The sequence below is a fragment of the Camarhynchus parvulus genome, chromosome 5, assembly GCF_901933205.1.
Source record: "Camarhynchus parvulus chromosome 5, STF_HiC, whole genome shotgun sequence".
In the NCBI taxonomy this organism is placed as follows: domain Eukaryota; kingdom Metazoa; phylum Chordata; class Aves; order Passeriformes; family Thraupidae; genus Camarhynchus; species Camarhynchus parvulus.
The window spans coordinates 5,078,871-5,203,151 of NC_044575.1; the positions used below are offsets into that span (position 1 = coordinate 5,078,871).

General features: G+C 38.0%; 2 protein-coding genes across 9 annotated transcripts; one reads left to right on the forward strand and one right to left on the reverse strand.

The window, feature by feature from the left end:
• Nucleotides 1-19,361: 19,361 nt before the first annotated feature.
• On the forward strand, nucleotides 19,362-108,723 carry GAS2 (growth arrest specific 2). Of its 8 annotated transcripts, XM_030948662.1 has the most exons (9): nucleotides 19,565-19,722; nucleotides 19,866-19,939; nucleotides 30,043-30,202; nucleotides 37,869-37,993; nucleotides 53,123-53,264; nucleotides 62,936-62,999; nucleotides 67,905-68,049; nucleotides 71,263-71,370; nucleotides 107,417-108,722. In XM_030948662.1, exons 3-9 carry the CDS (start codon nucleotides 30,061-30,063, stop codon nucleotides 107,633-107,635), a joined length of 945 nt encoding a protein of 314 aa, XP_030804522.1. In that variant the 5' UTR covers nucleotides 19,565-19,722; nucleotides 19,866-19,939; nucleotides 30,043-30,060; the 3' UTR covers nucleotides 107,636-108,722. The 8 variants fall into 8 exon arrangements, with proteins under 8 accessions (XP_030804528.1, XP_030804522.1, XP_030804525.1 ...); XM_030948668.1 differs by lacking the exons at nucleotides 19,565-19,722; nucleotides 19,866-19,939 and adding an exon at nucleotides 19,362-19,462 and having other exon boundaries at nucleotides 107,417-108,723; XM_030948665.1 differs by lacking the exon at nucleotides 19,866-19,939 and having other exon boundaries at nucleotides 19,661-19,722.
• A 4,546-nt stretch (nucleotides 108,724-113,269) lies between these two features.
• SVIP (small VCP interacting protein) lies at nucleotides 113,270-118,171 on the reverse strand. Its single transcript, XM_030950347.1, has 4 exons — nucleotides 118,021-118,171; nucleotides 117,058-117,108; nucleotides 114,816-114,929; nucleotides 113,270-114,042 (listed from the first exon to the last, which is right to left on the reverse strand). Exons 1-4 carry the CDS (start codon nucleotides 118,081-118,083, stop codon nucleotides 114,028-114,030), a joined length of 243 nt encoding a protein of 80 aa, XP_030806207.1. The 5' UTR covers nucleotides 118,084-118,171; the 3' UTR covers nucleotides 113,270-114,027.
• Nucleotides 118,172-124,281: the final 6,110 nt, after the last annotated feature.

Genomic DNA, 124,281 nt, shown 5'->3' on the forward strand with positions numbered 1-124,281 from the left:
GCCCTGGGGGTCAGGGCACCCCAGAGCAGACAGAGAAATATTCCCTGTGGTGCCCTGGGTTTCCTCAATCCCCTAAAAAATAAACCTCTTCAGGAGCAAAGCTCCCCCTGCCCCACCTTTGGGGATGCTTCCCAATTTCAGTGGTAGCTCAGGGAGGCAGCCATGCCCAAGCTCAGCAGGGAGCAGGGCTGCCCATTGCTGTCCAGGGCTCAGTGTTCTGCCAAGGGCTGGGCTCACCCTTCTGCCCCACCAATTAATGGCTTCATAGCTCATTAGCGATTCCCCATTAGTGACTCCTCTGCTTCCACCTCTCTGCTACACGGCAAGCAAGTTAGGCGTGACTTGCTACAGCCTGTGTTTTGGAGTGACTGTTCTCAGGTGCTTGCCTAATGTCCACTGCCTCAAGGGCTCCCACTCAGCTGGGTTACAGGCTCTTTCCCTCCCTCCTCATCTCCCTGACAGAGTTCAGTGTTCCCTCAGAGTGTGGAAGTGAGCAGGCTGCTCTGGCTTCTGGCACCTTCCACAGATGCACTCCATGTCCCTGCTCCTCAGAATTGCAGCAGTGGCATCCAGGTGCTGGAGCTGGTAGGTTTGGGAGCTGCTGGATATTTCTTTGGAAGTTTGTCAGCCCTGTGGCACAATGCCAGCCAGTGGAACACGTCTGGAGACAGCAGAGTGGCCTGGTGACTGCCTGGTGAGCCCCTGGTGCCTTTAGCTGGGCTGGGCTGGGCTGCAGCAATGCCCAGGAGAAGAGGGTGGACACTCTTCTCACCCAGCTTGGCCCTGTGTCCAGCCCTGGGGACAGCACTGCCAACCTGCCCAAGCAAATCCTTTCGCTTTCTGAAAGGCACTAGGAAAACCTGGCACAGTAAATGAGGTTTGATTGGAATTTACTGCAGGAATCAGCAATAGAAGCCAAACTATAACATTGTGAGCTGCAGCACGGTAGGGCAAACCATAATGCTCTTTGAAAGAACATTATGCATCCTCATGTAGAATATATGTCCTCTTGTGTACATCCTAGTGCTGCAAATTGTTGTTAAACAAATTGCATTTTTGGGTGATGAAGTGTGCAGGGACTCTTGGTAGCTTAGATAGTAAGAGACACAACACTTGTAGCTCTGACTTCAAACTGAGGTGGGTGAAAGATGAGAAAGAGGACAAGAACTTACTTCTATTGCTTTCTTTTCCACTAAGGAAAATTGAAATGTGTGGACAGAGCCACTGAACCCATTAGAATTCAATGGCCCTTCATGCTTACCTATCATCTGCCTTACCTGTGTATTCCAGTGCATTTTATAAAATAATATACAATGAAGAGAAGAAGGAGCATGCAAGTTATTAATTACAATAGCAATTCCATTGTTAACAATGCAATAAATTTCTAGACAAGAGATATTGTAGCCAATTTTATGTTTAATAGCTAACAGAGAGATTTTTCTCTAATAGCTAACTTAAAAGAGATTTTTCAGGGGAAAACCATGTATTTTAGAATGACATTCTAAGATACATTATATTCATAGACATTGAGGGGTTTTTATGAACTCCTTCAATCACAAAGAAGTGCCACAGAATTTCACTCCAATTTAGGCCCTTAACCTACAGGTGACTAGAGCATCAAGCCCACAGCTTCATGGTTTTTTAAGTAAGAAATAAGAAAAAAGGACTGAAATAAGAAAATAGGACAATAACTCAGATGAGAGATCTGTTTTAGTGAGTGTACTTAATAAAACTTACTGAACAACCATCTAGGGCAATCTACAAGAGGGTCTAGAGAAGGTAGCCTAGGACCTAAACCCTTACTTGCAATTTTCTTGATCTGTCTTTTGCTTTATTTTCAAAGCATGATAGTACTCTCTTTACTATGGTCAGTCTTACATCTAGCTAAGTAATGTCTTGCATAGCCATAGGGTTCTTCCTTAGCAATCAGCATTATTACTAAGCATCAAAATTTGTACTTACTGTCTATCAACTCATAGTAAGACTGTTGCTATGTAATAGTATTGCTGAGTTGTATAGGTATGGTTTTAAAGTACCTGTACAGTGCTGAGCTGGTTTTATATCTGAGGAACACCCTAAGATAACTGGGAGATACTTGGGAAGTAAGTACTGAGAGACTGAGGAGGTGAGGCAGAGAGTTAGTATTGGGGAAAGGGATAGGAAAGGGAAAGTTCATGTTAGGATGTCAGGAGATACAGTAAGAACACAGAGATGGGGCAGATAGAATGGTGAGTGGATTTTCAGATAGCACTGTGTGCAGTGTACTTTCCTGCTTGATTACTTTTTTAAGAAGAACCCCAAAGTTTATTTCTAAGCTTCACATAGGTCTTTGGTTGTTTGATATCAACCTACTTCCTCTACTAATGATGCTTGTAGGAGTCTCTCATACTGTTTTATGGTGGGTTTGGATGTGTATTTCATGTTATGTAAACTATAGAGTCTCTATTTTTACCTAACAAGAAGTGAAACTCACAATGATACCATAAAGAAAATCATACAGAAGAATTATGACTTCATTACATAATCTGAAAAAATAACCTTTGTTATGTCTTATTTAAACACAAAGAAGAAAACAGAAGAGAAAACAGCCTATCTTAAATGATAGGCTAGAGCACAGATTTACAATCAGAACATACTGGATTGTTCAGATGTCTGCTGTATACTTCTTCTGAGTAGATGTGATGGTATGAACAGGGGTGGCCAGTGTTTCTTGTGTTGTAGCTTTTGGTTCTGTTTTGTTGTTCTGTTTGGTTTTCCCCAATAAAGTATATTTGGTAATTTTTTTATTTAATCTTTAAAAAGAGCATTAAAGTAAGTGTTTTGAGGGGTATTCATCTATGGTTGTGCTAAGCTATAGTAAATGTTCCCCCATTACAGCTTTTGATTGTTAACATACATGGCAAAGAAGGTTGATGAGGAAGTAAGAGATGTGTCTGTTACATACAAAAATCTGGGAAGTCATTTTCCCAGCTCCCTGAAAACAAGCTCACTTTTCAGTGAAGCACTCCAAAGCAGTTCCACAAGCCTTGCATTTAATATGAATTACTGTGCTGTTTTATCTAAGCTGAGAAGTCAAGTAAAAGATTCATATGAAGTTTTATGGAACTAGTGAGTTTCTTCACTCTGGTTATGGAGCCAGTAAAATTCACCCTGGCAGGAAATATCAGTTTTGAAGCAAAATTGGTCAAGGTAGCCAGAAGTCTGGATTTCATTGCTATATTTTCCTTCCTCTCAGAAGTCATGCTGGCCTTAACATGGTTATACTATTTCTCCTGAACAGAAATGTAGGACATGGTTTACTCATTTCAACTGGCATTACAAAACTCCAAAATTATCTTTCCTTAGATAAGAGGGTATTATTGTAAATTGTAAACATTAATGCTTTGAGAGAGAGAGATGTATCATTATCTTCTATATTTCTGGTACTAATATTCACTTTCTAACTGTAAGTAGATTTGTTTTGCTGCCTCAAATTGTGTGTCAGGCGCAAGTTTGCCATACTTATTATCTCACATGTAGTGAAGACTTTAAACTTGTGAACCATTCTTGTAGAATTTCTTTCTATTTCTGCAACAAACTCTGTGGAAAACTGAGGTTATTAGTCAAGCCACTACCTGGCAGACTATATCACCCCTTCCATATCTTCTGTTGAGGTACTTAGATTTGTTTTTTTGTATGTCAATGTAATCTCTCAGTATCTCAAAAAGGGGCAAGGCTGTCTTGGGCTTTTGGTATGAGAACAGATCAAATTGCATAATAAAGATGTTGAACCTACTAATTTGAACATCAGCATGAGCCTCAGATTGTACAAAGGCATATCTGTCATCAGGGGGATTTCCCCTGCTTGCAGTGTATCATTATATTAGTAACAGTGCCCATTTGTGATGAGTTAGGCTGTGATTTTAGTCACTGGTGTCAATGGCCAGTTCTAAAATACGCTAGAGTGAAAATTGATTGAAACTCAGCATGCTGAAAGAATGCTATATATAACATGTCACTGAGACAACCTAAACCTCACTCTAATTTACCTATGCCTGGCTATACCAAAACTGAATTTTTTTTGTATAAAAAGGCAGATTTTGCTATCTAGCTCTATTTCTCATTTTGATACTATGAGTCGGAACCCTACTAGCAAAACTACTAAACTAGGGGTATAGCTCTTCATAGCATAAACATAAGTGTAATTGGGTGGCAAATGAAGTCACCTTTTTCTATGTGAATTATCAGTTAGAAGTGAAGTTAGTACAGACATTCAAAGTTCCCTTGCACCACATGAGTCTTGTTAAATGATCATGTATGCACTCCAAAAACCAGTTGCAGTTGCTATGTGTGTATTAGCTACTGTCACTGTCATATTTTCTGAAAAATCCCCTTGCCCAGGATTCTTCTCCTGGGAAGCTGGGAAGCCTTAGAAAAAAAGGAAAACCAATATTATCTCATTTTTCTGTCCTGTGTTTTGCTGCTTTGGAACGTGGTTGGTGATTGTTTATCCAACATGTGAATTGTTTTAACTTAATGACCAATCACCATCCAGCCGTGTCAGGACTCTGATGAGTCAGTCACAAGTTTTTCATTAGTATCTTTTTAAGCCTTCTGTCTGTATCCTTTCTCTATTCTTTAGTATAGGTTTTAGTATAGTATTCTTTTATACAATATAATATCACAAAATAATAAATTAGCTTTCTGAGAACATGGAGTCAGATTCTCAATTCCTCCTTCGTCCTGGGGACCCAGCAAATACCACAAGCTGCAAGTAGTTTTGCCTGAGGTTGTTTGAGTTAATACATTTTTAACTTATATTTGCTGTGGGATAAGAGCATGCATTAATGTTGTTCAGCTGATGAATGGTAAAGTGTTGAGCTGTGTGCTTTGGTCACTTTGTGATGCCCTTTTGAGAGATTTAATTTGCTGTCTGTTGTGGTACTGGGCTTGGTAAGTCACAGCATGTACTGGTTACTTTGCCTACATGCCTTCTTTTCCTTTAAGCCAAGAACAGTCTTATCTACTTATCTTATGTACTTTTCTTATAGGATCAGGTGCACAAATTCATCCATTCTTCCAGCTTGAACCCAACCCTCCTTTTTTGGGTAACTGTTAAGAACTGTCTTAAAGAGCTATCTGTTTTAGAGATCATCTTATCAGAATCCTCTGAAAATAATATTCCATAAAACTTGAGTCATAAATGCTGGCTATGGCTAAAGGTTTGGAATTTTAATATGTAATACTTTAGTACTTGTATAAGGTGAAGCATACTTGGACTGAACTTAGTCTAGCATCACAAGTTTAATATTGAACGTCAAAGTCTCTGTAAGAGTATTGGAAGAAAAAAAATAAAAATGAATGTTTAAGAGCTAAAGATTCTTTCCTACTTGTAGATTCTGCATATTTCCATGACACTTAAATTGCTGTCATACACAAGACTTCAAGGAGATCTCATGAACATATTTTCATATCATATTTACTTATAGTTTTCATTTGCATAAAAAGATATATAAAACTGTATGCAAGGCAACAATGTATAGAGCTATTTATATGTATGTCTATGTTCTAATAACAGAAGTAATTTGGATTATTCACTTTCATTGCCTTAATATCCTGAAAACATCTCAAAATTGTCAAATACCATTCCTTTGCTGCTCTATACAGTGTCCTTACAATTAATATGTCTGTGTATTCAGAGAGAGCTACACTAAAACACATGTATGCACATGCTGGGTAGAAATTTTTTTTTGAGCGCTGAGGCTTTCACGTATCTGTTGTTTCCATTTTCATGTCTCCAAAGCTTTTATGTGAATTTTTCCAGCACATTTCTCATTATTCTCTCAGCTTTTACTCTACTGAATGGCTGCAGCTTCCAGACATATAACCTGAAAAGTCCTGGGAGAATTTACATAAAGACAATAAAACCAAGGAAATGGAAACCACAGAATGTATACGTAATTTTTTTTTTCAGTCTTTGCTAAGAAGCTTATTGGTTAATATTTACAAATGAATCTGATTTTCCATTTTAACATCCTTTTCACTCTGAGGAAAATGTAGGAGACTGGGATGGTAAGAAACATTCTTGACGTGAGGAGGAGCTTATATGTGAATCTCATGAAGGTTAAAAGATTTTACTTTTCTCCATCCTAGCATATCAAGAAGAACATCCTATTGAAAAAATAATATAAATGTGTGAATCAAGCAAATGTTAATGCAAAGCTTTGAAGGGATTTTTCTCCTTGTTTAGGAAAATTGTAAGGGTTTTTTTATTTGTTGGTTTATTTCTGAAAACACATACAAAGGAATATTGGATTCTGTTATCTACACTCATATTGTCCTCTAAAAGCAGATCATTAAAACTCATACATCCACTTCTAGGATCAATAGTTCAGTAAAACAATTTTTGTTCTTATTGAGAACTGCTTGGTCATAGCAAGTTGTGTACCTGTCTCAAAAATGCCTCTAGCAGTTAAAGTTTTTTTCCTAACTCCAGAGTTTTTAACTTAATGATGTTCTTTAAGAAGTTTTTTTTCCACTTTTTTACTGAAAACAAAGGTATTTAATTAGTAAAAAGGCCCAGAACCCAAATTGTTTTGGTGTTGCGGGTTCTATAGCAGTTAGGTTGCTCTATTTCATGTCAATTGCAGATTATTTTGGCTTACTTGATAGGTAGTCCAGTGCACTTAAGGGTATGTGTAATGGCAGAGATTGGAGCTTTTGTATACCCAAAAAGCATGACAATATAGGTGATATATGTAGCACAATGTGCTGGTTCATAGCTGCTCTTGAATGTTGCTATTAGCTTCCCCAATTAACAGTGCTCCCTTGTACTTGCAGGAAAGAATAACAATGGGCTAAAAAAAGGGCAGCAGAGATGAGATCTAGCACAAAGGATATTTGCATAAAACTAAAAGCCAGCAAAAGAGAATTCTTGTGCAGTTTGTACCTGTGGATGGGGTGATGAGTGAAGATGAATTCCTAGAAGTAAAGGAAAAGTCTAAAAGAAAAGTCTGATTTAGTAAAGGGTTTTTTTTTTCTGTTGTTTTGGGGTGGTTTTTTTGGGGGGGATGGTGTTTTGGGGTTTTTTGTGGTATAGAAAATGTAGCAGTAGCCCAGTATTAAACCTGGAAATAATAAAATTCATATAGATTCCATTTGTTGTAACAAAAAGAGAAAAAACACTACTCTTAGTAGAAACTACTGTTGAAAGTATCATCATGATCATACCATATTTCTTGGTATTTGTATTTTGAGAAAAATACATTGGTAACTTCATCAAGGAATAATTACTCTCTCAGAAATGTACTTGAGTTTTATATTCTGTGTGGAGAAAATGACATGAAACAATGAAAAAATATTGTGTCTGATTTTCTCTCTGTGCAATGCTGATGCTCATCAGCATTTGAAAGAGTGTGAAGTTCTGTTAACTGACAACTTACAACCCTTGGGGGCTGGAATTGGTTCCCTTGCTTTTTGTAGAAAGAGTTGGATCTAATAGCTCTTAGAAAATTGACAATATGGATCAAATCTTCCAGACACAACTTACTGATGATGAACTGCTCTAAACCACCTAAGGGAGTTAGGCACCTTGCCACAATAGCAAGTCAATGGGAACCAGATGCATAAGGGTCTTGAGAGCTCTTGAACATTTCTGCATTAAGAGAGATGATTGTGTCCAAGTTAGGGATCCTCATTCATGTAGGGGAAGCATGCTGTGCATCTGGCAGCAGTCAGGATTTATATGGGAAACCCAACAGTTTGTAATCTGGGTGTAGCTTGCCTAAATACTGCAGTGGATAGATTAGGAACTATAGTAAAGAAATGATTTATCCAAGGAAATAGTCCAGAGCATTTCCACAGGAGTAATCTGACTAATTCTTTAATCTCAGAATGCAGTTTGGTTCTATTTTCTTTGGTCTTTGCTATCAAAACAGGGATTTCACTACAAATGTGAAGTTAGAATTTTCTACTAAATGAAATTATGAAATAAAACTACTTGGGCTAAAACCAAAATGTTCATTTACATAAAATCAGTATGGTTTATCTATTCTATTCAAAGGACTTGGGAAGGAAAAAAGGGCCATGTCAATCCCTATCCTGTTGACAAAATTGAGATCCATGTCCTGGTTCAAAACTACCATTTCTCTTGCTGGTGTGCAGAGAACCAGAGAAGACATAGAACTGGAAATGTAGAGACTGCCTACTAGGATGCAGTGGTTCCTCAGACAATGGGCTTAGAATGGGCTGATATTCAGAATACAAAATGTTTGTTTCTCCTTTTGCTTACCATATATTCAGGGTGTTTTTTTTTATTTTACTGGATTTCTAATAGCATTTTGTTCTTCCTAGTTTCCAAATCTTTGCTTTTAGAGTTTTTGAAATCACTCCCACAGGAAAACTTTACAATGTGTATATTCAGGCTTCATAGCAAGCATGTAAGGTTCAATTTATACAAAAATTATTGTTTCTAGGTAATTTGTGCTGTGAATAGATGCCTTTTGCCTGACTTGCTGCTATAGCCAATGCATCAGTGTCTCAGGTAACTTGAATTAACCAATACTTGGGAAGTACTGACAAAAATTGGTGCAAAATAACAATATGGATCTTACTTCATTTTTATTTTTTTATTTTACATGCGGTTTACATTACTAAATTGCAAATAATAACTTCAGTCCTGTTCCAAGCATGTCTCAGTTATTATATTAATGGACATAAACACAAATTTAATCCACAAGGTTTGGTCATGGATTTCCCACTAACTTTGTCTCCAAAGTCATTCAGCAGCCCAGTTCTTAACAGCTCACTGAACATACCCAGTGAGTTGTAACTGCCACATTCAGCAAAATTAGTGGCATTGTACCATATCCCAGGGAAGAGTTATGTTCCACTTCGGAAATCTGGGAGACTCTGTAGCCTTTTATTGAATTTTTAAAGTATCTTTTCAAGGAAAGTTATTCCAGACTCTCAAAAATGTATGTGTTGTGGGCCTGGCATTCTTTGTACTTGCTAAGGAGTACAATTCTTTGTACTTTCACAGAAGTCTAACCTCTTGGTTTCATTCACATTTTTGAATTTGTTATGACCTGCCCTAGAAGACAAGGGAAGCCCGGGTTCTTGTTAATATATCCCTTGAGGTGGATTAGAGTGAAAAAAACCTGAATGATCCGGTTTATATATAAATATATGTGTGTGGGGGGGTTTATTTTGGAACAATTTGAAAGGAGGTATGTAGCTGTATTGGTTATTATTATCTATTGTAATATAGCAATATAAAGATAACACTTCAAAACATATAAAGGAAAAAAAGGAAAGTATAAGATAAGAAAGATACATAATCACCACCCATGGATCAAGCAAGGAGACTTGATTGTTGTAATTTCATCCTCCCTTGGTCTAAGTAATCCTCACAGTGCTGATACATCAGGGGTGAGGAGAGCCCATGAAATACCAAAGTTCAGTTGGTTCATAGAGGCTCAGATCCAGGTGGGAGTTTTACCCTGGATGCTGCAACACTGTGGAGCTGGGGGGAGTTTTACCCTGGATGCTGTCCCACTGTGGAGCACAGGGCACTTTGGGGGTCCTTGTTAGTTCAGGACACCTTTAGGCCATGGCAGCTGCCTCTCACATCAGTGTAGTTGAGCCAGTTATGGCCCATCAGAGGATAAGTCCATTCAGGTCTACATGTGAATGTAGCAGTACTCCTTCCAGAGGGGAGTTTTCACTCCTCAGCCAGTTACGTAAGGGATTGATGTGATAAAAAAGATTGGCATGATAAAAAGCACTATCCCACCTTGAAGGACCTGCTTCTTATCAGCCTCTTCTCTTCTTTGGCACAAAACCCAGCTTGTAGCTCCCAGCCTGTGCACCTCCTCTGCACCTGGGCAATTACTTTCTGCATGTCTGCAAAAGCACCTGTTGCTTTTGCAAAAATGGCTGGTTTTTTGAGTCATTAACTGTCACCATTTCAGTCTCACAGCATTTCTTCTGATTTGCCTTTTATAGTAACTCATGGAGAAGCAGGCAGTGAACTTAGCCTATTCATAGGATATAAAATAAAATATATTCTACTTAGGAAACCTATTTATTATTAGGCTAACAATCCAGCTTTTATTATTGGAGTAATAAAAATTAAAGTAAGCCTAAGAACATTATAATTTTTATCTCTGTCCGGGAAGACTTCAGGTATGTCACAGCAGATGCATATCACCAGTTTTGCCATGATAGAACACTGCATAATTCTGTTTACCTTATGTTTTTTCTACAGATGAATATTTCACATCCATAGCTGTGAGGGTGGAAATAGAGGTCCTTAGGATGGATTTAGACCCTGGCAGGTGTGTTTATCAAGACTGCGGTATTTCAGATTACTGGTTTTCCTGTTGTTGTTGTATGAAGCCTGAGGGCCACAAACGCACAGTACCATATTTGGTAGCCAATTCCATATGGAATTACTGGCATCTCAAACTGTCATGTCATTCAGGTAACCATTCTAAATATTTAGTCTTAGTTGTTTGGTCTGTGTGGTTCCTATTTCTTTTCACTTGTCAGACCTACAATATTTTGTGCAAGTATTTTTTTTTACTAATAAATTGTTGAATTATTGACTAACAATTTGTTAACTTATTTATTTAATTGATTTGTGGGCTCTTTGCATGGAATTGTGGCAGATGAAGAAATAGAAATGTTCTAAATTTAAAGATCACACAGAATAAGGTTTAATACTGGAATTGTGACTCTGATCTTATTTGTAAGCATGGCTTTAATGTTCACAAAGTTAAAAAAAAACTAGCTTTCTGTCTCTTTCTCTCCTCGTTGTTTTGGGGCATTTGATTTTGAAGTTCTTCTGCAATTTGATCTTACTAAAGTTTTTCAATGCATTTCAGCAACATATGTCATTAATGTGGGGAGCTGGGTAACCAGTCCCATCATCGTTTGTAATTCAGCCTATGACAGGCAGCAGGAAAGCAGAACAGTTTCAGCCAACCTCAATTAGAAAAACATGCCCAAGGCATTTGGCTATAGCATAAAAAGAAATGCATCAGGCTCTCCCAAGAGGAAAACTCAATGTGTACACTGTTGAACAAAACCAACTCCTTATTTTGACATTGATATGGTTAGCAGAATAAGGAATCATCCCCAGTGAAGGAAAGGATAAACTGGAAAGGGATGATCTGTGGATTGCAGGTGCTGAGGTAACACCCTAAAAATATAAACATTAGTCTTTTGTCAGCAATTAGCTATTGCCTTATCATCTTTCAGATTGTAACACTGTGAACTGGGAATTCTCTCCGGAAGGAAATGTCGTGAAATTTAAAGTCCTAGAGATGATTCTGCTATTGATCAACCTCTTCGCAACATGAATGCTTGTAAAAGAGGTAATACACTACAAAAAGTAATTTCTAATTTGTTGACTCTAGTCTGTGACATCAAAATGTTTAATATTGCCTCACAACCCTCATGAGACATACTTGATAATCATGTTATAGATTATAACTCTGAAGCATCTGGAGGATTAAATAACTTTCCCTTAATAAATTAAATACTTTGAGATCACACACAGATTTCTTGTTTTGGTATGACAGCAAGTGATAACCAGAGCCAGGATTATTCCCAAACCCCTTATTTCCCTTCTCTATTAGCATTTTACCAGATATGTGGCTTGCAGGATAAGGAGGAAGGAAAGACAGAGAAGAGAAATAAGCGCAGGGTACTTCTATAAATCAACTTAATAAATCAAGGCTATCTCTATACAATTTTTGGTGTCCACTGGCATCAGACTACTTTATGAGATTATGTTTTATGAATGTCTATTTTAAAATAATAGATAGATAATAACAAATGTCTTTTTAAAAATTAAAAAAAAGTGGTTTAGCAAAACTGATAGAACAGATACATTTGCAGAGGTGGGAAAAGGAACTGAATCTCCCAACCCCACAAGACAGGAATAACTTACTAAATGAGCTGGCATTCACCCTGTTTCACTTGGCAGCGTAGTATGGTGCAGAGGGAATGGTGTTCTTTCCATTAGGAATGCTTTGATGATGACACTGTAATAGAAGAATGAAAAGGAATGCTGGACCTGAAGCATTCCTTAAGGTATAGGACTGGCTGCTGGAACTGTGAGTTGGAAAAAAGGTCCTGGAAAAAAATAGCAATAGAGGTAGTATCTCAACAATAGTTTCTGAGGAAACTTAATTTGGAATGTTGATGGAGAAAGTGTAGGGTTAAGGGATAAATGCTGAACAGCTGTGTCAGAAGCACCAGGAAAAAGATTGGCAGAGCTCTGAAGGCAGCGTGGGAAGAAAGTCAGACTTGCAGAAACCTATGTACCTAACCTTCACCTGTAAGGACCATCCTGCCTCTCTTCCTTTACATTGCTAGCCAGGCAATGAATTTTTAATTTCCTTGTTACAAAGGCAGGTTTATTACAAATTACACGTTTTGTGACTGTGCTTTATCACTTTGAATAGGGTAGAAGTTTTTGCTTCACAGACAAAGCAATGGGAGAAAAATAGAACTGAAATTGTGAGATAGCCAAAGTATCTTCTGATTTAAGGGGCTTTGATATGGAAACAGGATCCTAAATTGGACTGCAGAAGTTGTTCCAGTGACTAGGATAGTGGAGTTTGATGAAATTGTTTTCATTAGGTAATCAGTAGGAAGAAAGACATGTTTGTCTCACATAAAATACCTCTGTATGCCACCTATTTTCTTTGGGATTGACCTTAGCATTTTCATCAAGAGGTATCAGATCAGTACCTCTCCTACTGAAATACATGTTTCCCCATTCAGTAAAATATTACAATTATGTCTCTGACAAGTATAGACTGAAGTGGTCAGGGAAAATACCAGTGTGGTTATGATGAAGCTAGGAAGACTTTAGATGGAGTCCATATACTTCTCTGTAAGAAGAGATTTAAAACCATGTCTATAGTTATCTGCAGTTCTTTCAGATTTGGAATAACTGCTGATAATTTTGTTCTTAGGGACTAGGCTCAAGAAAAAAAAAAGCCTCATCTGATTTTATTAATGGGAGTTTCACTGTAAGGGATAGAACTGTGACCTGGTTAACTATAAACTCAACAAGCTATTTTCATACAAAACCCAAAAACAGAGGGAATAAGTTAAAGGGAAGCAAAATTGAAACAATGAATCTTGATGATTAAAGGGAAATGTAGATCTGTGTCGAGAGAAGGAAGACATCCAAAACGAAAAGGAAGGAAGGCAGGAATTTGACCAGCCATGGGGGAAGTGGGTGAGCAAGCATTATTACCCTGTTAGAACATTTTCTGTTTAAAATAATTGTTGAGTTCTTAAAAAACTGATTGGTCTTCTGCTATTCTTTGTCTGGAAAATTTGCAAGTTTCAAGAAACTGCAATATGTGTATCAGAATTCTTTGTACATTGCCTCTCAAGCACAGCATTCATCTGTTAATTCCTATGAAAATTAGTTTATGTATTTTGATTCAGCTGCCATAAAAGAAGAAGGTGATAAAATTATTCGAAAACACTTACAAGAAGACAGTATGGCAGTGATAGCTGTTTAGATCTTCTTTTTCTCACTGCTCTTCTTGTGTTGGCAGCAGTTAAAATCTGTTCCTATGTGACCTTAGACAGCACCCTCTTTTAATGATTTGTCCATTCCAAGTAGAGACCAAGCACAAAATCTAGATTTCTTGTAAAATATAGGGAACAGGAAGAGACATCATCACTTCATTTACATTTGGGCTGGTTCTGACTGATATCTCAGATTAAGTTGCTATATGTCTTAATCACTTTCAATTGTTACATTGTCTTGTGAAGAACACAGTGTATTATGACCTGTAGTTAGAAAAGTTTAGAGTTCTGTATGTGAGGGTTTAATTGATTTCACTCCTAGAAGGAAGGAGTTATGAGTTATGAGGCCTTATGAGGGTTTAAGAAAAAATTGATAATAACTGTCTGCTTCATTTATGTTTAAGGCCCTGTTTTTTTAGGGACAGATTATTGTGCTTTGTCAGACAGAACATATTTGGCCTGGTAATTACTATTTAGTTGTGCATATCAACTGCATGCTCTCTCAACTGTATCCATGGATAAATGACACTCAGCCAAATAATACCATTCTATATAAATCAGAATTGTGAGCACTTATAGTATAATATTTGTTCCAGTGATGCACCTGGATCTTCTGAGCAGTCTATGTATGCCGGTGCACATCAATCTAAGCATCACAGAAACCTTATTTATTGCATGAAATTTCATCCAGGTGTTTCCTGTGACACTGATGAAGATTACTCCAAAAGATTAAAAGTAGGCATGTTTTAGTAAATATGATGCAGAGGAAACAGTTAACTTGTATTTGGACTTGCAATGATGAAAACTGGATTCTCTTAGATTACAGCACTCAGTGTCGTATTTAAGATTAAAACCAAAGTTTCATTAAAATGGTAATTATTTTTAGTTATGTATAATTATACAGATAGAAAGCACAATTCTTGCATAGTAAGTTTACAAGATGAAAGGACAAAACATATTACTTTTATGGTAAAGTAGTTTGAGGTTTGTTCATAGATCTTTAACATGAGTGTTTCACTGCAGGTTGGATAAAAGTTCAGTTGACTGTGAAGTCACTGTGTGTGTTGAACAGAATTATGAGAGGATGGAATTAATTTACAGCTTGTCTTATTTTCATGGTAATGAAAATAGTAAATGATGCATAACTGAAACAATTTTAAATTCTACCTATTTCATTTTTTCCACTATTCTTAAAATTTCCATATAAAGGACACATTTTAACTGAGATTTTTACATTATATTCCAACTGTTTTAGAAAAAAAAAATTAAAATAAGGTGTATCTGACACCAGTTAGTGCAATATATTTCAGCGAGTTCCATAAGGTTGTATTTACTGATCTCAGACCTGCAAAGCTATTGACTACTCTCCCTTTATTAAAAGTCAAGGAATACATGGAAATTTGTGGCAAAGTAAGAACTAAAATATTGCAGCAATACTGGATGATTTATGAAACACGTTCTGCACTCGTTGTGGCTGGTCATGTTCTAACAAACTGACTCAAGTACCAGGAATTTTAGTCACCTCTGAACTCTATTTTTTGAATTTTAACTTCTGTGGCACATACTGAAAGAAAGAACAAAGCAAATCTATTTCTGCATTCCAAACATACTTAATTTTCAGTTAAATAATAATGATATAGTCCCTTTAATGGCAAAAAAGCAAGAAAATGAGCAGGTGTGATATTCTCACACACTTTATGCAGCATTTCTGCTGCACAACTCAGTTGTTCTCTCCCATCTCTTTTCTCTTAGTTGACCAAGGTATGTCCTGTTTGATGTATTTGCTTTAGGAGCTGATACAGAACGGGGCTTCCAGTGATCAATTTCAATGTATCTGTTGTATTTGACTGATTTTTTTTCTGGTCAGTTGTGACACTAATTACATATGGAAGGAGGAGTGATTGGGAAATTTGGAAAATTATCAGGAAAGTGGGATCAACATATATGACAAGATAGATGTCTGTATCTCTGCCTGCTGATAACTTAATCTTCCACTCTACTTTTACTTTTTATTCTACATCCTCCACTGTCTTTCCCTTGGTCTCTTTTCCTCCTCCCACTCAGTGACTGCTGCTGCAGCTCCCTGGGCATTGAGAAACCTTTGATCTAGGTAATTTTCCTCTCCCATTTGTAAATGACCAGCAAGGTACCTTCATAAGAAAATCCTGATCATGTCACAGAATGATATAGCACTCACAGGTCACCAGAGGTGGTGATTATAAGACAGTTTTTAGGAAAGGGTTGAGGAATTACACAGATAAAATGGGCCATTGTGGTCATCCTTGCTGACTTCATGCTACAGAATTTACTCTCCAAATATCTATGCATCAAGGTTTAGACATGCAACCAAGTAAATCTTTCAGAATCTTTAATCCTGAATTTTTGTCCTAAATCATAGGAAGCATATGACATTAGATAGAATTTGTTGCATCTCAGCCACATATACACATTTATTATGAGAATTAATTTTAACAGTAGGAAAGGAATTTTATCTAGATGACAAGATATAGAACCATTTTGTTGTGGTATTAATATTGTTCAGCTTTCCTACATACACATATGACTTCCAAATATGCTTTATCTTTCTCCCTCTCCTTTCCTATGTCTGTCTTCATTGTTTATTCTCGTACCATTTATCCTCTTACTTGTTTGGAAGTAGACTGTCAAAAGTATTATCAGAACATGTGGACACAGGAGGTTGAAAGGACCTAAGATTAATTGTGTGGAGGACTAATGAAAATAATAGCATTTGACTAGGAAACTTTTGTACATTTCCTCTGCAAAGGTAAGCAACGCTGTTATTGAAATAACCTTATGCAGAAAATGTGTTTCTGCTGGGGCTCCAAAGCTACTGTGTCGAATTGGAAAGCCAAATTCTAATGTTAAAGGGTGGAAGAAGTGTGAATCTCAGTTAATTCCTAATTGTGATGGTGCTACTGAAGCTTCCACAGCATTCTCATAATGGACATTTCAGATGCATACTTGGCACTGTGTTTCCATCCCTTCTGCTTGAGTAAGATTTGATCTAATCTTCAGTTTTTTGTTTTTCTTAACTCTTGTACTGGATGTTACATACTGCTTGTCTACTATCACTCCTCAATACAAAAAGATACATAAAGTATCTATGAATACTGTCATGCTATTAGATTATCCTGTGGTACAAAGTGACCATGTAAAGGAGCACACAACCAACCACAGCTTCAAAATCTTACACCTGCCTTTGCAGTCCTTCCTACTGGTACCTGTGCAAATGCTCACACAAGATTTACTGCATGGGATCTGGAAAAGCCTCAGCTTCACCCCCTGTGAAGAACTGCTCCTAAACTTAGTAGGAATCTTGGAACTTCAAGAGAATGTGAACCATGAGAAGCTTCTAGTCAAGATGTAACTGTTGCTTAGGAGAATGTTTTTCAACTTCTTGAGAAATTGGCAGGATTTTAAGTACAAGGTAAGTTTTAACAAAATTTGTCTTCTCATCTCAGGGTGTTTTTTTATTGAGTTGACATAAATTGGATTTGAATTGCTGCTGCTTATTAAGTAACAAATAAAATCTTTCTCAAGGTTGGGTAAAAAACTGTAAGATAATCAAGTGGATGCAGGAATCTGCTCATCAGCTCATTGGTTCCAACCCAGTGCATTTTTAAGATACAATTTTAGGGCTTTTTTTTTTTTTTTTTTTTTTCTGAGCAAAAAAATTGGATGAGCCAATAAAAAGTCATGCCCAGGGACATTAAAATTTTGCTAACTGGATCGAAACTAGGAGGTAATTTAATTCTGTGCTGTTACTCACATAGTAGATGGCTAGAGCTCACCATAGTTAACTGTATCAGCATGCTGATGAATGGCTCTCATTTAAGTAGCACTCATCTCAGCAGTTAATAGTCCAACAGAAAAGCATAATAATAGTATAGGAATACAAGAAATAACAAGAGTGCATTTGATTGGCCAGGAATGAATATCTGCTGTTCAGAGAATAGGAATTTGCTTATAGTGCAATTATTGAGAAAATGCCCAGCATTAATTACACAAATCCAGTTTTCCCAGCAGATCACTGTACAAAGAAATGAATGCAAATAAAAAATAAGAGTCAGTTTGATGAGTGTTTCAGCAATCAAGTTAAAATAATTCTTTCAGTATAATTATACATGTGGTTTGGCTAGAACAATTGAATTAAGTGACTCTACACTGAAAGAGAAAAAAAAGTGCAGTGTTCATCTGGAACACTCTTATTGAAAGTGATATCATGATACCACTAGGAAACTCAACAAGACACACTACATTCATGCATTAAGAGAAGAAGAAGTCTGAACATCTGTTTCCTGCTATTGAATTCACAAAAGGGGCTTCACTGGGCAGGGAAGAAGTGAACAAACAATAGTTGGAGAAGGTTATCTCTGACATTTAACAAGATGTTGAAGTATCACAAAAATGACGTAACGTGAGAATGAAATGTCTGAAATAATGGTGTGCTAAAAGTTAGCTTGGCAAATGAAGCACAGATAACAAGAACAAGCCAAACCTCTGCCCACCGCTCTTCAAAATGTGTACAATGAATGATCAGTTTATGAACAGCATGCTTTTCTAATTCAAGATGTACAAGGTGGCATGAAATGGTTTTGGAGAAATATGCAATAAAGTTCCACCAAATATTTCTCTAGCCATTAAAAAAAAAAAAAAAAAAGATGTGTCTATAAATGTTAAAAAATTCCAGACATAATAGTCAAACTAAAGAAAAAAACGAGTTTTATCTTGGATGTGACATTTTCTTTTCTTCTTTTCTTTCCATTTCCACAACCACGAGTCTTGGAAAGGGAGCAATAATAAAAGATAAATGGAAGCAAGAATCAACTCGCTGCCAAGGGCTGTAATACAATACCTCAGCATTTCAAGGGTAAATCAGTGTGAACTGCGTTTGCCGTCCCTCTGAAAAAACGAAGTATTAAACTTCCGTTCAGTCAATGCGGACTGCTCAAGGGTAGGAAATCGGTGTCAGAGAGGAAAAAAAAAAAAAAAAAAAAAAGGGGGGGGATAAATGAGGGGGAGGGAGAAGTGTAAAAAAACCCCCAAATAACAAACCAAAACCAACACCAACCACGAACAAAAAAAACCAAAAACAACCAAACCAAAAAAACCCCTAAAAAACCTAAAACAACAACAACAAAACAAACAGACAAAAACCCAACCCAAACAAACAAAACCAAAGCCGGGTTTCCCAAAGAGAGCATCGAGCTGAGCGGATGAGGAGAGGCAGCGCGGCTGCTGCCAGCCCGCTCCGCTGCGCTCGGGGGACTGCTGCGGCTGCGGGGGGGCGAGAGGGGCAGCGAGTGCGGCCCCGTAGCCCTGCCCGGGCCAGGGGGGAGCCCTGCCTGCTTCCCCCGGGCCAACTGGGGAGCCCTGCCTGCTTTCCTGCCCGGGCCAAGGGGGGAGCCCTGCCTGCTTCCCCCGGGCCAACTGGGGAGCCCTGCCTGCTTTCCTGCCCGGGCCAGGGGGGGAGCCCTGCCTGCTTTCCTGCCCGGGCCAGGGGGGGAGCCCTGCCTGCTTCCCCCGGGCCAAGGGGAGCCCTGCCTGCTTTCCTGCCCGGGCCAGGGGGGGAGCCCTGCCTGCTTCCCCCGGGCCAAGGGGGGAGCCCTGGCTGCTTCTCCTCAGCCCAAGGGGGAGCCCGGTCTGTTTCCCCTCAGCCGAGGGGGGTGCCCTGCCTGCCTGCCCGGGCCAAGGGGGGAGCCCTGTCTGTTTCCCCTCAGCCCAAGGAGGAGCCCTGCCTTCCTGCCCCCAGCCGAGGTAGGAGCCCCCTGGCAAGGGGGGAGCCCTGCCTGCCTGCCGGGCCAAGGGGGGAGCCCTGCCTGCTTCCCCTCAGCCGAGGGGGGAGCCCTGCCTGTTTCCCCTCAGCCCAAGGAGGAGCCCTGCCTTCCTGCCCCCAGCCGAGGTAGGAGCCCCCTGGCAAGGGGGGAGCCCTGCCTGCCTGCCGGGCCAAGGGGGGAGCCCTGCCTGCTTCCCCTCAGCCGAGGTGGGAGCCCTGCCTGTTTCCCCTCAGCCGAGGTGGGAGCCCTGCCTGCTTCCCCTCAGCCGAGGTGGGAGCCCTGCCTTCCCGCCCGCCCCAGCCCAGGCGAGAGCCCTGCCTGCCGGCTCCCCCCTCCCTCCCTCCCTGCCAAGGTGGGATCTCTGCCTGCCTGCCTCCCTGCCAAGGTGGGATCTCGTCCTGCCCTGCCTGCCTCCCTGCCAAGGTGGGATCTCTGCCTGCCCTGCGGCAGGCTCGCTGTCAGCCTTGCGGCGGGGCTCTCCGCGCGGGCTCCTTTAAATTGAGGGCGTTTCGTGTGTCTCGCCGGCAGCTCTCGGGTTTAAGGAGAAAGGGGCCAGAGCGAAGCGGGAAGGTGATCTTTGCCCGGCGGTTCTTCGGTGGGGAGTAGGTGCTTTTGTTTCCTTGTTCCCCATCCCAGGGAGGCCGCGGGGGTACGTGGGGGAGCAGCAGGGCTGGGCGGCGGGCACGGTGGGGGCGGCTGCTGCCGCTGGCTGCTGGTGGGGTTCGCGGGGCTTTGGTGAGGGTTTTTTCCCTCCCGCTCTCTACCGTGGGAGTTTGAAAGCATGGCGGAGGCGGAATGAGAGCGTGCGTGGGTGTGTGGCGGCGGTCCACGCGTGGCTCTCCCGGGGCTCACCGCCGTGAGGATGCGGGTTGCTGGCGGCCTGCCCTGGGCATCCCGCGGAGGGCCGGGGGCTGCGGCGGGTTTGCTTGGTCCTGCCCCCGAGGGGCAGACCTGGGAGCAGCGCTTCCAGCACTCATGGCAAAGCCATTAGCTCAGCCCGGCTGCGGAGGGGCCCCGAGGAGGACAAACGCATCGGACTCCGCGGCGGGTGAGAGCGGGGCGGGCAAGGAGGGATGGGGGGTGGCTCTTACTCACTGTGCGCTCACCCCTGGCCCCAACCTCTGGTTTATCTTTATGGCTTCTCGCGGCAGCCCTGGGGTGCTGGTGGTGCGAGAGGAGGAGGGCGGGTTTGTGCGGGGCTGCGGCAGCGGCGGGCGGAGGCGGCCGAGCCCCGCCAGGCGCTCCCGGCCCCTCCGCCGCTCCCCGAGAGAGAGAACCGGACCCTTCTTGTGCCAAAAGCCGCCCTTGCTTAGCCCAGGGCTCTTGGTTTCCTCTTCAGGCTCTGGATTCAAATCTCCGAGGACGGAGTTTCGCTTTTAAGAAGGATCTGTTTCTTCACTAACGTTCTAGGTGTAAGCAATGAAGGTTGCTGTTATCCGGGATTGCTGTGTGCATCCCGGTGCAATGGTGACATCTGCACGCTGTTTTTTCGCTAACGTTCTAGGTGTAAGGAGTGAAGGTTGCTGTTATCCGGGATTGCTGTGTGCATCCCCGTGCAATGGTGACATCTGCACGCTGTGTTTCTTCACTAACGTTCTAGGTGTGAGCAATGAAGGTTGCTGTTATCCGGGATTCCTGTGTGCAGCCCGGTGCAGTGGTGACATCTGAGCCTGCTGGCTCTGCACGCTCCTGGGGGACTGCAGCTCCTGGGACAGGAGGATGGATGCATTGCAGGCTCCCCAGTGCAATTTCAACATACTTCTGACGTTACTCTGCAATGAAAAATGAACGAATTATTATTGGTTTTCCACGTGCATTATGTATTTTTTGTTTCGTTGCAAAGTGGATGCTGTGCCAAGTGTAACAGTTTGATGAGGGTTTTGTGACGTGGATTGGGATTTAATAGGAAGTTTCTAAATAGGACATTCCTGAATTCATACTGTATGGTGCCGTGAGCCATCTATCAGGATTATACTGCCCTTGTTGGAACCATGGTCAAACTTATATGAAGGTGGTGAAGTGCTGAAGAGTCAATACTATCCTCAAGTTCTAGTTGCCACTTACTTTATCCTGCTGACTTATTTGGTCACTTTATTTATTTTACCTACAGTCTTATTTAAATTGGCACACTGACTATGCACAGTACCTCTTCAACTCCACTTTACACCTCTCAGTTAAACTTAACACTAATTTCAGGCCAGGATTTAGAAATGGAACATCATAACTAAAAGCAAAGCTGATGATTGGAAGTCAGCTTGTAGTGCTGTCTGCATGGTGTCCTTACAGCAAAAGACACTTCTACCCCTTGTGAGATGTGAAATGTCAGTTTAAATATGTATTTTATTTTCTAACTGGTGGAGGTTGAAACTTTTGTACTAATTTTTAATGGCTATTTTGCTTAGACAATCAGGAAAACATATAGTAAGAGCCATGCAAAGAGGAATCAACTTCAGAGGTTTTGGACAGTGTTAGGAATCAGGCTCAGTTTCCAGAAGCTATAATTTTATGAGCAAGTAGATATTGAATGTTCCTAAAGTTTTGCTTTAGGAGCATTCAATTTGTCTGTGTGAGAAAGGCTTTCTGCTTTCCTCTTGGTAAGGGAGACATTATCAAGGCAATAAAATTGTTTCTACTAGGCATAGTCCTGAGAATGTCTAGGCTTCCAATGATTAGAACAGATTTTAAAGTGCAGTTAACTTTGTTTTGGTCTGGCCTCAGACCAAGGGCCTTACAGGTATAAAGTATTGGTGAGCGGCTGTGCCAGGCTGTCCATCCTCCCCTCAAAGTGCTGCACACACTCATAATGGGTATTCATAATGTAAAGGACAAAGGCTTCTCGTGATTAAAACTTGCTCTATCAGTGTAGATCACATTTTGATGCAAGCCATGAAAAATTCTAATTGATTAATGAGTTTCAGATGGTGGTTCCCCTTCAGTGCCCCTCCCCCCGCTCCTAATGTACAGTGTGTTCCAAGTTAATCTGGGAAAACTCAGAAACCTTGGGCCAAATTGGTTGTGGTATAGTTTATAAGGATAATAAAATATCTAGAAAAATTAAATTTCCTCATAAAGATATGGTGCTGCATTTGTCAGCTTATGTTTTATCTGCTTGTTTATAGTAGTGGGCAAAGTTAAGATTACATGTAAGGTACCTGTATGATAATGCAGATAAGAATGATCTGTTGTTTCTTATAGAAGGGAAAGCTCTGCAAATAGCTCTTGAAGAGACAATATGCAACGTAGTAGCAGAATGACTTTAAAAATGATTGTGTTTGCTTTTATGTATGTAAAAGGGCAAAAGGAGAGTGATTACTCTTCTGTAGTAAACTGGAAATTGAAGGTGATAAAGACTGACTAAGTAAAGTGGCAACTCTCTGGGTTTTTTCTTACTGTTTCTTTTAGTCCATTTTTAGCATTTCAAGAAAAGGAGCTTTCACAGTTTCATTTGGGAAAGTCATTCCACTGTCTAGCAGATCTCACCACGGGGAACAGTTTCCTGACATTAAAAAATGAAAAGTTTTTAGTTATTTTTGTGGCTCTCAAAGGAAGGCATTCATATATCTTTTTTTTCCCCCTCTTTCTGCATGTATGTGGGTATACACACATATGTATATATATATATGTGGAAAAACAAGAGCAACCTTTAGTCTGTGAACTGATATTATACTCTCCAAATCTGAAAAATATGTCAACACTGAGACAGGAAAACTGAAGTAAGTTTTAAAATGTGAATGTACTTATCCTTGTTTCTGCCATGTCTATAAAACTGGCACTTGATGATGTGAAGGTGGTGATTGCAATATGGGTCCCAAATTGTGGGCAGCTTCATTTCTACTTGCACAATTATGCATTTTGTTCTGCAGCCCAGTCTGTTTATGAACACTGAATCTTACCCCTTTTTTGCACTCAGCTTGCTGTTGCAGTTAGTGAATGATGCATGCAGTCCATTTAAACTCTAGTAAAATTTCAAAAGTTCTGTTCTTTTCCATCTGCTTGAGGTGATTAGAGCTAGCAGGGAGATCCAGCAGAGACCCTTGCCAGATACACTCATGAGCTCTGTTCTGGGTTTTGATCCTGCGTCTCCTCTCCTTCCAGGCTGGCTGTTTTCCAGTAGCATTACCTTCTCTCGGAGACAGCAGGAGATTGTCTGTATTTATGGCTGATACCCCTCTGTCAAAGCCAATGTACAGGCTAGTGCTCAAGTTCCTTCAGAGAAAACCTTGCTGACCTTGTCTAAGTTGTGTCTGTTTCCTCTATCACTGACAGTGAAGCAGTTGCACAGTTGTGTGCTTGATGTTTAGTTTCTTCCACAACTGGTGGCTATTGTGCTTCCTCAGTCATGTTATAACAGATTTCATTGCACAAGCTCAAAGCCTGCCTATTTAATCCTGATCAGATTTATGAAAAAGAGTCTTTGAACCCAGGGTCTGAGGCAGAGTTATGACATCTTCTGTTCCAGTTGTTCCAGCTTTGCAGAGCAGCTGGGCCACTGAGCTGGCATACGTGCAGATGTTCAGTCCTGGATAGCTCTGCTTTGGCTGCCAGCTGCACAGAGCCAGTCACTGACCTTGCCTGCTGGGCAAGAGTGCCTGGGGGGCCAAACCTGATGTCTGTCACAGTGTCCCTGTCAGCTCTTACGTCAGCTCTGCTGCAAAGGTACATCATGTAGCACCTTTGCATTAGAGGTGATTTGATTGGTCACTGTAGGGAGTTCTGCATTTGCTTTATGATGGATTTTTTCCCCTTCATAGACACTTTTAACTTTTTATTGTTTTCTAACTGAATACAAAGAAAAATGCTTGCTTCACTGGATACTTCCACTTCTATGCTAATTCTTAAGTCATAAAGATCAAGTGACTCAGCAAGACTTCTTCATTCCTGACCTGGAAGGATTGTATGTGGGAGCAAGCTGCAAGAAATGGTTCAAGCCCCTTTTTGTTTGAGAATTAATGCACATTTAATTGGGAACCAGGTTGAAGTGACAGTGAAACTCATATGGTGCAAAAAGCACTGCATAGCCAGCAGCTACTCAGTGTAAGCACGCATATATGCTGGAACTGGATGGGTAATTTGGGGTAAAAACTTATTGGTTTACACGATTATCTAGCAGGCTGGAGCACATGTATTTTCTTTGTATGTATATCTATGCATACATGCAAGCTTTTATGTATATACATTTTTTCCTCCCCTTTTATACTTGGTTCAAGAAAATAATCACAAATTTACAGGTAAGGAGGGTGGTTGGAATAGGAAAGGGAATTGAATCTGGGGATCTGCAACTGAGTGCTTCATTGTGCATCCAGTTTTACTTTCTGGGTTAAACAGTCTTTGCCTCCTGTGTGTTTTGAGTACAGTATATCATTCTTGATTCCTTTTTTCCTACCCGTTAATCCCAACAAAAGCCAGTAGAAACACAGAAGATCACTTGTTTGATTCTCATTGCTTTCACCTGATGATCACTGATAACAATCATCAGATAGTGTAAGGTTACACTGCTGGCAAAATACAAGCAATGAACTGCAATAAACAGATAACTAAATGCACTACTGTAAAGCAAAATAAAAACTTCACTGTTCAGTAGGACCAAGCAGAGAGAAACAAGACCTTTTAGAGTGTTGAATCTGATACACATTTCTGAGTGTACTGTAAACCATCCCACACTGAATTCTTCATCTAGACAATGAGGCTAAGAATTTGAGACATCATCCTCTCCTAGAGAGAGGCTGAAAAAAGGGTTGTGCTACATAAATATGAACTGTAACAAAACAGGATGAAAAGTAGTCAAAGACTGTTCCTCATCTACATTCTGAATAGTAGAGGGAAGCACTTGCTTTAAAGCATTTAGAGGTGAGTTTTGAAAATGCTTGTGCTTATCACGTCAGCCTCACCAGTTTACAGGGAAATGTAACATTCTATAAAATATTTGTCATGTTCGTGTTGGCTAGTTTTAAACAGCTGTATATGTGGTGACTTGATGTTGCTGTTAGAAAATAGGGAGATTAGGAAACCCAATATTTTTTGGCTCCTTGGTTCATACCTTGTCTGCCAAAAGGAAGAGGATGAAATAGTTGTTGGGGCCAGAGACTTACCTCAGCTGTGCTGATGTATCCTTAAAAGCTGCTGTCCACCTCTGATGAAAGTTAGTCCATCCTTCTGACCAGATTCCTCACTGAGACATTGTCAACAAACTTTTCTTCAGTTCATTAAAATATAAATATATTAAGACATTTTAAGGAAGAGATTTGAAGGTATCTGAGTGATGAAACAAGGGCCTGGCCTTCACCACAGGGAGAATCTTCAAACAGATCTTGAAGAGCTCAGTACTCCACTGCTGTCACTTTCACAGAACTCTCACATTTTGGCTTCTTCATGGATCCCAGCTACTGTGTGATGAAGTTCTAATAAGTACAATTGATGAAGTAGATGAACTATTTATTGAAACTTGGGTACTTCAGTACTGAAGTATTGTGAAGGCTTAAATTGAATTTAACAGGTTCAGTAGCAATCAGTGTTTTCATGAAAGATAATTCAGAGCTGGAAAGTTTCTGGTGCTTGCAGTTTGATAACTGATCTCCAGTATAACTTGTAGAGTTTGTGACAGGAGATACTCTGCTCCTTGGAAGCTGAGTTTTAATTTTTTAATAATTAATTTTGAAAGTCCAAGGTAGGAATTTTGTGGATTTTACTGAAGTGTAGGGCAGTTTTTCAGAAAAGTAGTGGAGAAGTGAAAAATTCAGTGGTTTTTTTGACATGAAATCAAAGAAAATTTACACAGAGGTGAGGTTGGCTTGTATGTGATTTATCTGTGATTCTTCAGGCTCTTCATCAGTATTAACTTTCTCATTCCTTAGTCCTCACTTTGCATGCCCACTTCACAAATTAGTGCATACATTATTTTCATTCAGGGCTACTATTTCAAGCAGACCTAGTCCCAGTATAGAGATGCATTAATCATTTTCACCTTCCAGAGTGAAAATGATTAATGCATCTCTATTTCTCTATATCTATCTCATTTTCACCTTCATTTTGTCACCTGTCTGTCTGGCTTTTGTTATCTTTCCAGTTTCTCATTCTGAGGATGTGTCATATGAAAACCACCTTAAACTCAGAATACCCTTCCTGTCCCTCTTTTTTCTTCTTACTTACCAGAGTTACTAAGAGACTAAAGCACCCTTGCATCCTCCAAAATCTATCTTCTCACACTTTTCTTCCCTGAATGAGTCTCAGAAGTTTCTTTGGACTTTACACAGCCTGATTACTGAGTTAGGACAGTATGAAATATACTCAAAGACAGTGCTGTATTTTAGAGACAAACTGAAATAACATCGCTATTCCCCCATTTCTCTGTAATGCAGTTATACTCTGCATTTCCACAGAAACAGGCCTGAAGTGTGAATAGACTGCAGTGCTTCTTCCACAGACTCTTGTGGAAACCCAGACTGCTTCCATGTAGCTGTTTAAGAAGCCTTCCTTCTGTTTTATCTTGTCTTAAAGCGATGTAGCTTTGAGACCCTAGAATTCCTTCACCCCTTCAGCAGCCTGTGTTGTGCCTGGATGACTGTCAGCCATATCATAATGCTGGGGATTAATTAACCCATAATTAGCCCCAGGTTTCCATAGAGCACTTCATATCCATGGTCCTGGAAGTGATGAGGTGGGGTGAAAGAAAAGGGTATTGCCTCTTGTTTTCTTCTTGGCACAACCCAGCTCAATGTGTGTGTGCCAATTTTTACCCTTATAGCAGGGCAGACCCTATGTGGAGTTTCATGATTAATATTGCTCTGAGCATCCCTGAAATATAAAATAACAATACATTTGGGTTGGAAGGCACCTCCAAGTGTCATCCAGTCTAACTCCCTCCACAAAGCATGTATGAAATGTGAAATTCTTCCCAGGGAAGAGGTGCAGGGTCTAACTGGTTCTTTTAGTGAAACAGTTCTGCTTTTTCTGTTGTATTTTTTCAATTTGTATGTAAAGAAAAACAAATTGCAGGATTTTCCCAAATGAATAAGAACCTTTTTTTTTTTTTTTGCATTTTACCACTGTCATTGCAATGGTAATTCAAGAGAAAAAACTTATTTACTTATTTCACTTCTGGCTCTCTGTATCAGTGGAGGTTATAGGCCCCAGAAAGTGGTCAAAATTATTTGAAGTCTCTTTCTGGAAAGCAAGTATGTGATAGATCCTTGATCTTTCCCCTATAATCTTTGATGACAACTGGTGTCAGTTATCTGTCTTGCCTCTGTTTCTATCCAAAATTACTTGAAAGAGTAATTTATGTGATTCTGACTAATGTAGAGAAACTTTAAATATGTTGTCATTGAAATTCCTTAGCTGTTGGTAGCTTCTAGTCTGAATCAATCTATTTTGAGAGTGCCAGTCCAGATGATTGATTTTTGCAGAGTTAACAGTCCAAGTCTTTTCCCTCCCCTCCCTTGCAGCCTGCCCTAAATGAACAGGTATGATTTGAATTTAATTCACCAGGAAGCCATAAATCCAAGCTGACATTTTTACAAAGTCAGTTTCACAACAGGGCTGTACATGAGTTAAGCACTTTAATCTGCTTTAAAATCCTCTGCCTTCAAGGAAACTTTGATACATAAAGATTTTTTTTTTTGTTAGAAAAATGTAAAATCTACTCATAATTCAGAAATATATGTTTATAGAAGAGAATATTTTTATGTATGTTTTTGCTTCTCCCCCACTGAAAAAAAGTTGTCTAATTTCAATAAGAAGTATATTTGTAATGAAAGCTGTGCCTATCTCAAGGGCAAGCTAAACTTCAGGACTTGGGGTGAAGTACTGTCAAAAAGAGCTTATGCAGACCTTTTTGCAAACATGGAGTTTAGTTACACAGAGTAGGTTAAAAATGCTGAAGTATTTTAATACAAGTATTAAGATATCCCAAATACCATTTCATACATTAGGAAAAGTCAGTTACAGCACAATTTTATGGAAAGGCAATTTAATTTTTTTTTTTACATTTAGTAAATATTGTCTCTTTCGGCGTAGAAATTGGTTTCAGTATTTTTGTTATTCAGGCCACAATGGATAGTATAATAAATTGTTCTTTTTTCTGCTGTTGTTTTTAAGGTCACAAATATCTCTTACCTGGTGTGAAAGGTATGCAAAGGACAGTGGGAGAGTGTTTGCAGGTTCAGAAATTGAAGGCAGTTGACATGTCTTACTACAATTAGTGTGGAGAATTGGCAAAGGACTCTTCCTCATGGGTCTCACAGTCAGTTAACGTCTGTCTAGTGCCACCTGTACAACACCTTGTGTGGTGATGCTTGAGGGTCCCCAGGACGAGGGAAGAAATGAGAATCTTGACTCCATGTTTCAGAAGGCTGATTTATTATTTTATGATATATATTATAATAAAAGAAAATTATTTTTTAAAGTATACTAAAGAAAGATAAAGGAGACATCAGAAAGCTAGAAAGGAATGAATAATAAAATCTCGTGACAGACTCAGAGAGTCCAACACAGCTGGCTGTGATTTGCCATTAATTAAAAACTATTCACATGGAACCAATCAAAGATGAACCTGTTGGTAAACCATCTCCAGACCACATTCCACAGCCATCAAATAATTATTGTTTACATTTTGTTTCTGAGGCCTCAGCTTCTCAGGAGAAAAATCCTAGCGAAAGGATTTTCATAAAATATGTCAGTGACACCCTTGTGTCTGCTGGTTGGTGTAGGCTACAGCCTACCAGGCAAGGAAGTATTTCAGCTCCCTGCTACAATCACTACAAGGTTCTTTCAGAGAGGGAAAAATAACCTTTCACACTTCTGCCCCAGGTGGAGAACTAGCCCTTGAGACACAGAGATAGGTCCAGCAGTGGCTCCTGTGACTGACAATGCTTAGTACATCATGTGTTCAAAATTAGTTGTCTTACCTGGAAAGTTTCAGTAAGTCATCACTGAAGCAGAGGAGAATTTTGGAAGTGGCAAGTGTGAGTGACCAACGCTAGCTGTTCTGCTGCTTTCTGAAGAAATAATGCTATTGAGTCAATATATTTGGTGTAGTTTTTTCTTTAATAATTTTGAAGCTGAATAGGCTGTTTCCATTTGGTTTCAGCATTTTTTACTTGTTAATAAGTTTGCTGTAGGAGTGCAATTTGGTTGTTGCCATGTTTTTCCTGGGAATGGTCCAAAAATCTCTGAAGCTCTCCAGTTAATCTGAATTGGTATTGAGTATTGGGTCAGGCACCATAGTGAGTTGTTAGCTTTGTGCAAAATGTTTATTTTGTTTTAATAATTCCTTGCAGAACATTTTGTTGTGTTGGCAACATGTAGCTTGGTGAGTACAAATGAAGTTAACATTTATCTGTATGATTTAATCACTTACAAAAAAATCCATTAACAAAACAAAGTTTTGGTCACTGGTGTGTGTGACCATGTGTTAGATCCACCTCTGTTTGTCTGATGTCTGATTTCTTGGGTACATGATTACTGTTGTCATGATTGAATCACAGAATGGTTCAGGTTGGATGGGACCTTAAAGACAGGGACACCTTCCACTAGCCCAGGGTGCTCAAAAACCCGTCCAGCATGGCCTTGAACACTTCCAGAGATGGGCATTATATTCTGGTTGGGATGATTTTCTACAATTCTAAAAATGGAGCACGTGAGACTTTAATTGGTATAACGAAGAACTTTTTTTCTTTTCTTTTTTCTTTTTACATAATTTTGTGAGCAGGGGACAAGAGGATAAGCCATGTGTACTGCCCTGAGCCCGAAGGCACGAGGGCCTGGCCTCTCCGACATGCACCAGTACAGTCAGTGGCTTGCCAGCAGACACGAGGCCAACTTGCTGCCAATGAAGGAGGATTTGGCCCTCTGGCTCACAAACCTACTGGGTAAGGTACAACAAGATGGAATGCACATACTGGGCAGTGTGAGAGCTCCTTGCACTGTTAGCTGGGAATTCAGATTTCTTTCTGTTTCAAAAACAAAGTTATGATTACATAGCTACCATCATATAACACAAATATTAGCAAGGTCAGAAAACTGATGAGTCATTTGCCCCCATTGTGTTTGTGAGTTGCATAACTGAATATTATACATTCTGTGTTTAGTTTGCTTTCAAATTTCCTTGTAATTCTTTTTTTTTTTTGCATGTATTTTCTGTACCTATACCACTAAGATGAATGATACTAATTGCTGCTTTCACCTATGTCTTCCATTTTTATTGATAGGCCTCCTGAAGAGTATGGTGTAGTGACAGTCTTGAGCAGGAGGAACCATTTAATAGCTCTTCTCTGACCAAGTGGTCAAGTAATTATAATTGCTGCCCAAGGCAATGCATGCTGAGACTTGTGGTAGCATGTGCATAGAGGGGTTTGATCTAGCTTAGCTGGGACCTGGAGATTTACTGATGTGCATCTTGGTTTGTGAAGACAAAGCTTGCTGTTGTCAGAAGAGGATGCAAACCAAAATTGAGGGAAAAAAATCAGGTACATAAGAAAAAGAGCAAATGAGATTGTCCCTGGCAGGAAGGAAAGAGATGTGCAAATTATTCAAGAAGGTGGAATTTAGAAATTATGAGCTAGGAAATAGCATGTTGTTTCTGAGAACACTCTGGTAAAAATATCTTTTATGTGATCTCTGTAAATACAGAGGATATTACCAAAGAAATAGATTACTTCAAGAATACCTCATCCTAAGGGAGACATGCCAGTAATTCCTCTCATTAAATAAAGAGAGGAAAAATATTTCAGAAGCTATATTTACATTATTATATTTTTAGTTGATGGAATTTTGGAAGAAAAATGGTGTGCATGATTTTGGAGGATTTATTTAGTTTTTAAAAAAATTCTCTGAAAATCTGTTCTGGTGAGACATGGGCCGTGTCTTGTCATGGCAAATGCTGTAGTTAAACCATCTCAGTGATATCATACAGTAACAGAGTATATCCAGTGTCTTTCATCAACACATTCTATATTGCTCTATTTCCCTTTTTTTAAGAGAAAGAAAAGGAAATATCACTTATGACAGATGTGATCAATAAGCACAATGTCAATAGAACACCATATTTTGCAGGTAGACAATACCTATTTTTGAGTTGAGTTATGAATCCACAACTGCAAAAGTGGCAGGTGTTTTAAATTATTTATTTGTATGGCACTTCCATTTAAATTAATGTGTTTTGAATATAAAATTGTCTGTGCAAAACCAGAACAAAATTCAGCACTTTTCATTCCAATTATCAAAAGACAGTAATCCAAGTGTGTTTTTTGAATTGGAAGTAGCACATTCAATTATGGATTCAATATATTGTTTAAATGTTTTGAACAATGAAGTTTTAGTGATCCACTCTAAAACAAATAGAAGATTGCTTGCAGTTTGTAACAGAGTTCTCCCAGTGGTAAGTTGAGGAATGAGGTCACTCTTTGAGCAAGAAAGCAGCAACCAGCAGGAGGTTCCGAAATGCCAACTGTAATTAAATATCTGATTTTTCATATGGACACCAAGTTCTGTGCTGCAGAACTAAATGGGCACAACCTTCTTTTAATTAAGCACCGTATACAGTTCATTTGCTTAATGCATTCCCCCACACCTTCTTGCCCCAAGCTCTCCTTTTCTCAGAGTTTGTGCTGATGAATTGAAATTATAGTGTTTTGTTAGAGTGCTTTGAATTCCTATGTAGACATTGTTATTCAAATTAATAGTTCAATCAAATTAAAATTCACATTCAAAATAAATGAGGTGTGAATTAAAATAATTATTATTCATAAGAGTATATTAACTCAGAATTCAAATTTTGTTTAATTACTGCATAATTTGGGTAAACTTTAAATGGAGAAGGTATGTGTGAGGATGCTGCTGTGCAGTAAAATAGAAATGAATATACAACATGCATTTTTCAGCATCCAAAAGGATAGAAGAATATGGAAGGCTTTTTTTGTTTGTTTTGGGTTTTTTCCTGTCTACGTGGAAGAAATAATGTATTTTGAGTTAATGGTCAGTAAATCTTGACATGCATGGATGTGCAAGTAGCAGGGAGCAGATAATACTGTGTGTATCCACATCCTGGCTTGCTCTGCCTGTATCTTCTGTGGCTACATTGTAAGTGGCCTTATTGCAGTTTTCATGCAATAAGATTTCTCAATTCATAAAGGAAATTAATATGCATTTCGTTTAATTTTTGCTGCTTTGTTTCACTTATATTTTTGTCATTCATCTGTACTGGGGCTCAACAAGGACACATAATATTTTCAAAGAAATATAGGTTAAAAAAAATAGTATTTTAGGCAAATACAGAGCTGAAGCTCTTTGAGGTAGTTTGATCAAGGGATGGTTTTTTAGGAGATTTTTGTGGAGAGACAGTTATGTTCTATGCAGTGTTACTGGAAGGTGGAATGGTGATGGTTTTGCAGCAACAGAGCCTGATGTGGGTTCAAAACCAAGCTGGAAAACATTATTGGGATATTGCACTTTATAATATGAATGAAGTGTTTTGATACCAGATAGAAAGTAGGAATAGCTAGAATTTGACCTTACCCAATTGGTAAATTAGAGAAGTGAGATACATGGTGCGGCTGGAAAATAACATTGGAAGAACTTTTAATCCTGAGACTTTGCATATTTAATTTAGCATGGACATTGTTGTGAGGGTTTTTGTTTAGTAATCACTAGTACTTTTGTGTACACTTTGCTAATTATTTTTTGGAACCATGTCAGAGAAACTCAGAGCTTCTGAGAGGACAGTTCATCTTTACAGCTGCATTGCTGAATAGATTTTAGCTGTCTATACTCTGGGGGCTGGAAAAAGGACATTGCAGATGAAATCCATGTGTCAGATAGGATTAACTCATATGATATTGTACATTAGAGCATTTCCAAAGTGGGACATGTCAGTGTTGTGGTTTGTCTGCTGGAAAGGAAGATTGTAGCCATGGATGTTGTGTCTCCTGCCCTTGCTTCTCTCTGTTGAGCTTTGGTGTTTCAGTCAAGAGTGGCAGTGACAAAGCTCATGAGATGTGTTAATCTATCTGACTTGCAAGTCATAATGATCTCTGAGCCTTGTTTCTATTAGGTATAGAGCTAATGAAGCATTTGGGAATGCTTTCACTTCTGACAAACTCCAAATTTGGTAGATTGTACATATACTTTAGTAGAATGTTCTCGTGGACGCTGAAAAGTTCTATTCCACCCTGAGCAAGCTGCATATGGGAATTAGCACACTTGGGCCACAGAACTCTTGTAGTAGAGGTAAAATGGCAATCTGAAAGATTTGCTTGTCTGCTTTACTCTCTAGTATTGTTTTGTTTTCTTCTGTGTGTCTGCAGAAGCAGAATGGCTGACAAGAGGAGGAGAGGACCTTTCCAGCCTGTAGTTTAGGACACGTACAGAGAGATGGTTTCCCTGTTTCCTCTTTGGCTGTTTTGTGGACCTCTAATTTTTTTCCCCATTCCCAGAGTTTATTTACAAGCTGCAGAGGGTTATATTGTCTTTTTATTCCATCCAGCTTAATTTAGCATGTGGGACTGACTACACCTCAAGCATATGTCAGGTTCCAAGGTTTCAGTCCTGAGCCCTCTTAACAGAAGAGGGCTTCAGAAGCTCATAGGTGGGAGGCTAGGGAATGCAAGATGCTGAGAAACTGGACATGTAAACATTGAACATTGTTTGATGCATGTAAAAGTTGCTTGGGTGCAAAAGTGAAGGAGGCTTGGAGGAAAGGAAGAGAGGTGGGGATGTTAGGAGAGGCATCAAGTTGAAGAAAAGGCTAAGTATTTATAAGGTTGAAGGTGGTGTACAGTTTGAAGTTGGAGAATGGTGAGTCTTTTGCAAAAAAACTGTCTTTCTTTGATTCTGAATTAAATCTGTGTCAGCTTAGTATTCTTGCTCACCTTGTTGCCTAAGAGCATTCTGTAACAGAATGTGTATTTTCAACATCAGTTTGTTCAGATCGATCCAGTGGGAAATACAGGTTTCAATTGTCTGAATATCCAAGATATTCACAGTACTGATACCTCCAGTGATTCTACTGGCACTGGTATAGTTTCTTACTTGATTGAGTTGCTTTATAATTTTCTTTATTATCAGCATGCCTTTGGAATTTTTTATATGTCCTGTTTCAAGTAAGTAGCAATGTCTCAATGCTTTCAAAATTATTTCTCCTACTGTCAACTATTGTAGGGAACAGAGCAGTCTTGTCAGAAAAAAAACCAGTTTTGTATATGCGTAGTCATTGGCCTTGGTTTTCTTTATTTTTATCACATTTTGTTTTCTTGTGTTTATGTGCCATGTGAAGTGAGAGGGTCAGGAGCAATTGTTTCAGTAGGGCCTCAGTATTGTAGATGTTTTGGAGATTCACTTAAGTAAAATATTTCTATTTGTAAACTACTGGTTTTGTGTTACTACACAAAATATACAATTAAAATAATCCATCAGTAAGTCGTGAGGCTGGAGTCAGTCTTGCCCTGTAGTTATTACCCCAAGTGTGATAGAGGAATTGACTAGATTTGGGTATCTGAGTCTTTAAGTCCATCTCTTCTTCTGAAGGCTCTGCATGTCTGAGACCTGTAAGGAAAACTTTATCCTCTTTATCTTGTGGTCACACACCCAAGGCATGAACTCTCTTCCATTATTTTTTCATGGACCTCCAGTCTGGTTTTATGAGGTCCCCCAGGACTGGGTGACCTTACAGATAGTTGCTCACAGTTTGCAAGTGGTTCAGATGCAGCTGTTTAACTTTTTGAGGGGACTTTTTCTGGTGGTTGTGGTAAAAGAGAGGGTAGGCAGCCCTTGAGAGGTTTCTGAAAGCTTTCGTATTCCTGGATTTTCTTCTCATACTTGCAGTGTTGTTTTTTTTATTATACTTAATGTTATTACCATTCTATAAAAACATTGCAACTGCTTTCTGGTAATTATAGGGGGAATTGTACATTTTTAATGGAGTTTGATGTTTTTTCCATACAAATACATGAAGCAATTTTTTTTTCCTCAGGTTATGAACATTACTCTTACTTGAGTCAATACATTTCTACTGTTAAATATGTCAGCGTGTCTGTTTCAGCAAAGAAATGCCACCTTATGAAGCCATAAAATACAGTGAACTGAAAGCTGACACCTAATATACTTTTCATTGGAGACAGATGTTCAATGCAAAACTCATTCTTTCAGATTTCATAAAGGCAAATAGAACTCAAATAATCCAGTTTAGTGTGCAATATGCAGTGACCAAACTGCTAATGCAATTCAGCACTTAAAATAATATAAATATATTGTTCAATAGCAGAAGAAGATAACCAAATTTTTTTATATCTTTGTAAAAAGAAAATATTGTTAAAGAATTTTTAAGGGTTTTATAACATTATATTATTATGAAATGATGCATCTGTATATCATAGGACAGAAGAGATGTAGAATGTGGGGGTGGTTTGTGTTTGTGGAAAAATTGTGTTGCAAAACAAAAATTTGTGGTCTGTTAAAGATACTTGAAATAAAATTTTTAGAAGAGAAGGAGTATATTATAAAAGTAATACTCAAGCAACTCCTGAAGCATAGTTATTTTTAAAATTTATCTTTCTAGTGGCTTTAGAGCATTTTATAAAAATGCTGATGGGGCAAATGGGAAAATATGTAGGCTAGAATGATGGCAAAGTCTTTTGAGATGGTGAACTGTTCAGTTTTTTTATGTCTGGGCTATTATAGTTTCATTCCTGGCTTCATTTAATCTGGAGATATGGCAAAAATAATATCAGTTAGGCATAAGCTAACTCTGCATGTCTGCAGTGCTGCTATTGCTCCTTTGCCTGGAGAAGTCATTTATGCATACAGGAGCTATAAAGTGGGCTACATGGCAAATAGAATCAAGTGGGAATAAAACAGGGAAAATCTTCATGTTAAAAAGATATTTCTGAAGTTAAGTGTTTTATTAAAAAAAACAAGTTTAGCTTCAATGAAAAACAGAAGAGTGCTGTATCTGAAGATGGTTTGCTGCAACAATCTTTATCGTTTTTATCTTAACCTACCAAACTGAAAGGACTCACATTTTGGGTTTTGCCCAAAAATGCTAAAGTATCTCAAAGTTTTCAGACAAGGGCCTAGAGAAGTCAGCTTTCCTATAGCATTTTTTAAAACCTTACTGCTTTATAATGCTGCTATCTTCAGTATTGTGACATGGAGTATCAGGTTACAATGTATCAGCAAGAAGTTCAGTACTAATGCATATACTTCATTTTTGTTACTTTTGAATGTTATTTTTCCCCCTCTCTTCTTAGCAAAAAGATACAGGAAAGCTTTACTTTTCCTATTTTGTTTGACAAAAAATTGCAGTGAACCTGTTCTAAACAAATTAATCTTTCCAGTTTCCAGACATCTCATGGAAGCAGGAGTGGGCGTGGATGGGATGAGGAACCAGTCTCACTTCAGTTTTTAAATATTATTTTTTTTTTTTGGCACATTAGACTATTGTTGCTAATGCATGCTATGTAACAGCCTATGAAAAACGAGTTAGTAGTGTTATTTCCTGAATGGCATATTTAAATACTGGAGGGAAAAAAATGCTGTCATAATTGGAAGAACAAGAATTATTCCTTGATGTTCTCTTGATATGAGTCGAAGTTAAAAGGGCTGAAAAATACAGCAGCTCATCAACATAGTGTCCAAAGTAAAGGGAAATTTTTCAGTAGGAATGTGAAAATGAAAAACCTTCAATAGGAAATAGGAATATTTTTACTGAAGGTTATGTTAAGATCCTGGAAGTTTAGTCTTGCATGGTAAATAACTCCCTTCCCATCTGGGGTCAGCATGCAATCTCCTCATGGCATATGTGATCCCCTCTTCCAGGGGGATGTGATTTCATTGTTATGTAAGCTTGTCTGGCCTGCTGTAGAAGAGGGGACAGTTCCTGGCAGCTGAAGTAATGCCATATAGTCTGATATGAGAATGGATATAGTTTAAAAGCAGGGCATTTTAAGTTTGTTCTTTTAGTGAAAATTTTGATCTGTGTGGCAAGTAGAGGTAAAACGTGAAATTTTACTCTCCGTTATTTTGTTATGTACCTAACTTTACTTCTGGAAAAGAACATTCATAGGAGCATTGCAGTCACTGTCTTCTCTACTTGAAGGATTAAGAATCTACTAAAAATATACCACCCTTTCCTTTCTGACATGGTTTTCTACTTCTGTTACAAATCAACTCTTAGCAATTCATGCTATAACTGCCCACGCACACTGGTGTAAACCATTTTCCTGCTGTACTCTCTCTTTTAAAACGTTATGTTCAAAGCACTGGATCTTCATAAGTAAAGTGAAATACATGGGGTTGGATATGCTAGAACTATTTTTCAAATATCACATGCCTTCCCAAAGAAAGCATGGGTTTTTTCCCATAATTTGCTGTATATCTACCAGTAAAGTAGTATTGAGGTTATTCATAAAATATTCAAAGTAACGCAAGTTTTTCAGTTAAAGCTTTTTTCAGTTGTTTTTTTTTTTAATGTATCTTTTTACATGAATGCAGTCTATACCATTGCATGCTTTCTGCCATGTTAACTTTCTGTTTGATGTTCAGGTAGAGAAATAACAGCAGAAACCTTTATGGAGAAATTGGATAATGGTGCCTTGCTTTGCCGGTTAGCTGAGACCCTGCAGGAGAAATTTAAAGAAAACAGCTTTGATGCAATCAAGACTGTCAAAGTAAGTGTTGGTCAACACTCTAGCATTTAATATCAGCATCTGATGTATCCCACCATTTTGGTAATGAGGGTTTTTTTGAACACTTAAGAGGTTTATATGTGGAGATTCTGCAGATGGATGGGGAGGAAATTGCTCTGTGTAGAAAAATTACAATATGAAATTGATGGAAATAATGTTTATTGGGTACTTATTTAAGTATATATGCAAAGCAGTTACTCAAAAAGTACTTGTAATATGTGGAGAATAAGAATAAACCAGACCTAGCAGCGGGATGTGGTAGGCAATAGTGAAAATATGATCCTTGTATTTATTTTCAAGGGGAATATTAAGTAGCTGTGGGAGGTGTCTTCTCCTCTAAGAACAGCTCTAGGGAGACCAATAATAAAACTCTATAGTTAGTTTTGGTGCCTTGAGTTTAAAGATCCTGTTGGTGTACTGGGAGGGGTTTCAGTAAAGAGTTGAAGGAATTGTATGGAAAATGTGAAACTTAAAAGATACTTAGGAGTTTTGGAAGGATCCATTTATGGACTTGTTTGAACACAACCTTGCTTTAATTTAAACTATTCTCATGGGACAATCTTACTGGGAAACATTCAGGAGTGCAGCAAGTTCATTTCTTGAAGAAGTAGAATTAAATGGTTGACACATTAAAACATTCAGTGTGAAACTGTTCTTATATTTTTGGTTGCATTCAGGTACATCTTCCTTGAAAGCTAAAACAGGCAAATAAAGAACAGGTAAAAAAAAGGCTAAGAACAGAAATCACATAATGCAATTTCTATTCTTGATGTTTCATAACTTGTCTGTAGCAGAAATTGGGGCATGGCATAAATTTTATCAGCTGGTCTGAGAACTGACAGTCTTGTGTCAGTTGCGCCTGTGTAAGTTGTTTTTCTTGGTTCCAAGTTCACAATTGTTGTTGTAGAAGAAATTGTCTGTCATATTTCCTAGTTCAAATTGTAATCAGGTCTTCTTTAGTAGAAGTATTGGGTGGCTTTTGAGTTCCTCTTCATAATATGGTCTGGCTTGTCTTCACATAAGTGTCATGGTAGTTTTCAAGTGAGAAAACACATAGGGCAGTCTTTTTAATTGAGCCTAGGGACTAGCTAGGCAGAAGGAAGAGTTACTTGTACTGTTTTTTGTGTTCTAAGTCACATTAGAAGGCAATTAGACATTTGCAGTCCCATATGTGGTCATTATTTAGATTTGTTGGCCTTGATTTATCAGGCTGGTACAACTGGCAATGCATTTAAAGGGAAAAAATCTACCTACCTCACTGCTATTTTCTCAATGTATGTTATTTCATACTTAGAATTCAAAGAAATGGCAGAATAATAGATTTGTATCAGTGTATACTATTAGGGAGCTATTAATCCTTTCAGATTTCAATTCTCTGTATAGCACTCTTGGGCAATAGGACTAGTCTTCATGGTGAGAAATCTGACTTTGTGGTTCCAAGAACATTTATGAGGAGATAATGCTGTATGAAATTTAGCATAGAAAGGATTCCACAGTCCTCCCCTGAATCATCTTTATGCATTTCATCAATAGTAGATGTGGAATTTTGAAGCCATTTGACCCTTGCTCTGCACAGGATAACAGAAATGTGTTCTTTCACCAAGGCGCCCTGATGGCTTCCCTGGCAGCTGGGAGAAGCCACTGATTTCTATCGAGTTCAGCCTCTGTCAAAATAGATAACTAACTTTTCTAACCATATATGTAGCTTTGATTTTTTTTTTAGATAGAAGCAGCTATATAATGATATAAAATGAGCCAGATCATTTTTGAAGGATCAGTTTGCTTGCTGCACCAGCTTGCATCTGAGTGAGGAAGTCATGATAAGGATATGGTTAATGGAGGAGTGTGTATAATCTTAACTAAGGCCTTCCACAAGCTTGAAGATCTGGTCTGGTTTCATAAGCAAAGTTTTACCTTCTATGTGAACTTGTTCCTATAGAAAAGTTTCGTATAATATTTTGGGTTTAGTTTTGTCGTAAAGAAAGATGATATATCCTGCTCTGATTGATATGTACTACTGATCATGAATTCATTGTGTAGCTCTTTAGGGCTGTCTGGCCAGTTTAGCAACAATAGCAACAGATTTAAGAAGGCATTAAAAGCTAATATTACATGCACTGACTCATCTGTTTTTCGCCATAATTCCATAAGTTCATATTGCAGTACTCTACAAAATAGCAGAGGTTAAATCCTACTGCTTCTGGTTTAATAGCTTGTGCAATAAGTTTCAAGTCCATGTCAGTTTTGCAGTTTGTTTGTTAACTAAACTTCATCATTCCCTTTCTTATTAGTGAGCATTGACCTTCCTTCAGATTTCAGGAATCCCCTAGGCCAGCATCAGCTATTTTGAGTGTGGAGTAAATTGGGAAAACAGATGTCAAAAAAGTTCCCAAAATATTGTGTTTTCCAAATCTGGAAGGAAGATTGTCATGTTGATATCAATAGTTCCTTTATTTGTCATGTGGAAACACTTGTGGATACTGGGGACATTTTCAAAATACTTAGGAAATTACTGCTAATGTGACTTTGGGGATAGGGCTTTAAGAGACTGAAAAGGAGATTAAATGGATTTTGATGAAGAAGTAGTCTTCTTTCCTTAAGAGTCAGAGGCAGGCAAAAAAGGCATAACTTTTTATGCATGAAGGAAATAATGGAGTTGCTTGTCATGAGTGATTGGATAGGTTAGGATGCTTGAGTGTGGAAAAAGGGGCATGTGATGGAACTGGCAAAATCAGGAATGGTGTGGTAATTGGTCAGTTTCTATACAAAAACTATGGGACATTGAATGAAACTGGTGGAAGCTAAACAAGAAAAAGGGAGACCTTGTTTACATACAAATTGGAAAATTCTTCTCAAGGTGTCACCATGATATTTTCTGAAAAATCCCTTTGCCAGGATTTTTTCTCCTGAGAAAACTGAGACGCCTCAGAAAAGAATGAAAACAATAATTATCTCATTGCTGCTCCCGTGTTTGCTGCTTTGGAATGTGGCTTGGACATTGTTTAGCAACAGGTGAATGTTTCATTGGTTCCATGTGAATTGTTTTAAATTAATGACCAATCATGGTCCAGCTGTGTCAGACTCTGAGTCTGTCACGAATTTTTATTATTTATTCTTTTCTAGACTTCTGATGTATCCTTTCTCTTTCTTCAGTATAGTTTTAGTGTAGCATTCATTAATATAATATAATAAAATAATAAATCAGCCTTCTGAGAACTTGGAGTCAAAATTCTCATCTCTCACCTCGTCCTGGGGACCCTCACAAACACCATGGCAAGGAGTGTTTAAATTGAATAAATTTAAAAGTAAATACTGAATAAGGTATTGGAAGAGAGCTCTTTTGGAAGGCTGAATACACAGAAACCTCACCCAGAGGAGGAAGTCCCTATAGCTGAAAAGTATTAGAACTTGAGAAAGCATAAGTGTCACTCATAGGTTCTGTGTGTTATTGTTTCCTGGGGATGAATACCCTGCTGGCTGTGCCAGTGGACAAAAGGTTATCTATCACAAGAGTCAAACTTCAAAGAAATTATTTTGAATTATATTTGGATTTTTTATTTCTGTAGAAAGCCTTTTTAGGACTGAATCTCCGCATCTAAAAATACCACCTGAGCCAAAGTCCACTTTGATATTTGTTTTTCAGGAGGGTGATGTGGAATCTAGAGCACAGGAGTTTGGCAGCCTCTGGTGCTGTTTGGGCAGTCTCTGCATGTTGCTATTGTGAGCCTAATGCCATAAAAAGCACCTTTGGATATCATAATAGGTACTCTGTGTCTTCCATGAATCTGGCTACTTTGCTGTTTGAGTGGTTAATATTCACTAATAAGGTATTAAAAGCATTTCAGTTTCTAGAGAGGAAGCATTTAAAAATTCTTCATTTCAGAAGATGTTAGGTCCTAGGATTCTTTTGCAAATCCCAGAATGTGGCATTCATATTTTCTGGAAAAATCCCTTTACTCAGGATTTTTCTCCTGGGAAGCTGAGAAGCCTCAGAGAAAAAGGAAAACAGTTATTATCTCATTTCCTTCCCCTGTGTTTTGCTCATGTGGAATGTGTTTGGTGATTGTTTATCCACAGGTGATTGTTTCATAGGATTCTGGTGTGAGTTGTTTTGGCTCAATGGCCAGTCAGTGCCAAGCTGTGCTGGGACTCTTTCCAGAGTCAGGAGTTTTCATTATTAGCTTTTTAGCCTTCTGTAAGTATCCTTTCTTTATTAAGTATACTAAGTATTCTTTAGTATAGTATAGGATAGTATTGTTTAATATAATATAGTATCATAAAATAATAAATTAGCCTTCTGAGTACATGGAGTCAGATTCATCGTTCCTCCCTTCATTTGGGCACCTTGCAAATACAATACCAGAAGACAATGTTCTTCATTGTTAAGCAGCTAAACCATGCTTCAAAACTTGGTAAGTCTGAAAGCTTTGGTGTTGTATCTGTTCCTTTGCTACAAACAGACAAAATTTTTGAGTCTTAGATGAAAATGGATTTTTTAAACAGGGAGGGCAGTTTGACTATATAATGTATTTCCTAAGTAACTTTTTTCCTCTTTCTGGAGATTTTTAGAGTCATAAGTCTAATAATGTACATTTATAACATGACAAGGAGATGACTGGCATCAATCTTAATAAATACTCAAGATTTTAATACTAGTAACTTGTTGAAACTACCTGTGCTGATGCTAATGGAGTACTGTCTTGAAACTACAGACTTATTATTATAGCAGCAGCTATTCCATGAGAGTAATTGATGTTGCACTATGCCATTTTGTAATTCTCTCCCATTGACTTGCATTTCTTCTCCACAGTCTCCTGTCAGTATTTTACTTTTCCTGACAGATAGTTAATTTGAGAATTTCACAGCTGCACAAATAAATCCAGAGCATCAAGACACGTGCAGTATGCACAGAGCCCACATTTGATTTATTTGGCTTAGTTCAGTAAGACCAGTAAAAAAGATATAAAGATAAGCATAAATAAACTGTGTTAATTGTTGTTACCATTTTTGTTGGCAGGGCACAGTAGTGTGCCCACCATTCTTGGAGCTGCTGCTATATTTACAAACACTCCACTTAAAGTAATGTCTTCATGAAGCAGGTTGAAGATGAATTATCTTTGAGAGTCATGCATTTTAAGAGTTACAGTTAAAAGAATCCGTACCAATTATTCGGAATTAGATATGGAGTCTGGATCTTGCTCTTAGACCCCAGATGGCCAAGCTGAAAGTCTGATCTAATCAACATGGTGGTTTTATTTATACTGTAGGCTTCAGTTTCTCAAGATTATCTGTGCCCTATAGATGGGATGAATTCTGTAAGCTTGGTGCCTTGAACCTTCTGCCCAGTGTAGAGAGACTTCAGCTGCATCAGTGACGTCAGGTCCAGGTCCCCTCTGTGAGTTATAAGTCTGACTCTCCAGTTGAGGATTTCATTAATAGGGCTGCATAAATTGTTAGGCTATGAACATATCCTTTAGGGTCTGGAGCAGCAATTTGCTTTTCTGCACACTGATACTTTCTGGACTTATTTTGCAATAAAATCTCATGGAGCCAACTTCTAGTCATATGCTTGATAGATGTGACTCTCAGTTTCTTGGGAAGATTAAAAAACTACAGCATTGTCTTTTTGTGTATTAATCTTTCTAGTGGCAGACTGATGTGAGTGTGAGAGGGAAAGATTGATCTTGCAAAATGATTCACAAGTGCTGATCCATCTAGGATTTCCACAAGGCTGCAAAGCTGCTTGTCAGAGAACTCTGTATGTTTCTCAGTCATGTCCAATAGCTTGCTCGTTCAGCTGGGTTGCTACCAGGTTTCTTGCAGATATTGAAGGATTTTTCTGCAGTAGGTCCCTTGCACAAACCTTCTGTGCCTAAGCAAATACTCCTACAACTAAAGTTTTTGCTTGCAGGAGGATTGCATGGCACAGTAAAGTGGTGTTGTCCATCAGACTATGAAAGCAGATTTCTGAACAATTCCAAGGATATTATGTGTTTGTCTGCTTGGCATGTTCCAGGTGAATACATTGAACTACTTAAAAAGGTTTTAAATGCACTTCCAGCCATGCACTGTGTTGGAAGCAGAGCTATGCAATCCTGGACACTAAGACATCATATGTCTCTGGATTGTTCCTCTCATTGATATTTGTCCTTGGGCAGGCATGGTTTGTTCCCTGGTTTGGCTGAAGAGCAGTGGATGTGAACTGGCCTTGCTCTTTTCAGTGATTCTCCTGCACACCTCTCTATCTGCTTCTGTTTAACATTGAAGAAATAACAAGAATTTGCATCACAAGCTAGTTGTCAGGGAAAAAGCAGGGCAGATTTAAGTATTTAACTACTTGGTAGTCCAACTTTGGGAAATATAATGATTCAGACTGCAAATCAGGTCATGAGAACCAAATTTTGATTTCTAATAATTTAATTTAACAAGAGAACACCAAGTTTTTTTCCAGAAATTTTTAAATACCATTGGATTTGTATGGAATGCTAATACTTAAACACTTCATAAAATTTATGTTAAACCTGGATGTTTTCATAACATTTTTGCCATTACTTCAATACATGTATCAAAGATAGGGATGGCATGTTTTCTGAGAGAAATTTATAAAAAGCCATTTTTAGACTTGCTGGATTTTGCCTCTTATATGAAATGCATTGTTATGTTCCTATTACTTATTTTGTAAAGTATTTAAAGCAAACTATAGACATCTTTGTAGCAGATCTTTCTATTTTGCTTTTTATTTAGACTAATAGGAATAGTCTGGAACAGAAATGTAACAGAGACTTGCATGGAAATTACCTTATAACTTCAGAAAACAACATAATTTAGACCAACTGTCTTCAGTTTATGGTGCAGTTCTTAGGTCTAAGTTAGTGGTAGCAGTTCTCTGGGAATAAGGAAGAACTACAGACTTTGATGCAATTATCAATAGGTACTCCTGAACCAAGATAAGCCAGAATTTCTGAAGCAATGCGAATGGTGAACATAAGTAATGACTACAATGCAGAAGAAGAAAACAAATTCCCTTTGAGGCATAGACATCAATTTATAGCTACCATAATTATGTTTAATTTGTTTATTTGAATAAATATTTGAAATTGTGTTTGTTTATGTAAATCAGCCCCAAAGGCTTCAAGTATGCAGTAAAGCTTTGCACTTAACTTGAGGCTGATTTAAGGCTGATTTAGAAATTTTCTTGTATAGATAAACACTCCATGTTTTTCAAATCATGAAAGTTTTCAAGTTCCACACCTGTTTAGAATTCCCTGGGCTCTAGCAGTTTACTTGTGATTTTTAATGGGAAAACTTACAGAAATTCAGATTCTTTGTCATAAAGACAAAGATGCATTTTTTTCTCAAAAATTACTATCCAGAGCTTTGGAGGATTAGATTTACCTGCAGAGAGGTTCATGCTAAATTCCTCCTGAAGGTTTTCAGCATCTGCATAAAAATTTCATCTTTGTTAAACATCTGAAAATTCAGAAAGCAAACAGATAAAGCATCTCAAAAAATTCTGTATTTCTTTGGACTGTCTAGATATTTCAGAGTCTTCCTTGACATTTGCCTCATGGGAGGTAATGCACTATTTGGAACTAATCTTAGAGAAAAGGGCTGGAAAACCCTCACCTTGTCTTGCACTTCAGAATGTCACAAAATGTGAGATTGCTCATTGGGAGAAAACCAGGTGGAAGAGAAAGAGGAGGCATAATGGTAATACAGTGTATATCCACTATTATCAAGGAGTTTGAATAGATTCTTACATTTGTTATTTAGACTGACAGTGAAAGGCTATTCACTATAATTCCATGGATCAAAGTACCATGTTATTTGACCCCACTGTCAGTGAAATTATGCAAACCTTTTTCAATAAGAAATTTTAGAACCTGTGATGTGTTTTGATGAACTTCAACCATTTAGTAAGAATTTTTTTGAAGCATTTTCCTTAGCTTGGGTTTTTCTGGAATAATAAAGGGGTAAAGTGATTTTGAAATTGCTCTTACTAAAATTAGTTGCTTTTGCCAAGTTTAGTGGGTTTTATGCTTTATTTTGAGATAATCATGTCCCCTTTAGGAATGTGATATTTCATAAAACATAATTGGGTAATACATAAGATGCTTTTAAAAATATGTCCCATGAAAATCCACATGATTCACAGATTTCACCATTTATATATCATGGAAATACTTTCACATCTCATGGAATAATTGGTGCTTATTGGCATGTTCATTCACAAGTCGTGCTGTGTGACAGTGCCACAAAAAATGCAATTCTTCTGTTAATTGCAATCCTCCAATTTTTTTCTCATTTAATTGTAATAAAAATGAGGGAAATTCAGAAACTAGGATTCTTTTTGTCTTCTTCAACTAACTCTTTGCTAATTCAGCTCTGAGTTCTGAGGTTGTGATGGGGAAGAGCTCAGGATCATCTACCAAGGATAAGGTGTAATTGCTCTCTGAAAGAGCAACTGTGAGAATTGCCACATTGTGTTCTAATCAAATGTTATTGAAGCCCATTATGAAATGCCAATTTTAAAAATCCCCATCTAAATGTTAGTTCTGAAACCCAGAGACCTGAGGGAAAAACACAGACCATTTATTCAAGGTGAATGAACTACTGAACCCCTGTTTTCATGGATACTGTAGGGAGGTCTTTGACATGGCTTACCCTGGTGTCTCTTGATGATATTAATTATTTTTATTGACATATTGTAAATATGTTAGGGATTCCAAAGTATTCACAAATGTTTTCTTAGAATCTAGAAAGTTGATAATGAGTGATTTTTTGACTTTTGATGATCTCGGTGGTTATTATATGGGGTAGAAATCAACACATGATCTGTAAACTTGAAATCCAATTTCCTATTCCATTAAAATGATGTGATATGACAATGTAAAGACTGTGTTTCCCTGAAGGACAATGTTTCGCTGCTTGTTAAGTGAATTGCTTAGGGATGCTTGCTTTGTTGTGTGTTCAATGTTATTTTTCATCAATCTAGAAGTTGTTCTTAGTTCTGTGTCTGTGGAAAAGTTTGGCTTTGTTTTTGTCTCCTAAGTCTTCAGAACTTCCTTGCTGAGTTTTCTTTTCTAAATTTGCCCTGGGGTTTAAATTCTATTTTGCAGCTTTAGGAGGGCTGAGGGGTTTATATTTTTTTCTTAGTTTCTTTTCAGTGGGAAATGTTTAATTTTAAATTCTATGTATATATTTCCATCTTCTGTTTTACATGTGCATTTAGCACATTCTTTTGACCGTTGGTCCAGTTGTTTAAGAACACTTGAGCAAAATGAGGAAAGAATTGAAGGAGGAAAAGGATTGGTACTGACCGCAGAGCTAAGTGAAAAGGCAAATGGTAGAAAGTTTTGAAATAGATACATGTTCTGTCTAGCTGATATGATCACATTTCAGTAGGAATTTATGCTCACATAACACTAAATGGCCTAGCTAGACACCACAGCAGTTAGGTGCTGCATAGCCTAATTTCCCCCGCAAACCCCCATTTTGGTTAATGTAGGTCATCAGGAGATAAAAGCAAATTTTTCCTGTGAGTACCTAGTAACTGTAACCCTCTTTCATAGCAGACAAATGGCTCATCATTTTCTTTTTATTCAAGCATAAGTGATAGTTCAAAATGTCCTGAAATCATCTTTTCAAAGAGGGAAATATGGTGAACAATCTTCAAAATACAGGTCAAGTCTGTCTGCCGTAAATAAATGGGGACTTTAGCATGTGTTGGTGAACTCGTTTTGGAAAAAGCAGTACAAAAAATCCATTTTTCCATGTGATTTCAGAGCATCCATGTAAGAGAGTCCCTTTTGGATTTAGAAGTGAACCTGACAGCATTTTTCCAGGATTGCATCATATGTTTCACTCGCACTTTCACATCCTGTATTAAACCACATGCGTGCACGTCAACAAGACAAGATTGTAAAAGGAGTGTGACTGGGGAATTGTTTTCCTGATACTTGATAGGAGTAATTGCAGCCACTGCTGCTTCAAAGCAACTGTGGTCATACTATACTATGTCAACAAAAGTCAGTTTTGCCATGTGGAAACCTAATTATTTCAGAATGATCTGTTAGAAAGCACTTTTGAAATAGTCAGGCCATTTATACAACTCAGTGAAAAATATTTGTGCACGAAACCTTTCTTGAATAAAAGCTTTCATGTGTTATAGTTTGAGCAGTACAGTGACAGTTTTGGAAATATTAAAAAAGTAGACTTCTGTTTAAGAGGTGGTAGGAAAATTTAGTAGGTGATTAGAAAATATGAGTATTTCCCTATGATTTGTGTGATAAACCTGGTAGGGCTATTACTGAATAGAAAAGAGGGTGGGGTTTTTTGCTGTTCTCTTCAGCAAGACCCTAAAACTATGGGACATGGGATGAAACTTTTATATATTTTAGTAAAATCATGCAATGTCAGGGATATTTGTCTATGTAGTATTTGCTCCAGAAAATGACTCGCTTTTGTGGTCTTTTTGGTCGTTAAATTATGTAGCTGTTGTTCACAACAATGTCTTGTTTTTACATGTGGTTGTTTGTCACTTCTGAGCTGTTCAGGACATCTGTTAATCAAACTTTTTCTCTGTCACTATGAAATTAAGAATATCTCAAATTTGCTTAGTTAAGTGTGATGTTCTGTACCTAGACTCTTACTATTTGCTGTAAGTAGCTCTTACTACCAGAAATGTCCTTTTGAAAGACACTGTGAAGGAATGCTGTGAGTTCCATGAATGTCTAAGCTTCATAGTGAACTAGGTTAAATGATGTGTTTAAAAGTCTTACTTGTCAAGGCATAGAATTGTAATTTATGTGTATGAAATTTCAGGTGATTACTGACACATAAACCATCTGTTCTGAATTGCTCTTCTTGAGAAAAATTCTGTGTTCAGTCACTGCAATATACATCAGTCAAAAGATACAAAACATTTAGAACCAGATTTATCAATGTGTTGTTAGTACTGGGGAGCAGCAGTGACCCAAGGGTCTGTGGGGGTTTTCTGCATTCCTGCCAGGCACTGCAATGCCTTCCCAATGGCTCCTGGGGAGAGAGGCAGTGCAGGCTCTCCTGGCTGTCTCCTCACTCCTTCTCCTGGCTATGTCCTCACTCCTGGCTGTCTCCTCACTCCTCAGCTCTGCTCCTGCTGAGGGCTCTGTGCCACAGCAGCTCCTGCTCTCCAGGACCATGCTGGAGGCTCAGGGCCAAGGAGAGCAGATGGGCTATGCCCACAGTGAGCCCGAATCCCCACTGGATGCCAGATGGCAGCCACCAGTCACACACACAAGAATTTCTTTGTTGTATTGTTTAGTTTGGGGGGTTTGGGGCTTTTGTTGTTGTTTTGGGGTTTTTTTTTGCTGTTCAGTAGTTCTAAGGTAATCTAAGTGGTTTATTACAGACTTCCAGAACAGTGTTGAGTATCCTTAGCAGGGTTTCAAAGGATATAGGCTGTTTGTTATGGTTGTCTCAGCACAAAGCAGATAAAGGTACAGAACTGTCTAGAGCTGTGTGGAAGGAAACAAACCCCAGTATGATGTCACTAGCTCTTCTGAGCTTTTCCTGGCATTAGAAACAGACGTTTTTTCTTGGTGAAGACTCACTAGTTTTCTGCAAAGGCAAGTCTGAGAACATGGACACTGGAAAAATCCAGAGATGAGAACTGAAGAGGGAACTGAGAGGTGACACGATTTGACACTGCAGGTCTGCTTTTACATATAAAATAACTATCCTTATCTCCTTTCCATTCTCTCTGAAATTCTTGTGCACAAGTCTGCAAGTGCCAGGAATACTGGAGCTGGCTTCTTGGCATCTTCTTCCTGTCACAGTGCTGTTCATCCATAATAGATGATCCAGAATTTGTGCTTTTATTTTGATGTAAAAAATCAAAAATTACAAAGAGTAGTGTCAGATATCATTTATTTGGTCCCCTTATGTTGCCTGTTAACTCAGTTGATTGAACATCCATGTATCACTTCAGATAATCTGGTCCAAGCAGAGATTATATGGGAAAAGAATTTCATTCTGTTTGATTTTCTTGTTGTTAAACCAATTTAGAGCTGCTGATAATTTGATTCAGTGAGAATGTGATCAAGCATGATGTACGTACAGTGGATGTTTTATGTAACTGGATTGATAGAGGGCTATGAAATGCCCCCTCTTTGCACCTACTGACAAGATGGAGTTAATTATAAAGTACTGAGTGTTTCTGATTCCACTGAAGCACTATAAACCAGACATTAATTGTCAAGACTTGAGGGAATCAAAATACCTTGTGACCAGCCTCCCCGAGACCCTGACCTGCACTCTCTGCCCATGGCCCAGAACCTCCCTTTTGGCTCAGCCCCTCTTCTTGCCAGAGCTGTGCTGTGAACAGACCAGCTCCAGCCTGCCTGCTGACTTTCATGGCTGGGTCAGTGGAACCTAGCCTGGTTTGAGGGCTGGGTCATCAGTGGAACCTAGCCTGGTTTTTTTTTTTAGGGTAATCTTTTCATGGCTGGGTCAGTGTCTGCTGCAACCTAGCCTGGGAGGCTGAGTCCAGCCTTGTCTCCCTTCGCTGGCGTGTCTGCACCCTTGCCTTCCCCTGATTCACACTAGACCCCGAACAGACGGATCCCTCCTCTAACAGAACAATTTTCTACAGCTCTCATATTCCCAGCACTGCCTTTTGTGGGTGCTCTGGGACTGCACCATTGGCAGTGAGGCCTGACACTGCCTGTACTGGGGTCATCGTTGGACCCTGGATGATCTTCCCTCATGGAGCAGCCCAGCTCCTGCTGCTCTCTGCCTTTTTCCCATTTTCCCTTGTGCCAGTCTAGTATCCCTGACCACTCTGCTTGTTCCTCTTTTGCACTGGAAGAGGCACAGTTGGGTTGAACCTTCTCTGGGAAATCATGTTGAAGAAGGGACTTCTTGAAGGTTTCTGCAATGTTTTAGTGAAAAATCATGAAATGGAAGTCTTGTTTTGACAGCTTTCCTCTGCAGCCTGGACTAGCTGACCTTCTTCCAACAGGCTGCCAGAGAATTGTGTGACTCCTTTTAAAAGAAGTGGGTGTACTTTTAAGACTATTACAGTTAGAGACTATATTAGATTTGTCCAGTTAAAATCTCCTGGGAAAGGGTAGGGGGAGACAGAGATGGACAAGTGCTGCATTACTGCTTCCTAAAGACTAAGTCACCAAGAGGAAATCCAGTGGGAGAAACTGCCTGTAGAGTATAAGTGTTTGTCTCAGAAGAGATACTCATTGTTTCTTTGAAGAAATTAGTGTAATATGAAAAGAGTGCTAGCCTAAAATATGTGTCAGCCAAGTGCTGACAGCTTTTTATTAACTTTTTTTTTAAGAAAAGAAAAAAAATCACTTATATGTAAGGAATTGAGAATTTATTTCCATTTTTTTCTTTTTTCTCCCTCCAGAAGAATGGAAAGGGGCAGAAATAATGTTTTGAAACTTCACTGTGCTCTGATCTGTAAGATTGTTCCATATCTAGAGCCCTTTTAAAGAATTCATGTTGTATAATTTTTTTTATTTATTCTGGATTAGAGAAGAGCTGTTTTTACTTCCCTGTTTCCTTCTTGCTTTCCCCTCCTTGTTCCAGGATGGTCCAGGAGGTGGTATGGTATCTGTGGCATAAGATAAGATTTTTTTGTTTAAAATAAAGTGCAAAATCAGTCAGTGTTTTATATAAATTATAGAAAAATAATAATATCTCCTTGCAAATAGCTTGAACCATAAATTAATTTTTCCAAAACAAGAAAACATAAATTGAGTAATTGGAATAAGAATCATGGGGGAATGAAAGCTAGATGGTGATTTGAGGAATAGATTTAATTGCATAAATCTCTGAGACATATTTACATATCTAAGACAATCAGTTAGTCCCCACTGACATCCTGGTAAGTACAGTGGTGATTATGCCTGTAGTTGTTCTATTTTCAGTTTATTTGGCCTATTGGGTAGATAGCAGTGAGTAGCTCAGTGCATGTAGGCATATTCTGCCATTTTATTGCTGCTGTCATATGTATAATATGTATAATATTTAAACTCCTTCTAAGCTGTGTTTAATACTGATATTATAGTGCTGTTGTGTCTTTTTTTTTTTCTCTGCTCTCCCCATTCCAGTAATTTTAAGCTAGGAATGAGTAGAGACACCATATTTGCAGTTTTCTACAAATTTCTGCAAGTTTTCTTAGCTCACTTTAGATTGAGTAACTACTGACTCCAGACAGAAGTAAAAATTGCATAAATCAGCATTGGAAAAACAGTGCATTCAAATCAACATAAGATCTGAATTCCTCCGTGATTTAGAGATCCCTAAAGTTACACAGCAACAATGTTTCATTTTCTGTCTTCACTTGGCCATGTAGTACAGCTATTTTTCATTTGAGGAAAAGAAGCCTTAAGTGAGAACTAAATGCTCAGGACTTCTTTTTTGTGTGTCTCAGTAAATGTGCCAATGCAGGCAGCAAGATTGCTGTGGTAATTGCTCTGCTTGGTGCAGATATGGATGCTGTATCAGCAGCATCCTTTCTGATATTGAAATCATGTGAATGGAACTGCTCTGGTGCAGTGAGAGCCTGTCTCTGTAGACCTTGACTTTGTACCTGCTGGATTTACCTGTGTTGTGCACTGGGCACTTCTGGGTGCTGTTAAACAGGAGACAGTGACCTTTCTGAGGTGTTTGGGCCTCAAGACCCATTCCTTTACACTATGATTACCTCCTAACATTGAACTGAAAGTAATTCACCCTTAATTGTGAGAAAGTTCAGCTCCTAGTTTAAAGTCTGTCTTTATAATATATATATTTTTTTTTAATTCAGTGAACTGGACCAGACACTAAATCCAAAGCCTATAGTTACTAATATTACTAAGAAGTAGCTAATGTTGGTTCAACTGCAACTTCATTGTGTGGGTTTTTGGACTTTTGGAAAGACTTTTTGGTTGAGAACTTCATGCTGTTAAATTCACTTCTCATGCTTCTCTGCTTGGAATTCTTTAATGGCCAAGGAAATAAGTTGGTGGGAATTACCCATCTATGCAAAACTTGCATAGTGATTTCATAATACTTAAGTATTATGATAGCATGTATCATTTAGCTAAATAAAGAATTCCTGTTTTTCAGACCTTACCAGTTCGGAAAATTCCATGCAAAGCCAATGCTCCTTCAGGGTCTTTCTTTGCACGGGACAACACAGCAAATTTCTTATCCTGGTGCAGAGATGTAGGTGTGGATGATACCTGCCTGTTTGAGTCAGAAGGTTTGGGTATGTATTTCTTTATTTTTATGTAGTAGTTGGTAATTTAAAATAACTTTTTCTTTGTGTTTAGCCTTGAAAGACAGAAAGGTTTTTAGTAGGTCTTGACTCTAAATCTGACCTTTGTTTGAATGTGTTAATTCTGCTGCTTGTCTGTAGAATGAAAAATGAAGTACACATCACATACTACTCATTTAAGTCAATTTTAAGAGGAACTTAAATGAGAGAAAACTCTTGCTATGTTTTCTTGCACACAAATGATTTTTCACCCCACGCATACTTTTGTGAGCATGGAATGCTGTTCCTTAGTTCAATGTATAAGATGGTGCTTTTCTGTTTTGGGAGAGCAGGATACAAGTGCATGCTCAGTTCTGTCTGCAGACATTTGGCTGGTTGTGGAGATTTAATGAATTGCACAGGAGGCGAGAAGATACAAAACTTTTCTATTTCCCATGCTGACCATTTTCCCCAGCTGGTTCCCTTGTGCAGTTCTGGACAAAAATTATCCAATACTACTGCTTCACAGTGTTTCATGAGAAGAATTGTACAGCTCAGGAAATCACTGCTCCAATTCTACATAGACTTCGTTGTTTTAACTCTTCTTTCTTCGGAGGAAATCTTATGAATCTTGACTTCACAATTTTTCAGCCAAATCTCATGAAATGAAGAGAGTCCAATGTTTGTTATCTGAAATCAGATAAAAGTGTAAAGCAGTCATGGTGACAGATCAGTTTCTCTGGAAGACAAATGAACACACTGTGCTGAGGCTTCTTTGTTCTGTTGCTGAAAAAAGCCTTTGCCCTGTTGAAGCTCTTACATGTGTTGTGACTGATCTAATCCCATTCTTTTACAGTCTTGTTCTGCTTCTGTAGTCTAGCACAGATATTTCTGAGAGAGTTTTTCTTTTTCATTTGTCTGTTCTTTTATCGTGGGAAGTTTTTAATTACATTATTTTATATGTCTGGGAGAAAATGCTTGACAGAGGACAGGTTAGTATCTCAAAGGTGACAAATAGTAAGTTGAATATATGTATTGACTCTGTTTTGTTAATTAAATCTTTAATATGAAATTCTTATTTGATATGGTAAATCGTGTGGGAGATGAACAATAATTGTAGTTTCAATGATTTGAAATGGTGAAGAAGTTGGACATTTACCTAGGACCAAGGAGCTTGTAAGCACCAGGAGTTGCAGACCTCCAGTGCCTGAGACAGGCAGAAGAACCTCTGGTTAATGGAATACTTCAAGGTATTTGAAGTTTGTGTTGCTATGGCAAGCACAGCTGTGTGTCATTGTTCCACAAACCTATTGTGCATTTTTAAGAAACTAGATCTTGCTTAGAGATGGAATTGACTTAGCTGGAATATGGATATTTCCTGATAATTAATTTTCACACATACGCAGTGCCTTGCCTGCCATAGTAAAACAGAGAGCAAATCCACCTGCAAAGGTGTGTTCCAGGTGTGTTCCAGAGGACTTCCTCTCTCAGAAAATAGAAGTGAAATATGACTGAGTGTGCAAATCTGTGCTCTGTTTTGCTTGATTATTGACTGATTTTCTTCACTGATTAAAAACTAGGTTCTGAGGTCTATTCCCTCATTGGATAATGTACTAGTAGAAAAGACTTATGTTGCTTGAAATAGATTAGGCCTTGATAACATTTTTGACCCATTTTTCTGAACTTGAGAAGGAGGTGGTAATCATCCCTTAAAAATAAAAAGATAAAACCAGTAGCTATTATTCTCCTTCAGTTAATCCTTAACTCAAAGTTTTGATTTTTTGAGAATTTCCTAATGCATTAGAAATAATAATAAGTCTTCACAGTTGCCAATCTAAAGCTTTTATGTTCCTCTCTCTCCCACAAATCACTTCACCAATGCATAGGAAGCAAAAATTCAGCAAAGGTAAGTAATATCAAAGGTTCTTTTCAAAGTAGTGAGAAATGTGTGTGAATGACATCTGTCTTTGCACTGCTTCATTGAATTCTGCATTTTTTTTTGTTATTAATTGTGATGAAATTATGGTTACAGAGGTAACTGGTTTTTGTATTTTCTTCTGTTTCTCCCCATGGCTAATAAGCTCAGTAAATTGGTGTGTAAATTGATAGTGATAATGTGGCTTTTTTCTGTCTGTATTGGAGAACCTTATTCTATCAATGTTCTCAATTGAGCAGACTTTTATCCTCATTTTTTACTCTTATTCTGTGTGCTTTATGGTATGCAAATACTGTGTTATTTAATTAAAGGCACATAGTAATATTTTCATCATGCTACTGTATCATATAAAACATTCCTGAGTTTTTTTTCTGGCAAATATGTATTCTAGAATTGTAAGAGTGATTTTGAAGATCTAGTGCACTGAAAGACTTGAATGATGGATTTATGGCACTGATTAAAAAAAAATACTAAGTGTGTTAGAGATCAGCAAAATGAACTCTATACTGGCTAAGAAATTGTTAATTGCTATTATTTCTCATTACTTAAAAATACTATATCTCATTGTTATAAATTCTGAAGAAGCCTTTGAAAATCATGCAAGTATAATGCACACAAATGCAGCAATCACTCCTAACTTTTTAGCACTGAGGCTCAAGTGGTACAAAGACATTTCTCACTGGGATGGAGCTGTCTCAAACAGAGACCAGAGCAGCTAGGGGCAGTCCATGCCTGCTGAGCCTGCAGGTAAGGGATGTTAATGGCAATCTTGAGTGTTCTTAGAGGCTGATCTGCAAAGGGTTAACATTGCAGGGCTGATCCACACAAGCAGCTGAGCAGACCTATTCATGTCATTTTACTCCTGTCCTTCACTTGTGGTCTAATTTAGCAATTTATGTAATTATTTAAAGTTAAGCACAGTTTCAAATGCTTTGTTGGATTTGGGCTATTCAGCTGAGCTCAACAAGGAAACAAGGTTGAAGTCTTCAAAATAAATAGAAGGAAAAGTAAATAGAATGGGAATCAGAGGTGCCTGATATGCTAGTAGATATGATTATGCTGTCTAATCACTAGTTACTTTAAATATCATTGGAAGAGAACAGTAGAGAGCTCAAAAGTTTGAAGACTTGTACTGCTAATTTGTTAGTAATCTATAATATGGTGTAGTTTGTCTTGCTGAATGTTATCTTGCTTTAACATAAGTTAAAATGCCAACAAATTGGAAACAGTTTCCTGTTAAGATTTGTAACAAAACCAGAGCTGACTGGTAGCAATTTATCCTTAAGTGCAGAGACATGTCAGGAAAGTCTCCAAGTTAATGCCTTTGCAAAGAAAAGGTGGCTGGGGAACCTGATGTATGAGCTGCAGCTCACACATGAGCATCTGTAAAAACTATAGCAACACAGTACATAGGGAAAATAAAAATAAATAATTTTTTAAAAATGCTAAAAATAGCAAGACAGTACGTAGGGATAATAAAAATAAATAATTTTTTAAAAATTGCTGAAAATAGCAACACAGTAGGTAGGGATAATAAAAATATTTAAAAATTGCTAAAAAAAGCAACACAGTACGTAGGGGTAATCTGGAGTGCTGCAAAATAGAGGGACACCATGTGTGCTCCCTGCACACATTGCAAAATTTAGCATGCTTGTCATATTTTTTACTTTTAAAGTTAGTGTATTTAAAGAAGGAATTAGCTTTGTTAATACCAAAAATTATGATCCAAAATCCAAATTTTGATCATCTGTGCAAATCTTGAGGTACAGTGTCGTTGAATGATCTTCTTAGATGTATCAGACTATGTGGGACTCTGAACGTGATGTGCTAACTCTCTCATGCAGTGTAAGGATATTAATACTGCCTTTAACTCCTCTGTTCCCATAAATATACTTTGTAAATTCCCCTGTAGGTAATAGCCCCTGTAGGGCTTTAGGGCAGATCCCCACAGCTCTGGTAATTTTCTTTATGGAAACATACTAGGTGGAGATATTTGTAATTTTGCTCATGCCTGAAGGGTATAATACTCAAAGAAAACTCCTCTTGGACAAATAAGAATGGTAAGATTTTCTGTGATTGCTTTAGTTCAGTGAACATAAGGCATATGTTCTGAACTCTTTGTGGTAATGGAGTGTTGTTGGATGATTATAGGATTTGGAACCAGTGAATATTCTGCATCTCTTCCATGATAAAGAATACCCAGCAAGAAAAGGGTTTGCCACTGATTGTGCCAGCATGCTGATGTGTCATCTGTTTTGGGCGGTGTTGAATGCTGTTGATGGTTAATCTTTTGTGCTTGTATATTCTGTGCATATATACACACAGGATGTGACATGGACTTCTTTTGATGCAACTGATTGATTTAAGTTTCATGGACAGGTTTCCTAAATTTAGTATTTTAGTGAAAATAGTGAACTGAAACACAAACACCTCTGATCTCTCTTCTTACATTGATGGTTTAAAGGTTATTTTAAAAAATACTCAAGTGTTGCTTGCTGAAAAATATTTTATACATGGGCAGGATTATTTTTTAAACTATTAATGTAGTTTATCTGTTTTCAAGATGGAAGTTTTTTCTGTTCTTTTATACTGAAACATCTACATATTGTAACACCATGTTCAAATTTACTTGAAGTTGCATCAGAATAAGATTTTGTCCCATCTTTCACAACTCTTTACTAAACTACTCATAATATTACTGAATTTGTGTCATTTTGAGGACTATAGAAGCATCCTAGACTCTTTGTTGTTACCAATGGACTTGCATGTTAAACTAATGAATTTCAGTAAATCATTAGTGTTCAGATGATCTCTATATCCCTTCTACATTAATTCTTTACTTAGAACTATCCTTAGATGTTTGACACCTGAATTATTTTGAGATTTCCATGAGTGATTGAGCTGAAAGGGGTAGGGAGTGTGGGGGAAGCACAAGTGTGTCACAGCATAACTCTGATGCAGAAGCAGGGGTAAGTTTGTTATAAGTTAACTGAGTGTTGACAAAAAAATATTGGAGGTTTTTTTTTTAAGAACAAAAAGCCTCTGTAGGATCAGAGTAAAAATGAAAGCAAAATGTGAGAGATAATAGGAAGAAGGACCAAAGGACCATCCTTTTGGAAAGCTTTCCCTAAACTAGTGTGAGTTCTGATGGCAGTTGGAAGCCTGTGATAGTAAATACTAAGGCACTTGGTAAAACTCTTTGCTTGTAGTGGGATAAGGAATGCATTAGAAACAGAAATCGTATTTACTTTTCATGATTCAGCTATGTCTGATATCTTAATCTCTTAAACAAAAAAAAGTTTATATTAGAAGGAAGACTGACTTCATTAAAAATGGTTTATAAAAGTGTTAGGAGCCAAGATTTGAAACTTGGCAGGAAGCTGTGAGAAGTTTATTTCTGTATTGGATAGTCTGTGTTTATTTCTGTGATTGGATATTCTACTAATGTAAAACAAACAAAAACAAAACAAAAACCCTGAATATTATTGCAAACTTTGAGTTTAAACCTGCTCAGTAAAGACATGGACTCCAAGTGCATTGTGTGTTCTGTCTACTCACTGTCACAGGTTCCATAATGCTGGAAGCAGAGGCTGCTCCTCCTCTGGTTCTCCTGGTGGCATCCAGGCACTGTCAGAGCCCAGGACATTCCTCTGGCTGCCCTGGGTGATTCCAGACCCTGGCAGGGGGCTCAGAGACCTTGGCATGGAGTTAAAGACACCTGTACCTTTGATTTTAGCCCATGGAAACAATTAGCAACTTTGTGTGAGGAGTTACAAGCCACAAGGGTTTGAGTAGAGTGATAGTTAATTTGTCACAGGGTGGAAAAGTAGAATTTTGGGGATTTAGAATGGGGGTTCAGGAGGCAAGATGGAGGAATCTGGGCATGTCCTGTCCTTCCTCTCCTTCTTCTTGTCCTCCATTTTCTGCTGTGATGGTGACACTTCTGGATTGGTTTAGGGTAGAGACAGACTGTCTAACATAGGTGATAGGCATTGGAAAATTATTGTAAATAAAGCACACGTAGTTCTTAGTATAAAAAGCTAACACCACCCCAAGGGCAGGGACTGTGCCACAACCCAACCTGTCAGACAGATCTCAGCAGGGCAGAGAAGGAATAGAATAGATAAGAAAAAATAAACAACCTTGAAAAACAGAGCTGAGGAATCCTGGCTTCTTCTTCTTCATTTGTGGGGCTGGGAAAAAAGGGACTTTTTAATACCTTGGGAACCATTTCAGCAACAGAAACCCGAGAAGGTAAGGACCTCTGGGGAAGCACAAAGGTTGAGTGAACAAAAGAGGAATACCTGTAAAAATAGAATGGGACAGCAACAAGATGGGAGCAGTGCGAAGAAATGTTATTGCCAGAGAGAAGCAAGGATAAAAACTTCCCGGAACTGAAAAGAAATTATTGGTAGCAAAGAGTGGCTAGAGGTAGCATGTAAAGATGCAGGCAATGAGGACAGCAAATAAGAAGCATTTAAAGAGATGAGATGAAAAGCAAAAAGGCAGGACACCTAAAATAAGCCAGACTTGTTTGCACTATTTCTCTATCTTCCCATTCTTGTCAAGCAAATGCCATCAGTGAGATTTTCTAGAAAGATGGATATTTCCATTCATTTTATGCAGAGGATCTGCAAAAAATGACATTTATTCGTCTCTGAAGTTCCCAAATACATATGCTGTATAGTCCTCAGGAATGCTGTTATTTTCTCTTTAGAAGCACTGTCTTATGAGATGACCTGGTGTTTGTTTTTGTGGTTGGTTATTGCCTGCACACGTCTTCATCCTCTAACAATGATGTCACTGTGCCACATTGTTCAGTGTGAAATGCATGAAATGTGTCTAGATTATGTTGATTCAGACTTGCTAAAGGTCTGTGAATTTTGTTTGGGTACATAATTTTTTAACTTTTTAAATCAAATTTTCTTCTAGCTACATTTATGGTTCTTTTTGCAAATAGTGGTGGTTGAACCTCTCTTTTTCTTCCTTTATAAAGTCATTCAGATGTACATATGTATGAATTGCAATTTACTTGGTTTGACTATTCCAAACCCACTTTATTCTATTTATTTTTTGGGGTGTGCCTTACTTTTTAAAATCAAGCTTTATTTTGGGGCTGTCACAACCAGTTTAAAACCAAAATAGCAGAATAGACTTCCAAGGGTCATGAATGTAACACTTTAAAAATACTGATTACTAGTAAAGGTAAATATTTAATGTAATTACTATGTTGTGGGAAGGAAGAATATTGAAATTAGCTGAATGTCCAAGTGTTCATCATTTATATTCTTAGTAACAGATGGCTGAAGAATAAATATATTTTTCCTAGTGCAGTTCCTGTTTAGTTTTCGTGCTCTGCAGTTTCACTTCTGGAATTATATTTGGATGAGATTAAAAGACAAATGCATACCTCTCAAAGGGCTGCACAGACACTAGGGGAAGATGTTGGGATGAGCATTCAGCTCACCCCACTTACACTTATCCATGTCAGTGGAGCTCAAGTTGAAGTCCCAGAGGCTGGAGGTCTGCCTTGGGGAATTGGTTACCCAGAGATATTCAAGGCTGTGGAGTCCCCTTTTGGCTCTCATACATACACAGAACAAAGTGATTGCTTTCAGAGCTTTAACTAGACATTAAAATATCTTTTTCATGCATTTGAGTTAGGTGAGTCTTTAGATTACCAAAAGTTTATATAGCTGTTGTCTTGACCTTAACTCACTAAAAACAAATTTATTTTGATGCTGTTTAGTTTTTTTTCGATTTATACAAAGAGTCACACAATTACTTTTTGGTCTCGATTCAATCTGAAATTGTGCAAATTTTTTTAATATTTTGGAAATTTTTAAAACCTGATTTTTTTACTCACAACATCATAAGGGCTATACTCTAGTAGGTATTTCTTAAGAGTAGATTACAATGTACTCATAATGACTATCTTCTCTTTTCTTCTGTTTTTCTTTTCTTCTTGAAGTTTTGGGGAGTTGATCATACAAACAGCCACAGACCTTTTTTGATTTATTGATTTTGGATTTGCTGAACTTCTTTACAGAACATTACCTATTCTGAATTGTGGAGGAAACAAAATGTATTGGTTTATGGGGGTATTTCATAATAGTTATACCTTGCCCCTGAAGGCAAGGGTGGCTGAGGTTCTTGCTAATAGATTCCTTTGGGCAGGTGAGAGTGAAACCACACTGAGTGACTAGTGTTTATATATATATATATATATATATGTATGTATATATATGGCAGGTTTATTTTAGATCACTTTGATTGCAATGGAAAGGAGGCATGAAGCCATTTTGGCTATTACCGTCTATAGAAATGCAGCAAAGCATGAAGATACCACTTAAGAAAATGTAGAGGGAAAAAGGATAAGAGCAGAGAGTGAAGTGAGACTTAATTGTTGCAATTTCAGTGTCTCTTGTTTAAAGTGATGTTGAGGGTAAGGCCATGAAGCACCGGGTTCAGTGGGATAAAATACAGTCAGGTTCAGGTGACAGCGCCCAGGGTGCCACCCCCAGGGTGAGGGTGTTCCAACACTGTGGGTCAGGTGCACTCCTCTGGTGGAAAGCCTCAGGAATTAGTCTGGGCACGTTTTGGGGGACTTTGGTGGTTTGTGACACCTGAGGCATGGCAGGTGCCTGTCACACCAGCGTGGCTGAGCCAGCTGTGCCCCATCAGAAGGGATGGATGCCTGCAGGCCCATGGGAGTGTCCCAGTACCTTCCATGGAGGGGAGATTTACACCTGAGCCAGTTCTGTAAGGGAGGACATTGCCGTGATAAAAAGCACTATTCCACTTGGCAGAATCTGCATCTTATGAGTCTTTTCCCTTATTTGGCTCAAAACCCAGCTTGTTGCTAAACAGAAGTTGGTTTGTCGTGGTGAGGGCGCAGCACCTCTGTGCCTGGACTGCTCTTACACAGCTGAGATATTTCACCCCCACACACCCAAAAACTCTCCCCCTCTCTTTCCAGTCAGGAGTGCAAACCTGGCCTCAGCAAAGCACCTGCTGCTTTTGCAAATGGATGGTTGGGACATTAACCCCTAACATTTCAATCTCTCACAAAAATGAGATCATGCTGTGTCACAGCTACTTCTGAATCATAAAAAAACTATTCAATGTGGAATCCAGGCATGCAGACTTACATTATATGTATGTATGCATAAAGAAGAAACTCTTTTTTGTCTGTTTGGGATTTTTATACTGTGAAGAACTGATTCCTAAAGCATTCTAGTTTCATATTTACTGTAGAGTACATGTGAAAAAAAAAATCAGGACCAAATTTATAGTGAGGTATGTCTTTGTTAATGCAACCTTGTTATTTTTTAAAACTAAATTGACTAAGAAAAATAGTGAACTAAAGAATATGAATTCTCTTAGTTTGTCAAAAGAAAAGTATCACTATAATTTTATTATTTTTGACTTTTTTCTAATTAAAGTGTTTTCAATACGCCAGATCTCTTGATTATTTTTAAATAGTTACGAACTGCTTGCAGATTACCAATTACCCCAAATAATTATTCAGTGATTTAGATAATTAAATGGAGCTTCTGAACTCTGAGAACCACTCATGAATCCCATCTTTTTTTATTCCAATAAAACTCTACTGCAAGCCAAAGAAAACAAACGTTTATCAGAGTCAAGAGTAACAGATGTTGATGATTAGGTTCCATTCCATCACTAAGATCTTTAAAATAGCTTTTATTTATCAATGTTTTCCATCTTCATTTTGCTTTTCTAGTACTCCACAAGCAGCCAAGGGAAGTGTGCCTTTGTTTGCTGGAACTTGGAAGAATTGCAGCAAGGTAGGTGAAAATATTCAGAGACTGTTGAAATATTTGCATTCTTGACAGCAGGGGCTGTTGACAGACATATTAAATCAGCACATCTCAAGATGACTTTTGTGCTCATTAGGTTCAAATAGAATGTTTGTCTTGATGTCACTCTTGAGGGCAGTTGTTATCAAATATTCCAAAATATCTGTACCTCAATGAAGATATTTGTAGGCCACCCTTCTATTAGGAGAGGAAGGGTTTTTTTTCTATAAAGCTTTGAGACATTTCTCCTTCTAAAGTCAGGTCTCTCTATAAACCACTGCAATTTAATAAAATTTACTGGTAATAAGGTGATCTTCACTAGATCTAAATCTGACCAAGATGATTTTAGCTGTGCTGGACCTTCAGTACATTGTTATGTTATCTTCAACATGAAGACAAAGACTTTTGCTAAGCAATCAAAATTACAGTAACTGGAATGTGATTTTCCCCCTTTTTGCAGATGTAGATTTAACCAGCATAATGCATAAGATTTACTGAAAAATACATGAGCAGCAGCACTGCTGCCCAGTCTTGCATGTAAATTGCAGTTGCATTCACTGATGTGTGTAAAGTTGGAGTACCTTGCTATTCAGATAGTTTCATTAATTTCAGAAGAATTCCTTGTGGTAACAATCAAGGTGAGGGAAACCCCTGTTTATTCCTAGTTTAAGAACTAGTATTGGCTGTGTTAAAATTGCATCATGTGCATTCATATTTTGTGAATGAACTCACATGGAAAACTAGAAATTTGTCTCGTGGTCAAGTTTCAGAAAAACCCTTGCTGTCAGTGGAAGCTTGCATAGGAACAGCAATGATAAAAAAAATAGTGATTTCAGGTTTTCACTTATTTTGTTATCTTTAGAACTTGTGTTCCAATGGCAAATTGTTTTAACTTCACACAAAGAAGAAAGTATTTTCATCTGCAGGTGCATAATGAAATTAAAATTAATGATTCTTAATTTACCAAGCTTTCAAGACCAGCTTGGAGATAGACCTGCCAGCACCCAAAGCCCCTGTGCCTGGGGCAGAACTGTCAGGGCTATCTGCCCCAATTGGTTACTTTATAGTACACAACTTCCTCAGGTAATGCAGGGTTGTGGTTAGGCAGTGTTGGATTCTTCTAAGCTTGGTTGAGTTAGATTAATCTCATTTTGCAGTGATATTTGATGTCTCAATAGATCTACAAGGGAATGAAAATAGAATCTTATCCTTTATATTTGTCTTAAGCCTCCATGTCTCGGATGCTTTCTGTTCCAGACATGAAAGGAAGTACTGAACAAATAAATAAGCCATGCTTTCATTAATTATGCATATCTATCCCTTTACCCTTAAAATATTTGTATTGTATTTTTTATTTATAATGCATTAATATTACCATATCTCATTAATTATTTTATATATTGTGTTTCCGTTTCTGTATTTATGTTTCTTTATTTTAATTTTATTTAGAACTTAGGGGCCAAATGACATGTCTGCCTATTGCCTACCCTGCTCTACTATCTCTTCAAAACCAAACTAATCCCCATTTATAATCTTGTACACTTCCAAGGTACACAAAAACTGAACTGGAATGTCAGGTTAATACAATTAAAACCAAATATATGATGCCTGTTTTGCCTGAGCTGTGGTAAACTAGAACTGTATGGGGAAGGAAAATTGATAATTGCCTTGAGTCTAGGAAAGAGCACATTAAAGGGAGGTTGCTGTGCTGCTTTAAACAAGACAGAAGTCAGATGGATGCTTTGTAGAGCAAGCTGGGTCTGTTGGCAGTCTTAGGGATCTGCTCCCCAGAACAGGAGCTCTGGAGATCTTTGAAAAAAGTGCCTCAGTCTCTTTTTAAAGAACAAAAAGTGTCAGAGACACTGAGTAATTTTAGAAGCATAAAGATATGTTCAAAGATTGGCTTACTCATGACGAGGACTCAGCTTTTGGCACACTTTGCCCAGCTAGATTACTGTTAGTCCTCAGGTCTGTAACTCCCCAAAGTGAACCTAAGCTTTTGTATTTAATGCAAATGGACTTGTGATTGAGGCACAAGTGAGGAAGAATGAGGATTGCTTGAGGAGGAGTTACATTGAGCTCTGTTCTGCTGAACTTGAACTTGTACTCAAAAGATACTCCCTGGAGGAGGGGAGACTGGTGATAATTTACCTTTGCTTTAGCAATACTTTTAGCATGTTATCTCATAGTGTCCTCTTAGACAAATCAGGGACAGATAGTCTTGATGGATGGACTGCACAGTGAGTGGGAAACTGGTGTGACCACTTGGCTAAAAGAGTGGCAGTTCAAAGATATTAATAAAGAGACAGTTGCCTGATAAATTATCCTGAATTTCAGCTTTTTACGAAAACAAAGTTCTGAGATCGTCTGCAAAACTTCAATAGTTAAAAGGAGGCCTTGTGTCACTGGCAGATGTTATGTGGATACAGTGAGATTTACGAGGGAGGGAAGTGTCCTACAGGGTGGAATTGACCTCTGAAAATGCACAGGACTATTGGCAGTGGGTTGCACAGGTCCAACATTCTTCTAAGTATTTGAAAGACAGAGATTATACAATGGAAAACAGCTAAATTATTTTTTCTGCACAAAGGATGAAGTTCTTGGGTTACTGTTAAACTCTGCAGGGTTAAACAGCCCTCACAGGTCTTTTGGAATTACTGTTGAGCAATTTCAAGGTCTTTCTGCTATTGTATTCAATTTTACCTTGATAAAAATGGAAAGTGGTGCTCTAAGAAGCCTAACAGAGATCATGTTACAGTGCGCTGCTGCTTCATGTGGAGTTGTGAGAAGCCAGGCTAGAAAGGAGCAGAAAAGGAAATGCTCAGCATACCTTCCAGGAATTTGCACCTTTACCCCTCTCAGAAAAGATGTGGCTTTTTACAATTTCAGTTTTCCAGCAGCTTTGCTTCAGGTTCATACAGCATGTAGGGAAAAAAAAGTGTGTGCGTTTGTTTGATCATTGATTTTATTTTTCAACTGTTCATCAGAGGAATTCAGAATACTGGAAGTACAGGAAACTTTAAAAATCTGTCACAAAGACAAAATTTAGAAACTATGAAAAGTAGTAGAAGCAAAGAGGCAACATTTCTTACAGTGGAAGAGTTTTATTTGATGAGTAAGGCTGTATGCAGAAGTAGGCTTAGAGCCCAGTGGGAATTCCATGATTTACAGCCTGTCAACATCTGCAGACAGACAGGAAGTAAATAGATTGTATATAAGTGCTTGCCTCAATATTGGCTGGCTTTTCATTACACAGACTGCACCAGTTAGAAGCCAATACAAGCACGGATTTGGTTCTTGGTTTGCTTTCTATTTATTTACTAGGCAGTAGTATGACTAAATTAAACACTATCAGTAAAATGCAAAAGCTAGTATGTGTGCTTATATCTTTTCTCTGTAAACTTCTAAGATCATTATTAGCTGTAATTTTCATGGTATGTATTTGTTAATGCTCAATATTTTAGTGTCCAGGTCTTTAGATAAGTCAGTATAGTTCTGCATTTGGACTATGGACTTTTCTGCTGCAGAAAAAAATAGCATTTCATTTGTACAAGTAGTTTGGTATGAGACGTCTACCTGGTGTGATAACTTTTCCAAGCTGAAGTCATTCTCTGAAAAAGGAACTCTGGTGTGGTATTTGCTGGGTCTCCAGGATGAAGGAGGAATTGAGAATTTGACTCTATGTTTTTAGAAGCTTAATTTATTATTTTGTGTATTTATATTATATTAAAGATTGCTGTACTAAAACTATACTAAACAATAGAGAAAGGATACTTACAGAAAGCTTAAGAAGATACTAATTAAAACTCGTGACTGACTCTTCAGAGTCTCAACACACATGGACTGTGATTGGTCATTAAGTGAAAACAATTCACATGAAACCAATCAAAAAACCACCTGTTGGATAAACAATCTCCAACTACATTCCAAAGCAGCAAAACAGGGAGAAGCAATCAGATAATTATTGTTTTCCTTTTTCTCTGAGGCTTCTCAGCTTCCCAGGAGAAGAAATCCTGGGCAAGGGATTTTTCAGAAAATATGACGGTGACACTCTGGGTGTTTTTCTGGGGTTTGTTCAGTCTTGGCAAATAAAAAAACCCCAAAAACCAGAAGAGGATTATCGGTAATTAGAAAAATGGGGTGCACGTTTAGACTTTTGACTTCTGTCCAAGCTCTGTTGCTTGCTGCGAGATACTGACTCAGTCACTTGCCATAAAGCTTTCAAAAGATCTTTCAAAAAGAACCTTGCTCTTCAAGTGCTCTGGTTTGAGTTTATCCGTGATGAATTGCATGTATTTTGTTCTAGCTGGAGCTACAAGTGTGTTGCCACTGTAAGCAGAGATCTGAAGGGTGTCTGTCAAAAAGCAATTAGTAGAAACACTCACCACTTCTGAAGAATAGTGGCCATGTCTCAGTTTACTCATCTATAAATTCAGTGCAATAGCTGAAACCAGGAAAGCCCTTAATCCCTTTGCATTTGTATTTCTTCAGAAAATACTAACACAAAATATAAGTTAAGTAATTCAAAAGAAAAAAAATAAAATAGAAGAAAAGTGCAAATGTACTGAACTTGACCATGTCTTGCATGGTATTGCAATTTTTGTGGTCTAGTGTTGTTCATAAATTATTCACCAACATATATGATATCAGATAGAGAAGCTGAAAAAGTACCTGTATTTCCTGTAAATTTGATTAACTGAGAGACTGCATCTAAATTTTTTTTCTGTTAATTTGAAATTATGGTGGTATGGGTTGGTGTATTTTAAACATGTCTATTAGTGTGTGTATCATTCTGTTATTGTACACAAAGTAGAAATTCTTTCCACTGCTTTGTTTTAAAATATATAATACTTTATATGGACTAGTAATTTATTATTTGCATGTTTCCAAAAGGTGTGGGGTGGAACCTCCTGGGTTAATAAAATTGGAAAAAGAGATTGAACAAGAGGAAACGCTTTCAGCTCCCCTTCCATCTCCTTCACCATCACCCACAAAGTCTCCTGGGAAAAAGAGCACAGGGAAACTGTTGGATGATGCTGTAAGTTGTGGGAGGAAGCTTCTTCCTACCTTATTGATTCTGATATGCACTCACTTGCAAAACACACACAAGCCTGAGTTTAAGATCTCACTCTATTTTAAACATTTGTAGACTTACAGAGTTATTTGCTTTTTGACCACAATTATTTATGTCTGAAGCTTAGAAAAAAAAAAGTCACGCTGTGTAGGAGCTCTGCAGCTTAGCTTAGCTTTGTGCTTAGGGCCACATTCCCTTCTTATTACTCCTTTACTCCTCATTCACCAACTCCCACTTGGTGCTTTGTCTGAGGAAGGACTGAGTCAGGACAAGATTTGGCTCATACTGACTCGTACTGAATGTTAACAAACACTTCTGAGATATTTCAGCCTAATTTTTATGCTGTTCTGCATGATTCTCACATAGTAAAAAACAAGCATTGTTTTCCTCATTGTTAGAATCTTGCTTTGAATTTCATTAAATTGTTGCAGCATATTGTGTGTTCATGTTTCTGGTGCAAACCCACAGGGGTTCATTTGAAATAGCTGGAATCAGATGAAAAGGACACATTTTGAGACCATGAAGAGGTTAAACTGGAAAAGTACAAACCTAGCCTGTAAAAAGAAGCAGTTACCATAGTAACTACTACATTGCAAGGTAGATGTGCCACCTGGGAGTTACAAAGCACTTCTTGAAAAATCCATGTGCCACTTTCCTGTTACAAAGAGCAGATGGAATATAATGTTCCTTCATTTTATTGAAACACTTTTTAAAAAAAATTTGATGACTATAATTACATTTAAAATTCTCTGGTTTGTATTTCTTCCTTAACTTTGCAAAAGCACTTGTGTTTCAACAGAATTGAGAAAGAACAGTTATGTGTAGAAGGAGGCTGGTGACTGCATATCATGTAGAAACTGAGCAGAGAGAATGTAGGTTTTCTCTAACCACCTCCTTTAATTTAGAAAGCAGTATGGATAGAAACAGAATGGAATTCATCCAGCTACAGTCCTGACCTGCACTGCCCCAGACACTCACACCATAAAATAGCAGCAGTTTCTCATATAGTCCAGACTTAAAATAAAATAGAATATAATTCCTCCCTCTGCTTCCTTATTTGATTTCCAAATTCCACTCAATACTTCTGTGTCCTTTGGGACAGTAAGGCAATGGAACCTGCAACAGCAGGATCAGCAGTGAAGATCTTATTATCCTCTGTTTTATACCAGAATAGATTTGTGGCTTTCATTCTCCACAGGAAGAAGATGGGTCTGTTTTGGTCTTACACAGTTCAAAACAACCTTGATCTTGTTTGGGCCCAGTAACTCTGGGTTTTTGATTCCATATATGAACTCTGGTGGATGAAGCATTAAGTTCCTGCTGCCCATTTTCAGCTGTCAGGGTGATAATGCCACAGGACATGGTGTCAGGAATCCCTCATTACTGAACAGTATTCAGAGGGCCATGGCCAAAAAGCTCCCTAAGCACAATTCCAGTCTTGGTTCCACCTTCCTAGAAATACAGGAATACACCTTTTTCATCCTCAGCAAGCTGCACTTGGATTTAAGTCATCAGCCACTGATTTCCTGTAAATTATTCCTATTGTACATTAACTATCTAAATAGTTTATTCACCGGAAATGGAGGCTAAGTCTCATCCATGTTGATAGAAATAATTTGAGTAACTGATCTTAGAATTCAAAACTTGATTCATTCAAACTGAGGACAACTCATCTGATACTTGAGAAATACTTTTTGTGTGTAAAATACATGTAGAGTTCCTCTGGTAAGTGTTATTTTAGTTATTTTTCTTCATAAAAATATTATGCCCTGATTAAAAATAAATAAGTCTTAAGAATACTTATAAAAAGTACTTATACTTACCCTCCACAGGGTAATGAAGTTATTCAGATAAAGGCATTGAGCCATTTCAGAAATAATTGGAAAGTCTTTAAATCACTCAACAGGGTTAGTTTCAAAAATATGGAAACAATAATTGGTTGCCTTTTAAGTTCTTTTTGGTTTATTTAACATACTATAATTCTTAAAGCAGATCTGAAAAACATTTGTACTTCAGAAGCCTTATCTATTCATGATAAACAAAACACTCATTGGAGTGGTACAGCTTTGGCTGAGCATTTTTTCTTTTTATGAAACAATTTAAGACTTTAATTTGTTAGATGTTCTGAAAATATCCTTTCCTGGGCCTCAGACCATTTTTACAGGCCTTGGTTTACAAACTGGATATGAAAATGTGTTTGGAATATTGTTTGAAGTGGACAAACATCTACAAGTTCCTCTGGCATTTTGCATTGTTTCATGCTGACATACTAGGTATGTATTTTGTCCAAGAAAACCACAGTGTATGGAAATGCTGCACTAATTCTTGCTGTTCTATGCAGAAGTGCAATTTGAATGTCAAGGAAGAGTTTCACAGCCAGACCTGCTCTTTTGGTATTGATACCTTTGCTACTTTCCCATCATTGAAGAGTACAAAATGTACTTTTACTTAGTGTCATTATCTTTGGTAGCACATGTCAGAGCAAGTAGGCCAAAGTCAAGCTGATGCAGCTAATAACATGCAGGAAGGAGGTTTTCATCTGTTTTTTCTCAGCCCTTATTTTTGGGGGTTATGTATTTAGGTTTGGCAATGATAGTGTTCTTGAGGTCCCTTTAAACTAACTTTGATTGAACCAGCCCTAACAAAGAGATCATCAAATGGCACTTGAAACTACTGGGGAGTGTCTTGGCATTAATTTTTAATCATGCACAGTATTTTCTGTATGCTTTTTCCCTAAGATGTTTGAGCACAATTTTAAAGAGGCAGAGCCTCTTAAGGGTAAGGAAGATACCTCTGTTTTTTATATATTTAGAAGGCAGGATGCATCTTATGACATCTTTATTTTGCCTGTTAGCTGTATTAGCACTTTGAGCTGATTCATCATAAAATACTGAGAATACAGTTACAAAAGTTTGGTGCTAAGCTCCATGTAACAAACTGCTTGACTTCATATAAGAGTGCAAATTTGATGCTGGGCTCTGTAATATTTTTAGCTCAGCTGCTAAATCATTGCACCACAGGGTGCTTTCTGGGGTTACAGAAATGTTAAGCAAAACCAAGAAAAATATCATCAATTAAGACTTACATTAAATGATACATTATGACAAGTGTCTTATTGAATGTTTTGCTATCCATGCTATTTTTAACAGTTCCTATTAATAACTTCTTGTTTTATAGGTTAAACACATTTCTGAAGATCCACCTTGTAAATGCCCTAATAAGTTCTGTGTGGAGCGTCTTTCACAGGGAAGATACAGAGTTGGAGAGAAGATCCTTTTTATTAGGGTAAAGATTTTATTTTCACTTCTTTATTTTTAATTTGTTTTGACTTTACTGCTACCTTCCACTTTGAAAATTACATCACTGATTAACAGGAAGAAATATTTTCTGGTTAACCAGCACTGACTCACTTTTATGACACAGTTGGAGAATAAATAACCTACAGTGTGTTAACTGGCGCAAGGGATTATTAATGTGATAAATATCCTTCTGACTTTAGGTCATTGAATTTGCTCTCTCTTTAATCAGTTGCAATCAAATGAAAAGTCTTCAGAAATAGACCTGGTGACTTCTCAGTTTGGCTTGAAAGAATATCCACTGCATTAGAACAGCCTTTCTCCCGCTCTGTTTTGACTGATACTATTTAACAGGTCAGGAAACAGATCAAAGGCTTCATGATCATTGAATTGCCATGGCATGACTAAGATAATGGCTAAAGCAGCATGAGCAAACCATTAAAATCCATAGTATGTCATTTGATTAACAGGTATTTCCAAACCCAGAGCTGTATTTCAGACTTTGTGTGTAGATTATCAACTCCCACAGCACAAAGTTAATCAGTATCAATATTTGCTAGCATTATTATATGGCTGAATTTAACACATCTATACTTTCAAAGATTAATTCTTCTGATCCACTTAATCGTCTCTATATATGGCTATGGTAATAGTAATTGAAAATATGCTAATCTTGTTATTCTCTAGTTGTATGTTAATCTGATTCCTACTGCACTTCTTCCCATCTTCCTCTCCACATGCATTATTCTTGAGTCATGACAAAATGATAGGTCCTGCTCTCAAATAACTGTTATCGCTGTTGTGCTAAAGGCACATAACTGTGACCTGATAAAAGTGAGCACTTGTAAACAGAAGAAGTCAGAGGGATCCCTTCTTATCTGCAGAAGTCAAGTTCCTGGTTCAACAAAATACCAGAGCTATTATTCAGTCAGAAACTTCTGCTTAACATAGCTTACAATGAAGTCAGTGAAGCCAGATAAGGGTTTGGGATTTTTCAGGAGTGTGAAGTTGGGAACATGTAAAGTATTGTGCTGAATAAGTACTGAGAACTCCTAATTATTTCAGTAATAGGTCATAAAGAAGAAGAAATAAGGGATTTGTTAAATCTCAGATAGTTTGAGATTCAACATGCTAGTATAAAGGATTAATAGCTTTTCTGGTTTGTAGCCAGTAAGAGACTTTTTTTAATTCTGCAGTATATTTAGGTAATAGCTTTATTACTAGTTTCAAACCACTTTGAAGAAGGTAATGATTATTAACCAAAGACCTCAGTATCTGGCATAGTTTAACATTTACATTTTCTTCCTTTTGGTTTTCATTTTAAAAACAGTATCAAAGTATTTTTAATATTTTTGTTTTGAGAAACTTGAGTTCTGCCAGAATGGTGAGTGTCAAATTCCCTTTTGCTGGCTTCTTTATTATGCAATCTAGTCCAAGCCAGATTTCATTCCAAGTTTGCAAACAAAAATCCCTTTTCATATCTCACTACTGCATTCCAAGTTGAATTGTGCAAAAAAATAACAGTAATATAGATTAGGTATTAAACAGCAGTGTTAAAGATCATTCCTACAAAATTTGTATCAATGGAAACTTGCCATGCATTTCAGAGGGAACAAGTTCATTTTCCTAGGTTTTAAAAGGCAGTTGTCTTTTGGTTCTGGTTGGTTTGAACTTCATTTTGGAGCACTTCACTGGATCACAGCAAGTTTTTACTCTTCACTCTACGTGTTCTTGAGCACATAACTAGATATATTAGCCTGTCTTTGGAATCCTTTGGACAGCTGTGAAAAAGCACATTCAGGGTGTGTAGCTGATTTTTTATTTTGATGGTATTTGGCACCCTATTTGATGCCATGAGGTAGTTCCTCCTGGGCTCTATGTTCCTTACACAGCATGACACAGCTAAATGCCATTTGTTTACAGCCCAATGGGTTCTAGTTGAATTGAGATCAACAGTTTCATTGTTTTAAGATGGCTTAGTACATCCACTACTGCATTAGCCTATTAGCTTTTTCCAGTAACCTCTGTAGAATTTAAAACCTCTATCATTTCAGTAATGCCATGTGATAGGTGTTAACTCATATTAATTGATGGCTAAGATTATTTTTTCAGAAATTATTTAATAATATCTATAATTTTTTTTCTAATTCTGCAAGTTCTGTTTGGAAAAAAAACCCCAAAACCAGCATTCAAACCAGAAGAGAAAGTGTCCCAAGTTCTTCTTTTTATTAATTTATATCTGTATATCAAATAAGTGAACAAGGAATAGCAAAGCAAAATAAAACATGGCAGAGCATAGATTTCATGCCAAAAAATCACAGAAACAAAGTACATGTGTCAATTTAAAGTAATTCTAAGGAAAGGAAATCCTTTGGAATATGTAGCAAAAAGTAGTCCCATTAAAATTAATTTTTTTCTTTTAACATGGGAAACTATTTAAATTCCTAATAGAAGTTTTAAATCTGTGAATTAGGGGAAATTACAAAACTTAATAAAAACATTAGGATACTTAAATCTTCTGATAAAATTTCAGGCCCCAAAAGCATTTTTTTATACATGAAGTGTTTTCCATAATGCATAAACTGAATGTGATTAAAATAATGCTGTGATGGCTTAGATGCTAAAAATTTATTTTCAGTAAAAATTTACCTGCTTGTAGATTCTTTTTTCTTCCTTCCATGTAGGAACAATTCTAAGTTCCACTTCCACAGAAAACATGAAAGACATGTTTTACATTAATGGATTATATTAATAAGTTGAAATAAATTACCAGCTTAAAATGAAACCAGTTGCAATTTTAAATTGAACCATTGGTTTACAGTTAGCAGGATCTCTGTATGTGTGCAACACACAATTAATCATTTGCTTTTCCACTCTCCTACCATCCTACCATTCTGCCTTAATCTTTCAGAATGGAACTGAGTGAATAAACCTATTTTTAAAAATAAAGAATAACAAGTAATGAAAACTTGTACAAATGTTTGGTTTATAAACTGGGAAAGAGAGTCATAGAGTTTGAAGTGCTTGCTTCTTGCAGAAGGCAGCAAAGTAGAGATTTTTGTAGTAAGAAATGTCAGTCACACCTTTACAAAAAGGACTTCTTTAACAGGTTCAGTGACAGGAATTCTGTTTTCAATGTTCTCATGTTGCATTGGATATGCATTAGTATTAAAATTTCCCACAAACTAACCAGCTTCTCTCAGAAAGATCTGACATTTTGGTCCATACCTCTGATGACATTCAAATTGTTGGGAAATTGTCTGTGGTGCAGCTGGGGTCGCATTAGATGATGTAATGGGTCCTGGTTTTAAAGCTTTTAATTTTTCCTGTAACATATAGATGTTCTCTGTCTTGCAGCCCAGTTGATAAGTATGTGATTGCTCTTAAATATTTGATCTTGTATCCTTAATAATTAATATCATGTAACATCATTTTGCTATAGTAATAATAAAATGTTTATTTAATACTTTCTTCTTCCCAGGAAAGGAAAGGTGTTATTTACCTGCTACAGCACCTGTGTAGAAACTTTATTTTCAGATTCACTAATATAATATATGTGTAATATATATGTTTATATATATATACATATATAAATCACTCTGCAGTCACTCTAGTATGCACTATTGCGTCTTCCTGGTGAGAAAAATGTACTTGTGTATAAATATAGAAGTACATTTTACTCAAAACCATGCAGGTAGGGATGATGTATCATAGACCATAGAAGAACTGGAAAAAAGGAGAAACAGAAAGCAGATTGATTATACAGATCTCAATACTCTGATGCTTTGCTCTGCCTTTCCAATGCAAATGCATAAGTTGTACTCACAGCTTTTGTATGGTGTGTTTCTGTCTTTTGTTTTTCCTTCAGCATAATTTTCCTAGCTTTTTTTGTCTTCCTTATTCCAAAGATTTTCACCGTTGTTCTGCTTTTCCCAGGCCTTTTCACTTCCAATCTGTGAAAGAGTTTATGTTTTTAGTAGTGAAAATCCTTTCCTAAGTTTTAACCATAAGAAATAACTTTCCAGGGTGTATAAAATGTCACAATCAAGGGCACTTCAGGAGTTTTAATTACCTTAACTCCAAAGGAGATACTGTAGGATGCCTGGGGTCTTGTGAGTGAATTCTGAAAACACCTCTTGGGCCTCAGGACAAGTCATTGGTCTCTTTGGGCTTCTCATCTCAGTCTTCTTTGTGTTTGTAGCCAACTACAGTAATTCCCAACTGGATAGTGGAAAAGAGCTGGGGAAAGGCATGTCTGAAGTGCAGCCCTTGCTTATGCCCAGATACAAGGTGGTTTTGGAGGCCTTTCAGCTGGACACTTCTTTGCTCTGTGCCAGTTCCTCTCCAACAGCTTTACAGTCACAGAAAAGATGACATTTCAGTCTCACTTGTGCTATTGAAGGTGGAATTCTTCTCAGCCTTCTCAGGTTTCATTTATTGTTTAAAAAAAATAAGTCCTTAAAGGGCCAGTAAAATTCACTCCACAAGACTCAGAAGCTCTTGGACAAACAGTGATCCTGGAGGTGTCAGTGGGGTGGCTGGCATTGAGTGCTGCCTATAGAACTGTCAGGAAATCCATTTTATTCTGTACTCTATCATTAATCTATTGAGATTGGGCAGAACTCTGCCTTCCCCCAGCTTAAATTGCAGCTTGCTTGTTCATTTTGTTACCCTTTCTCTCCTGCCTCTCCCTTTATTCTTTATTTTTTTTTCCCTTCCTGCCTGCAGCTTTTCTTATTTAGGCCTGGATGCCTCCATGCCAGAAGCCCATGGGCATCTCTCTCTTCACTTTGTATCTGATGGTGCTGTTTTTGTACTCAATAAAAAAGCAGCTACAGCTCCACTATCTGGTTCTTTGAAGAACTTACATTTTTAGTTAAATAGTTGGCTGATTCTCATTGAGAGAAACCCATAAAGTATGAGAAATTAAATACTTTTTTTTTTTTTCTCCTCTTGATTTAATTTTCTACCTTTTTTCACTGACATACTGCAATTGTGCAGCCACTCATATTAATTTAGTGTCTAGAACTTTGAAAGGGTTCATCAGAAACTTCTTTACAAAAAAACACTTTGTAAGTCACATTATTAGCTCCTAATTTAATGGTAGACTATTGAAATTCCTCCTTTTTACTTTCACCCAATGAAGTTCTTGTTAGACTTGGTGGAATTTTTTTTACAGAATGTATCTTTGATGCAGTATTCAGATTCAGTGGGACTGACAGGCTATGCAATAGCTCTGCAGTTTTTCTCACTAGCTTAGGCTGGTTTGCCTCAGTGACCTCCTTCTGTGGACAATCAAATACTGTGTCTTCTTTAGTTCCAAGTGTCTCCCTCTATGCATTTTTGCACAATGAGAACTCCATTTGGAGATAAGAAACATTTTTAGCAAATCATACTGTGCTTTTTTAGGGTGTGATGCATCTTCAAGAAGAGTAACATTCTAGTTCTTGAAATTACTAATACAACTGTGGTAGTTTTCTGCCATAGTATTTATAATTTAACCTTCTAGAACTGAAGTTATAACAATATTACATTACCTAAAATTAGTAGAAAGAGAATTCTTCTCAGGAGGAGGCTAGAATAGAGTATTCTGAAGCTTTGTGTCTAAAAGTATCACCCTAAAATTCAGCTGATTTCCTTAGCAAGAGCTAAAGATGGCAAAGCAAGACGTTCCCCAGGTGTAATGGGGAGTTTCCTTTTCTGGCAAGAATAAACTAGGGTAAAATTACCCTGCACAACAGCATCAGAAGTTTTTCTGTGTGGCAATTAATTATACAAAAAATTTTCAATACTTTAAAGGTAAATAAAGATTTATAACAAAGCTAGTAAAATATGTAGTATTGATTTCATTATTTTAGACTTTTTTTTCCCCTCAATACCGAGAATACAAAAATAGACCAAAATGTATAACTCCCCTCTTCTCCTTTTTTGCTTCTTTTACTCCTTTTATATTACAGGTAACGGACCAGCATCTCCACAGCTAAGAACCCATATAGACTGCTAATCAATTCCACTATTAATCTGCAGACAAGAATTTTCAAAACAAAAAGGCCTTTATTTATAGTGTATTGTTGAGAGCTAAGGATTGGGTCCCATAAGTTCATACTGAAAATGTTACTGGGGGAAATTTTCCTTTCTCTCAGTTATTATCTTGTGTTTCTGTTAAATAGATGAATAATTTTATAAGAATCCATTTGACATTCACTAGACAATATTATATTCTACATTAATGATTGGACAGCAGCATGTGCTTGCAGTTTAGAAAGCAGTTTAGTAAACCTGATGCTTTAAAAATGGAGATGCTGCTATTTGTAGTGCTGCCTTTAAAGGATAGCACTGAGCTTGACATTTCTTCTTTAAACTTCTTTGGTGAGTTGACTAGGTATGACACTAATGGAAATTATGTTTAACAGAGTCAAGGTAAGTACATCTGTCTTTTATAGAAGAATGCTAAGATATTTTTAGGGTGAATTTGAGTTAATATTCTTTACTGTAGGTTTAGATAATTACTATACAATGCTAATTGAAAAGGAAATAAACCCCACTTGATTCTTTATGATATACAGTATGCACAGTATACTTTTCTGCTGTAAACATAACTCCTGCTGCCATCTGGAGAGAAGAAAAAATGTGGCTTCTGTGGTGACATCTGTTAACCAAAGCTTCTGCACTGTTCATAAGGGATTTTCAGTGGACATTTAGGATTCAGGCATGAAAGTGCATTGATTATCTATATTCCTCAGCTTTAGTTTAATTCTCTGAGAGAAATCTTAGCCTGCATGGGAATTTCCCATTGGGATTTATATCTTGACTTGGGAATGATGGTTCTGCCTAGAACTGGGCTGGCCATGATTTAACAAAAATGGTGTGTAGGCTTTTAAAATATTTAATGCAATGTGGTTTTACCTTTCTATTCCTAAATAACAGGAGGAAGTTAGAGTGCATTTTCAAAAATATTTTATTTCTTTGTCATTCTCTTGTCAGTGTGAAAGCAAGTTTTTTCCTCTTGTTATATGCAGTTACACTTTGTAAGCATTCATGTTGTTCACCAAAAACTATGTCTACTGTATTTAATTTTCAAACTCTACCTCTGGCAATATGCATGGAAAGGTATAAAGTACTTTTTGCAATATATCAACACAGCAGGATTTTATCCCTTGTGTTTATTGATGAATTTGTCCTCTCTGATGCCTTCTAGTTCTGAGCAGAGGAAAAGTAATAAATATTTCCGAATTCTTTCTCATGTTGAAATACAGAACATTATATTTTAATGAGAATAGTCATGATTTGCATGGCAGAGAATTTATCCACTAGTCTGTTCCAGGAGGATTTTGTCTTTGCTAGAAGTTGTCACGTACCCACTCTTTCTAGAGAGATGCAGGAAGTTGAAATTTTATTTTTTGTTTTTATTCTCTTAAAAAGTTTTGGTGGTTTTTTGTTTGTGAGGTTTTATTTTAGAATCATCTCGCCTTCAGGGTTCTCTCAGTGGAGAGGAACAAGAAATTCCTCTCTATTTTCTGTGATGACTAATGGGATTGATAATCAAAATACAGCTACATAGCGTTTTATATTATTTATCTTTCAGATTAAAAATGTAAAAATTAACCTGTCAATTTGATAGATTTTTTTTTTTATAAATTTTGGGGGTGTTTTTTACATTGATTTATTTAGATTATATTTTGAGATGTTATGCTGCAACTTTAAAAGAAAAAAAAACGAATAAAACTTTAGCTGTGTCTGCATCAGTCAGTAGGAATAGATTTATCTTTCAAAAAGTAAAAAGAATTATTTAACAAGAAACTCTTATGGTAGCAAAGGAATAAAACAATGAGACCTTTATCCACAACAGTTATGTCCTTTAATTATTTATTAGTCTAGACTATTTCAAAGACTAGGAAACAGTCATGATAAATTCAGTGTATCTCTCTTGTATTGCAAAAACATAGAAATAATACTCTTAGGATATATTGAAAAATGCTTTTTCAGTGCAGATTTTTAGATTTTTTATCTAACTACAACATTAAAAAAATTCCTTTCAAATATAATTTGCTTCTAATAATTTAGGACAGTATTAATATATATTTTTACTTCATATTTTAAATTCCATTTGTTAATGTAAATAATTAAAGAAAAATGACTGGCAAATATTCTTGCCTACATTAAGGTAGAATTAAGGAAAGAGATTTTAAGGTTAAGTGCACTCAAATTTTATTATATATGTTATTCTAATATAATGACAACTTTCTCTTAAAGCTATTTGTCCTGAGCTGTATAAAATTTAGTTCATTATCAAAATACATGAACAGATTAAAATACAGGTGTTAGTAGTTCTGCACAGGTACCCGTAAGATCCTAGACTGAGTATTAGTTACTGCTTCTGCTTCTTGAGATGCTCACCTCCTTGTAAATCACAAATGGAAATAGTTGTATCAAGTGACTGTGCCAGTTCACATGGGACCAGAGTTGTGCTTCCATGGTGCCTTCAGCAGAAATCACAAATGCCCAGCAAAGGTCACCATTTGGCCCTGACTTTATTTTCTTTGGTTTTGGTTTTTTTCTTGACATTAGAAATTTGAGTCCAAGGTCACTTGCATGTTTTGTGCATCAAATAATGAATTTTCACTGGAGTTTGCTGTGTAAATTCTCTCTTTTAGTAACAGAACATTAAGGAAACTGTAATTATTGCATTTTTGCCTTGATTAAAAGTTTATTAGTTGACACATGAATACTACAGAGTAAGTACCAACTTAGATATGGGTTCAAGTTGTTAGAAATACCCTGAAGTCAGTGGTAGCCCACACCAGCCAAGGGATAAAACTTCTTTCCTAATGTGGAATTTGGAGTTAGAACTGAATATGCAGTTGCCATTATTTATCCCCTTCTGAAAATCATATATATGGTTCATCATGTCTTCTAGTAATGAACTGTTTCATTGCGGGTTAGCTGTAAACAAAAACAAACTTTCCCCTATATTTTGATTTTTAAAATGGTGAATGCTCAAATTTCTAAAATTTTTAATACTTTTTTTTTAACAGTTTGTTTTACAAATCTTTTTGAGATCTAACAGATCTGCTCAGACACTTAAACATTGTTCTGCATGTTTTAATGGACTTTTAGGAGCATTCCTTTTACTCTTTTTGTTGTCACTGACTTTTGGAACTCAGAACAAAACAAGAATATGTTGCTATAAGGAAGTTTTAAACACTGAAAACATTTTCTTTGGCAAAGATGAGTAAACTTAGGAGATCCGAGTCAACTGTTATCATAAGTGTATTTACCAAAAAGCAGCAACTACTAAACTGAAGACCAGCTATGGATTGCTCATCAAGTCATAAATCAGCATCACTTGATACTGATTGCTTAGTGTTGTGCTGTCATGAGCACGCCATTTGCTTTCAACTCATCAAAATTAGATTTACCTAAGGGTTTAAAATACGACTCAAGCTCCCCCCTCTTCTACCCCCGCAAAATTCTACATACCAGGACACTAAATTGTCTTATTTTATTAAGATAGTATTTCAATCATGGCAACAGATGCTGAAGTGCTTTAGTTGTTATAAACACTCCATTTTGATGAATATATGGTGTGGAATTAGATATTTTGCAAGATATTTTAGGTTTTGAAGTCCTAATACACCTCTTCTCTAACCAACTAGCTGCAACTCCATCTGAAGCTTTTAATATTCAGAAGAGAGCCAAATCTGTTGCCCAAAGTATGCCATCTGTGTTATTTACTAGGTTGTGGTTGCTTTTGTATATAATACTGAAATGAAGCTAAGTAATTTTTATATTTGCATTAAGGTTTTATCATACATGGAATGATAGAATGGTTTGGTTTGGAAGGGACCCTTAGACGTCATCCAGTCCAACCCCCTCCTATAAGCAGGGTTATCTTCAACTAGACCAGGTTGCTCACCCATCCAGCCTGGTCTTGAGTGTTTCCAGGGATGGAACATTATTGTATTTGGGTTGCCCTCAGATGAAGGAAGGAATGATGAATCTGACTCCGTGTTCTTAGAAGGTTAATTTATTATGTTATCAGAAGGTTAATTTATTATTTTATTATACTATATTATATTAAAGAATACTATACTGTACTAAAGAATACAGAAGGGATACTTACAGAAGGCTAAAAATATAATAATGAAAACTCGTGACTCTTTCCAGAGCCCCGATAGAGCTTGGCACTGATTGGCCAAAGAGTCAGAACAACTCACAGCAGAATCCAATGAAACAATCACCTGTGGGTAAACAATCTCCAAACACATTCCACATGTGGGCACAACACAGGAGAAGCAAATCAGATAATTATTGTTTTCCTTTTTCTCTGAGGCTTCTCAGCTTCCCAGGAGAAAAATCCTGGGCAAAGGGATTTTTCAGAAAATATTAATGTGACAGGACATCCACAATCTCTCTGGGAAACCTGTGCCATGACCTCACCACACTTGTTGTTAAAAACTTCTTCCTTATATCTAATCTAACTCAACTCTCCCATCAGTTTAAAACCATTACCCCTTGCCCTGTCTTATCGCATAAGGAGATTTTATATCACAGCATAAGGAAAATTGCTGCTTCCTCTGCTGTGTTTACTGCCTTTGACAGTCTTGCTTTTCTCAACCTTTAACATAGTACCATGTTAGCTTAACATGAACTTTAATGTATTTAAGAGTAATTATTTATTCATATGGAGAGATATTTATAACAATCTGGCAAATGCATAACCATTATAACTTTCTGTCTCATTTTAAGTAAGTTTTAATAATCTCAAAGACTTTTTAAATATGAGGGAAATGGGTTCCTGCCTCTGTGTCAAAGTTTTTCATGTGTTATACTACCTGTAAAGGAACTGATTTCTACCTCATCTGTGTTCTGCCCCTGCAACCCCCCCATCTTAAATCCTTCCTTTTCCTGAATTTTTAATTTTTATTTTTCCTTTTGAAGGAAGAGTTCAAGGAATATTTGATCTCTACACACTGAATTTCGATCTGGAACCCAGACACAATTTTGAATTTTCCATTAGGATAGCGATGGATCTGGGGTGGTGCAGGTGTTCTGGTGTGGCAGGGAGACCCAAAGACAGGTGTAGCCAGAGCCTTTGGGCTTGGCAACCAACTGATGGCTTCCTGGCCCTGTTCTGCTAGTGTGATTTTGCATGGAACATATCAACAGGTCACTTAAAGGTGGCCCAGCTAAGTCACAAAATGAATTTCTATTAGAATTTTTTTTGTAACTGGCACAGATATTAAACCTTTTGATACCATTTTACTCTTGATAACATTTAGCATGTTGCTTTCCCTAGAAGATATTTGAGCTCAACTGAACTGATATTGCTTTAGGTTCCAAAATGCCTCCTGGTTTCCATCAAGGGAATACATAAAAATTGTTGAAGCAGTGTTTCTTTTTATAGCTCAGAATTTGCTTCCCATATCAGACCTGAGAAACATGTTGCCATTAGCTAGCCTATTATAAACCCAGTTAAACTAATATAGCTCACTTATTTTCAGACACTGTAGTTGAAGATAATACTTAAATATTGTTTTGAACAATAAATTGAATTTTTTATATGATTTTAAAAATTCATATAGGGTTTTAAAAATGCTAACCTAAATGTTTCCCAGTCAAAATGTATGTATTTTAAATGTATTTCAGATATTTTAAATTTTTATTTTCATTTTTCTTTTTAAATGTATTTCTCCTGTGTCTAAGGTGTAGAACCATAGTAGTATTCAGAATTCTGTGTAGAACTTTCAAACCCAACTCACGTAAATCAAGTAAAATGCTAGGCTGCAAAAAACTCAGTTTTTCAGAAATTTCAGTGGTGCTTATGAAAATTTCTTTTACTTAACAACTTCCTCATGATTTACTGACAGGCAAGAGGGAGAAGGAAAATTTAGCATTTCACAAGGGTACAAAGAACCCTGTTTCTGTTTCATTCTCTCCTCTCCACCCTAGTTTCTCCAAGTATTGGCAAGCCAAAGAATGATATCATGGCAATTTCATGCTGGAAGTGTACATTGTTCTCATCTTCCTCCTTCTCTTTTGTCTTTGCTAGAGTGGTGGGATTTTTTTTTTTGTTTTGTTTTGGTTTTAAATTTAATATGGTATTTGCAAAAGATACTATAGAAAGTCCTACTTAACAATTCTTAGCAATTCTGGACATAAACCCAGATTTCGAAGGAGGCCATGAAAACCTGGTCTGCATGTATTGATAATTGTGTATAATTTTGTTACAGATTCAGCTATGATGCAGTTAATTTACTCAGGGTTACAATCTTACTGGCCTAATTTTGAAACACAATTCCAACTTAGGAAAAGTAATAGCAAAGTGGATGTGGTTTTGTTCAGGGTTTTTTTATCAGCTATTATCATTTTAGTATTCAGTCTTGACCTAGCCCTGAGTTCCTTGCAAACAGCGCCAAAAAAATTAAATCTCTGAGAAATAAAGCTGGTTCTCAGTGCTTCAGGAAATCCCATCAGTACAAAAAGGTATTAAGGACAAGTAAGCAAACAGTGCTTTTGGAGTATCCCAGTATATATGGAATAGTGTGGCAAAGGCTTTTGTTAAATGTGTGAGGCATCCCCATCCCTTCTTTCAGAAAAGCAGTATGTCTGTGACATACTGACCAGGCTGCTGATGGTGCTTCTCTAATTCTGTCTGTTCTCTGCTGTTCTTTCTATTTAGTCCAAAAACTGGCCTGAGGTTTGAGCCAGAGGAGATGCCTTAGAGCTCAAAGCTTCATGCTGTATACCGTGGTGTCGGTGGCATGAAATCTTTGCTGTAGGAAATATGGAGATCAGGTGTTTGATTCAGGTCTGGCACTGTGTATATATGTATATCTGAAAGGGTCGTCAGTGAGGGTTTTTTGAAGCCAAGACTCTGGCTGTATTTGACTTAAAGCCATCAAGTAATTTTTTGCAGATTCTAGTGAATATGAATTGACATTTAATACTCCAGGAATTTTTATGTAATATTCCCTTTTGTTAATACTGAAGTAAAGAGTCTAATCCAAAAACTGAGAGTATCCTGACAAAAAAAGTTTATATTGATGTGGAAATAGACGTAAGTACATTTTATTCTATGATCTTCACATTCATGTTTCTTTAACTGTTCAAAATTCATAATAACTGCCTAGGAGATACTTTGAGAGGAAAGTTACAGGGAAAGAATTTCTCTGCACTGATGCTTGGCATTAGCAAAGCTTGTCCAAGGGAAAGATCTTTGGAGTTTTATCTCCGTTTAGAGCTACTGCTTGGGGCTATCCATGATGCAAATAGAACTAAAAGTTAGCAATTAGTTAACTAACAATTAGTTTTTACTTTCAAGATTAACACAATAACAAAAGCTGTTTAAAAAGCAAAGTCATTTTAGAACAAAAGCTAATACTAACTTAATAGATTCTCCAGTCTGAAGAAGCTTTGTTTTACAACTCACATTCATTTTGCTTCATTCATATTATAGAAGTGGAAAAATGCTATGAAGAACTATTATGATCTACCAACTTAACACATATGTTTGCATTTAAGAACTCTTGTGTGCTTTTATACCCCATCTTACCTGTGCACAGGGTACTTCATGTATTTTGTGTGTTTTGTGTGTGAACACAGTTCTACATGGGTGTGTATGTGTGCCACACTACTATCTGTGAAACCATAGTCCTTTGACTAAAAATTTAAAAATTTAGGTGACGTCAACTCAAAATACATCAAGGAGAGTTAGTATGTTAACTGGGTAAATTTTTAGATACCCAGGTGAATTAAAAATGAGAACTGTACCCTCAAAGTATGGCAAATGCAAGAAGGAAATGTTGATTTAACCGTCTCTGTTTTGGCCCTGAGTTTAAAATATTCATATCTGCATGCTAGTTTTTGATCTAGTCAAACTGTTTTGGAGAAGAAATGCACTATAATGAAAAGTATCTATTAAACTGCATATAGGGAGAGACACTGTGAAGACAGAGATCAGTGCACAAAGATTCTGTAGAAATTACTTTCGTCAGTGCCAGTTGGGAAACTGGTTCCTCAATAAAAATGGAATAAAGCTTTAAAGATTTAGCAGATCTGTAGACAGTCAACTGAAATTTTTAGAAACTGCAGCAGTGGTTCCTAGTCAGGTCTATGTTTAGAATATGAAGTAGATATAATTTTGGACACACAGGGTTTCTTAAATGTTCAGATGGACCATGCAGCCTCTTCTGTGATAACCTGAAAATAGGAGGAGAGGTAAGGTTAAAAAAAAAAATCTTGGCTTCTCATGGATTAGGATATGGCCAGGGCACACCATCCAAGTGTGGAACAGAGGGAGCACTGTCTGCTGCACAGTTCAGATGTAGCAGCAATGAACAACAAACAATATTTGAGAAGGCATTTCACTCAAGAATTGCTTTTTCAGGCTTTACCAAAGCATCAGCTGATCACCCTATCAAAGGAAAATCTATTATTCTGTCAGTAATTAAAAAGTACATCTCTGAAAGAAGTGAAATCTAAGGATGAAGTATTGAAGGATGCAAGGATACTTGCATACTTGATGTGTACACACTGGATTTGTCTAAACATAGCTCTTCTTTTTGTTCCATTTTTTAAAAATGAGTTTTACATAATTCTTGCTTTTGCAATCATGATTTAAAAGCATACATGCAATAGAGGTACTGCTTCTGTTCCTATTATGTGTGCTCACTTTGCCTTCCTGCCCTGAAATGCAGGACTAAATGTTATAAAATTTATTCATGCTTCTGAGTAAGTGAAAAGTGGTTTGTGTTCTCTAAGATGAGAGTCGACATAGAGCCTAGTTATCCACAAATGAGCACTGAGGAAAACACCTTTGCCAGGAATCAGTTCTAAATCAGAAACAAGTTTGCATATTAAAAGGGAAAGCATAGACACTCTGGGCTACTCTGTTAGAGTAATCAGTGTCTTTTTGGCAACTAGCACATTCTCCCTTTCCAAGATCTTTGCCAGAACCTAGAACGATGTTTCTTCTGGTATTTGCAGAAAGATATAAAACTGATGAGTGCAAAGAGATCCAGCATACTAGAATGTATACAACAGGGAATTTGCATGTGACTGAATTGAAGTGCTGTCAGGTTACAGCTAGCAGCTATCAAAACTAAACTGAATTACTAATACTAACTTTAAATAATTCATTCCTGTGTCAAGAGTTACCAGAGTCCTAAAATTATTAAATAGCCCACAGAAAAATAGCACAATATGAAAAATCTGTGCATTTTTTAAGTCTGATTGCTTCTCCTTTTAACCCCATCAATTTTTTATCTTTAAAATTTCATGCTAAGGAAGTGTGGTTTTTTGGTAACATTTACTGCACTTTAAATGGATTTCAGGACTTGGCACCTGGTCAGCCACTCACAAGTGTCATGAAAGTACAGTAAACTCCTGGAAAACATTCCAAAGATAAACTTGGAATTCCACAGAACAAAAGTGATAGTATTACCATGATTTTTCCTGGATCTGTCTCATGGAAAAGTGAGGATTATGAACAAAGTTAGTATCAGATGTGCTGTCAAAGTAGGTCTGTGGAGAACAAGAAAATCAGTATTTTGTCTTTTATTGCCCAGATTTACCAAACTGCTGAATTCTGGCAGTTTCGTGTCCATGTAAAATATCTTGTCTTGGGTCAAAGCAGTTAAAAATTCAGCATTAACACACCAAACTAGATGAGACTGATTTCAGCTGAAATTTATTTTTGTGCTAAACTGTTCAGAATAAAAGCCTGAATAAAAAAAAAAGTTCTGAAGTGATTTATATGTGTACAGTTTAGGACATTAGTTAGATTTATTAATGTGGCTGAGAAATAAAATACTTCTAATTTGTATGTTTAGTTATGTTCAGTATTAATGGAGTAGTAGTGTAAGGATATACACTTAGATCTGGCAAGGAGATTCCAAAAATGGGTGTAATCACTGTGGCAAAGTAGTGATGTGTATGAAATCAAATAGTTAACTTCCATACCTGAAAGTCATACATTTTTTAAGCTGAAATGCCAGTCCTTAATTTCTCTAGGGCAATACAATAGCAGAGCAAACCCATTTTAAGTTCAAATCTGTTAGAAATTTGCTTCAAGATGATGGCAAAGGCTAATCTGGGCGCAGAACGAAAAGAAAGAGGTGTAGCAAGAAAAGTTGGTGTCGGTGAAATAGCATGCAGCCATGTTGTCATATGTTAACTTCTGCTCATGCTCTCCTCATTAATGCACTGATTCACCTCTGACTTGCATTTGGATGGCTACTTTTAGAAGCTGGGAGAGTGACCAGTTGTGGATTTTCTGCTTTCACATTGCAGCAAGGGTAAATTTTGTCCACTTGGTATGCTAGTTTAAATTTTCCAGCCATTTTCACTCTTCTCCGGTTGATGCACTTGGTATATAATTCCCAGTATTGTTTATACTCTGGTCAAATTTGGCCCAAAGACTTCCATGCTAGTCAAGTCACTTGAGATCTGGTAGATTTGAAATATGTGAAATACTACAGGTGGCATTGGACTGGATGTGACTCCCTAGCCAAATATTTATGTGTATTTGGATCTGTAGTCAAAACCAATGACTGCACTCTTGGATAAATAGTTTGCAATCTGCAACATCTTAATTTTATTTAAAGTTTTTCATTCCACTCAGATGATTTTCACTTTTTTAAACACATTAGTATAGCTTTGGTTCATTTCTGACAATGCTGGTTTCATGGATTTGCAGTGACATAATTTCATTCCAACTTTGTAACATAATGCCCCACAGACTCACACTGACATCATTTTGAAAACTTTGAGAGAATGCTTTGTACTATTTAAAGAAAATTAAGCCTAAGGATAAACATTATTGAAATTATGCCACCCTTGTTCTCCCCTCATAACCCAGTGTAAATTAGAAGGCATTTTAATGAAACCCATGGAGTTAAATAAATTTATTGCAGGCCTGTTCATTTAAAAGAATAACCTCTAGTCTAAATTCAAGCAAGATCTAATAAAACAATCTGCCTCTAGATACTTTCCAAATGTAATTTTCTTGCTTATGCATGTAGCGCTGTTGATTTAAAAACCAGGGGATGGAGGTAGGAGACAGTTTCCAGGTTTCTGTGTAACTGTTTTCATCCTTTTGGTGTTGCCCTTAACTGTTCCTATATAAGACTGGAAAACATACCTTGAGACTTTTCTGTTCTTTGCCTATTAGATTTTATCTAGAAGCACATGGACTAGAGTTTCCAGCATAACTAGGAATCATAAAACAGAAGGAATCTGAGGCACTCTGTAGGCAGCCAACCAGAATCATGGGTTATCTGGGCTTTGCATAGGTTTTCTGAAGTACCTTACAGAGTTCTGACACTTCTCATGGATATAATTGGTATTGGTTGAAGGAATATTATCTGAATATTGCCAGTTCACTGAAATTTTTCTCTGAAATAATTTTCCCCTGAAAGCTGCTCCTCTTCCAGCAATGGGTCAATAGAAGCAGTGATACTGCAGGGCAGAGTTGGCTGGCAGTGTAGTCACTTCTTGGGACCTTGGGTTTCTCAGGTATTTCCTTCCATTTACATGAAACTATAAAGATTGCTTCCATTTATAATGTACCCTTCATGTGAAGGTAAATTGAGCTGGAAATTTGCCATAATGAGAACATAGTGTTGTTAAAAGATATAAAGGTGGTTTTTTTGTTGGTGTTTGTTTGTTTTGAGTTTTTTTGGGGTTTTTGTTTTTGTTTTTGTGAATTGACATTAGAGTGAGGCCAAAGGACAATGTTAGCAGAGATTTGCTGGTGCTTAAGACTATGATGAAGAGATAATGGGAAAAAGAGTGAAATATATGAGTGATGTATTTTTCAAAATAACTGCTCTACAAGTAAAAAAAAAATGTTAATTACTGTCTGTTCACAAGACTTACAACAAATAACAGAGCAAATACAGACTTATACACATTATTACCTTTCATCTTAAATGTTGGTCAGCTCATGTTTCTAACCTTACCATGGTCCACCTACAGGCTTATGAAAGTACAGGGTTACAAATCTAGGAGAGCATTTTTCAACAGAAGAAAAGGACATCAAGTTGAATGAAGCTGTAGAAGTGTAATTGTATAAATATGAGGCGGGGGGGGAAGTATTTTTCTTTTCTGAAGTCTTCTCCCCATTTTTTGTTCTTCTGTCCATGTACTCTTCCTTCTTTGAAAGTATACATTATATAGTCCAGGATAAAGAAAGAGTGGTATTGGTCCAGCATCCAGAGTTCCTCGCTGCTTGTTTTAAATAGGTGCAACTCATCAAGGGCAGGAGGTGGAGTCTGGAGTGCTGAGAACCTAGGAACTCAGAACGGAGTCTTAGTGGGAGGAGATGGGATTGCAGCTACTGCTGCACCTACACAGTGAGAAGAAGCAACTGAAGGCCAAGCCTTCATACCACGGTCCAGAACTTTTTGGAAGAGAGTCAGACTAGAAAATCTCTTTCAGTATATTGGGAATTAATTTACATTTCTGTAGAACTAGACTGTAACTTAGGTTTTTGGGCAAATTAACCAATTACTTTTAGGAATGTGAGTTATCAGCTACTACTGCTCCACAACAAATGTCCATATGCAGTGTTTCACCTTAATGTAAATGTTCAGCAATAGCTCCTACTGGACTGACACTAAAATTGTACTGCAGCTCTTTGAGGAATATTCTGGCCTCAGAATACAAGACAGCTAGGAGGTTGGAACCAGAACAGCTCCCTGGTTTCTCCTTGCCATTCTGGGGTACTGGATTGCCGTGGGGCACTTGTAAACATAAGGTTTGCACTCCTCTCTGTTTCAATGCTCATTCCTTTGTGCTTCTATTCCTTAGGGGGTTTTAATTTTCTCTCACCTGTAATCCAGATTTCCATGAAGCTTGTGGGTTAGTACAGGAAATAAACATCCTGTAAAGGAAAGATGGAGGAAAAGTAGGTGGATTAAATTACTGAAGTATAACCCATGCTTGAAAACAATAGATGTATCTCATTTTATTTATTTAATTGGTGATGCTATTAAAAAGGATTCTTGTAAGCAATATCCTCAATATAGCCACATTTTAATGAGTCTTTTTGTAGAGGAAAGTATAAATAATAGTTTCCTTCTAAAGGACCATATTGTTAAATATATTTACGATGATTAGACAATAGAATGTAATTTTGAATTAGTCAGAAATAAAGGCTGGATGAATTTATTTGCATCTCTATTCTAGGATTGCTAAGCAACCAAGGACAAATGGCTTTATATCTGGCTAGTATATTGTATTGCTTTAAAAAGCTTTTTTAAAGAACATTCATTCTTTGGCATAGGGATAAACTGATTGTAAGCCTATTATAGCTTCTCTTGGATAACTTCTGGATTTTAGTACCTGATCTCCTCAGGCCAGTGTAGTTATATGAATGAAACTTCCCCAGTTTTACATGTCTCACTTCAATTAAACTTCATAACTACCATCATTGCCATGCATCATATTGGTGGTGTTCTTTCATGTTTGTTTCTTTATGTGTTTATTTTAATAAGCTGCAGTCACAGTAAGGCAGGGGCTAGTGCATATTGAAATTGTGCACTATAGGTTCTTCATCTTCAGGAACATACAGACAGTTCAATAATTTTAAGCACAGACCATTTTCATCTGCAAGCATTCAGTGAAGAGTTATGTTATGCATATGTTAAATCTTAAAAACTCCTAATTTCAACTATATCTACCCTCTGACTGGTTTTATCTCAGTTATCAGAAACTGTACTTTTTAATGTTGATATTTTATCCATACATGTTCATAGTTCCTACCTTTGACTAGCCAGCAAGCCTGTACACAGATGCACTGGAACAAGTAAGTCTTGTTTTGCCAAGACTAGAGACTTGAAGTATAGAATTACAATATATTTACTTGCTGAAGGACATGTGAAAAATATGTCTTTAGAGCTTATAATTAAACCTACATCTCATAAATTTGAGGAAATGAAATAGTATTATAGCTGTTACATATTATTTTGTCTTAGGGGCTGGATCAGACACCTCAGCACTTGCCATTTCTGAAAGTGATACCATGAAGGAATAAAAAGCCTGAGTGGCAAAGGCATTACTGAACTTTTCATGCAAAAATATGTAGGCAGTTTCTGCATCTGAAAGTGTAAAAACAATTCTGAGAATCTCCAGAAAAAATCAAATCTTTCTGGTATTCTTTTGTTGGGACCCTCACTTTAAAGCTATTGAATTTTCTTTTGCTTACTTGATAGTGCCAAACCAAATGAGGCAGCTGCTAATCCTGAATAAATTCATAGAAGGCAGAAAACCATCTAAAAGTCAAAGTATTTGTGACACTGACTAGTGGTGCAGAAGACCTCTACAATGTCATATATTTTTAGTTCTTCCCAAAGATAAATCTGCAGGCATAAAATACATGGCATTCAGTTCCTTGTTAGGGTGTCCAGAATGTTTCAATTTTATTAGTTTTTATTGCATGAGGAAATGAAAAAGTGCTACCTATCTTTTTTGAGATTTTAATTTCTCTGGAGTATACTTTTTTATTCCTATTTCTCATGCTTTCAATTGATTGTGATGTTTGCCTGCCTCCTTGTGATTTTCCTTATTACTGCAGTCCTGACTTAAATGGTCTTGGCTTTGTGGGGTTTTTTTGATTTTTTTTATTGGTTGGTTGGTTTAGTTTGGGGTTGGGTTTTTTAATAGGCTGTACTAAGGTACTGAATTGAATTGTGATGATTCTAGACATGCTATTTATTTGTTGTTTGTTTGTTTGTTTGTTTGTTTTAGACTTCACATGTTAAACTGAAATGCTTCGGTCAATTTGAGGATGTATCTCAACTAAACTTAATTTTGAATATACCTTAACATAATTTTAAAGTTTATGGATCATGATTTTAGCCACTAAAGGACTGGCAGTGTCTTTATTTCAACAGGGGGCAAAAGTCAGTGATCTGGGGAAAATGGCCAACAATCACTTTTGTGACAAATATTACAAAGATCACAACTACAGGGAAGGTATTGTTGGGTTTGCTGCACTGCTATCCCAGAGGATGGGGATGCATAATAAAAGAAACAAGTAGGCATTTTAACTCCAGCTTCTGCAGTAATCTTGCATACACTTGAAAGGAGCTGTTTGAAGCAATTTGGAAGGTAAAAAAGAAAAAAAATCCAGACAGGGAAACACATAGATTGCTGCAGTTGGATGTATGTGGTGACTGAAACCAGTCTGTGCTGGACCTAAAACATCTGTCACCACATGCACATTGCTTCCATAGGCAGGCAGTGAGAAAAATTCTGTAGATGAAGATGTGCAGTGTTTTGTTTAGTTGCAGGAGATACTTTCTTTTATTTATCTGTTTTGAGGCAGAAAATTAGAAGAGACAGAATGAGTCTTGGTAAAATAGCTAGAGAACAGATGGCACTTCAGGATTCATAAGAACATTTTCATGTACTTCTGCAATCCTGTAACACGAGCATGTTCACATGCAGCCCACGCACATTTGCATGATGAAACCCTAGATCAGCTGAATTCAGTGGCAAAATGTAAACAGATGATCAATCTGCATGAATACACTCTGTAAGTGACTCAACATCCTTAAAGGAATGTAACTTAGGAGAATCTTGATAGTCTGGGTAAAATTAATTTCTTTTTGTATTTAGTGGGGTTTCTGTTTGAAATTTGTGCACAATTTATAGATGGAACTCATATTTTTATTTCTTATAAAATGCTGCCTCTAACTTATTCTGAATAGTACCTCACTGCTCTAATACATTATTTTAGAGGTATTTCTTGGTGGGTAAAAACTTAGTTGACTTTAGAAAGTGAGAGAGAATTGCCTCTAGCTATTTGGGTTTCTTTAAGAGAAACTTTTCAGGACCCCAAATGCAAATAGAAAGATTAATCATTGCAATTAAGAAAATTAGTTGTTTGTTTGGGTTTTTATTCAAAGATAAGAGTAAAGTCTTTTTCTTCTTTTTAAGAAATCTCTCATAAATTTATTTTAGCAGCCTCATGCTAATGTTTTTTTTTTTTCTTAAATACAGTCTTCCCCTACCCGTGTTATTTGATTTTAGTACATATGGTTTTCCATAACTCCATCCAGACATACCATTTGCAAGTTGACACTTTCACTTACTCTCATAAACTCTGTCTGATTTCTTTTTATGTATTTCATCTGTTTGCCATATCATCTCTTCTGCTGAGTGTTGCATAAAATATTTCTTATGAGTCAGTGTTGCAGCTAAGAGCAATTAGATTTCTGCTCAATATCACACATTTCAGTTGATAGGGACAAGGTCCTCCTTGTGGCTGGCCCAGACATATGTGTCTAGAGAGTAAGAAACAAAAAAGTGTCACCTTAATTGCCCTCAGAGCTCAATGCACCAGATGTCACCCAAAGTGCTTGGAAATGCGCAGTCCCTTTACTTGCAAATGCCATTCTGAACATTAATCCCATATAAATAATTTTCCTTGACATGATTAATCTTTGTCCAAGGCATAAATGCCTTCACTTGTCAGAAATACACTTGTTCTTAATGAACAGGAATTGTGTTTACTTCTGCATCTGTGTTATTTCTTGCACACAGAGTGCTCACCTGTGCTGGATGCTGTTTTCAACCAGTAAAGCAAGATCTAGTGTTAGACATGAAACATATGCTATTTCCAAATTCTACAAAATAGTTTCAGACAGAAGCCAAATGTAAGGTTTGAGGGAAAATTAAATCAAGAATAAGAATTTCAAATGTCCAAACTGTCATGTTATTTTATCAATACAAAAATGTATTTCAGTTTTAGTTAGGCAGGAATAATTATTGGAATAATTATTTCAATGAGCCTGCTATTGTCTGGAAGCAGAAATAAGCAGCTTCATTAAGTGCAATAGCTTTGCTACAGTCAGTCCCATTGTCTTCCCTTTGTAGAAATGTTTAACACAGCTGTTAATTCCAGAGGTCAATAGCTATCTGTGCCATACAGGATTTACCTGGCTGTGGTTTCAACCTCTAAAACAGTTCCTGGCTGCTTCAGGTATACAAATAGCTGAACTCCCATGCATTAGTGGTTTTTGCCATTATACCAAGCATAATGACTTCATCTCTTGCCTTGCACTAGTAAATTAAGAATGTTGCATTTTTGCAATGTGAAAAGGGAAAATTTTCCATTTCCTCACTTGCCTTGCAGAAGGCAAGATGTTATTTCATGATTTCTAAGTATCTTTGATGATACACCGAATGACTGCAGAAATGCTCACCCTCAGTCTGGGACTTCTACACTAATCAAAGGATTGTTCTTCAGTGTCTCAGGCTTCATGAGATCTTTCCATTCACTTCACTGTGCTAGTGGATCTTTCTTTGTTCCTATCCCATTCTTGTAAATGTCTCAGTTTCCTGGGCACAGCTTTCCATATGGGTCTTTGCAAATATCTCAGGTCCTGAGGTCAGGTATCATGTGCCATTTTCTTTATCACTGAAACTTTGGAACAATCTCTGCTATCTCTACAGAAGACTGTGTATCAGTTAAAAATCATGGCTGTGCTGGATCCCGTACTTTATGAGACAGTGTTGACAGTCCCACTTCCAGTTTGTCCTTTCAGTCTTTTAAGTTGTAATTACTGTGAGTTGCCCTGAGATTTCCCTCTCTATCCTTCATTATCCCATGTGCTACATCAGTTCAGTATTTCAGTGGGCTGCTAGATTCTTGCTTACTCTTAGATGGCTGTTGAAAAGAAACTTTCTTTCCCTTGTCTCTTGGTTTGAGACAATTTAATGGAGAACATTCTGGAATGAGTTGTCTCCCTTTCAGAGTTCAGATAATCCCTTTCCACTAATAAGGAATAAATATGAGTAGATCAAAGTGAAAAAAACCCACAAAAAATTTATTAACAAACAGAATGCCAACAGGCAGGAAAGAAAAAAAAAGGTAAATAACTGCTAGTTACTAAACTGCTAGCCCTCACAACCCCGCGAGAGCAAAGAGAGGCCCGAAATGCCATTCCCAAAATGGCTGAAGGACACGGTGGGAGATGACATCACACTTTCACTTCTAAAATGGTGCAAGTCTCTGTCTGAAGTTTCCCTCATCTGCCTCACAATCATCATGAAAGGGACAGAGATTGGGGATCACTGAAGAAAAAGGACCCTTGTCTGAAATTCTGGCCCTTTTGGAGAAGGCCAAGGACCCTGAGGCCTGAGCACAGCTTCTGGCATTACTAAGCTATTGTTCACAGGTGTGTTTGCTGTATGCCACACTGAACCCAGTGAAAGGAGAAAAGGGGCACTTTGCCCTTTCGCAATGATAGCCCTGGAATTTTTCCCACCTCTCGCCTTGGCTGGACTTCTCTTGAGGTTTTGGGTGCTCCCCACAGAAGACCCCTCACCTGTTTTACAACCATCGTGACAGACAGAGATGTAAGAAGCCCCTCCATCAAGGACTGAGACATGAAACCCCTATGACCAAAGCAAGATGGATGTTGCAGGTATGAGCAGTAGACGACAATGGTTCTCACCCACTGCTGAGAACATGGACTGTGTATACCCTTCTCCAAATACCATTTTCCCCCAGAAAATACAATAGACTACTTTTGATTTGATTTCAAGATTCATCTCCTTCGCCCATCAAAAAAGAGTATAATTAGAGTCCAAATTGACTGGAATCTCTGAGATCTCCCTGGACGTGACTTGGTGAACTCCATCGGCTGGACATTGAAGGACTTCGCCGTTCTATGTTTGGTAGCTATATACCTTCCTTTCTCTTCCTCCTTCTTTTTCCTTATTCTTCCCTTTTCCCCCAATTCCTCCCCAACGCATTTTGCTGTGGTTATTCAATAAAGGTGCATTTGTTTATGATTATTACTGCAAACCCCCTGTGCCATGTCGATCTTGGATCTCTGAGATCAATTCATGAACCATCACGAAACCCATTCGTTAGGACAGATCATGACAAATGGCACCTCCCAGGCAACTGTGTGGCCCCAGGAACAAGAGACTTGATGGTGACAGCCCCTGCAGGGAAGGGGGAAGCTGCAGGGCTGTTCCGGAGGCAAATGGAAACCTGCAGGCTCGTATGGGATCCATGCCGCCGCTGCTGCACTCTGCATCGCAGTGGAGGGGTGGCAGCAGGAGGAGCAGGCCAAGGGGGACACGTGTCCTGGCTCCAGCACCTCACTGGCTTTTTGTTTCCACTGCTGGCAGTTGGAAAGTTCACTTCAAAATGGTTTGTAATTGTGAAATGCACTTTCTACAAATGGCTACAGTTGGAAATCCAAAGCTGCCACAAAAGAGCCAGAGCTCTGCTCCCATCTTCTCTCCTGGAGCAGGGTCACCAGCAGGGACGTGTGGAACTCCTCCCAAGGAAGCTCAGCCCCGATAACTACACTTTCTCCAAGCCAAGGGGAAAAAAAAAGGAAAAAACCAAAACGTTTCCTTGAGCAAAGACCAAGCAGCCTGCAAGCAAACACCACATGGTGAAAAACAGCAAACCACCTGGGCAGGGAGAGTTTGAAAATGCCCACGATCACAACCCCACATACACAAGGGTCCCAGATGCAGGGTGATGCCTTATGTTTTAGCTTTCATATTTTTCAGATTTTGTGCTGCCTAGCTGTGTAGTTCTGAGCTTCATATCAAGTGTTAGCAAGTTCTCTTCACGGGGTAGGCAAACAAAACAATTCCTTTTCTAGCTTGGGACCAAGGACAACTGTTACAAGTTTCAGGCCCAAGAGCATGGGAAGAAAGAAAACAAGAAGGATGGGAATTCATAACCTAAAGCTATAATTGGACAAATAACTCCAATATGCAAATGGATCAAACCTTATAAAAGCGTGAGACCTCGTGACCAGTTGTGCATTTTGTGACCATTTTGGTTCATCTTGGGTGCAACCCTGCCTGGGCTCTTGTGCTGCCCCAGGTGGATCCATTAAGGCCTTTTAATAAACCCCTACTTTATTCTTTAACTCTGCCTAGGCTCTGTTCTATGTCAGCCTTCTCAAGGCATCAGGGTCTGAAAGAGACAGTAACAGTTTTTTGGCACAGACAGATATGGAATACAATACCAGTATGAATCACCCCAGGACACCTTGGCTCTCAAGTACTATTGTCTCTAACATTCCAGTGGGTACTTCTAGGCCACCTGTTTGTTATCATTTTGCTCATCCCCACATCCTGTTTTCTACTTCCTTATTCTGTCACCACCCTGCTGTTGATGTACTTCCCACAACCCACAACTGGCTGATCTTCAGTGATGCCCTGTTAGATTTATCAGAGTACTGTTTTCAGCAATTGCTGTGGTGCTGTCCTACAATGATGTTCTGCTGATACATCAAATGGAAGATTTTTCTGGTATGTTGTTCCTGATACCACTACAAACATGCCAATTACCTGCTCTCTGCTATAAATGGAGGCTTGTGAAACTACTTATTTCTCTTAGATCACATAGGGCTTTAATAATTTAACATCCTATTCATTTTTAGGCACGCTGTGTCTTCATGATCAAATATGTGCTTCCTAGCTTCTTTCAGACCTTTATAAACCGAGATGTAAGTAAGCCATCACCTTTTTCACATTTGTATCTCTTCTAGAGGAACTCTCTAGGAGCAATTTACAAACTTTTTCCCCATGGTATTGGGTTTCTGACCTGATTACATGCTAGTTTCCTGAGCTGTGACTAAATCTAAGTCAATTTTTGTTTTCATTTCATATTGCTGTGAGGCTTGGTGGAGATTTGCCTTCTGCACAAACCAAAAGATTGGAGCAGGATTGAGCTCTGTGTAATGGTGAAAGGCACAGAGTTGAGATACTTGGGAGCACTGTTCCCAGATTTTTAAACTGTTTTACAGGTTCCACTTGCCTTCCTGCTAGGAGTAATTTGCAATCATGTATGAATTATAAGTTGCTTAAGCAGTGTTTTAACATAATACAGGTCATACCAACAAGGTATAGTAATATATGAAGTATTTGTTTTTGAGCTACAGCAGTCTGATTTCACTGGAATCACTAGCCACTTACTTTTCTGCCTGTCTTCAGCACAGATGTTTTCTATTCCCAGTTGTGTTACAAGTGCTGCACTGAAAACATGACATCTTATAATAGCATAATATATATATATATTCCATAAGCACTGTAAAAACCAAGATTTTTGGCTGATAAGGTAGTTTAACAACTTGTGTAATTATTGCAAAAATAAATTGGAAAGTCGTGAAATATAAATCTCAAAGGAAGTCCTAATCTATAAGGCACTAACAAATGGAGTATAAAAGGCCTGAAATAAAACTGAATCCCAAAAGACAAAGGCAGTCTCATTTTAACTCCACTTTACTTACCCTTGTTAGCTTAAGTTTTTCACAGAAAGGAGTGGTTTTGAAAATGGAGTCAGTTGCCAAATGGACAGTAATACCAGTTTAGAAAAGGGAGAAAACACACAAGCAAAGTGGCTAATCAGTTACGTAAAGATGAGTGGGGTGGAAGCAATTCACTTCCTATTCTAAATTACAAGAGCTCTCTGCTATGTGTTTTAGTGAAATAAAACAGCTGATGTTGTTATACATATTTTCATAGAAATTTCTATGAGATGAAAAGGAGAACGGGAAGGCTGCTTTGAAAGGAGTGGATTTAATTAACAAACGATATAGTGGTTAGGGTTTTAAAACCTTTATCCTAGGGGCCTTTTCGTAAAAGAAAAAAAATGTTACTTATTTTAGCAAAAAGGTCTGGCTCAGATTTCCAAAAAACATGACCCAAAATACATTTTGAAGAATCGGACTTCCCTCTGACTTCAGTAGGAACTACATCACTCATTTCTTGAAAATGTGGAACTGGTTTCACTTGGTAAAAAAGTGTATCTGTTACTGAGTAAGTGTCCAGCAAGGAGTAGATCTTTGCTTTATTTATATATTAAACATTTCCATCTCTACTTTATTTCAAAATGTATTACTAGGTTAAAGTGCAAAAGAATATTTAATAATATAATATTATATTACAGTAAAAAGTTATAGTACCTAATGTCTTTTATAATGATATTATAAGCTGCTATCACTTTACAAATCCTGAAGATTCAACGGTGAAATAGAAAAATGACAAAAATATGGGTAGGGAAGAAAATGTAATGAAAACACACTTATCATTAAAAAATTCTGTCCTAGAATAGGGACTGTTAGAGGTGTCTGTTGCCCACTAATGAATGGGCACTCACTATGAATCTCTCATTATGTCTTAATTGAGGAGAGATGGCCTTTTTTAGAGTAACTCTTCTTTGAAGATACAGTGGTATCTGTGATAGATCACAATAATAATATTATCTCATTCTTACTGCTGAAAAAAAACCCCTCACTGTTATTGTGTGTCTGCTGCAGGTATCTGAATCAGTTTGGAGTTGAATATGGAAAATGGTACAAAAATATGAAATTGAACCCTAAATTCTTCATTGGGCAGATGAAGTATCTTGGCATATATTAAGTAAAAGATAGTGTTTGTCTTAAAGATGCCACTGAATATAACATACCGCTCTGCTGCCATTCCTTTTTTTATATTTGGTACTCTTATCATAATAGTTTTTGCCTGGGAGGATTACATGGCATTTAGTACTCAGTACAATTTTGCAGAAAACCTCACTTTTAACTTTGAAAGGATAAGGGTTTGCTTAAAAACACCATCTTTACTGTAGCTGACCTCCTCAATGTCCTGCATGCAGAAAGATGTCTGCAGTCCTCTTTGATGAATTTGGTTTGCAGAGTGAAGTGACAACTAAATTTTGAAAATAAGAAAAGTGGATAATTACACCAGCCATTTTCTGTTTGATACTTTTAATGCTTTAATAGCCCTTTGGGTATTTACATATCTGAATGATTATTTAGATGCCTTTTGTGTTTGTGTAAACAAAGTCTGTTTGTTCTTTTGATCTGAATCAGAGGTTGTTTCAATGAATTAAGTGGATACCTGTTGATGTGTTTGATGCAGACCAAGATGTAACATTAAAATAAAATTCTTTATAATTCAGAAAGTATGTTAATTCTTAAGCCAAACTGTAGCATAGCTATAAATATTGTGACAAGCAATTAACATATGTTCTTGACTTTTTTTTTCAGTCTGAGCTTTTTTATGATGTTTTCTCCAACTAAGAGAGATTTGTTTCGTGTGATTTACAACATATAACTTCCCAAAAATGAGAGGGAGATGTTAATCCAGAGAGCCATCTATTTTCCATGTCATTATCATGGTGTCTGAAGAGAGAGGAAGTGCAGGCCATTTTATTGGGGTTTTAGAATGACAACACAGAAAGTCAGAGCTGCTCCTTAAACAAATCCATATGTAATGGCTGAGGTTGCATCATCTGGAACTTTTAAAACTAGAAGACATTTTTATCCAGAACATTTTTGTATAATCCTATATAAAGAGGGGAGCTAGGCAAAATGTGACTTAATGAGGGATGACAAGGGAAAATGAGGAGTGCATATTTCCTGGTTTTCAGGCGGAGAAAGACTTATTTTTACTTATTTTTACTAATTTTTAGGATAATTTAGGTTGGAAGGGACTAATAAATTATCATCTGCCAAAATATACATTAATAGACTGCAAATAGATCACTTCAGTATGCATGAATAATTAGTACCTGGAATTGACTACATAATTTGCACTTTTTCAGATTTGTGGAGGTTCGGTTCGGTTTTAATCTCTTGGACGTGCACTCAGGCACATAAGTGACTCCTTAGAAGTCTAAAATAAGCTTTATTGTTTTATTAGGCTAAAGCATTTCTTTAAGAAGACACAAATTCCATGACAAAAGGGGAATGAAAGCCAAGAGAGGGTGTAGTTGGAGGGAAGCTTTCTAGCTTTCCCACTGCAAGCTGATTTTCTTCCATATTCTGCTGGGAACTACTCCCACGATTCCTTGTGTGTAAGGGAGTCCTCTGTGTGTAACAGCAGTACTGCCTTTTATAATATTTATGCTACAGTGTCTATAAACTTTTTAAAATAGGACTGTATCTAAATAGAACCTGGCTGATGATTAAATCAGATCATACTTCAGGATTTTGCTATAAATTTCATGAGGAATTCTAGTGATGAAGTTGCATAATCTTTGCTAACAAGGTATTTTTAATATCTACATTTGGCTTGCAAGCAAATAAGCAGGAGCCTGTTACAGACTCTGGTGTTTTCAGGTCACTGAATTCACAGAGAAGTAGAAAAACTTCATGTAGCAACAAACAGTTACCTATAAATTTCTGAAAATTTGCATCCCTGTTTGAATGAATTCAGAAAACTTCTAATTTTGTATAAATGCCTTCTACCACCTACTATGGTGGTGTCCTCTTCTTGGGCAGCCCCCAGCCATCCTGTTTGAATGGACTATTAGCATGGACTGTTACAGAACTTTTGCATGTTTTGGTGACTGTCAGGGATGTTGAGCCACTGTCATCAGAGCCTCTTGGTGGGCATACAGCTGGACAGACTTCTGCACACTGCCAGTCTTCCAGAGCCTTTCTCAGGGCTTCACCCAGCTAGACCTGCTTCCACATGAAGTGATGATACCTGTGAGAATTTTCAGTGGCCACCTTCAAGCAGACCTGGGTAACTGCCAAACATTGGAATCTCTATGGATTTTGAAGACTAATTTTGCTGGCCCTGTTTCCTGAAGCAGTGGTGTCTCAAATCTGCAGATAATACTTTTTCATCTTCCATACAGATATGTGCGTCAAATTCCAAGAGTTCACCTTTTGCCAGCACCAAACATCAGTTCTTCTCACAACTGGGGAGAGAAAGACTACAGTCTCTGATATGGAAGAGATGTCCTGCTTCATGAAAATGTCCACATGAGCTATGCCCTGCAGAATAATTTGTCATTGCTTGACAATAACACATTCTAGATGCAGGCCCAGAGACTCACTGGGGCAGGCTAACAGCCTAGATCTGAGTCCCATTCCTGGTCTGAGATTTGTATCCTGCTCTCACTTTGCTTTTTTTTCTAAGAATTGTTAGTGAATGCTGAACACTGCTGAGATTTGAGAAAGTCATTTATTTTTCATAGACAGGAGGGTAGATCATCAAAAGTGGTATGGGCAAGCTGGAGCAAATGATTCCTAAATAACATCAGCAGGGGTTGCAGCAGAATCATCACCTAGAGGTACCATATCTGAGGTGCCTTGTGTGTGGATGTGTGTGTCTACCTCACAGTGGAGACAGCAAAGCCTTCCTTTTCGCCGTGGGCAGCAGTCTGATACAGTAATGCACATAACTCTTCAGAACAGTGGTATTTCCTTAGTAATGACCTGTGATGTTTCTTGGGATACTGCGAAATGTATTGTTCTAGAAGCCCATTTCATGATGTTGTTTGTAATGCCACTCAAAGAAGGATCCTTAAGTCCTAAGATACAAGCAACAAGGTACATCTACTGATGACAATAAGTCTATGTGGCTTATATTCAGTAAAATTTGATTTCTTCTCATTAGCTATCTCATTAATATTTCACTTTTGTGAATGTGAAAACTTTTTTGCACAGCCACTGGTGTGATGCTCTGCATTATTTTGCCAAACACCTTCAATTTTTATAGTCGATATTCTCTCAGTTTCTGAAGTTGGTCTAAAGTCATACCAACTAATTCTATCTGACTTAGGTTGCTGCATTTAGCTTCCAGAGCCCAGCCCAAGTTCCTTTTGAGTCAGCATGGTTTTTGTGTTGGCTTTTGCAGTACTTGGATCAGCTCTATAGTGTGTAATTCCTCCTTCTTTTGCCTCTCACCTCCTGAAATATTCTGTAAGAAAGTTATAATCTGAAGTGTGTCACCAATGAGTCAGGAATGGGAATGAAGGCGACACACTCCATGTGTTTTCAGAAGGTATAAAAGCTACTTTATTGCAAAACTTCACATTTTTATAAGAACCTGATTGGTTCGTAATAACACCTGTCACCCCACTGATTAATTAGGAATAACACCTCTTTGTAAGTATCTTTCCATAACATCATGCATAACGTGTTCCACATGTTCACAAAGATTAGAATTGTTGTAATTCTTTCTCTGAGCTTTCTCACAACTTCCCCAGGATGATGCCTGGGAAAGTTATCTGTTTCTTCTTCTGACTAAACTGTCAGCATCCACAGAAGTGTAACTAGATTGGGCCAGATTGAGCCAGATTTTTGGTTCCTATAAAACAGAATAGATTTTTTTTCAAGTCAGTAAAACGCTGCTTAGTTAGATGAACTTATTGTTTTTACATACAGCCTAATATCTCTTTAATAAGACATCAAACTCACCAAACTTAAGGTATGAGAAAACCATTACTGCCTAGACTATGTGTTACTCTGAAGCCAAAGTCCTATGCAGTGACAGCTCAGTGTCACCTAACTTCTATTAACTGTTTCCCCTGTTATCTCTGGATGCAGCCTTGGTGCCTGCCAAAGCAATCATTTCTTCCTCTGTAATGCTATTTTCTGGTCCTCTGGTTTGTTATATGTTTGGTTCACTGTAGATTCAGTGACAGATTCAAGAGAGAAGAGCTTTAGTGACAGCCCTGCTTCAGACACAACTGAAATAATGGAATTTATGGCAATCATAAACATATGTTGGATTTTATTTTTGGAAAGGATTTTCTTAGTTTTAGTTGGCTGGATAGCAGTGTGAAAATACATGTACGCCATGAATGTATTTAAATTGGTACTAATAAACTTTATTATTGTAGCATCCAACTTTTTTCTTCTCAGGGATCTCATGCAATTGAAAAGGTGAATTGGATGGAATATGAAATCTCAAAGGTTTCATCTTCAGTTGAAGTATTTTGGGGAGAAAACTGCTTTTTGAGTTAGAAAGTAGAGCAAGTTGTTGGTGTTTTTTTCTATGCTAAGAAGTCTTTCAAACTTCTATGGAACTGGAGGAATTCTGAAACTAGCAGAATTATTTTGGATTCAAGCTGATGTTACTAACATCAAAATATGACTGTAGGAGTAAAATGGTGCATTTGTGACACAACACAGCATAAACAGTTACTACATTTAGGATGTAGGAAAACTCTGCCTGTAGAAAGCAAGCACTCAATGAATTTTGTAAAAGTGCAATAACACAAGATAAAGATCAAAAGGGGAAAGACAAAAGATGTGCATTTAACCCGAGCATCAGGAAATAGTGTGTTTTTAGTGTGTTTGCACAGTAGTCAGCAAGGGAAATTGAACCAAATATTCTTTTTGCTAACTTTGCATCTTAATCAAAAGCCCAGGTACTAACTGCTCTTGGAATGTGAATCCCCCTATGATAATAAGGGAAGCTGAAATTCAGGCACAATCAACCCCTCCCCACCCCATGTTGTATTGCACCAGTTTGGCTTAAGTTGTTTAATGTCAAAAGTTTTTGGGGCACTTCTCAAAACTTTTTAAGGCATTCAAAGAGAAGAAAGTTGCTGAATAAAATTCTCTAGACTGTCTTAAGGCTCTGTCTCCATTTGAACTTCAATTTTCAAACTTGATGCAAAAACCATTTGCTTCTTTCATGATATATTGTCCAGACTAAAGGCATGATTCAAATCTCATATCCTTGTCAGCTCAAATCAAACTCTTGAAACTAAAATACAAACCTTGAAAGAAAAAGTCTGATTCTGTTCTCACTCCCATAAATCTGGAAGAAAACCTCATTTGTGTACAGCTATTGAAGAAATGAACACTCACACAGCCCAGAGCAACAGCCCAGACTCAGTAGCTGGGAGATACTCATTAAACTGAGAGTGCTTGAGCACCTCGTTGTGATGGATCAGAAGTAACTTTATTTTTCAGTATCCATAATTGATTGCACATTGTGTTTCCCATAAAAACCAAAGTGCACGAGCAAGAATTTCCTTGTGTAACAGTGTTTCAAATTAAAACTGTCAAATGAGATTTCATCTGCAGCTGCTTATTCAAATGAAGAGTTCCATTCCTTATAAATGTAACGTGATTTTCAACCTTCAGTAAGTTGTACATCTGGCCATGCTTTTTTCATCCCAGGTGAATCTGTCTCCTTATGTCACAGAATTCAAACAATAGGTTGAGGTAAGGGGGTCTTTGGTTGAGGTTTTTTTAAGTTATTTTTTTGTCTTGTCACCGTTAGGTCGGACGTGACATACTCACGTGATCAGGGTTCAAGAAGGAAAAAGTTCTTTATTCTGCATGTTCTCCAGCTTATATACTCTTAAAAAAGCGTGATCTTAAGTCATTAACTACATCACAGTAACTTATTATATTTATTGGTGCAAAGCAATTAACGTCAATATAATTGGCAAAAGTTTTACAGAATTTTAATAAGGCACGTATACACACCTACTTAGGCACATAGTTTAGCTTACAAATATTTCCCTGTATCTTTTCTAATCTGTTTCCATGCTGACAGCCTTGTCTTCTTCCTTTGCTATGGATACATGTGAAAATCATCAATTGTTATTTCTTCCATTAACTCAGCTTTGCTTGCAGGCCAGCTGTCAAGCCCCTCCATACCTTCTATTATGTGTGATTCTGTTTGATTGAGGATGTTTCCTGTTTTGTTGGCTACGCTGTGTTACAAAAGGTTTATTTGCCATCTAAGTCTCAACTGCAAATACTGCCAGACCTCCAGGGAGCTTTGGACATGTCAGTATAGGCATCACAGCTATACATCCAAATTCAAAAACCCAGACTGTGTCAAATGTCTTCTAGACACCTTTTCCTGGACCAATTTTTAATTTCTGGTACGACAACTAAATGTTGTTTAGCATTTCATGAGATATCCTGATCAAACTATTTTTTAAGGTGGTATTCACATTGGTTATAAAATAAACCAATAAAACATAGAATTTGCTGTTTTATTATACCTCACTGGTATTTATTTTACTGTTCTGCATGGACAAACAAAAGGGAGAAATTAGTAAAGTCACCAACTGAATTCAAGGGTAGGCAAGGGAGAATGTACACTGGCACTTGGAGAAAAAATTTAGTTTAATTAAGGCAGAAAATTCAGGTGTTTTCAAACTCAGACAAATTACTTCTGATGTACCTCATTGGATTATTTTAATTACAGCATTAAACTATTTTATTAGAATGTATTGTCACCAAGACTTAATTGTTAAAATAAATGTAACTTCATTTTCTTAAAAGTTTCTTTTTTCTTAAATTTTTCTGAGATAGAGGAAGTTGTTTTGGTTGTTTGCACTTCACTACTCCTGTAAAGAAAAGCCAGTTTCAATTCAATATAAAACAGTGTCTTTACTAATATATTTTTTAAAAAATAATCTTTAAGTATTCATGTTTCCTGATATATTTCTACTAAACACTTGAAGAACAGAAAGAGTCCATGCTATAGGAATAGAAGAACATGTAGCAAGTATTTACAGCATTTATTTACATTTATACAGCTGTCAGCTCCAGCTGCAGGCAGGCCTGGACACCCTTTGGTTTTGGTTACATTGCAGTAGATACTTTTCTTTGCTGAGCATCTGAATACAGAAGAACCAATCTATACCTTAGCTTTTATTTATAGACTATCATAACTACTATAATTACCATATTCATGTTTCTATTCTCCAATCACTAAAAGTCAGTACATTACAGTTTAAGCTAGAAGTTGGTTTTCAGTTTTCTTGCTGTGGAAAATTCTGAGACCTTTTTTCTACTTGCCACATTGGCAGACTTGTGTGCCTGTGCTATCTTTCTGCTTGGTAAAAACATCTTCTAGTTTGGGGTGGGTTTATCCTTTGCTCTAAGCCATAAAAACCCCTTCTAACACACCCTTTGCCTCCTTGGTTATCCAGTAAGACTGGCTCAGCAATTCTTCTCTTCTATATCAAAACTTGCTTCCATCTCTATTCCTTCTTCAGATTCTACATTCAGAAATCTTTCTGCCAAGCATCCATATCTGTGAGACTTTCTTGTCAAACTTTCATACTTCCCAACAAAAATGCAAATAAAAGCCACTCTACAATTTCTTCTCCTTTCCTTTTATTGTACAGTATTTCCTTTCCTTTTCTGTACTACCGTCACGTGGTTTTGGCTTTCAAGTAAGCAGGTTTTTATAGCAAAAAAAGTATTATTTCTTTGTGAATGGTTGCCTCTCAAGAGTGTTTGGTTTTTTTTCCTGCTTTGTAATTTCAGATGCTGCACAACAAACACGTGATGGTTCGTGTGGGAGGAGGCTGGGAGACTTTTGCAGGTTACTTGCTGAAGCACGATCCATGCCGAATGCTTCAGATCTCCCGAGTGGATGGGAAAACCTCTCCAATCCAGAGCAAGTCTCCAAACATCAGGGACATGAATCCAGACAATTATCTGGTTGTTTCTGCCCATTACAAAACCAAGAAGGAAATTAAGTGAAATAAGCTTCTCATGTGAGTGGGACTTCATGTATGTAAGTCCAAATTATTCTCCCAAGTTTAGTGAATTTAGTTAATGCTTTAAAAGGACTTTGGAAAATTTAACACAGACTGGAAATGACACCCCGTTTTGAAGATCTTTGAATTTAGAACTATTTATTTCTAGTACTGTATCTTTTATAGCAAATTACCCTTGTTAGGAAAATTACTACAATTGGATAATAAATAGACATATCTTTTTAGCCAAATTATTACTCTTTATTATGTGAATGTATACTTAGAGCTACATAAAGGAGTGGATCCTGTTAATAGGAGAAAATACACAATGAAATATATTTGTACCAAAATCTTATTACTTTGAATCCCTGACTGTTAGTCTAGTTGAAATATATATATGCAGGTGGAAAATGGGTATTTGGAGAAATTAATTGGTAATGTCTCTTGAAATGAAATAAAAATTGACTATTTGTATGTTTTGCAGTCTTTTCTTAATTAGTAGAATACAATGGCTTATTGCATGCCAAACAACTTCTCAAAGCCATTACCTAAAAGAAAAAGCCCAAGAAACCCCTTCACACCATTTTACTATTTAAAGCTGGAGACAATGCTGAGTGTTCGATCTATGTGTAGATCCTTTCTGGTTTTGACAAAGTTGCCCAATGTGGAAGCATGGGGAAGTGGAGGGATTGCCCCTTCCTGTGTCAGACAGTAGAGCTGGTTGGTCATAGCAGGGGGTGCTCTGCAGCCCATGAGGGGAGCAGCAACAGGTGCACAGCCCTCAGACCCAAGGAGGAGCTTCAGAAAATGAAAGTCCCTCTGGAGTCACAAAACATGGCTTTGTTCTTGGATATGAACTTTTCCTTCCCCTTCTTTTTAATGTTGTTGGTTATTGTTAAATGTGAAATATTCATTACCCTGTAAATAGAGTGATTCACATTCTCAAAAATCATTCACACACCTCTAATATAGCTAAAGGTGTATGTGGGCTTAGTTCATTATTTTGGCTACTTTTCTATGTTTATATTTGGTAATTTATGTGCCTTGTAACATCCTAGAAAAATCTTTTTATAGGATTGTTTCACTGACTGTATAAATTTCAAAATGAAATAAAATGAAATAAAATACACATACATTTTTAATCTCTTATTATTTGTAATCAGTCATCTATATTTTGCTATTGTAAATCAAACGCGACTCCGATGAAGGGGAGAGAATGATGAGGAGGATTCCATGGATATCAAGAGTCTAATTAATTACTTTATTATACTATACTATGCTATCTACATTTCATCTAAGCTGAATCTGCCAAGCACTCACTCTGCTCACACTGCCCAGAATCTCGTGGCTGTCACCCACAGTCCCCACACACACACACATCTGGTCCTGATAGGCCAGGGAACAAAACCCCATCACTGTGGGTAAACAATCTCCATATTGCATTCTGCTGTGGCACAAACACGGGCACAGCAAATGAGGTAAGAACTGTTTTTCCTTTCTCTGAGGTTCAGAGAATGTGAATCTCAAAAATCCTTGGGAAGAATTGTGCCTTGCTTTTCTCTGGGAAGAGAAATGTGGCAACACTTTGGTGCTACTGACTGGATGCCTACAATGCACAGCATTGCTTGCTGCCCTAATAATGAGCTGCACAAAGAAAGGGGCAAACAGATAACACAGAAATGCCCATATTTTTTGAAAACTAATTTTTCTTTGCAGGGAAGAAAATTCAAAAGTATCCTGGAAATAATTTTTTTAGTCCTGACTAGTATTTTTCTCTATTTTCTGATGTTAAATTTTTTTAAATGGTTTTATGATCTGCTCCCGTGGTCTTTAACAGAAAAATGTCTGTGGGCTAGGAAGGATCAAGACCATCTTTCATGTTCCATGCCTTATTAAAATCAGCACGTTGTATCTCACTTCTGTGGAAAAGGCCTACCTCACCATCTAAAAATACCCGCTGAATACAAACAGTTCACAATTGCTTGGTGCAGCAGACAAAGTTACAGCCTTTTATTCTTATTTTAAAACACTTTCTAGGAAGATTAAACACATATGTGGCAATAAATCTTTTGAAAAGCCATAGGAAGTCTCAGTTGTCATAGAAGTTGTCATGTGTCCTCCTTAAGGGGGCAGAAAGCAGACCACAAGCAACATAATCTTATAAAAACTGTAGCATAGCTGAAAAAAATCATGATCTTAATATAAGCACTGAGAGATCTGTTTTCAAGTGAAAAGGGAAGGAAAAAAAATCACTCGTGAAAATGTGAGATGTTTATTTAGAAATAATGGCTAGGTTTTGAATCATTGAGGTTGAAAAGATTTCCAAGATCTTCAAGTTCAATCTTTATTTCCATCATCCAAGACTAAGTTTGTGTTGCTATTATGATGTTGGTTTTTTAAATATTTGAAGTTGTTTACATATTAATAAATCAGAGCAGATAATTACAAAAAAGGTATTAATAAGTTTATTTTAATAGTAAACTCCAACAGTCCCAGTAAATCCAAATAAAGATTTTAAACTAAACATGAATGCCTTTATGTTCTTGGACTGTACCTGTCAAAATAGTCTTTTGTTTTGTTTTGAGGTACTCAAATATCTTTTAAAAAATCACATTAAAACACTTCCTGACTTAAAACTTCAACTTTGCCAGTTCTAGAATGGGAGACTATAGGATTTTATTTTAAAGTATTGCCAGTACCACCTGATGTAAAAAACATGCAGGTGGGACTTGCTGCTTTTGACTGCATTGATGGGGGTGTGAATAACAGAGGAGGAAATGAAAGCATCAATAAAACAATCAGTCAAAGAAATGCAGTAAGCTGGTTAGTCTGGAAGAGAGGGTTGGAGGTAAGTGTTGCTAATCTGATAAATAGTATTTTCAGTGTGGATTAGGTCCTGTAGCAATGTAGGAATTGGAAATTTTGCTAGGGACCTATGGCTCAATTTATAAAGCTAAAGCTGAGCAGGAGAATCTTGCTCAAAGGTGTACAGGCCTTTTTGCAGTGACAGGAGCAGAACAAATTTAGGTCATTTTCCACTATGTAGTGATTTTAACTATCTTGCCAAGTCAATTGGCTGAATGTGAATATTGAGGAGGCTGAAGTCCTAAAAACTTCCAGTGATAGGAACTACAACAAAGCCTTTTCTTGAAGTCCTTGTAGACCAAACCCCATGGAAGATGCCTGTGAATAAACTGTGCTTAATCTTAAAATGGATAAATGATGTAACATCATTTACAAAAAAAATTATTATTGAATAATGTCAAATATGACTCATCATGCTGGAAGCCATTCAAAACTAGTTTGGAAATGTAATTGTGATATCTGTTATTGCTCTTTATAGGAAGTGCATTCTGTCCCCTTGCTATTCATACATTACCCGGAGATTTTTTTCTAAGCAGGATTATTTACATCACTGATTGAGAATAGGGGTTTTCACATCTTTATTACAGGGATAATTGCTTTTTCTTTTCAGTACCACCTTTTTTTCAAACAGCAATTTAGAGACAATATGGAAAATCTCTGGCAGCTAGTTAAAGGATTGTTGGTGGGGATGAGTGAAATGAGAAGGCAATGTATGTGTGGGAAGGTACAGCAAGTTTTTTGTAACTAAAGACTCGATCCTGAATTTATTACACATATTCACTTTAGATCTGGAATATGAGCTGTTTGCTACACCACAGTTACAGAAGCGTCTCCTAGAGATGCTGACAAGGGTTGGGTTCTTTCTGGGCTTACACATTGTACTGCCTCACTGGCAGCAGCCTGAGAGTACCTGACAAGGGAAGGAGGCACAGTGCTCCTTCTTTGCTCTGCCTCCTACTTTCTTAGCCTGTGGTGTGTCAGCTAAGGTAAGGTGGAACAGACAGGTGGGAGGGAACACACAAATGGTGATGGGGCTGGACAGGCTCTCCCAGACTGGAAAAACCTCTGGCACTGCTTGTGCCTGATGAGCTGCCTCTCAAGTACTTAGTCTTGTCACTGTGCCGAATCCACATGCTAAAGTCATCTCTGCTCCTCAGGGCCCACTGTGATGCTGCCCATCCTTGTGGAGACACAGCTCCCGTGTCTTCCCAAATGTCAGGAATTTCCTGCTACAAACATTCTAGCATAATCTTTGTATTTTAACCATATGGAGTGGCAATTGTTTCACTTTGTTATTGCAACAAAGATGATGCTATCACAGTCAAGGAGAGTCAGCTTTTCAGTCCAGTTTACCAGCACTAGGCTCTGGCCTGCCAGTTCTTGAAATATAAGACTGCACTTTCTTAAGATAAAGGAAAAAAAAAAGGAGTTGTACTGATGTAAACAAAATATCAACCATCTAGATAATCTGTGTGAAAAGGTGCATTTTAACACCTTCGCCTCTGAGGTGAAGTAACATCCAGAATTAAAGGAAATAAGGACAAAACTCCTGTTGTGGTTCACACAAACTTACTGCTGCACTAAGCTTCTCTATAAGGAGAGAGAAGCTCTCATCTATGTGGCTCTCAGCCTTGCTGTCCAGTGGTACATGTCTGGTTGCTATCAGCTGTACACTACTGATCTGCAGTAGTTTCTGCTTTCACTGTCAGCTGAAACAAAACTTAAACCAACAGTAAGTGCCTTTATTTACTCAAATAATTCTCACTCAGCTAAGCCTGGCCATGTGGACAACTGGATATGTATGGTATAGGACATCTTTTGAAACAGGTTTGTAGGTGATTCATAATCTAGAACTACACACTCCCACATCCTCTGATGTGGTTCCTTAGCCATAGAGTAAATCCAACATTCAAAACTAGGTCTCTTAAGAAGCACAGACAGCTCTGGCTTTTACATAAAGGATGGAGAGAGAGAAGAATGTGATTGATTTCCCTAAGTTCTTTCAATGGCTTTAAATGAAAGTGTTCATGGCATTAATGCAAGCAGAGGCTTGGATGACAAGAGACATGGTTGCACTTTCGAAGGAGCATATGACAGAAAATGAAGAAAAAAATGTTTAAAGTTTTAAATACCTCAAGTGACCAACAAAGTCTAAGTGCTGCTTAAGTGTCTTGTAGGACACCTACTCTGATTCTTGACTGAAATTCTCATTTCAAAGTAATGTCTGAGATACCTTTTTATAACTCTGCATTTGCACTAGACTTTAAAAGAATTATTATGAACAGTTAATACACTGAAGAGAGCAATTGCCAGCAATCATAGGAAACTGAAGGCAGTCTTCAGCCAAGGATACAGCTTTTTTTGAGCCCAAACACCATTATGTTAATACTGGAAGTTCTCCCTTCTCACCTCAACTCTGAAGGCTAAGCCAGGAAACTGTGTCAAGACTGCACTCTTGGGACAACACTGGGCAGTATTAGGATGTGAAAGACAAAATTCATAGTTCAAGGGGTGGGAAAAAAGCCTCTCTATCTTGAGTAAGTCAGAAATGCAGCAACTGCAGTACTGAGCCCATGCATAGTGTGCATAATGCTCTCTGGGGAAAAGAAAACGTTTTTGCACTGTAAGTAGTCCACCTAAATAGATAACACAGAAACTTTTGGAAATGAACTGGCAAAGTGATGGCCTAGTAACTGTTTTCCTGTTTGTTTTTCAAAATCCTGAGAAGGTTAGCATTGCCCTCTTGTGGTAATAAAGAAAAAAACTAATAACAGGATTTTTAATTTCATGTTTTAACTTTCAGTATTCATTATAAATACTTACAGACTCAAAAGAAACCCACATGAGAAAACGAGAGCAATTATTATACACATAATAAAATGGCATTCTTGATCTAAGTACACAGGATTTATAAAGTTTTCTATTTCTTCTTTTACTAGTGACAAAATTATTCCATTTGTAAGGACCCGCTGTGACTCTACTTTTTGTTTTTTCAAAAAGGCACTAAATTCCTAAGCAGTGCAAGTCATTAGGAAACAGAAAAGAAATGCTGTCATCCACATGTTCAAATACATACATATGTGAAAAACTTTCTACATGAGGACTTGGAGAAAAGCTTAATTGTAGAGCTTGAAATAAGCATCAAAACCAACAGGTGGGCACCTGGGCTTGCTCAGGTCAGTCATACACAGACAGACAGACAGACAGACATCAGCTGACCAGACAGTACACACATATTGGCTGACTACACATAAGGAGGCCACTTCCAGCTGACAGGAAGTCTTGACATGGAAGCAATAAAACATGCATGGAAAACAAACAAAACAAAATTGGCAAAACCATAGTGTTCAGAATTAGTTCTTAAGTTTCTTTGTGAATGTTTCCACATCCGCTGTCCCACAATGGCAAAGTACTGCTGAGTCTTCAGAGGTAAACAGCAAAAGCCACATGATGAGTAAGTGCCAATGGGCTGCAGAAACTGACAAGTTACTGGCAGTAAACATCAATCACGTTCTCCTCAGAAGTCCTGTGTTATCCAACCTGCCACTAAAGAAACAAACAAAACACACCACAGGTTTGTATGAAGATAAGGAAAAGAAAGGGAAAAATCCCAAAGCAAACAAACACTGTAAGGCTGTCAAACTACAATTCTCCATTCACCTTTAAATTCTCAATTAATCTTTTATCCCAGCAAGTGATGGACATGCAGTGTATCAGTGGCAACTTATACAAACTCCTGCCTCCTGAATCAGGTATGGTAATGAGGGCAAAAGATGAAGGCTTATGAAGCACGAGTTTCAATGATCAGACACATCTATTGCTTTGGAGAGATTGCAATTCTTCATTAACTCTTTGCCTGGCCTTCTGAGGTAAAGTTCACATTAGAATAGCAACAGTAGTAATTTTATGCCAACACTGTATGTTTCTTTTGTAATGAGAGACACATAAACCCCAAACCATTGCCCTACTTAGTGCAAATGTTTTCTATAAGCTCTGAAGGGAGACAATCTCAACTGGCACAGAAAAGGGACACTGAGTACAGTGAAGGTGTGCCCAGTGCTGAGACCTGTAAAATCATGTGTGTAGAAATTGGGAAGAAGGGGGGGGAAAAATAGCTGTCTGCCATTGCTGCTGTCTTTCTGCCCTAGTGATGAAGTCTCATTAAGAACACTGCATGACAATGACACATCCTTCCATTTCTATTCCATTTCCCTTCCTCTTGGTTTTTCCTCAAGTTATTCAATCTTCTACATGACAATACAGATTTTCACAGTGAACATATGGATAGTTGAATCACATTGTTTCTTCTTTAAACTTACTCTCAGTCCTCCTTCTTCTCCAGGACGTGAAGCTGCCATTCTTCTTTCTATTTCCTCCTGTTTCTTTTTCTTCTGCTCTACAGAGTAAACATTCTTAATACCTCGAGAGGAAGCCTGGGAGAAAACACATTTGAGTAAGACCAAGTTAGTGATTTTTCTGGAGAGAAACCAAACTCCAAGTGTTGGCAACACTATTTTATGAACTGTGGTTTGCATGAAAAGACTGAAGCACTTAGTGATGCTGCTATTACATCAGGGTAGCCCTTTCAGGATAGTTCCTCATTCTGTGAACCCTTGGTCCCATAGGTAAGTGAGGGTGGTTTTGTTTCCCTTTGTTGTTGCATCCAGGTGAAGATATTTAATCCTCAGATGCAGAACCAGAAGTCCACAGATTTTTAGTCTGTTTTTTTTGCAGTGTCAGGGCCTACTTTTACCCTCATGAACAGGAGAGAAAAAGACCTGTGTTAGTAGCGCTAGCCCAAGCTGTGAAGAAGTTAAACTTTTCAACTGTGATCTCTGAGAAATACCCTGCATGACAGTCCAGCCTTCAAAATGTCACAGGGCGTGTGGGTAGCAGAATGAAAAATCTGTCCTGAACTGCAGGCTTCCTATCCTTGTGGAACTGTTTAATGACAATCTAGACTAGATGGCAGGAGCATCAGAATTACAGTTAACACCATGAAATAGGAAAAAAAAGAAAATGTTTTAAAAACTGATTCTTATCTAAGTTTAGGGTTATAATAACATAGCAGAACTTACACAAAAGATGCTAAAATCCATCAAGGCAAACCAGCAATGTTCTCACCTGAATTTCAAGGTCCTGACAACAAGCTCAATTCTCAGTGGGGTACCAAGACAAATCTCACCAGCAAATAACAACCCCCTTAGACCCTATGTTCTCTGCCTCTTAGGAAACTGGCCTTCCAAGTGAGTCAGGTCCCAAACTGCAGCACCCCAAAAGGAAGAACAGCTCATGTGACATCAGAAGGGATAATGAGCAGCTAAGAAGCAGAGAAGGAAGGACATCTGATCTACTCTCTTGTCCCCTCACAAGGGTGAAACTAAGTATGGCTGCTTGCAAGACATCTCCACTATTCAGCATTCAGAGGCTAAAATGATCTCAAAGATAGTCCTGAAAAATCCTGGTAGATACTTTTATCTCTTTGTCTTCCAAGAAAACAAAAAGCAACAGTGATACTTCCATTTTTCTTTGTCAGCATAATGGGTCCCACAAAGCTTCAAGGACATCCACAACCCTAATTACTTCACTTCTCAATCCTCTCAGGAAAGCTTTTTAGCCAGTCAAGAGCTAGCTATTTCCTACAGTTATGCTTAAAAACCCATTTGTGATTGAAAACAACATGTGGATTGCTTTTAGTACATAGAATGACACAAAATCAAGGATTTTTAGGAGTCTCATGCATCACTCAGCTGTTGCTCCAATTATTTACTAAACTCCCTTCAAAACAGGTCAACATGGTCCCCATGCATAATGGCCAATTCATAATTTAATATGTAATGTCACTAACATTCACACAAGTAACAATCCCTTCTCTTCACAGCTCAGCTGTGGTCTCCAAGACAAACCATTCCAAATCTACAATAACAGTATATGCTATAAATCTTTTTAGAGGTATGCAAGGAAAAAAACAGGTTGGCTGTTCTGCTAGAACATTTGTATCCTACCTCTTCTAACTTTAAAGATATCTAAGTAGTTAAAGCTTGGCAACCTTAAAAAGAAAAAATACTAAGTTAATACTACATCTTTGCTGGAATCTGAGCTTATAAACATGCTCAAACTGTTGCCTTGTTGATAAAGAAGAACCTGCACGTGCATACAACCTGCAATTTTAAGAAAAGTACAAGTGCAGTACCACTTAAAATTGCCACTGCAACAATTGTTTGACCACTCTGGTTTGAATACTTCTCCATCTCTTGTTTTCAAGTCTTAGAACAAGGAAAAAATAACGTTGCAGTTGCTCTTCCAGTTCTTACGTTGTTTTATAAGCTACTGTAAAATATGACCCATCCAAACAAGCTCAGCTACTTTGCAATGGTCTTAGAGCACCTACCTGTGAAATTCTTAATAGATATAAAAAGGTATAAATGTACAACATTAATAATACCAGGAAAGTACTTAACAACAATTCCCACAATCCAAACACGATACACAGTGTCACCAGAGAAGCCACAGCCATTCTCTAAAAATAATTTCAACAAATGACATTTTATCAGACATTACCTCCATCTGCCTCTTTTCAGCGGCTTCTGCTAGTTGTCTTCTTTTTACTTCCTAGATAAAAATGTTACAGACAGTGAAATTCTACTTCAATACAGTCTTTGCACTCTTTTTAAAGTTTTAATTTTTAAGTATGACTCAAATCTGTGATACTAACTCCCACAAAATGACAACCTCAAGGTAATTAGCATCGTCTTTCCCTGCACTGCCAGCCTGCAAGAGCGAAGTGTTTTTAGTGACTAATATGTCAGAAGAGCAGCTGCTGACATATATACAGTCAAACCCCACCAGAAATCACGATTCAGCTGTTCTGCACCTTCACTGAAAAAACCCAGCCTGGGGTGAAATGGCACGGAGTGTATGAAACATCCTTTTAGAGTCTGGAAGGGGGAATGCTTGCTCTCCCAGCAAAGCGGGCTCCCTTCCTTCTCCCCCGTGAAACCCTGAGATGAGGGGCCAAACCACAGACATGGGCTAGGAAAAATGTCATGCGGTAGAGAGTAGTTAGAAGCGAGCATCGCTATCCACCGCGGGGGAAAAAAAAAAAAAGGCACAGCTTTTCCTATTTCTTGTAAAAGTGGGGCTCACTGTGGCCACAGCTATGCACTAACACGCCTCACGGGAACGGCCGGTGCGCACAGAACCACGGGGCCCGCGCACGGTGCCCGCGGGGCAGGGCAGAGCAGCCGCAGGTTCCGGGGCCCAGGCCCGAGCTGCGGGGTGCCCCCGGCCCCAGAGCTCTCCGCAGCCCGGCCCGGGGGCCAAGGACCGGCTCCCTTTCCCCGGCACAGCCTCCCGGGGCACCGCAGCGGCCCCGCGGCCCGGCCTCCATGCTGGGGAGGGAAGGAGGGAAGGAAGGAAGGAAGGAAGGAAGGTCACCGCCCCCGCGCTCCCATCGCCGCGGCCGCGCCAGGCGGTGACAAACACCGGGGAAGGACGGGGCAGTCCCCGCCGCCCCGCACTCACCGGGTCCGGTGTCTCCACCACGTCCTTGACGGCATCGCCCATGCAGGGCAGGCACTGCCCCATGGCGAGCCCCAGCACGCAGAGGCCCCGCGCAGGAAGCGGCGGCAGGGCCCGCCCCGGCCTGGGCCCGGCGGGGGCGGAGGCTGGAACGGGGACGCGCGAGTGCCCCCGGTAGTGAATTCAATGGAAGGTGTTCCATAGTGAGTTCTCCCTGTGACGGCACGGCAGAACGGTGCGATCGGTTTCGGGGCCCGCCGGCAGCCCGCATTCCCATGCCGTGCCCGGCCGAGCTCAGCTGTGAGGCCCTGCCCGCCGCAGACCTGTCTCGGCCGGGTGATCGAAGGTGTCGCTTTCTGCCTCTTCTGCTGTTTCTTCCAGTTTTTTCTTAAGAGAAAAGGAAGAAACCTTCTCTTCCAGTTATTTATAGTAGATTCCAGCATTACCGCATTTCCTGAATTTGAGTGTTTCAATTTCCTCAAATTGAGTGAATTTGATTGGTATGTTTGGTGTATACATCAATCCCCAAGGATTATGCGAGGAGTATAAAATGTGTGAAAAACGCCAGTCGCTTGTTTTTAAAATTTTAAAAGTTTAATTATAATAAAATGGTTATAAAAATAGCAATATAATTAGAGTAATAATAATTTGGACAAATTAGATTAGGGCAAGTATGAGACAATAGAAACAAAGAGTTACAGACAGTCCGGGTGCCTTTTCTGAGCAGCACGAGCCCGAAAAAGGACCCACGTTAACAGAGGATTAACCCTTAAAAGCAACAGCCTGTTGCATATTCATACACCTCATACATGATGCATAAATTCCATTCAGACATAGGACTCTGGTCATTGTCAACTTCTTCTTAATCCTGATGGTGTCGTCCTGGTTGAGCGAGATGGGAAGAAGTTTGTTTCTTCTGATAAGAGAGCAATAAATTCTCTTTCTCTAAAAGATTCAGATGTCCTGTGGCTGCTATCTCACTGCAAGTCCTTTCTTTAGAAAAAGGTATCTTACATAGCATAGTTTCTATTTTAACATTTTGTTATAACCTAAAACTATATTTAACAAACTATTTAAGAGAATTAATATAGTATTACTTTGTAACACAACACATATAATATTCATTTTAATATTTGCAAAAAGCCAATCATAAAATATGCATTTTTCACAAATATATTCTTAATAAAGGATCATGCAACATCTGCCAAGATTCTTGTCTACCTTGGTAATTTTGACCAAGGTTTATCTTTTTTGTTCTTGTGGTCCTAGGATTTATTTCATGAGCTTGTGATGTCATACATTGTTGTGAAGTACGAATTTAAGTTTTTGCATTTGTTCCATCCATCTGTAATCAGGCACAGAATCATGTGATGGTAGAATCATAGCGTGGGGTGGGTTGGAAGGGATCTTAATGACCCTTGTCTTGGTTTGAAAAGACAGACGTCCACTAAGGAAGGCAGGAGCCTCCCTTAATGTAAATGTAAAACCCCTCCCTCCGAATTACTATAATTCTGAAATGACGGGCTCTCAGGAAAAGCTGTGGAGTAGGAAGAACAGTTCTTTATTAGGAAAAAAAATGCAGTAGTATAAAACAACACTGACAGAGTGAGAATATGACCTGACACCCTGTGGGTCAGGGTGTTGGCACAGTCCCATTCCATGGTGGCTCAGCCCTCCTGCAGTGCCAGCTGTGGTTCTCTTGGAGCAGTGATCTTGCAGAAGGATGGAGTTTTCTTTTGAAGGTCCAGTGGTGGTGTAGATGGGCCTGGTCTTCTTCTGGGAATCCAGTGAAAAAGAAATGTGCTCCTCTGGGAATCCAGTGGGCAAAGGCTGCTGTGCTGTTCCAAATCTCAGATCATATCCAGGTAGGAATGCTTGTCTCCACCCCTGGGCAGAGGATCTCACAGTGGGATGGTGTAATTTTATCAGCCATGTAGGGACACTCACTGGCCATAAACAGAAGATATTTTCTGGAGGGAGGATTGGTTGTGGAAGAGATAAAGAAAACTGTAACAGGTGGCCCAATGAGCAGAAGATAACTGCCCCACATCTAACAGATGGCAACAGAACACACACCCCCAGCCACATCTTGCATTTCCAACCTAAGACAACCCCCTGGTTCCAAACACTCTACCACGGTCAGGGACACCTTCCCCTAGACCAGGTTGCTCTAAGACCCAGCCAGCCTGGGCTTGGACATTACCAGAGCTGGGGCACCCACAGCTTCTCTGGGCAACCTCTGCCACTGCCTCCCTACTGCCACAGTAAAGAAGTTCCTCTGAATACCTAATCTAAATCTACCCTCATTCAGTTTAAAGACATTCCCTCTTTGAAGCTGCTCTTACAATTGCACTTTCTTGTAAACCTCTCCATCTCTCTTGTATGTATTACAGGAAAGGGTTTTCAGGTCTCTCTGGGCTCTTCTCTAGGTTGAACAAGGCCAACTGTCTCAACCTGTCTCTGTACTAGAGGTGCTTCAGCTCCCTGAGGGTCTTCATGGCTCCCCTGGACTCTCCAACAGGTCTGTCCTTCTCATGTTGGGGCCCCAGAGCTGTGCACAGTGCTCCTGCTGGGGTCTCACAAGAGCAGAGGGAAGGCACAGTCACCTCCTCGACCTCCTCCTCACACTGCTCTTCACGCAGCCCGGGATGTGGTTGGCTTTGCAGGCTGCAGGTGCACATTGCTGGGTCCTGTTGAGCTTCTCACACCCCTGGCCTTCTCCTGAGGACTCTCAATCCATCTTTTGTCCAGCTTGTATTTGTGCTTGGGATTGCACTGATGCATACGCAGCACCTTGCCACCTCTGTGGACCCTGTGCTACTGAAAACCAAGCCATGCAAAACCAATACAATAATATAGTCAGAAGTTGTTTATTGAGAAGTAGCAGAAACATGATAACAATTTTCTGTGTCAGAGGGCCTATATGTTAGAGGATTTCAAGGGTGATGATTTTTTTGCTAAATCTTTAACCTTTCAGTGAAATCACTTGGATTGAGGTCGTTTAATAGCTGCTTATTTTTGGGATTTCACAGTACCTTAATAGTAATAGACCGGGGGAGGGGGTTTTCTTATTTTAGTGCTTTGAGGGCATTTTTGTCTGCTCCTCCCACCCTGCTAATAAGATTGTAATGATATAACACATTAGTTGTGCAATTAAGTTTAAAAACTGCCTACTTAACACAGTCATTAATAGTAGTAGCTTTGCTTTTGAATTGGGCTGCTAGGGAGGTTGGTTTGAATTTTTTATTCATCTGATTAATTACGTTTAATGAGTTTTGAATATTTGATTTAAGAAAAAATATGTATTGAAAATGTCCATGACCTCTCTGCAGGGTTTTGGGAGTGCGTTAGAAGATCTGAAAATTTGTCATAGATTCATTTGTAACAGTTTAGTTATGTTGACATTTGTGCAAGACTAGTACTGAGTTGTGCTATAATGACTTTTATAAATGTTGATTAGTCTCTACCTCTTATTTTCTTGATATCCAGCAGGTGGTACTGTAGACACAAAAATATCCTGTATTTTCCAAATCGATAATAACACCTTCAATTTCCTGTTTTGGTTTGATATTACAGGCAGTTGTATTATTTCTATTGCATGTAAATCTAGAGAGAGAAACCAATTCTGGCTGATAGTTTATAGCGGCGTTGGTGTTCGGGGGCCTGTGGCCGGCTGGCTCCTGAAATTCCGCATTGTGCAGGATGCCTCCCAGTCCCAAGCTGGCACCAGCCCTAAAAGAAAGAAGAAACAGGTTGATACAAAAAGGGAAAGTAGACTCCTGCAACAGTAACTGGTAAGAACATCACGGTAGTAAGGATGAAGGGGGGTAAGACCGGATCAGGTTCCCCTCTTGCCACAAAGAGTCGCTGATCCTCTGTGGAGGGGAGGCATGGTTGGGAGCGTGGCCTGTGCCGGACCCCCATTTCTATTGATCCTCCTGTTTATCAATACCAGTGAGGGGGGATCTCTGCTGTGTGAGAAATGTTACTGTCCTCTATATGCAGGAGACTCTCGGACTGCCGTCCTCAGAACCCACACTAATCCCAGCCCCAGTTGTATCAACTTTTTGTCATTAACAACCTGTACAGAGGACAGCAAAACATATTGGCTATTTGAAAATATAGGGAATTTTAAACAGAAATTGCTGGGGGAATGTCATATGAAAGAAAAATGGATCTGTTCAGAAAAGAGACCTATTCAAGGAAAAGTGAAATATGGGGCTTATGAACCAGATTTGATTAAAGAAAGAGAGATAAAAGGGGTAATCCAGAAGGGGCCAGAAATCCAGACACTAGGAAGGAAAAATCTGTTCCTGGACTTAGCCGAGAAAATCAGTCATGACTTTAACATCTCTAACTGTTGGATTTGTAGGGACACCCACATGGCTGAAGTTTGGCCATGGGAGGGGATTCCCATGAGCCCATGGAGTGTACTCAGAATACTGGGCAGAAAAGGACCCAGACCAGATAAGAGACCCGAGGAGGAGATGTGGAGTTTGAGATCTGAAGTAATTGGAGAAGAATGCCTTTGGAGGAAAAGCTCTGAGTATACCATCTATTTGGGTGAGATCCATTGCAAAAGGTATTGAATAACACCCACCAGTGGTGGATCCCTAGACCCCCACATCTATACTGGTCTGGATCTCAAAGACCACAGTGCTCCTACAAAGAGAGAGAGAAATTATATGAGTGCCCCATACTTGGATGCACCCCAAATATAAAAATTTTGGAATAAGACTAGCCACAAATTAGAAAAACATCCACAATTTTGGAGAGCCCCAAAAAGTCTCTATTGGCTGTGTGGAAAAGTGGCATATGTGGTCCTACCAAAAGGGTGGGCAGGGAGTTGTACTCTAGGCATTATAAGATCCTCCTTCTTCCTCCTTCCTAGAGTGGAAGGGCAGCATCTGGGAGTGCCTCTCTATGACAAATTAGCCTGGAAAAAAAAGAGACATATTAATAGGGGGCACCCAACAATGGGGGAATGAAGAATGGCCCCCTGAGCGAATCATCACCACCTATGGCCCTGCCACCTGGGCCCAAGATGGGTCATGGGGATATAGAACTCCAATCTGTATGTTAAATAGAATCATCAGATTACAGGCTTTATTGGAGATTATTTCCAAGCAGTCCACATTAACCACAGACCTTCTCAATGCCCAGTCCCAGCAAGTGAGAACAATGATTTATCAAAACTGGCTGGCGTTAGACTACCTTTTAGCTGAGGAAGGAGGGGTATGTGGCAAATTTAATTCTTCCAACTGTTGCGTGGAAATAGACAATCATAGTGAGGTAATTACAAACATTACTGCCAACATCAGGAAATTAGCCCATGTCCCTGTCCAAAAGTGGACCCCATTGCTACAAACTGATTGGGGAAATTGGTGGAATAACATCTTAAAAGATGATTGGTGGAAAAAGGTATTAATTTTACAGGAGGTGCACTAATGAGTGTTGTTCTTCTCCCTGGCATGATACCATACCTTATCCAAGTTATCACAAGGACGGTAATCGACTCCCTTGAACTCAGCCTTAAGACTGGATTAAAGAATGCAAAAAATAAGAACATTCTTCTATTACAAGAACATGAATTTGAAAGAGCCCAAAACCCTGAGACTGCCAAGACAGCCGCTGAAATGTACAAATGGTACCAGAAATTGAGACAACTATATACCGTGGAAGGAGAAACAGACTGAGAGACAGTTCAAAGACTGGACATGTTGATGCGGGCTAAAGCCTGATCAAAGTTTTAAAGGAGGGAGTGTTACAAGTGAGATTCAGTTTGTATTGAGTAAAGGTTGAGTTGATTATTGTAACCTTGGGGAGTTATTGTTTTAAGGGGCTTAGTCAATGTTCTTTGAAAGTTCTAAAGGGTCCAGGATATAGCAGGAGGATGGTCCAAAGGGGCAGAATAACACCCAGAAACAGAGTCAGCACACTAAAACCAGCGACGCAGAAGGAGATTGGATGAAAGACCAAACCAATCATTCAATGCCCCGAGGAAATGATTGGTCAGGAATGAAGGACAGCAAAGACCAATATGAACACCAGAAACAAGCCAATCACTGTGTGGATTCAAAACCACCAATCTTGGACCCAAAGGGGAGTTATAAAATGGGAGTTCAGTTGAGTTTGGGGCTCTTTTGAGGAACTCGCTACCTGGAGAAACCAGTATGTGGCGTAGACACACTGCTATTTTTTTTTTTGACTTGTTGCGTGGGGGTCTCAGCCTATCTCAGGCCTTCCATCTCCTGTAGATCTTTT

Coding starts and splice junctions, on each gene's coding strand:
- SVIP (XM_030950347.1), bottom strand. CDS start 118,083: ATGGGGCAGTGCCTGCCCTGCATGGGCGATGCCGTCAAGGACGTGGTG. Junction 117,109..118,020: donor TGGTGGAGACACCGGACCCG/GTGAGTGCGGGG, acceptor ATTTTTATCTAG/GAAGTAAAAAGAAGACAACT. Junction 114,930..117,057: donor CTGAAAAGAGGCAGATGGAG/GTAATGTCTGAT, acceptor GTTTTCTCCCAG/GCTTCCTCTCGAGGTATTAA.
- GAS2 (XM_030948668.1), top strand. CDS start 30,061: ATGTGTACTGCCCTGAGCCCGAAGGCACGAGGGCCTGGCCTCTCCGAC. Junction 30,203..37,868: donor CTGGCTCACAAACCTACTGG/GTAAGGTACAAC, acceptor TTTGATGTTCAG/GTAGAGAAATAACAGCAGAA. Junction 37,994..53,122: donor ATGCAATCAAGACTGTCAAA/GTAAGTGTTGGT, acceptor CCTGTTTTTCAG/ACCTTACCAGTTCGGAAAAT.